This window comes from Sarcophilus harrisii, chromosome 1 (genome assembly GCF_902635505.1).
Source record: "Sarcophilus harrisii chromosome 1, mSarHar1.11, whole genome shotgun sequence".
In the NCBI taxonomy this organism is placed as follows: Eukaryota; Metazoa; Chordata; class Mammalia; order Dasyuromorphia; family Dasyuridae; genus Sarcophilus; species Sarcophilus harrisii.
Genome location: NC_045426.1, coordinates 158,498,484 through 158,642,662, shown reverse-complemented (window position 1 = coordinate 158,642,662; position 144,179 = coordinate 158,498,484). Strand labels below are relative to the sequence as shown.

Below are 144,179 nucleotides of genomic sequence, written 5' to 3'. Positions count from 1 at the left end.
GTTTCTTTTGGGTTTCTCTGTTCTTTTGTTCCTTCTAAAGGAATAGAAATACACTTTCTTATATCCCATTCTCTGAATACTTGAGAGCAAAGTTGTATATTGACTAGAAAGCAAATTTTAGAGTCAGACAGACCCGAAGAAGAGAGCTCAAGGCCTTTTCTAAGACATACTAGGCAAATCTAAATTAGACATTAAATGGGTCCCTGTTCTTGGTCTTCTCTTCTTCATGCTTTCTCAGAAATCTCATCATCTTTCTGAGTTTGAATAATCATTTCTATGCTGATTACTTTCAGACCTACACATCCAATCCTAGTCTCTTTTCTGAGCTCCAGTCCCACATTATCAACTTCTCATAGGATATTTCTCCTGCAAGCTTCTTAAATTCAACATGTTTGAAATACAATTTATGATCAACACCCCCCCCCTCCAAAAAAAAGTATGGTCTAGAGAATCCTGGGGATCTCTGAAACCCTTTTAGAAGGTCTACAAATTCACAAATAGTTTTTTATTTCCAAGATGGTAAATGTCTATAAGTATAATCCAGATAAACAAAAATACCTTGGAGAGATCCTCAATATTTTTTAATAGGATAAAGATACTGAAAACAAAAGTTTGAGAACCACTTCTTAAGATATCCTTGACTCCTCATTCAACTTTATCTCTAATCTGGTGTTAATGAATGATTTTACTTTCTCAACACCTTTTGTACCTGTTCTCTCTCCAAACACAATAATGAACTCCCTAGTTTAGCCCTCATAACCCTCACCTGAACTACTGCAATGACCTCTAAATGGCTTCCCTGACTTATATTTCTATCTTTTATAGACTATCCCCACACATGTGCTAACAGATATTCCTAAAGCACAGGGCTGACCATGTCAATTCCCGCTCTTAAGCTCTAGTGATTGACTGGAGGATCAAATACAAACCCCTATTTGGTCATTTAAAACCCTTCAAAATCTGGCTCTGGTATATCTTTCTGGGCTTATTACACATTACTGTCATTCACACACTTTTATTCCTGCCAAACCAGCTTCCTGGCTATTCCCTGTATTCTGCCTTTCATCACTTGTCTCAGTATCTTTGCACAGACTGTCCCTCATGCCTGAAATATACAGTTCCTCTTCTCCTTCCCTCAGCCACTTTGAATTCTTAGATTTCTTTTAAATTCCATATCTTTAAAGATGCCTTCCCAGCTCTTCCAGCTCCTGGTGACTCCCTGAAATTACTTTGTATTTACCAGGTCTAATCTTTGTATGTACTTATATGTGCATCTGCTATTTCCCTCATTAGACTGCCAGCCTCTTGAATGTAGGAATTATTGCATTTTTGTCTTTTAATTGCCAACACCTACAAGACATTTAATAAATGCTGGTTATCAACTTAATGAATTTCTGATATGTATTTATGGAGGGTGGGATGAGAGAAGAGGAGAGGGAGAGAATGAAATGTATAGAAAAAGAAAATGCCTAGAATATACTTTGTAATTTCTAGTTTTGTCTATTTTGTGCTTGTGAGGGAGGAGGGAAAGAGACCCACACACAGATAAGAGACACAAATAGAAAGGGGAGAGAGAGACAGAGAAAGAGACAGAGGGACAGAGAGAGAGACAGAGAGAGGGAAAGAGAGGGAAAGAGAGGGAGAGAGAGAGAGAGAGAGAAAGGGAGAGAGAGAGAGAGAGAGAGAGAGAGAGAGAGAGAGAGACAGAGAGAGAGACAGAGAGAGAGACAGAGAGAGGGACAGGTAGAGCTGTTCTTGGTCCTTTATTTTCAAAGAGGAGCATTGACATCACAGGGTGATAGCTTGACTTGCACATGAATTGGATTTAAATTAGGTAGAGGTACACAGTCTGACTGTGTACACAGGCTCACTCTTTCTTCCAGAGGCATCAAAATTGAATAGTAAGATAAAAGTAAAGATGCATTGGATGATATTGATTTCATTGATATTTGACCAAGTTTTAAATGCTCCACAATTCTTGCTTTACTCTTCTTCATGGCTGTTGGAGTAAATTGTTCTTAGCCACTCATTCTGCCAGAGGTATATCACATATTTGGGGTAAACATTGCCCTAACTCACTAACATGTTTGAGTCTTGTCAGTTATCTTCAACCCAGTTTAGACCCTCTAAGTAGACAGTTTTATTGAAGGGTGACCCTTATGTATGCTGTAGCTTCTTGGAGCCACAAGTAAGATTTGGGTGAATGAGCAGCCCTGAAAAGGGCTTGGCAAGCCCTCACATTAGAGATGCTCATCCCTCTGTTAACACCTCATGCACTTTGGTATATAGAGATAAAGATAGATGATAAAGAGATAAATGAGTTAGGGAGATAAACGGGCAGGCAGATGACTGACTAAATAAATGGATGCATGAATGAACAAATGAACAAAAACTAAATGAAGAAATCATCATCTGTTCTTGGTTAGTTCTGCATTTTGCTAAGCTAATCCATGGTAGGTAGACAAATAATCTTTTAACAGTCCCCCAATCAAAGCCTATATCTGCCACTTTCAGAATGATTAGAATTAAACATTCATAGAGTTCAGTAGCTTCTCAAGGTTCTAAGCATTTTTTCCATACTTTGACTGGAATTTTTGGAGCCCTTCAGCTTAGAGAACTCAAACATTGCCTCATGATTCACCTACCAAGGCTGGTTTCTGAGCTTGTTTTCCCTCCTGCACTCTTTAACCTTTTCTATTTTTTTTTTCTAGTTTGGGCTTTTAAACTCTGCTATGGAGTACACATTATAGAGGGTCACTCGATAGCAAAGTCCTCCTGTTTTGACTTACCATATACAAAGATCTTAAGCTCAAAAACAAGCCAATGTTCCCAAAGATGTTTCAGTATTCTCTGCCTTGGGGTTCAGCTTTCATCCAAGCAAACAGAACACAGCTGTTCAGTTTTATCTCAGTTCATGGTACTTGCTTAATTTAGAGAAGCAGTTTCAAGTTCAGACAGACCTACAGAGAAGAAAAGACAGTAGGGTACTTCAATAAAAACTACAGGACAGTGGAAGTATTTAAAGATGGCTAATCAACTTGGGTCACAATGAAAAGCCCCTTCTACTTCTATCCAAATAGAAGGAAGATCACTGTGAATGGTCTACTGATAACTTTTAGAAGTCCTTGGATGTCCAGTGGCCAGGCAAACATGTCAGAATTATAGATTATTCTCAGGATTATTTCAGCTGAACTAGAAAGAAAGTCAGGAAAACATTTTCTCTTTCGTTTAAATTCTCTACTTATCTTGAGCCTGTAGTCAGTGAAGAGAGAAGTTCTAAGGAAGGAATTATTTAAAAATAGTATGTAATTCTAGAATCTCCTTACTTTCCTAGAATGCAAAACATTTAATTGAATAGAGATGATATTACAATAAATACAGTGAATTTACTATTTTCTATATCCATATTGACTGTAATTACCATAAGCTCCTTATTTAGAATTTAGTCTACTGCATTATGAGATACAGAATCTCATCTTCTAAAGGCTTCTTCTTCTTCTTTTTTACAACTTATGAATCAGGATAGAATAACAGACAAATTATATCTTTTTCCCCACCTCAGCATTACTACTATCATCAGAAAAAGCCTGATTTAGTACAGTTAAGTCTTTTATAATTATTTGATAGTCTTTACATTATATAAAAAATCATAGACTTTTAGCTGGAAGGAACATTAGAGACATCATATCAAACTTCCTCATTTTTCATTTGAGAAAAGTGAAAATTACAGGAGTTGAGCAACTTGCCCAGAGTTTCACAGAGTCAGGATTTGAACACATTACCTCCAAACTCAACTCCACTTCTTTTTCTATTATATCACATTAAAACAATTAGAGTGCACTGAATTTTTAAACTAAGCTGCCTTAGTCTTTATACATGGGTATCATTCTTTTAAGTTAAAAAAAATCAGATTTGTAAACTTATAATTTTATATAGCCTTATAGAAAAAATACCAAAAAAATCACATAATATGCATGCTTTATATAGCTTATAGTAACTATTATGTAACCTAATACGAGCTAATACTTTTTGGTATACTTTAAGATACAAATTACCTTTGCAGGTTCTCAGTTTGGCTGCCATGAATGGTGACTTTTTTTTCCTTAAAGATCATTATTTTATCAGTAAATCTAAAATCTTATTTAAAAGTCCTTGGATGGCTAGCTTCAAGTCAAACATGTAAGAATTACAGATTATTCTCATGATCATTTCAGCTAGATTACAAAGTCAGGGAAACATTTTTTTTTTCCTTCTAACCTCGCTACTCATCTTGAGCCTTATCCTCTTTTATCATCTCATGTACAGATAGTGATAAAGAGAGATAGATGATAGACGGTTGACAGAGATAAAGAAATAAACAGATAAATGACTACATAATGGATGCAGGAATGAATAAATGAACAAAAACTAAATGGATAGATTTAGATAGATTATATAAAAATTAAATTATATATTTAGATATTTTAGATAAATTATAAATTTGATTATACATTTTTTTAAATTAAGATTATATATAATCTGTAAATTTATTATATATAAATTTATTTAGATACATTATTTATAAATTAATTTAGATTTAGAAATATTTATATTAGGTAAAAAACCTAAAATTTATTTTTAAAAAATCTAGCTTTCTGATAAATGATTCTTCTATGTGGGAGATAAAGGTGTTTTGTCAAGATGTCCTTTGTCGTAACCTCTATTATCATAACCTAATTTCTTCAGGTTGTGATTTGGGGCAGATTTTTCCTGATTTCATTGTTTACTGATGCAGGATTTTGCAATGGTTAAAAACAGTATTAGGTTTCTTCTTTTTAAAGCTGTTTGTGTGGGGGGGTATTAACATATTTATCAGCATTTTACTTGGGTCCTAAGATATTGTTTTCTTAATAACAAAATTCATATGTAGAACTGCTCTGGTCCTAAAATTAATAAATTTAGGGAATAATCACTACGTGTGTCAGACCAAAACTTTTTACCCACAACTTTGCCAGCAACATGATGAATTGGACTTTATAGAGGAGTGGAGTCCTGCTGTAATTCTCCATAAAAAGACTAGCAATTTGAAGACTAATTTCTTAATGTCTAGAGACCACCAGAGATATTGTGTGACCAATCCACAAAAAAGCAAATGAGCTTCTAAGTTCTTAAAAGAGTAGCAAAAAAGTGTGTACTTAATTGTATATTTACTAGTGGTAAAGAAGCATTTCTGTGAAAGGATGGTATCGGTCTGATGAATGGCTCTTGTATGTAGGGGATAAAGGATATTAATTTTCTTTGGTTTTATTAATTGTGTTGACTTACCTTAGGGTTTTTGAGCTATAGATTTAGGCATGAGAATCCTCAAAATACCTTGAGGTTGAGCGATCTGTGAATGTAAATTGAACGATTACCCAGGAAGCATATGCAATATTCTGCATTCCTCATCCCTTAGAGTCTCTGATAAAAGGAAAAAAGCATGTTTTGTTATTTTTTCTCTGGTATCTAGGTTGCTTATTACAATTAATTAAAGATTAAACTACTTACAGATTATTTTCATTTGCATTATTGTAACCCTTGTGAATATTATTTTTCTGTTCTGCTTATATAACCCTACATGAGTTCATACAGATCTTATATCTATATTCCTCATATTCACCATTTTCTTGTTCAATAAAATCCCTTTACATTATATATACAATAATTTGTTCACCTACTACACAATCAATAGGAACCTATTTTGCTTCCTGTTTTTTGATATGAAAAAAAGTGCTACTTTGAATATTATGAGATATTTTGAACCTTTTTTCCTCCTCTCTCTTAGTCCATGCTCTATATGTCTGGTAGTGGGGTGAAAGGATATTAATATTTTAGAGACTTTTTTCAAATTATTTTTCAGACTGGTTGGACCAATTTACAATTCTACCAACAGTTTCTTTCCACAGTTCTAGCAACACTGGCTTTTTTTCATTTTTTGTCATCTTAGGCAGTTTGCTGGCTGTAAGGTAAAATCTCAAAGTGTTTTAATTTGCATGTCTCTTATTAATGATTCAGAACATTTTCTTTGATCTTCACCAACATGTAAACTTTTAATTTCATTCTCTTGAATTATTGCTTCAATTAGTGTTTCCTTAATTGTATCAAATATAATAGGGAGAGGAGAATACTTGTCTTACTCCATTATGTGCTGGGAAAATTTCCAATGTTTTTCCAAAACAAATAACACCAGCTTGTAGTCATAAGATCACTAATTTGATTATTTTCTAGACTTATAAATTGCTTTCCCAATTTATTGATTCTATTTTCTTGATTTATTTATATAAAATTTCAGGTATAAATATTTTTCGGTAGGAATTGTCTTATAGGTATACTACAAGATTAGGTATACTGTATCATGTCTAGCTTTTTCTTTAAAGTAATTATTTAATTCTAAGATTTGTTCTTTGATCCTGTCTCTAATCAAATTCTTATTACTTAGTTTCCATTGAGTACTTTATTATTTGTTCATATTTTCTTATGGATTAAAAGATTTTGCTTTTTTTTTCAATTTGCTTGGGATTCCATTATGCTATAGCATACATCAATTTTTGTTATTCATGTTTTTAATATACCCATTCAGAAATCACAACTGGTAATAAAAATACATCCCTCCAATAACTGCTTGCCTTCTCAATTTTCTAGAGAGAACTTTGACAGAGAAATATTAAAGTTGTCTTTTAAAATTTGTCTAATATTTTTAAACAGCATAATCTTTATGCTATTTGGTCCATACATATTTAATAATATGGAGAAATAGTATGATGTAGTACAGAGATGTCAAACACATAGCCCACAACACTCCCTAGTTTGGCCCAAACCAGATTAAAATGCAATTGGGAAATATTTAACAAAATAAATAAAACATAGATAATATCACATTTTAAAATGAAGTCAACATGTGCGTCTTTATAATTTTAATTTACAGTAGTTTATGGTGTAAAATTTCATCTACTCAAGGCTTGATTTTTACAATTTATGGATTTGTTTAGAACATGAGTCACTCCTAACTCTTTTGGGTTCCTCATTCATAGATTAGTGGCCCTTGTTTTCATTTCAGTTTGATACCATTGTCATAGTGCATAAATAGCCAGTTTTAAAACAAGATTTGGGCTTCTTTTCTGTCTCTGGTTCATGCTATCTAGAATTCTAAGCAAACTATCCTTAACTTATCAATGCTCTAAGCAATTCTCTGAGACTATGAGATTCAGACAACTTGATGACCAGCATGGTTATGTAATTATGTAATTATAGATCAATGCCATTGAAATTAAAAGAATAGATTATAGAGGGAAAGAAAGGAATTATGTAATCCCCATCTTTTTTTGAGTCAAAACAGTCTATGCATGTGTATGCATGTGTACTAATAATCTATTGCTAAATTTCTCCTGCCAATTGTCAACTCTTTATCCATTCTACATTCTCTGAAATTTCTTTTTACTGCTATTCTTTTTCTCATTTTTTCCTTTTATCACTTTAGATAAAAGCACACTGAATTAGTCCTTTCTTTCCCTCTATAATCTATTCTTTTAATTTCAATGGCATTGATCTGTAATGTCTCCTTATAAGAAATGTTTATTTACTTCTCATATTTCCTTGATGTTTTCCCTTTCTAGAATATCCTAGAATCTCAAATCTCATTCTTAGGCTTTGTGCTTAAACATTCCTTTCTTGCTATTTCTTTGGCCCTTTAAAAAAACAAATCAGGGCATTTTCCTTTTCATGACTTGTGGTGTTCCTCTTGTCTCTGCATTTTTTCAAATATCACCGATAGTGGCTCATCATTCAGTCATCAAATGTTCACAGAAGACTCCTTATGTGTAAAGCACAGTGCTAGTGATTTAGGAAAAATAGCAGAAATGTAAAATATAACCTCTGACTTCAAAAAATAAATGGTTTTGTTGAAAAAAAAATCAGGACAAAGATATGAATCGATGGAATGAAAAGAGAAGACAGCATAAATGTAAGTAGTATTTTTTTCTGAAGAATAGAAGATCCAGGCAATATATGGCAGTTTTCTCCAAGAATTTGAAGAGCTATCACATGAAAGAAAGATGATTAATTATAATCATCTTCCTCTAATTATTATTATAACTTGCACAAAAAGTGAAGGAAGGGACAGATCACCTTCAGTTGTGGAGATGATATCCTTTAACTGTGATTGCCATTCTCTCTACATGGACAATACAGAACAGGTAGCTGAAGAGGCTGGATCTAAAGAATAAGGGCTTAGGGGCAGGTAAATGGCACAGTGGATAGAGCACCAGCCTTGAAATCAGGAGGATCTGAGTTCTAATGTGGTCTCAGACACTTAACACTTCCTAGTTGTGTGACCCTGGGCAAATCACTTAACCCCAATTGCCTCAGGGAAAAGGAAAAAAAAAGAATTTCTCCCATAAATGCCTTTTCCTAGACCTTTCCTATTCGTCAATATTTATCAAAGGGCTTTCTCCTTTTCTATCCTTAAACTACATCCTCTAGATTTCTTTTTAAAATTTTTTTGGGGAGATACAATTATTTTATGTTTTTCTTTTTTGTTAAATTTTTTATTAAAGTTTTTTTATTTTTGAAACATATGCATGGATAATTTTTTCAACAATGAACTTTGCAAAACTTTGTGTTCCAAATTTTCCCCCTTTCCCCCACCTCCTTCCCTAGATGACAAATAATCTAATATATGTTAAATCTAATATATGTATATATATTTATATAATGATCTTTATGTACAAGAAAATCAGATCAAAAAAGGAAAAAATAAGAAAGAAAACAAAATGCGAGCAAACACCATCAAAAAGAGTGAAAATACTATGTTGTGATCCACACTTAGTTCCTATAATTCCCTTAGTTTCTGGGTGTAGATGGTGTTCTCTAGGTTTAAAAAAAAAAAAAAAAAAGCACAAATAAAATAAATAAGTGTTTTGTTGTTCAGTTGTTTTCAGTCATGTGTCTTTTCATGACCCCTATTTAGGGATTTTTTTTTTTGGTGAAAATACTGGAGGGGTTTGCCATTTTCTTTTCCAGCTCATTTTACAGAGGAGGAAATTGAGACAAACAGAGGTAAGTGATTTGCTCAGGATCGCACAAGTACTAAATGTCTGAGGTTAGATTTGAGCTTAGGAAAATGAGTCTTCCTTCTATCAGGAACATGACACCCAGTACTCTATCCACTGTACCACCTACTTGCCAATAAATTGTTTTATAAATCTTGAATACACATATATAGCTACAATTAGTATTTTTTTTAACAATCATAATTCTATTGATCATTTTCTCTTGACTTAAGTGATTCAACATTCAAAGGAGTGTTGGATCATAACCTCATAGGCCCTAGAATCAGTCCCCTCATATTGCAGCTGAAAGAGCCAAGGCCAACGGAAGGTAAGCAATTAAGATTTAAGATCCCTCTGTTATTCCTTTTCTAAATATTTTTTTTACCTCACATTCCTCTTCTTCTATTAGCAGGTTCTTCTCAATTACATCTCTTCTTGTTATCACCCCCTTCCCTCTTTTCTTGTCCCCTTCCCCTCCTGCTTTCCTATAGAGCAAGACAGAAGAAAACATATTCTTAACTCATATTTCGATCAATATACATAAATGAGATTCACCAATATATTCATAGATGAAAGAGAAGAAAATTATTATGCAGATATTGAGAAGGAAAGTTATTCCTGACAAATAAGTTGTCCTATCCAAAATGTTTGCTCAGTTAAATTCCTGTGATTCACATTGAGTAGGACCAGAATAAGTTCTTAAATTCCCACAAAGATGATTTATGTTTTTTCATATCTTGTGTATTTTTGCTAGTTTTTTATGTTGTTGGGCTTTTTCTTTTTCTTTTCTTTTTTTACAAATTTTCTCATAAATTTATTGGGAATAAAATGCTTTGTGGTCTTCAAAACACTTTATCTATGTGAGGCTCTTATTATTTAGGTGTAACCTTCCTAAATTCATGAATACTTTATTCTGCTCTCTTAAAAATATGGGTAAAAGTTACATTTACTAGTATTTGCTTCTAAATATCTGAGTTCCTAAAGTTTTAGTGATTTTCTCTATAATGCAATTAAATTATGTGAATTTTTATGTCTATTAAATGCATAATCACTGTAAGAATTTCTTTAAAAAAACTTCATTTTTAGAAGTAAAATATAACTAGCCTAACTTTCGGCTACATATGTTCTCACTGAATAATTAATTTTAAAGTTTCATGTGTCCTAAGGAGGAAAAAAATTAAAGTGAAGCAAGAGTACCTTCATAATGTTCTTTCTGGTCTCATTGTTTAATCATAAATTTTGGTCCAAGTTGTAATGTTCTAGTGGAAACCTTATATGATAATTAATTTTAAAACTCTATTCTTATTACATGGGGAGGCCCAGCACCTAACTGGCCATATAGGAAACATGATTTTCCCCAAACTTCACTGCCTTGTTCTTATAGTTTCCTTTTGACCCTCTCTCTATTTAGACATATATTCATACCTCAAGGTAATTTCTCCTTTTTAGGAAATGATTTTTTTCTTTTCCCTTTCTCTTTATTTCTTCTTTTTCCTTTATTTTTCTCATTTTACCTAAATAATTTTTATTATTATCATTTGTTTTAATCTTACCTTCATTTCTGGTCATATTCTACTCACTAAGGAAGTTATTCTTTAGGGCAGCTAGGTGGTGCAGTGGATAGTGCACCAGCCCTGAAGTCCATAGGACCTGAGTTCAAATCTGATTTCAGACATGTAATACTTCCAAGCTGTGTGACCTTATGCAAGTCACTTAACCCCAATTGCCTTAGCCAAAAAAAAAGTCATTCTTTGTAACAACAATATGAAAAAAGACAGAGGAAAATAGCAAAAAAAAAAAAAAAAAAAAAAGAATAAAATAGAAAAAAGCAACACTAACCACCTCATCAACTGTCTGACATGTTTTACATTCTATATTCATTTTTCCTTCAGCTTGGAAAAGAGAACAGAGAGATGATTTTTTTTTTTCAACTCCTCTCTGGACTCAAGCTTGTCACAATAATTAATTAATTATAGAGTATTTAGTTTCATTGATTTTTTTTCTTTTTTTTTTCTCCCCCCCCCCATTGTAGATATTTAATATATTATTTCCCTGTTTTTATTTACTTCACTTTGAATCAGTTCATATAAGAAATCACAGTGGTTGCTTCCTGTTTTACTTTAGTTCTTTCTCATTTTAATCTCACTTTCCAGGGCTGGCTGCATTTCACAAATAAGTATGTACATTTTTAGGGGAATGATATGCAGACTGTTCCAGGATAAAGCCCTGGAATTCTTAGTATGGTGTACATTTTTACTATGAGAGATGATGAAGGGAGTGATTTCAGAAGAAAAAAATGTATGACCTGTTTCAGTGGATGTAATGTGAAATGAAAACAGGGGATTACCGTGCATGGTAATAGCAATGTTGTAATGATGATCAACTGTGAAACACTTGGGAAGTGATTAGTATAAGGATCCAAGAGAATTCCAAAGGACCTATGATGAAAAAAGTACCATCCACTTCCATAGAAAGAAATGATGAACTGCTTATACAAATTAAAGTATTATTTTTTCTCTTTATTTTTGGGGGGATATGATTAATATGGAAATATATTTTGGATCATTTCACATGTATAAATAACTGATATCATTTGATATACCTTCTCAGAGGGTGGAAGAGAAGTGGGAAGAAGGGAGAAAATTTGGAATTCAAAATTTAAAAAAAGAATGTTTAAAATAAATTTTAAAAATTAAATTTAAAAAGTCTCTTATATTTTGTGAAAAAAATATATTTTATGATTGTCTCTATCCCTTCTTTAGCTAAAAATCTTCCCCATAGCCAAAGTTGTGCAAGGACCTTTTTCTAGTCTAGTATCCTCTATTTAAAAAAAATGTGACAAGATAGATAGATAAATAGATAGTCATTTTACTAAGGAAGCATACTCAGATCCATAGTATAGAAATAAAGGGTAAAGGGTGAAAAAATTGCCACTTTTCTCTGTTCATTATTAAGGAAGGGATTTTTCCAAGGTATGAGGAAAGAAGAAAAGTGAGGGAGGGGAAAGAAAAAAGAGAGAAGAGAGGAGATGAGAGGTGAAGGAAGGTGAAGGAGGAGGGAAAGAGAAGGAATCCCAGGAAAAAAGAAGTGAAGGACGTAATTGAAAAGGAACCTTTTTCATTATCACCAGTCACTCTAGGACTCCATGCTGCAGCCTTGAAAAGACATGACTTATGGACATGTCTTATGGATACTATAAGCAAGAGGAAGCAAGCTATGAGGAAGTAGCAGCTTTGGTTCCATTCCTGGAGACATATCCAGTATATGAACCATAGTAAAATATGCCAGTGGTGACAAATATCTCCAAGTCCTACATAGAAGTGAAGAAGAGTTCTCCATACTACCCTACAGTCAGAGTTTTGAATGTGGTAAGACATAGGATGGATGAATGGAGAAAGGACTCATAGAGTCCTCAAACTTTAATGTTGGGTAGCCCTTTTTAAAAGCACTGACTTTGGAACTAGAGAACCTGGATTCAAATCTAATCTCTGAGATTTACTTCCTGTGACCTTGTGGCGCCCAACATGGGGCAAGAAGAGCCAGCACTGTTCAAGAGCTTTTTGTGAGTAGGATCCTCCCAAAGTTCCTTTGGTAACCTGTGGGGAAGGAAAGGGAAAAGAGACCCAGTAGTTGGGGTAATTAAATGGGCCAATACATCAAAGGGCCAAGCCAGAAGACTGATGACTTAAATGCCTATTCTGAGTATAGTCCTCTTCTCCATTTGAAAGTTTGCTTCCATGACATTTCACAAGATTCAACACCCCCTATAGTTGCACTCCCTAGCATACAGAAACTTACTGACCATGCTGTGGGGGGGGGGAATAATCACATTTAAAACAAAAAATGGGGAATTGTTAAGGATCATGCCTAAGTGCACTGAAAGGGGAAAGTCAATTCTCCGAGAGCCTCCACAGCTGTGAACATCTGAAAGAGCTGCAAATCAGCCCTTACACAGATGTTGTTTGTGGACTGGGGAAATAAACTGGAGGCAGAGGAAAGAGGAGAGAGGTCAGACAAAGCAACAGCCTCTCATTGGGGAGGTCAGAGAATAGCAACTGCCTCCCAGGCTCCTTGAATCACCATCATCCTCTCACAAGAAGAGAAGAAAAGGTCTACCAGAAGTATAGCAAAGTTACATATTGTGTTCCCAACATAAGTAAAGCAAAGTTACATATTGTGTTCTCAATAACCTTGCATAAGTCATTAAACCTATGTAGATGACAGTTTCTTCATTTGGAAAAATGAGTGGTGGTATAGTTAGGGAGTGCAGTAAATAGAACACCAGTCCTGAAGTCAGGAGGACCTGAGTTCAAATCTGGCCTCAGACACAACACTTCCTAGTTGTGTGACCTGTGCAAGTCACTTAACCCCAATTGCCTCAGGAAAAAAAAATGAAAAACGAGCAGTTTTGGACAAATGACCTTTAAAGTATCTTTCTGCTTTTAATCTTTGATCCTACCATTGTCTCTATTTTGCTGATGAGAAAACTCAGGCTCTGATCTATAAGACTTATACAGGGCCAGAGATCTATTTGCATTTCTGAGAATGGAGTCAAACCATATTCTTTCTGACTTCAAATCCAGCATTCCTAGCTAGAGGAAAAGGCAGAGAGGGTACAATTCTAGAAATCAGGTTTTATGGCAGTACCACAATACCTAGAACTGTTGCTCTGTAATTATTGTGATGGCAGCAATTTGGTGAGTAGTACAGCCTCCCTTAGGGAAAGGAAAAATGTTATATGTCAATCTGAGAGTTTTGAAGCTGCCTTTATACACCTTCATTTTAATCAACTTATTTCCTGCCATTTCATTGTTGCATAAATTTAGTCTTGTTGTTAAGTCATTTTGCAGTCATACATGTCTCTTTGTGATGGCAGAGACACTAGAGTGTTTGCTACTTCCTTCTCTAGCTCACTTTACAGATAAGGAAACTGAGGCAAATAGAATTAGATAACTATCCCAGGGTTGACGGCTAGTGAGCACATCTAATGCTAGATAAGAATTCAGGAAAATGAGTATTTCTGATTCTAGACATAGCACTCAATCCTCCATACCACCTACCTGTTCCAAAACCTTAGTAAATGCCTAAAAAGTAATCCATATTTTACTACACTTTACTACACTTTGAATAATTTTGAAACAATAGTATTTTCAAGGAATATGATCTGGCTTACAAGCACAAATTACTTGATAATTCTTCTGGAAAATATTAAAGTGGGTTGCAAACATTAAGGAAAGAGGCCATAGTAATTTGGAAATAATATGTTCCTTAAGAATAGGTTTAGCAGACTTCCAGAACTTTAGAGCTGGAAGGAACCACCAAAGTCAACAATTCAAGTAATTTCTGAACAGGAGTCATCATTTACAACATACTTGATCAGATTCTTGCTAAAGAAGAGGAAAGGCTGGAAATTCACCACCTTCCAAAGAGGCTCATTCTATTTGGGGCAGCTCTTAAGTCTAGGAAGGTTTTTTTTTTTTTTTAATGGGACTAAAATTTGCATTTTACATCATTTGTCACCCTTTGAGTCTGACCATTCAATGAGTTCTGAATCCATTTAATCCATACATACCTTTCCATTTTGCTTATGAAGATGTCTTGTGAAACTACCATCCAATTAGGCATATGGAGAGAAATTTGACTTGTGTTTGCAGGTTATTATCTTCTCAATAATTTGTAGTCTCAGAGACTTGCCTAAAGTAGTGGTGTCAATCTAATGGGGAAAAGTGGATAATATAATGTATATAAGGATTAGTGGGGGGATCATATTGAATTAGAAAACGATATATGATCATTACACATATTTTACTGCATTTTCCCATTGCATTTTAATCTGATTTTGGGGATGTATTTGATAGTACTGAGAGGTTAAGTAATTTCTTCATGATCATTGTTAAGAGATTTCAGAAGTGACATTTGAAAGTAATAGTTTTTCTATGCAATAATGCCTTCTTCATTGTCATTCAGTTAAATGATTAAAATTTATTAATCATGTAAAAATGGGGTGCATTTAGATTTTCATTAATTTATTCTAGGTGAACCCATATTGGCTTGTGACACTAACATATGATTATAAATGTCGACAAAACTCCCTTAAATAATATGCAAAGTTTGGGCTTAATGGATTGGCTTTATTGACTGGTCAATCATACCAATCCACTTAATCTTGATATCTTTATAAGGTAAGAAAATCTTTTTTTTTTTTTTTTTTTTAAGATCTTTCAAACAGGAAGGGGAGAAAAAGTAGCAAAGTAGAGGAAGCATCTAGCCAAGATAAACACCAATTTCCCTCCAAACAACTTTAAAAATATTGCCTTAAATCTAACTCTGGAGTAGCCTAGCTACCAAAAGGTCAGGATGCTACATTTGGCCAGCCCAAGACAACTTAGAATATTGGAAGGAGAGGTCTATTACATGGGAGTGAAGGTTGTCCCAGAGCCCATGTGGATCCAATACTAGGGGTAGGATGAGATGGGTAACAGAAGCAGCAGTAGCTTCAGAACCTCTAAAGCCAAGGACTATAAGGGGACATGGCAACTGGACAGAAAGAGATTATAAGGGATCCCTGTTATAGCATTGGATTCAGGATTAAATGCTGTACGGCAACTTCATTGTCTATACCCACTGTCTATTCTTCAAGTGTGGAGCTCTTTTTTAGTCAAAAAGGAGCCAGGGCCTTGAGAGCAAAATTGATTATAATCCCAAGGGATCAAAGCCCCTTCCTGAATAAGAATCAGAGCATAGAGAAGGAAAACAGTTACCACACCTCTCTCCAGAGCACATTATTTTAGAAGCATTGAAAACTTCCAAATACTCAGAATTATTTATGAAAACAACAGTGCACAACAGTCTGAAGTTTGGGATAGTGTCTCTTTCCCCAAATCCCACCACATAGACCGACATGAAGTTCAAATCAAGAAATTAGTTGGAAATATGAGCACAAAACCAAAAAAAATATACAAGCTATTATGATGACAAATAATATAAAAACACAAACTCAGAATAAGACAATGACGAAAAACAGCTACAAGTCTCAAAAATGTAAATTGTATTTAAGCCTAATTAGAATTCCTAGAAGAGCTAATTTTTTTTTTCAAAATCAATAAGAGTGATAGAAGAAAATTTAGATAAAAAGTGAAATTGGGAAGAAAATTATGAAAAGACAATTAATGGCTTGTAAAAGAGTCACAAAAATACTGAAAAAAAATAGCACCTCAATCAGCAGAATGGCCAAATGGAAAAAAGAGGTATAAAAGCTCACTGGAGAAAAAAATTATTTGATAATAAGAAGAATTTGGTAAGTAGAATTTAACAACTCCATAAATCATCAAGAAAAAAATGAAAAGAATGAAGAAAAGAAAATATAAAATATCTCACTGGAAAAACAACTGACTTGTAAAGTCGATCAAGGAGAGATAATTTAAGAATTATTGTACTACTTGAAAATGAAAGAAAAAGTTTAGACATCATTTAGGAAAACTGCCCAGATCCCCTAAAACTTAAGAGTAAAATAGAATTCCCCAATCACCGCCTAAAAAGGGATTGCCAAATGAAAAGTCTCAGGAATATTTGTAGCCAAATTCCAGAGTTCTAAGGTCAAAGAGAAAATACTTCAAATAGTTAGAAAGAAACCATTTACATATAAGGGAGCCACAATCAGGATCACAAAAGATTTAGTAGCTGTCACATTAAAGAAGTGGAGGACTTGAAATTTGATATTCCAGAAAGTAAAAGAACTAAGATTACAGTTAAGAATCACCTACATCATAAAACTGAGTATAATCCATTAGGGGGAAGAAATGGATATTTAATGAAATAGAAGACTTTCCAACATTCATGACAAAAAGACCAAAGCTGAAAAAAAATGACATTGAAGTACTAGATTCAAGAGAAAAATGAAAAAAAAAAAGATAAACATGATAAAAGAAATTATAGGGGACTCAAGGTAAAACATTTTGCTTTCCTATATTGAAAGACTTGTATTTAATCCCTAAGAACTGTATCATTACTAGGGCAGTTAGAAGAATTCTATAGAGACAGAGGGTTAAAGAATTATTTGGGGATGGTATGAAAGAAATAGATGAAAGGAGGAAGAGTGAGAAGGAAAGGGAAAAAAAAATCTCATATAAAAGAGGTACTCAAGCGAGAGTTTTTACAATGGAAGAAAACATGGTATATGGAGAAGTGAGCAGTTCTTGAACCCCATATTTAAATTGTTTCAGTGAAGAAAGAAATCTATCTTTGCAGATAATATGATAGTATACTTAGAAAATCTTAAAGAATTAACTAAAAAAAAAACTACTTGAAACAATTCACAACTTCTAGCAAAGTTGGAAATCATCAGTATTTGTATATACTACCAACAAAATCCATCAGGAACAAGTAGAAAGAGAAATTCCATTTAAATTAACTGCAGACAATAGAAAATACAAAACATCTATCTACCAAAACAAACCCAGGAACTATATGTGCACAATTACAAAATACTTTTCACATAAATAAAGATATACCTAATTAGAGAAATTAATTGGTCATGAATGGGTCAAACAAATATAATAAAAATAACAATTCTACCTAAGTTAATTTGTTTATTAAGTTCCATGCCAATCAAACTATCAAAAATCTTATAGATCTACAAAAACAACAAAATTCATCGGGAAAGACAAAATGTCAAGAATATAAAGGAAATCATTAAAAACATTTGTTAAGAAGGTAACAGTGCCAGATTTCAAACTATGTTACAAAGTGGTAATCATGAAAATAATCTGGTACTAGTTAAGAAATATTTGATAAATCAGTGGAATAGATTAGACACACACTATACAGTAGTAAACTACCACAGTACTCAAAGTCCAAATTTTTGAGGTGAGAACTTACCATCTGACAAAAATTGTTAGGAAAACTGGAAAGCAGTTTGGCAGAAACTAGGCATAGACTAACATTTCGGGGTTAATAAATACCAAGATAATGTCAAAATGGATAAATGATTTAGACATCAAAGGTGATAGCATAAGTAAAATGGGGAGTGTGGGGGAAAATGTATCTTTTAGATGCATGGATAAAGGAAATTGTAGAAATAAGTGCAGTCAAAATTAGAAGGTAAACAGGAACTAGGAAATTTGTTATAGTAAGTTTCTCTCAAAAGGCCTCATTTCTCAAATATAAAAGAAACTGAGCCAAATTTATATAAATGTGAGCCATTCCCCTGTTGGTAAAGGGCAAGAGGATGACAATAGACAGTTTTAGAAGAAGCAATCAAAATTATCAAGAGTCACATAAAAATGCTCTCAATCATTAGAAATTGGAGAAATGTAGATCAAAATGAATCTAAGCTATCACCTTACATCCATCATATAAGCTAATATGCTTAAAAAGTAAAATAATGAATTTTGGAGTTATAAATTAGTCCAACTCTACTGGACAACAAATTGGAACTACACCCCCCAAAAGGGGAAAGGATTTATTTGTACAGAAATGTTTATAACATCTCTTTTTTGTGCTGGCAAAGAATAAGAAACTAAGGGGATATAAATTAATTGGAAAATGGATTATATTTTGTAAAAATGATGAAAAAATCTGAAAAACTCATATGAACCAATGCAAAAATTAATTAAGCAGAATTAAACAGAACCAGGAGAATACAGTAATAACAATATTTTAAGGAACATTAATTGTGAAAGGTTTAGACACTCTGATCAAGTCAATGATCCAAAACAATTTTTAAAGACCCATTTTGTAACATACTATCTATATGCAGAGACAGAATGGATAAGCTCTGAGTGAAGAATGAAGTGTACTTTTTTTGTAACATGGCTAATATGGAAATGCTTTGCATAACTTCACATGCATAATTGAAATCATATTGCTTGCCTTCTCAAGGAGTGGAGGAAGGATGTTAGAGAGGGAGAAGGAGAGAATTTGGAACTCAAAACTTTAAAACATAAATGTAATTTTTTTACATATAACTGCAAAATGTGTAACTAAATAAATAAATGTGCATTTAAAAATTTTTAATAAATCAAACAGGGACATTATATTAGATGTAAAAAGACTTGAAAGTCATTAGATGGTATGTATTGATAATCCACAAGAAATGTGTTGAAATTGGCTAATGAGAATCCTTACTGACCTCTATCTAGTCTACATTTTTTCTTTGAGGTTTGCTTGTACTTCTTGCTTGTATTTATTTTCAAATTACTGCCTTCTTCCTTGTTTTTGATTTGAGCTTAGTTATCACTATAATGGCTAGTTATTGTCATGTTCTTTTCCACAACTCAGTCTGGCTTGTTTGCAAGTTTCTAGTGCTTCCAAAGTATTTGATATGGGAAAAGGTCTATTCATTGCCCTCATGGTCTCAGCAATCCACATTCCTGCTCCAAGTTTGGGCCTGTTGGTTTTTGTATAGTTGAATTTTTGTAGAATGTTTCAGGACTCAATTACTATTAGCCTACTAATAGATTCTGTAGGTTTAGAGAGACAGTACTGATGGCTCATCCTTAGTGCTGGTTTTTCCTCCCCGAGTTTTTCCACTATAGGCTTATGTGTTGGGCTAAAGCAAAGAACTGAGTTTCTGCTCTGATCCTTGTCATGCAGTTACAAAGCTAAAATCCTGGACTTTCTAGTGGGTTTAGTTCTCAGCTAAAGCTCTACATTTGGTTGTGAGTTCTCTTCCCATCCCCCCTTGGATCTATAATCCAGAATTGGATATGAAATAAAAAAATTTACAAGTGGCACCCATTACTGCTCCCAGTGCTAGTTAAGATTTCATTGCAGTCTTTCTGCTTTGGTACTTCTTGCTTTGCTTCTGTATCTTAGGTCTTTTTTCATTTCTAAGAATTGGAGCATCCCTAGTCCTTTCATCATACTGTGCTCCTGACTAGCTATGTCTCCCATGTTCATACACCTCTCTGTCTTTTTAAGCTACCCTATGATGGAAAAATGGCTCATTTAGAACTTTTCTTTATTTTCTTGATCAGAATTTGGTTTGTCACATTCTCTAGATTGTTAAGGGTAATATGTATTGAGAAAACTAAACATGACTCCCCTATATCCATCTCTTTATCTATCTATTCTCTAAACTTGGATCCATTTTCCTTTAGACTGTGCTTTCAATTTTTAGGACTAATATTTTGTACCTATTATTCTCACTATACCACTTTAGTAAATAATCCTTGCTAAAAGCTAAATAAACCTGGCTGACATCATTATTAACAGCACATGAGTGGGAGCTTATGTGCTATGGTATTAGATTGTCACACTTCTACCACCACATCTCAGACTTACTCCTGATTTCATTGAGAGAAAATGTAATATCTGTCTTTTGAAATACAACTGTTAGTGTCAATGGGATGTTTGAGGGATAGGAAAGTAGTTCCTGAGGATATCTGCTGAAAATGCACTCTATAATTTTTCTGTATCTCAAAGTCAATTTCAACATCCTAAAGTTTGAAGAATCTATCCCTGTTTTTAGACTTGCAGCACACTTTCTATTCTTCAGGATTTTCAAGACTTAGAAATAACACTTGGCAGTCACAAGCTTTTGGGATGTAATTCATGAGCATCTAGAAACTTAAACAACTTCTAGAGGGCAATTAATTCTTTTCCCATGTCTTTGTTCATTTTGAGTTTTGGCAATTGGTTTCACATGTTTTTGTTCCACTTTTCCCAGTTAGAAGATCATTCTTCTTTCCAGAGGGAACAAACATAATAGAAATTAGACATCTTTGCCTTCTTTCTTTCACTTATTATGATCTTGTCTATTCCAAGTAACATCCTGGCTCTTCTTTAACCTTCCTCTTGCTTCTGACATACATATTTTATTTTATATTTTTAAATAATTATAACTTTTTATTGACAGAACCCATGCCTGGGTAATTTTTTACATTATCCCTTGCACTCACTTCTGTTCCCACTTTGCCCCTCCCTTCCTCTACCCCCTCCCTCAGATGGTAAGCAGTCCTATACATGTTAAATATGACATACATACTTTAAAAGAGCCTTTTGTTGTCGATGGTGTTGTTTTAGCATTCAATCCATGCTTTAACTTGTACCAGGTTTTATCATTCCCGATGTTGTTCTTAACAGGGCCTTACCATTCTTTTGCATTCATTTTCGATTACCTTTCCTTATTTCTATCTTATATGGATATGGCAGTCATGTCTTTTGAAAATTAAAGTTGGTCAATGAGTTAGTTCCCCGTATAGCCACTCATACAGTCTCTTCAGAAAGTGATGAGATTTCTTCTTTTTCATCATAAATATTTATGTTTTTATCATCAGAATTGTGTTCAAGAGATCATCATATCTGACTGCAACTATAGAATTGGAAGCTCTGGTGTCTTCCCTATATATCAAACTCCTCAAAATCTTAAGGCTAGCATACAGTAAGATTTTGCCAAATTTTCTTCTTCTATTAAAAGCTCTAAGATGGAATGGTCACTCCATTCTAATGATCACTTCATCCTAAATTTTCATGCTTTCTATTTCAATAATCTATTTTTTTCCTTTTTGGACAGAATGAATTTCAGGATAATAATTCACTCATCACGTCTTCTTCCTTCTAAAATTTGAAATGATCATCATGGTAAACCAAGAATTTCTAATTCCTCCTCCATTTTTACTTTTTATATCACAGAGAGATTTTTTTTACTATTGTCTTAAGTGGTAGATGTCTACTCTCCCTTTTCTAGCCTATCTCTGTCATCTTTATAATATGCTTTCAGAATTTGAGTTCCTCTTTTGAACCTTTTTCAATCACCTTCTTTTTACTTCATGTGCCTTTATTTTTTCTCTTGTATTTTTGTTTTTAATCCTTTCCACTTAAAATTAATTGTCTTACAACAATCCCCCACACTATTTTATGGAATTGGTAAAAAAAAAAAAAAAGAATATCTAGTCAGTTTGTGTGTGCGTGTGTGTGTGTGTTGTGTTTCTTTTTTTCCCCTGAAGCAATTGGGGTTAAGTGACTTGCCCAGAGTCCCACAGTTAGGAATTGAAGTGGTAAGTGTCTGAGGCTAAATTTGAACTCAGATCTTCCTAACTTCAGGGCTGGTACTCTATCCAGTGTGCCACCTAGCTGCTCCAAGAATAGAAATATAGAAGGATCCAGAATGATCTTATTATAGCATGACCTCAATCATCATAAACTGTATATAACATTCTCTCTCCCTCTGCTCAGGGAACTCTATTAACTATACTTACCACAAATTTCCATTTTTGACATATATCCCTTTTTTTATTCAAAAGAAACATTCCTTGAGGCAATCATCAGGTTCTAATAATTTAATTTATGTGGCTATGACAGTGTGTCATGCCAGACTTTTGGAATACCCATTCACTATCTGGCATTTAGTTTATCTGCTTTATTTGCATTTTATAAGACAATATTAAAAAAATAAAAGACAATATTAGCTTGAGTTGGACACATATTGCAAACCATCTCCCTTCCTCTATCCTCTAGTAACTGTTCCACAAAAGTACATAGGAATTAGATACAGCAGCTTCTTCTTCTACCCATTAGTCTGAATAATTCAGATCTGACTATGCCTGTAAGTGTTAGTTGTATTGTTAATTCTATGTATATCTAGATTGGATGGATTCCTCGGCATGGCATGACCTACTATATAACCTATACTTGTTAATCTAGCCTAATACTTGACTCTGATAATCCACAAACTTTGAGCTGTTTCTAAATTAGGATGATTCAGTGGAATGTACTATTGGGTAGATGATTGTGAAGTTTGGAGAGAGGGAGACACCAAAGACTACACATAGAAGATAGATGATCTCTCATCCCTTCCCTCAGAACTGTTTCCAAAGCTTAAATCTTAAAGGATGGCTTAAAGGGATAACAGAGTTGACATCATATCTAAATGCATCCCTATCTCCCTGCCTCATACTACTAGGTTTGGTATGGAGAACAAATCCACAAGATTGGAGTCAAGATGAACAAAACAAAACAACATCTCTTCACCCAATTCCCCAAATTCTAGGACCACAGAAGTGGAGTATCAGTTCTACAATATTCTACCATATTCTAGGCATTCAGATCAAAGGATGACTCCAGCTCTAATACAAATGTACAACCTGTCTATCCATCAGAACGTCCTTTAGAAATTGTGTCCCAGTGTAAGGAATTCAACACAAAAACTGAGATTCTCAGAGTTCTCTGAATGAACTTCAAGGAATTATGGATTCATAGAGGCAAGAAATAGAAGGGACCTTGATATTATCTCCTTTTAATACTGTTATTTTTACAGATGAGGAAACTGAGACCCAGGGAGAAGAGATTTACCTAATGTTACACAGTTATGGAACTATAATCAAAGTCTCAAATTTTTTTTAAATTTAGTATTTTATTTTTCCCTAGTAACATGTAAAAACAATTTTAACATTATTTTTAAAATTTTGAGTTCCAAATTCTTTACATTCCTCCCTCCCCACCTATTCCCTCATTGAGAAGTCAAAAAATTCAATATAAGCTATACAAGTGTAGTTAGGCAAGGCATTTCCATAATAGTTATGTTTAAAAGAAAGCATAAACTTTCTCCCAGAAAAAATTTCAAAAAAAGTTTTAAAAGTCTGCTTCAATCTGTATTCAGACTTTACAAGTTCTTTATCTGGATATGGATAGCATTTTATAAGTCCTTCAGGGTTGTCTTGGTTCGTTATATTGCTGAGAATAGCAAACTCTTTTACTGCTGATCATCTTACAATATTTCTGTTAGTTTGTAAACAGAACATTTCATTTTGCATAAGTTCATGGAAATCTTTTCAGGTTTCTCTGAGACCATCTTGATCATTGTTTCTTATAGCACCATCATAATCACATCCCTTAATTTGATCATTTCTCCAAAATGATGGATATTTTCTCAATTTCCATTTTTTTGCCCCTAGAAAAGAACAGGCACAGATAATTTTAAAGGTCCCTTTCTTTTTATTTTTTATTTCTCTTGGGATACAGACTTAGTAGTGCTGTTGCTAGATCAAAGGGCATGTGTTCTTGAAACTTAGTCTACAGTTCTTTATACAATATCACACTGAATAGTTTGGAGGTCTCTGTAGAGTGATGGAAAGGAGGCTGGACCAGGAGTCTGGAAACTTGCATTAGAGTGCCAGCTTTAAGATACCTTCTTAGTAGTTGTGTGTCCCCAAGCAAGTCACAAGTTGATTGAATCTCACTCTCCTTAACTGCAAAATGAAGAGCTTGGGTTATATATTCTTTTAGTAATCTCATCAGTAATCATCTCTAAATCAAATCCATAGAATGATTCTGAAAAAGCCATGGTTCTACTCACCAGTCCTATCCCTGAGCAGACCAAAACTTCCATCCTGCATGGTTCATTTTGATATATGGTCTTTATTCTTACTCTTGAACTAGATAGTTGCACATTATCTGTACATTTTCACATTATCTGTACATTATTTGATCCAAATAATACCTGAACAATAACTTCTTCTACAATACCCCTAAAACAATGCTCATCTGGTAGCTCCTCAGAAAACTCCAGTGATGGGGCACTCACTACCTCCTAAACTGGTCATTCCCCTTTTTGGATAATTCTAATTGTAAGCAAGAAATTTTTTCTTACATTAAATTACTTGTGCTTCTAGGCAACTTCCCTCCATTGTACTAAGTAAAATAGATCTGACACCTCTTCTAATAGTCCTTTAGATACTCAAAGTCCTTCCTCAGGGAATCATGTCAAATCAGTGCATTATTTTTGGAAAAAGTGTACCAATGAGCCTCCAATTGTTATCCCCAAGACATTCCCAAATCCAAAAAATCTCTGCTGCCTTCCCCTAATAGAATATAAATTCCTAGAAGGTATGGATTATTTCATTTTTATCTCTGTTTCCCCATCTGGCCCAGTGTCTGACTCACAAAAAAGGGAGATAATAAATACTTTTCTTTTGGGATCCCACCTGATTTTCTTGGCATCTTAGTAACAAATTTCTCAGGCTATTTATAATATGTTCTTATTTTGTATTTATTGTATTTTTTTGGTATTGTATAAAATATTCAATTATTTCATACTTTCTTGTTTCTATATATTTATCTCCCCCAACATATGCTTACATATTTATTCTGTATTTATCTTATATTTATCTGTACATGTCCCCTATTCAAGTATAAGTTACTTAAGGATGGAAAATGTTTTCTTTTTATCTTTCCATTAGTAGTATCTATCTTTCCATAGCAAATGCTTAACAAATAGTTATGAATTAATAGCAATGTTATCTGTAAGAATTCATTCTCCCTTAAAAACCTAAACATAGGTTTTGTTTTTATTTTTGTTTTTTGTTTATAATATGCTTTTGCTGAGGTACTTCTGAACCATATTCTAAGAAAATATAACATTAGTTAACACATATAGTGCTTACTATGTGTCAGAGATTGTACTAAGAATTTTACAAATATTCTCTCATTTTTATCCTTTCAACTAAGTGTGTTATTATTTCCATTTTACAAATAAGGAAATGGAGGCAAACAGATTAAGTGACTTGTTCAGGGTCACACACAGCTATTAAGCATCTGAGAGTAGATTTGAATTCAGAATTAGACTCTAGACCCAGCACTCTATTCACTGTGCCATCAAGCTGAAACCTCTATTTGCTGTATATAATGTTGTATGTAAAACTTGGACCAGAGTAAGAGTTTAATAAATGTTTGCAGATAGACCAAGTGACCAGACATCATGGAATAGCTACTAATGATCCAACCTGCCTGGATCTGAGTCTGATAAGACTCAGATAAGAACCTGATAAGAAACATCTAGGGATTAGGAAGTTGTGTCATTTAATGTAGCAAACTGAAATGTTCTCAAAGTTCTTTTCCTGTCATCAGTCAAGTTAAAATAAAGCCTCAAGTTCTCCCTGAGCTGTTTTCTTAAGATGTTCAGATGACAAGTCCCCCCAGATTCACTAGACATTTATTAAGCACCAACTATGTGCCCAGCCCTGCTCTTGGCATTGTCTGCTACGAAGGCCCTTATTGCTGATTCTTGGAGCCTGGCCTAGGTTTGCATTAATCAATCCCCCATTGAAGTTTTCTTGGTACAATTATCTTTAGAACTCACACACAATAATCCCCAGCTAATAACCCACAACCTGAAGAAACATGTTTGCCATCTGCTCTGGCTCCCTGCTTTGTCTCTCTCTTTTTTTCGGTTATCTCTGGGAAAATGTGAATGCTGCCTCTTGGTTTATGCTTGTCGTCCAGCTTATAGCTGTCATGGAATGACAGCATCTAAACAAAAATGACTGGGGGGCATTGTTTTCTCTCTACCAAACATATTGTCTAATGTGCTAACCACGTGTATAACTGATTTGTCAAAATTAGTCACTTCAGGTAACAGGCCTTGTGCAACAGAGTTTTTAATAAGCTTATGTCTCTTGCTCATGCCTTTCAGTGAGCAGCTCAGTCAGCCCTAGGTTTCTCTGTATATTTGATTTATCCATTTCCAGATGGTTCTCTGTCTGCCAACTCTTATTTTGCCCCACGATTCTTCTCCCCATGCTGATTCTTCCATTAAATTGACCCTAGGAACTCTGACAAAGAGGCTGATGTTCTCAGGGGCTAGACACATTCTGTCTGGCATAACATATTCCCTGTCTTTGTTTCCAAATCAAGCTGTATTTTGTATGGACTCCACAACACAATCAAATGATTTAAAAAAAAAACAGTTTATTTTTTACCCTTTTAGAAAATGTTCCTCATGTTACAAAAACATTGGGATTCTTTTTAGATTCCTAGACTAACATTTTTACATTCTTGTTAGATTTTAAGCTTTTTCTATATCTATACTATCTCCTGGGAGGTCATGGAGATGGAGCAATTCTGTCTTTGTTAACCTTAAGGTCATGAAAACAGAAGAATCTCCCTCACACTTTTGGTGAGTCACACTTCGATGATTTCCATCTCATCTTATTGCATTTTGTAAAGCTTTCTACCTGCTTCCCTGGCACAGAATGTTCTCTGACTTTGGAGATATTAAAAAAGTACTAAGTCTCCAACCTATATCTGCTTTTCTTTATTACTTTTCTCCTTGACTTCCATTCATCTTTTATCATTGCTCTTTGGTCCTCTCACTTGGTAGTCCCTTTTCTCAAACTGCCTTGTTTTTTAACTGTGTTATGTTTATTTGTGTATTTATTACCCTTGCATTTATGATCTATCTATCTATCTATTTATCAATATATCATAAGAGACTTGTTCCAGGTCCCACATAGCTATTAAGCATCTGAGACTAGATCTGAACTCAGATGTTTTAATCTCCAGGTTATATATATAGTATGCACTTGTTGTCTGACTCCAGAATATATATGTATATGTGTATATATGTATATATGTGTGTGTGTGTATACACTTCTTGTCTTCCTTAACAGAATGTAAGCTTCTTATGAGTAGTGATAGTTTCATTTGTTACACTTGTATCTCTAATGTCTGGAACATAGTAGATACTTACAGCATTTTTGCTAATGAATTCTGTCCAAATACATTATCTTCTTAGCTGAGAAATGTCCCAGATAGCTCTCCAAAGGCAATTGAAAGAATTCAGATCACCAGGAAGTTGAATTATTTCCACACTAACTCAACTGTGTTGCTTCTGAAATAGGAAGAAGAAAATTTTATTTTTGATTGAGACTCCTTACCCCATTTATTTAGGTTCTCATAGCTTTCTATACACATTTTGTTGTTGTATTTGTTGTTGGGTTCCTAGTTAAATTCCTACACTTTTCTCAATTTATGTCATTCATTTGGAGTTAAGTAACTATGAATGGCAAGCTCTTAAAACATTACTGCAACTTGTACATTATGGGATAAAAATGATAGATATGTGCTATAGTAATAGCATATTGATTAAATGAGTGAACTGGGGAAAGAAAGATTACAATTAAAAGTTTTTAAGAAATCCTTTTTCTTGTAAGTTTACCAGAAACATTATCAACATTGAAAACAAAAAAGATGGATAGTTTTGGGAGTGTCAGTCATAGAAGTGTTTCTTCTCCTACCATCAAGATAGAGGGTGGGGTGGATTATGGGGCAGAATGTCACATATATTTTCATATATACTCACAGTCTCAGTAGTTTTAGACTTTTTTTTAAAACAAGGATAGATTCAATTCCAAGTTTGGAGAGAAGAAAATAGTATAATGAGTAATGTTTTAAAAATGTTTTTAATTTAATAGTTGGAATCAATTTATTAAAAGAGATGACTTATTAGGCATCTGCAACAGTGACTTCCACATGTACACCTGGTTTAATGTCGATAGAAATGATCTGTTCAATGATCTCAGAAGGACTGGGCAAATCAATAGGCATTTGTAGATTCTCATCTAGAACCGATCCCAAATCTTTGAACTTTCAGTGCAGGAAGTTTTTCTAGTTGTGATTCTAAGTGTCTTAGTGGGCATTGGAACAGGTCCCTTCACTTTCAAGTTCTTTTCAAGTTCTTTTTCAAGTTTAATCAGCAACACATTTTCTCAAGTGATTTCACATGGCGGCTGGTAAGGGCGATGTGGCTCACATGAATGGCCATTTAGGCTCCAAACTTGTCTTGCTGGTGTCTTTGAATGCCTTGGCAGTTGAATGGCTTTCTGACGGACTTATTTATTCCTCCGTGAGAGCAAACAAGGGAGTGAGTGAGTCAGGAGGAGAAGCAGGGACGCTGCTGAAGCTAGGGTACCTTCACCAAAGAGCATATCTATTATTTTTTAAAGAAAGAAAAGACGGAAGACATAAATTAAACACACACAACAATGACATAGATATGGAAGAAAAACTCAGAAAACTAGTTTTAGGTGTTACCTTTTTTTTTTTAAGTGTATGTGAACTAAAAGTTTTTTGTTTTTGTTTTTTTGTTTGTTTGTTTGTTTTTGTTTGCTTTTTTTTTTAAGTGTGAAAAATTAGCATTGTCTCTCTTGGAATGAGCAAGAAGGGAAAAAGAAGAGGTTAGATTTCACCTCTGCCATAACTCTTCCACAAACCCTTCCTTACTGCCTCACTCGCTTTTTTGAACTTCTCTTGCCCTCACATCTATACTATACAATTTAGCTTCTTCAGCAGTGAGTTATTCACTAATTGCTACATGCAAGCTAGTCTTCTCTCTCCTCGAGGTCGTGGACCCCATCCTGCTGTCCCTTTATATTCTTTTAAAAACTAGCAGTGCTAGATACCTAAGAGAAGCACAAAACATACTTGCTGATTGGATGAGAAATAATTGATAAAAGTAGCCTCCAGAAGAATACAAGAGTAAGACCATAGTTCATAGTTAAGAAAAAAGGATAACAGGAAAAATCTTGCCCAATGTGTTTCCTGAATGTGTAAACCTTGGAACATCAGTGGGACAAGATATTAAAATACAGTGATACCACAATTCTAAGGTCAGGACCTTGTTTCTGGTACAGATCGTCCATCTGTCTCTTCCATAAATGGAAGTCATTTTAAAGGATATACAACCACTTTGCCTTTCATTCTCTTTGCCTTTGTAAGCATTTTTAGACTTTTCAGGGATTTGTGTTACTTTTCTCTCAAGGCACTGGACTTTAAACAAATTCTTTCACTGAAAAAGAAATTTCACACTAAATGTTCCAAACAGTGGGATATATCCATTTTCCCCTTGTACAGACTAGATAAGTCACATTGGATTTATGAAGGAAAACTAGAGAGGAAAATTTCACAGGAGCACTTTTTGAAGAAAGACAAGATTAAATTAGAAGTTAACCTGGGAACATAACAGATCCTTAGGGAATGCTATGAATGATTAAGAACACATGATGAAAAATTGGCCTGAACACCTGGATTCCAGAGATTGAGCTCTACCATATTTGAGAATAAAAATCTCTAGTAAGAAATTCAGAATCAAATTAAAAGTTTGGTAAACGAATAGGATGAAAAACATTCTTGGAAGTGGTAAAGAGTAGGACTATTTCGGCAGGCAGCCAATTTGCTATGGCCACCTCCCTTTACAATTCTGCCCTCACCCCCCTAGACCAGGATTTCTTTCTTTTTTTCCCCATTTTGTTTTCTTTTTAAAAATAATCATAACTTTTTATTGACAGAACACTTGCCTGGGTAATTTTTTACAACATCATCTCTTGCACTCACTTCTGTTCCGACTTTTCCCCTCCCTCCCTCCCTCTATGTCCTCCCCCAGATGGTAAGCAGTCCTATACACATGCTAAATATCAGACCAGGATTTCTTAACCTATTGTGTATCATAGATCTAAAATGCATGTCAGAGTATAAAAGCCTATGAATCCCTTTTCAGAATAATGTTTTCAAATGAATCAAATAAAAGATACAGGATTGCAAAGGAAACTTATTATATTAAGATAGAGTTTTAAAATTTTTTTAATATGTATTTTCAGTTCTAAATTCTCTCCCTTTCCCTCTCCCTCTCCCTCTCTCTCTCTCTCTTCCTCCCTCTCTCTCTTTCTCTCCTTCCCTCCCTCTCTTTCTCTCTCCCTCCCTTCTTCCCTCCCTCTATCCTGTCCCCAGTCATTGAGAAGACAAAAATATAATACCTATTATCTTTAAGAAATAATGCAGTAACCATATTGTAGGAGCAAGAAAATGAAAGAAAATATTTTACATTCAGTTTGTCAGTTAAAAAGAAGTTCATATACTCCAAGTTGTCCTAGATTATAAGTAGGTGAAGGTTAAAAATTGTGTCAACAGATACCTGTTGTATAAATGAGATGAATGACAGAGAAAAAAGTTAAATGTGGAGGAAGAATATTCAGTTACCTGGTCTTTCCATCACAAATAGGTTTTAGGACAAATTCCAATGCTGTTGACAAATCAAGAAATTCATTTCTAGAGATTGATTAAGCCCCTATTCTGTGCAAGAGATCCTGTATAGGATAATGGTGTCATTAAGGTGAGAACAAGGATTCTTGCTCTCAAGGAGTTTGCAATCTTGTAGGTTTTATTAGAGACCTTGTTAAATATGAAGCAAAATAAAACAAAAAACACAAGATATAAAATGGAGGTAAAGAAACCCATTGAGTCTGTGTGGGAGAGGCAAAGGTTGGAAGGAAAGATTAAACATTGCAGCACTAAATTATGTTTGCCAAAGATCTTCATCTATTAACATGTCCCAAGCTAACACATTAAGTCTCATTGCATCAGTCATATTCTGTTACATTTTGTAATTTAATGAAACATGAAGTGCGACCATGCGGCGAGGTTGCTTAGCTCAGTGAATTGATGTATCCTCTGACAATAATTTCAGTTAAATACAATTTTTTAAAAATTTGCGCTTGTTCCTATAAGAGAAATTAGATAATCCTTCATTCTCATTTTGGCCAATAGTGTCACACCAGCCTGTTACTAAGCCTTCTAGTACTAGAGTTGCCTGAGTAGCACTATTTGTGGTGATCCTTCCTTCCCACCATTCTTCACTCCACCCTGTCCTCAATATGTAATGCTTAGTTAACATTTCAGTTAAGTGTATGGATAACCTACAAACCCCTTCAGAACATGTGCAGATATCCCCTGATTGCATCATTCAGCTCCTTCTGTTATCCACGTGGCATATGGGCTTTACTAGTTGAGTTTTTGTTGGAGGACTTTTACTGCTTACCCTTTTCTTTTGTGTTTTTCTGTAATATGATGTTCATGAATATCAAAAGGTTTTGGGAGATCTTCTACTATTGGCCACAAATATGGCATATACTAGAGCAGCTACAGTTGCAACTGACCTTGTGATACAGAAAGCTTTGAACTATTAGAAGATACTTTTTTTTTTGAGCTATACTCCATGGAAGTGAAAGGTGAACTGGCTAATTAGCAGTCTTGCAAAAGTATGTATGTCCTAACTAGCCTTTAACATTAGCCTTCCAACTGATAGTACTAGCAGTGCTAAGTTCCTGGATTCTGTTCTAAATCATTCTGTGATTTCATCATTCCCTTTTTTATGTTGGAATAATCTGCTTTTGCTATGCCTAATTCACATTTGTATTTTTCTTCTTACTTTCTTGCTGGTAAAAACTCTGAAATTTTGAATCAAATACATTTCCATAGTTAGCAAAATACAAGTAGAAATTTTCCCAGAAATTCAAAATGGGGGTGGTGAAAGGCCAATGAATAAGAGAATTAGGAAGCGTAATTTTTTTATTGAAGAGTCAGGCAATAGTAAAGCAATGAACTCACCATACAAACCATAATGACAGGTAAAGAAAAGTGTAAGTTGTCACATCCTATAGCTTTAGCCAAGCAACACCTAATTAGCCTCTATTCTGGACTAGTAAGAAGTAAAAATATATGTTCGTTTTTATTTTCACTTCTATCCCTTTGGCAGTGAGTTTAATGAGCAGGGAACATCTTGATACAAACATAAACATAAACATAAAAAAAATTAAAATTGATTCTGTGGTCTTCTTTGCCTGAGGATGAGGTGTGTTATATTTCATACCTCCTCTAAAGTTCTTTAATAACTTTAGAGGGTTAGGGACTCTCTCCTCTTTGTCATTGGCTCTAGAACTCATCCAATATATTATTCTAAATTTAAGGGATTCAAGCACCCCAGTTTCATTTGATTACTTAACAGTAAGATTAGTTTTTATAAAGGAACATTTCCTTCAAGGATATAGTAACATATAAACAGTTCGCTCCAAGATCTCATGGCCAAACATGATTCCTCCCTTTATCTCTGAAGAAGGGAAGAGGATTAGGTTTATAGCTTAATACATTCCTATATATGAAGTCAAAAGCCCCCTCAAACTTGTATCCATGGAATCTGGCTTCTAAGAGCTTTCCTGTTTCATGTTCCAATGTGGAATCCTGGACTCCACAAACCTCATGGATCAAGCTCTAGGGAATCCTCTGTATCTAGAACTAAAAAAGGATAAATGAAATATTTCCAAACTTTCAAGGGGATTAGAGTGAAGTGATCAGACAAGTTGTAGGAGACCTTGGAGGGGATGATTTCATTAAAATCCAAAAGAGAGGGAGTACCCAGGTGGAGATGGTAATGAATAGGGTTAATGGCTACAGAGATGTCAAGAAAGATGACTTGAGAAAAGGCAATAGATTTGACAAATTAAAGAACTGATGACTTAAAACAGCAGTTTCTGTTGAATGATAGCAATGATAGGAAATGTAAGTCCAAGTGGACTCAACAAAGATAACAAGGTTTTACCATTAGGAATTTGTTTGAAGAATGGAAGAAAAATATAGGGTGAGAATTGAGGAAATGATAGGATCTATTTAAGGCATTTTTTTTTTAGGATGTGGATATTTATCCTTATATACCAGGTATAACTTTGGCCAATCTAAATTCATGCTCAAGACTGGAGCGTAATGAATAATTTGTGGTTGAAATTTAATTTTAAAAATCACTTTATGAATAACAAAGGATTAAAAAGCTATAATTACTAAAAATCAAACTACTCCACTATCTTTGGCTTTCCCAGAATAGTAGCACTGAGTCAAAAAGACATTTAGAAACTTTGTCAGACTTTAAAAATGTATCTCTGGGGTAGCTAAATGGTGCAGTGGATGGGCATCAGTTCTAAAGTCAGGACGACCCGAGTTAAAATTTGACCTCAGCCACTTAATACTTACTAGCTGTGTGACTTTGAGCAAGCCACTTAATCCCAATTGCCTTGCAAAAAAAAAAAAAAAAAAAAAAAAAAAAGAAGAAGAAGAAAAATGTATCCTCAAATAGGTTGGAGTTCTGCCCTTAATCATGGATGTGCTTATAAATATTTAACCATTAGTTATTCAAGAGAAAAAAAGATTGTCTATGACATATTTGAAATTTTGACTCTGCATTATCAATATTTTTCCAATGCTAGCTGTGTGATTCTGGGCAAAATCTCTAAAAGTGTCTCAATTTATTCATTAGTAAAATTAAGACAATCGCATCTGCTTCCAATGGATATTCTGAGGATCAAAGAGATCATTGTAAAACACTGAGCCAGTATCTGGTATATAATAAGTGCTATATAATTGTTAATTATTGTTATTATTACTTATTAAACCCATGATTTATGGTATTTGCCATTTCCAAGGTGTAAATTCTCTCATACTGAAAATTTAACAATTCCCTGGGGACTATTTTCAAGCTGATTTGAGCACACCCTTTCTCTAGTCCTCTCATGCAACCAAATATTGAATACAGTTTCCTTAATCCCTTAAAGTGAAATCATCTTATGACATGGCAAGATTAAGTCAACAAGTTTGATATTTTTCTCAATAGATTTTTTTTATTTTTCCAAATACATATAAAGATAGTTTTCAAAATTTATTTTTGTAAGACTTTGTGTTCCAAATTTTTTTATCTCTTTCCCTTAATCCTCACCTTCCCCAAGATAGCAAGAAATCTGATATACGTTAAACATGTGCAATCTTTTAAAACATATTTCCATATTTATCATGTTGTACAAAAAAAAAAGCAGACCAAAAGGGGAAAAATGAGAAAGTAAAAGCAAACAAAAACAAACCAAGAAGGTGAAAATACTATATAATTCAATCCAGATTCAGTCTCTAAAATTTTCTCTCTGGATGAAGATGGCATTTTTCATCCCATGTCTTCTGAATTGCCTTGCATCACTACATTTAAACAAGCATTTATTAAGCACTTAAGTGCTTAATAGTAAGTACTGAAGATGCAAAGAAAGGGAGAACAGTTCTCAAGGAACTTGCAGTCTAATAGGGGAGAAACATGCAAACTATTTACCAAAAAAGTTATAAAGAGGAGAAGTTGCAAATAATCAACCATAGAGAAAACAGTAGTATTAAGGGGAATTAGGAAAGGCTTTTTATTGAAGTGGGAATTTTAGCTGAAATTGAAAAAAGCCAGAAGATGGAAATGAGGGGGGAGAGCATTCCTAGTAAAAATAAATGCTGATTCTATCATACATGGGAATATTTGAAGGCAGCAGGGGAGAAAAAAGTAGTTGGCCAGGATTTGAAGAATAGAAGGAAGATTGAATCTGCTGGAGAAGACAAGATGGCATCAGGTAAGAAAAGGTCTACCTTGTCCTCAAAGATTCAAAGAAAAGGGGAGAGATGGAAAAACTCTGAGATGATTTAGTAAAATCATAAAGCTTATGAAAGATATAACCAAGAGGAGTATTACCAGCTGTATTTAATCTTCACTGAGGGTAGAACTAGAGGAAACAGGCTGAAATGGCTCCTTAAGGAGGAATTTCCGCACACTGAGGATTGTTGACCTCTACTCAAGTTCGACTCTGATGCCTTATCTTGGAGCAGAGGTGACTGAATTCTTGAAGACTATGCCAGCAGAGAACAAACTCTGGTTGGTCCAATCAAGTTGGGAAAGGGTTCAAGCACAAAATGTTGAAAATAAACTGACTATTATGCAAGACAAAGCCTAGCTAAGGGCAGAAAGATAGCTTGAGAAAGCTAGGATGGTTTTTTTGTATCATAAACTGTTTTGTGTCCATTCCCATTCTTAGTGGAGAGAAATTCATGTCTTTTTAAGTATTAGAATCCTCAACTAGAGTCCTCTGATACCCCATTGTTGTATAGAGGGGACCTGAAATGTCCAATGACTATTCCAAAAGAGTATTCTTGGATAGGTTCTACCAAACTGGAAAGGTTCAAAGTGACAAACTAGAATCTAAGGATACATTTCAAAGTTGATTTCAATGATTATTTTTTTTGGCTATAGAAATTCAACATAAACTCATAATTTGGGAGACAGAAGGAATCATAGATGTCATCCAGTTCAATCCCTTCATTTTTGCAGAAGAGGACAACCGAGGATCAGAGAAGTTGGCCAAAGTTAGACAGGCTATATATAAACAGCAAATCCTGATTTGAACTCGGGTCCTATGGCTCCAAATTCAAGTGCTCCAAATTTAATTCTTTTCTCATTGTAGTTTGAATGGAACTCAGAGACTATTATATAGAGTCCCACCCTCCTTATTTTACAGTTAAGAAAACTGAAGCACACTGATGTTAAGGAAGCATGGTCTGAATCCAGAGCCTCTGTCACCAAAGACAGTTTTTTACCCAATATATTATACTCCTTCTTAACATCTGTATAGAAAGATGAGAGTCAGATTAAATATCTTCCCTTTAGACTCTAGGTTCTATGATCCTCTCTACTAAGATGAAGGCTGTGTCAGAGCTGATTCTTACTGAAAGTCTACTGTTTAATTTTCACTAAGAGCCTTAACATCTCAGAAATGAATTAAAAACCCTACCTACAAATCAGGGCTTGATTTATTGTTTTATTAATTACCTAGATGTATAAGAAAGCAATAGAGAAACTGCTAATAATAAATATTAAGTGAGTATATATACCTTTCCCTTCCCACTCCAGAGAGACAGTAAACATTTATTAGCCCATCTCCACTAAGACTATCACCTAAATCAGAGAGAGCTTGTGATGTCTAATGGTGAATGAAACTCCCACATCAATGAAATCAAAATTCTTTTGAATTTTGTAGTATTAAAATTCAAATATTAAAGATATTGAAAAAGGGGATTCACAAGTAATGTAATCAATGAACAAAGGAAATCACATTCATTCATTCATTCAATAAGTGTCTATGTGCTTCTTTTGTGCATAATTTGGGGATAATTTCGGTTTGTTTCTGCCCACAGGTAAAAGCAGATAGTATCTGTTTCATAAGGTTTCAATATCTCTTCCATCTTTGTGATTCTTACAAGCAGTGTGTATATATTAAGTCCCTTTGGAGGTTGCTGTAACTCCTTCAAAATACTTGGGTACAACTTAATGAATTAAAGCAATAATTTAAACTATACATCAACCAACAATTAGACAATTATTAAGCATATTTTATGTATCAGATACTGGGCTAAAAGTTGGAGTTTAAAAAAAGCAAAACTTATTTATTCTAAAGAACTAATGAGTTCCAAGAAATTTCCTACTTATTTCCATGAAATAGCTTATGCAATAGAATAGCCTAGAGACTAACATCCATTGGGACTGGGATCTAAGTACTTCGAGTGTTTTAAAGACTATAGAGAAAATGAAACTCATGGCATGTAGGGGCTTATAAATCAAAAAAAAGTGAAGTCAACAGCCATTAAGTGAAGATTGAGTAAGATTACTGTCATATTCTTTATATCATTTATTATAATATGAGAGTTCGTAGTAATTCTCAATTAGGTTATTTCAATCCTAGCTAAGTCTCTTGCCTCAGCTCTCAGGTATTGTTGCCCGGTACTGGAAGGTATCATTTTCTTAGATGAGATAATATGCATTATGTATGGCTCTTAATCCTGGGACTGTATAAATGTAAATATAGAGATAATGAAAATAAAGAAGCCAGGTCCTTGATCTTGGACTCTAACATTCTCATCTCTATTCATTTTTCCTTCTGCAGTCCTTCACTCTAGCTCTTCATCTCTTTCTTTCTAATGACATTTATTCCCTTGCTGCCTATATTTTTCTTTAGTCCATTACCTCTATTCTGGTTTCATTTTCCTTCCTACTCATTTTAACTCATTGTTCAGCTAGTCCCAACATTGTTTTATCTTCTTTCATCTCCAATCTCTTGTTCCCCCATAATTCTTACCCTGTTAATTCCCAATATTACCCCATTTCATCTCTTGCTCTCAAGCTGCTATTATTGTTGTTCACTACTCATTCTTAAAGAATACAAATGATATCAAAGATGGTAATATATTGACTTGAAAGTAAGTTGGATTTAAATTAGAGTTGTGCAGAGTTATCAGCCTCACCCTTTCCTTCAGAGTCACTGGGGTCCAGTGGCAAAACATGTTAGGATGATTGACAATGGCCCCAGGTACATGGAAGATGGTGACCTTTTTAAGCTAAAATTTTTCCCAGGCAACACCCACCTAGAAGTTTAAGATTAGATAAGAATTCAGGCAAAAGATAGTCCCTCCTCTTTCAATCCTTCTCATTTTTCTTTTTTTTTTCTTCTTTTAGTGAATTAATGATATGCTTTTTCATCTATAAGTGTGTGTATATATACACACACAAATAATGTACATGTATACATGCATGTATATTTACACATATAAATGTACACATAACATATATTTCCTTTGCTGTGAGCATTATTCACTTCCTTTTGCCAAGAAAGAGGCTACCTACTAATTCTAGAGGAACTGGAGTAGGCATGAGAATGGTTATAGTTTAGTATAGACCAGGGCTTCGTAAGCTTTTTTTCATTCACAATGCCTTTTTGCCCAATAAATTTTTACATGAATGGCAAGAAACTGGAAACTGAGTGGGTACCCATCAATTGGAGAATGGCTGAATAAATTATGTATAAGAATGTTATGGAATAATAGTGTTCTGTAAGAAATGACCAGCAGGATGATTTCAGAAAGGCCTGGAGAGACTTAACATGAACTGATTCTAAGTGAAATGAGCATGATTTCATTGTACATAGCAACAACAAGATTATATGATGATCAACTCTGATAGACGTGGCTTTCCTCAACAATGAGATGATTCAAACCAGATACAATTGTTCAGTGATGAAAAAAGCCATATAGACCTCAAAGAGAGGGATGTGAGAACTGAGTGTGGACCACAACATAGCATTTTCACTATTTCTGTTGTTGTTTGCTTGCATTTTGTTTTCTTTCTCAGGTTTTTTCCCCTTCTTGAGCTGATTTTTCTTGCACAGCAAGATAATTATAAATATGTATACATATATTGAATGTAACATATATTTTAACATATTTGACATATATGGAACTACCTTTCATGTAGGGGAGGGGGCAGGGAGAAGGAGGGGAAAATTTGGAACAGAAGGTTTGGCAAGGGTCATTGTTGAAAAATTACCCATGCATATGTTTTGTAAATAAAAAGCTTTAAATAAAATTAAAAAAAAGAAATTTTATATGACTCCTGGTATATATAAAATAAGTATACAAATCAAATACATCTATTTTAAAACAATTCTTTGTTATACATATATTTTCATTTATTAAAAATGAAAGCAAATTGTTATATTAATGAAATAGATATGCTTGTTTATTTTTACATAAAGAATCAAATCGTAGTGGAATATTAGATACTATAGCATATAGAGTATCTTCAATGTTTTTCATAGTTGATTGATATTTCAAAAAGACACTCAGTTACGTGACTCCAGATGAGATCCTCATTCATCATTTAAGAAGCTTTGGCAGAAAAAGGGAACACACAAGCTCACTGAAGGAAGTAATTCCTTAAGAATTGGAATAAAACAAGTGAAAAGTAAAGACTTTATGAGGCATAAAGATAAGCTAAAACAAAATCAAAAATATAAAAAAAAGAGAGAGGAAAAAATATGAAATTTCTTATTGGTAAAGAAAAAATACTGACTTAGAAAATAGATCCAGTAGAGATAATATAAGAATTATTGGATTGCCTGAAAGCCATGATAAAACAAACAAACAAATAAACCCAAGGCTTTGTCAACATCTTCCAAAGACTTATCATAGAAAACCTATATATATATATATATATTACAATCAGAGAGCAAGATAGAAACTGACAGAACCTACTGATCACTGCCTGAAAGAAAATGCAAAATAAAAGGGAACATCACAGTCAAATTCCAGACCTCACAGATCAAGTAGAAAGTATTAGAAGCAGCCAAAAAGAAACAATTCAAATATCATGGAATTACATTCAGAATTACAGAGGATCTTGAAATGTCCACGTTAAAGAACTGGAGAGTTTAGTATACAATATACTAGCAAAGGAGTTAGGATTACAATAAAAATCACCTCAACCAGAAAAACTGAATATAATCTTTTAGGAGGGGAAATGAATATTCAATAAAATAAAGGACTTTCTTTCATTTCTAATGAAAAGATCTGAGCTGAATTTAAAAAGAAATTGGACCTTCAAATACATGACTCAAGGGAAAACATAAAAAAAGGAAAAAAGAAAGAAGAGAAAACACAGAAAGTACAATTAGGTTAAACTGTTTACATTCTATATGGCAACATAATATTTGTAACTCTTAACTTTATTAGTATTAGAGCAATTAGAAGCCGTATTTGTAGACAAGAGTGCTTGGGTATAAAGTGACTTTGATTGGATGATCAAAAACCAAATAAACAATCCCCTCAAATAAAGAAAGAAAATTGTACTAGAAGAAGGAGATGGGGATTAGGTAGGATTAAATGGATAGATTATTTCACATAAAAAAGAGAATGAAAGAGTTATTATGATGAAGGGGGAAAAGGAGGTGGTGAGCAAAGATTAAACCTTAATCTCATCAAAATTGGCTCATACAGAGAATAATATGCACAATCAGTTGGATATAGAAATCTATCTTACCCTATACGGAAATGAAAAGGGACTGGAATGATAATTAGTAGGGGAAACTGAAAAAAGGGAGGTCATGTTAGGGAAGGTAGTGATCAAAAGTAAAATGCTTATTAGGAGGGGAAGGGGGAAAGGATGGGATATAAGATACATAGGCAATAACCAAGCTAAAAATAGCTTGGAGAGAAATACATAACTATAAATGTGAATGGGATGAACTCACCCATTAAATAAAAGTGAATACTAGAATGGATTAAAAACCAGAATCCTACAATATTTTGTTTATAAGAAACACATTTGAAGCAGAGAGATAAACACAGGGTAAAGATAAGGAACTGGAGAATTTATTATTCTTTAGCTTAAACAAAGAAAGCAGGGTAGCAATCATGATTTCAGGCAAATAAAAAGCAAAAATAGATTTAGTTAAAAGAGGTAAAGAAGGAAACTCCATCTTGCTGAAAGGAACCTTGGACAATGAAATTATACCTGTACTAAACATATATGCAGCAAATAATATAGCATTTAAAATTTTGAAGGCAAAGTTGAATGAATTCTAGGAAGAAATAAAAGTTCAAACTATACTGGTGGAGAACATCGACACTCCTCTCTCAGAACTAGATAAATCTAGCCAAAAAAACAAACAAACAAACAAACAAAAAAAAAAAACAAGAGTTAAAGAGGTGAATAAAATTCTGGAAAAACTAGATAAAATAGATCTCTGGAGAAAATTGAATAGGAATAGAACAGAATATATCTTTTCTCAGCAATACATGGCAACCTCACAAAAACTGACCATCATTTGGGGTAAAAGTATCTTTCCCAGATCATAATGCAATAAAAATTATAGATTTTTGACCTTATTGAGGTGTCAATAAGAACAATGGAGAGATTAACATTAATTAGAAATTAAATAACCTAATCCTAAAAAGCAAGTGGGTAAAATAATAAATCATAGAAACAACAAACAATTTCATTTAAAAAATTACAACAATGAGACAACATAACCAAAATTTATAGAATGCAGCCAAAAAAATAGTCAGGGAGAAAATTATATATATTTAATTGATTACATCAATAAAACAGAAAAAGCAGATCAATGAATTGGGCATGCAACTAAAAAAAAAAACTAGACAAAGAATGAATTAGAAATCCCTAATTAAGTGCCAAATTAGAAACCCAGAAAATCAAATGAGAAATTAACAAAATGGCAACTAACAAAAACATTGAACTATTAAATAAAATTAAAAGCTGGATTTATGAAAAATTCAATGATAAATCACTGGTTAATTTAATTTTTAAAAAGCAAAGAATAAAACCAAATTACTAGCATCAAAAATATGAAAGAAGTTTATTCACCACCATTGAAGAAGAAATTAAAACAATTGATTGGTGTTATTTTCCCCAATTACATGCCAAAATTTTTGACAATCTAAATGAAATGGAAACATATTTATAAAATATAAATTATTCAGATTAACAGAAGAAATAAAATACTTAAATCACCCAGTATTAGAAAAAGAAATTGAACAAGCCATCAATGAACATTGTAACAAAAAAAATCCCAATGGACAGAGTGAATTCTATCAAATATGTAAGGAACAATTAATCCTAATAATATATAAAATATTTGGAACTGCAGTCAAAGAAGGACTCCTAGAAAAAAAAAAATTTAGGACACAAATATGGTGCTAATATCCAGTTAAGAAGAGCCAAAACAGAAAGAAAACTGTAGACCAACTTTCCTAATATTAATAAAAATTTTTCAATAAAATGTTAGCAAAGAGATTATAACAATTTATCACAAGGATAAAACACAATGGCCAAAGTGAATTTATAACAGGATTGCAAGAATGATTCAATATTAGGAAAACTATCAGCATAATTGATCGTATTAATAACAAAACTAACAGAAATCATATGATAATCTTAAAAGGGGAAGAAGAAACTTTTGAGAAAACACAGTACCCTTTACTATTAAAAAAAACATTAGAGCATAGGAATAAATGAAGCTTTCCTTAAAATGATAAATATCTACCTAAAAACATAATGAAGATAAACTAGAAGCTTTCCAAAAATAATTGGGATGAAGCAAAGATGCTCATTGTCACCTTAATTATTTAACATTGTACTAGATATGTTAGTTATAGCAATAAAAGAAGAAAAATAAATTAAAGTAATTAGAATAGTCAATGATGCTATAATTATTTGCAGATGATATGATATGATGTTATACTTAAAAAATCCCAAAGAATCAACTAAACTTGAAATAATTAACAAATTTAGCAAAGTTGCAGGATACAAAATAATTTTACAGGATACAAAGTTGCAGGATACAAATCATCAGCATTTCTATATATAACTAACAAAGTTCAGCAGCAAGAGAAATTCTCTTGAAAATAATTGTAGAAAATATAAAATACTTGGGAGTCTACCTCCTAAGACAAATCCAGCAACTATGTGAACACAATTATAAAATGCATTTCACACAAATAAAATAATATCTAAACAATTGGAAAAATATTAATTGCTCATGGGTAGGCTAAACCAAGTTAATAAAAACAATTCTACCTAAATTAATTTATTTATTCAATGTCAGACCAATCATCAAAAAACATTTTATAGAGGTAGAAAAAAATAACAAAATTCATCTGGAAGAACAGAATATCAAGGAAATCAATGAAAAAAAATGTAAAAGAAGGTGGTCTAGCCATACTAGATCTCAAATCATATTGTAAAATAGTAATTATAAAAATAATTTGGTACTAGGTAAGATTAATTTTTCTACCAGATTTATGGATAAGGGAAGAATTTAGAACCAAAGAAAATATAGATAGCATTACAAAATGTAAAATCAATAATTCTGATTATATAAAATTAAAAAGTTTTTGCACATAGAAATATGTTTAGAAGAATTGCACATATTTAACCTATATTCAATTGCTTGCTATCTAGAGGAAAGAGAAGGGAGTAAAATATATGGAACACAAGGTGTCAATATTCAAAACTATCTTTGCATGTATTTTGAAAAATAAAAAAGCTATTATAAAAACAACAATAAAAAGTTTTTGCACAAATAAAACTGATGCAACTAAAATTATAAGGAAACAAAATCTGGGGAAATGTTGTAACAAATATCTCTGATAAAGGTGTCATTTCTCAAATATATAGGAAACAGAATCAAATTTATAAGATTATAAGTCATTCCCCCATTGATAGTCAGAGGATAACAACAGCCATTTTTTAGTCAAAGAAATGAAAGCTATCTATAGTCATATTTTTTTTAAAGCTCTAAATCACTATTTGATTAGAGAAATACAAATTAATAACTCTGAGAAGTACGACCTAACACCTATCAAATTGACTAATATGACAGAAAAGGAACATGATAAATGTTTGAGGGGATGTGGGAAAACTGGGATATTTACATAGTGTTGGTGAAGTTGTGAACTAACTCAACCATTCTGGAGAACATTTTGGAACTATGCCAACAAGGCTTTAAAACTGAGGACACCTTTTGATCCAATAATATTGCTGCTTGGTCTATATCTTAAAGACATCCTCCAAAAGAGGGAAAGGACCTATTTATGCAAAAATGTTTATAGCAGCTCTTTTTATGGTGACTAAGAATAGGAATGCCCGTCAATTAGAAAATGACTAAACAAGGTGTGATGTAAGGTTGTAATGGAATATTATTGTCCTATAAGAAATGACAAGCAGAATAATTTCAGAAAAGCATTGAACACACATTGAACAATTGAACAATTGAATGTGAAAACATTGAACAACTGTGAATAACTTAGCTGTTCTCAGCAATGAAATACTCCAAGATAATCCCAAAGGAGAAGTGATGAAGCATATTATCTACCTCCAAAACAAAACAAAACAAAACCAAACAAACAAAAAAAACTGATATTGATTGAAGACTGATGCATGTTATTTTCCCCTTTCTTTTATTTGAGTCTTATATAAAATCACTAATATGAAAATGTTTTACATGATTGTACATGTATAACCTATATCTTTTTGCTTACCATCTCAGGGAAAAGAAGAGTGGAGGGATAAAGGGAGGGGTAGAATCTATAACTCAAACCTTTAAATTAAAATGTTTTAATTTTTTTGGGGGGGAAGAGATTATATAATCCAATATTATCATTTTTTTTTCTAGGAGCAAATTGAGGCCCAGGATTAGTGATTGACCTAAATGCATACAGGTAGCAAATAGTTATACCAGAATTCAAATCCTAAACTTCTGGCTCCAAATGAAAAGGGAGGAAGGAGGAAGGACAAAGGAAAGAAGGAAGGAAGGAAGGAAGGAAGGAAGGAAAGAAGGAAGGAAGGAAGGAAGGAAGGAAGGAAGGAAAGAGAAAGAAGAAAAGGAAGGAAAAAAGAAAAAAGGAAGGAGGGAAGGAGGAGGAGAAGAAAGGAAGAAAGGAAGGTACTTATTAAATTCTTAATATGTCCATAGTATTGTGCTAAGCATTGGGGCTAATGTTCAAAATCAGAACAGTCCCCAACTTCGGGGAATTTACATTCTAATGGGGAGGAATATACATATATTAGGGTGAAAATTCAGGAAGTATGACAACACCCAGTGATCTGGAGAGTTCATTTATAGGATTGATAGAAAGATGCCAATTTTCAGAGATAGCTGCTCCAAGGAACCTGTCAATTCAGAGAAGCCAAGAGAACAGAGATATTCTTATGTTCTTTCCATTCCCCACATTGACTGTCTCCAGGCCATTGCTTGAGTTCCAAACCCTTGAGATCACCAACCAGGATGTCAAAAACAGAGAATAATGAATGCAGTTTTCATATGATAAATTATGTCAATTTCCTGAAGAAATAGTTGAGTTTTTTTTAACTTATCAGACATAAAGCCCCAAACCTTGAATTAGAACCTGTGGAAATAACCAAATTTGTCATCTTCAATAGATGCAAGTTACATATTTTGCTTGCATTTCCATTCAGTGATCATATATATTCCATTCTTAGTTGCAAAAAAAAATGAAGCAAATATATTACATAGGATGGAGTGAAAATACTATGACTCCCCATGGAACAGAGCAATATTGTAACAGTAAGCTTTAGTGTAGGGAGTGGAAGAGAAAATTGAATGAAGTTATTCTATTTGCTATTATAAGGAGTGATTCCTTACTCTGTTGATCCACCTCCTGTAAGAATGGGCTCTCTGCACATGAGGCCTTTGTAAATGATTGTTCTGATTCATATAAAGAACATTTTATAAAGTTCTCAAGCTGCTTTAGAATTCTAAATTATCCTCTTGATATCACCCTCACTTGAAAAATCTATTTTTCATAAAAATGGGTATCTTTTATGAAGAGTAAGTAATGTGCTTTCTTTACCTTTTTGGAATCATCTCAGTTGATAGTTCCTAAGTATATTCATGGCACAAAGACCTATGAAAGACTTTTTTAAAGATCTCTGCCCTAGTGAATGATCTACCAATAATATAATCTCTCTCTCCTTCCCTCCCTCCCTCTCTCCTTTTTTCTTTCCCTCCCTCCCTCCTTTTCTCCCTTGTATCATTGGTTACTCTTTAGAAAAGACACCCATTTTTTGAATAATAGATCAGAATGCAGATCAGTATAGGTCAGAGAGTTGGGAAGAAGAAGTACTGAAAGCATAGTTGACTATAATTGACTTGCCCATAATCATACAATTGTTGCTTCAGAAAGAGAACTTTTAAATCCAGTTCCTCTAATCCAAGGCCAGTTATCAATCCACCCGGGTAAATTGTGTCGTTACCTTATGTGACATGATGCTGCCTTTTGAGATCATCATGAGGCAGCATGATAAGACTCTAGAAATTTTTTGTGGGTAGAGTAGTGAGGTAGTAAGATAAATATTCTAAGAATGGTAGAAGGAAATCAGAATGACAGTCTCCTGTTAAGAAAATAAAAATGAAGGGGAAAAAATTTTATTGGCAAATGTTTCATAGAGGGCACACAGAACTTTCCTCACCAGACCCATAGCAAACAGTAGCCAATTCTTTGTGAAAAACACTATCATCAAAATTCCACAAGCTTTAAATGTGGCCAAAGACTGGAGGGGGGGACCCAACCCCCAACACCTTGTTGCATAAAATGAATCACTTATTCCATGAAGCTCCCGTTGCCCTTCAATTGAAACTACAATTGTATTGAATGGCTAGGGAATAAATGTAGGCAGTGACCTAGTTAGAATTGAAGAGGCGGGAGAATGATCGTATTTAGTTTATCTTCTTCAATAGTTAGTAAAACAACCACTCGGCATATACTGCATACTTCCCTTCTTGGATCAACAGGGGAGTCACTCCAAATGTCAGATTATATATTCCACAGCTGAAGTGTTTGCATAACTTTTCAGTGGCTACCATTTAAAGAAAGAAAAACAACGATGGGCCCTCTTTAAAATATTCCCCTCAGCTTGACATGATCACGGTGTACTGCCAGCAATCTCTCTCAGCTTGGAAGGCAAAGCTATCAATATCTTGTCCCCGGCCAGCCGTCCAGCTTGCCAGTGAGCATGTACAGACGAGCGTTTTCACTCGCTTGGAGAGCACAGAGACCCACCATACACTTTGCAAGCCTCAGTCATGCCCTGGTACATTCTTGAATCCGGCTAATAGCAGCACTGGCTCTTGAGTGGGGCATTTGAAAAATGATTTCCTTGTTATTGGAGCATCCGTTGTGTTTCAACAATAAGTCTGAAACCTCTGCGTGTGCTTTGAGTTTGCCTTGGCTCCAGTCCTCTCCTGAAGAAATTGGAGACAGGGCTTTTATTGAAACAAAATAATAAGTCTGAACAAATCGGTTCTATTATCATTGGCTCTGATGTTACTTGGTTGAGTTCAGCTTTCTAAAGGATTGCTCAAGAGGTGACTTGCTTCAGTTCACAGACCAGGTTAGTTCAGTGTGCCTTCTGCTAGTCTCAAGCTCAGGATTTCAGACCCAAGTCCTTTTAGGCCTAGGATTGGGAGGGAAAGGCACAAGAAGGGTATGGGAAATATACATGGAGCTTGAAAATATGCTTTATTGCCTTAATTTTAAGACCTTATCTATGAGCATGAATTAGGCCAGTGAATCCCATCTAAATTGAACATTCTTCTCTAGTTAACCATCCTCAGATAGCTTAGGAAAGGCTACATTTCATTTAGACCATCCACTAACCTTGAAGTCAGAGGAATAGGATCAAATTCTGGCTGGGATACTTCCTAACCTTATGACTGTCATTAAATCACTTTTTGAGTCTCATTCATTCAAATATGTTTTATTGATGCCTTTAATATTTCCTCCAGCCATGTCTAGGAGAGGAGATATGTAAAAGCTAACCTTCCCATCTCTTGATTGAAACTTCCCTTGTGGCAAAGAAAGACATCCAATAGAATGAGCTCAACTGACCATGTATATAATAATATACTATCTTGAAGTTCCTGTGCTCTTTGCCATATGTAGACAGGTACATTACTTTTTTATTCACCAGATTGTTCAATGTTCGTTTTAATTCCTCAGAGTTAGACTTTCTTACATTACAGAGTCACTGATTTTTCAAAGGCCGCCAAGTCTAATCCTGGTCTCACAGGAATTTTCACTATAACATACTCAACATTTTTGTCATTATTAAGGACCTGCTTATTTAAAGATCCTCAGTGAGAAATAACCAATCATCCCTTAAACAGCTCGTATCATTTTTGGACAGCTCTAATTGTTGGGATTTTTCACCTGACATCAAGCCTAAATTTGCATCTCTTGATCATCTATCTATTACTTCTGGTCCTACCCTCTGGGACCAAACCATACAAAAATCTACCATACTACCACACAAGTCCTTCTCTCATGTGACAACTCTTTTGATACTTGAACACCATCTTCTCCACTGCTAACTTGTCTTTTTTTCTTTCTTCAAGCTAAACATGACCAGTTCCATCAATCAATATTCATAATTTATCTTTTCATTTACATTGTTGTCATTAAATAGCTTTATTTTTTTACTATCATTTTCTCCAAAAGAATCCTCGCTGAGCCTTTGTTTTGGTAATGATCAACTGCTTTGGGCAGCAGAATAGTGATTTTCTTCATGTCTCATTTATGCATGTGACACTGTATATATCATATTCTACCATTCTAGAATGGAAAAATAAAAAAAAAACAGAGATTTTGTTTATGTGAGCTTTCTTTGTGCTTCAATGCCTAGGACATTGCTCTTTGCATGTAGGAGGTAGCAATAAAGGTTTGTGGAATATGACTTTAGAGAATTGATGATGAAGCATGTATCCCTTAATAAGGCATTCATTATTTAACATAGTGTGCTGGTTTGTTTTGCTTAAAATAACATTTTTTGTGAGGAAGCTGGTTTTCTTGGGATGTGATAGTTCTACAAAAAATGCATCAATTTTTAAAAAAAATGTTGTATTGTATTGACTCATCTTCCTGAGTTCAAATCTGTCTCCAGACACTTACTAGCTATGTGACTCTGGGCAAGTCACTTAGCCCTGTTTGCCTCAATTTCCTCAATTATAAAATAATCTAGAGAAGCAAACAAGCAAGCTACTCCAGTATCTTTGCCTAGAAAATCCACAAAGAGTGGAACACAACTTGAAAAAAATGACTAAACACTATTATATGTGGTAGCCACTATGCTGTGTTTACAAAGTTAAAAAGGTCCTTATTAAAATAATGTAAATAGTTCTTTTTCTGGAATGTTCTTGATAGACCAGAATTTAAAATTTTGAGTTAAAGTACTATAGAGACAATCCAGGTCATTATCCTCCATCCTTTCTAAATTATCTGAAAATTATTTTCGCTCAAATTTCTAGATTTCTTCAGACTAGATTACAGAGGTTATATCACTCTGGTTTCTTCTTACTCAATAATGTTATTAAATCTAAGATCCTGAGAAAGCTTTATTGAGCACTCAACACTTTGAAAAAATATATATATATAGTTTACAAAAGGAAAGAGGAGAAGGGAAATAGAGCAATAAGTCATATAACAAAATACCTCCATCAGCAGATGGAATCAATTTCAGTGATTTTCCTAATGGTTCCTGGTGCTACCCTTTTGGAAGTTTTTTAAGGAACAATATGTGAATGATTTAGGTCAAGGAAACACTCATCAGAGAAAATCAGAATGTTAGAGTTTTACAAGTGAGGACAGGGAAACTCAGAAAGAAGTAAGTCATTTAGAGTCACATAGTAAATTAGTGGAGGACTAGGAAGAGAGCCTAAATGTTTTGATTGCTAGTAGAATACTCATTATTTTATAATATAGATGAATGCTTATGGACAGCTATTCCATTATGACCCACAAGTGATTTAAGTTCAGTGCAGGAATAAATAAATATCTGAACTGAATATATGCTACATGTACAAACATTCTTGCATTTTATATGCCAGCAGTTATATATTGGTCCCTTTATCCATTTCAGGTGTGGAGCTAATGTGCTAAGGATGTAATAAGTGAAATTATAGGATTTGGAGCTAAAACAAACCCTATATTGGGAAGTACAGAAGTTAGTCAATTAGTCAACAAGTTTTTATTAAGTTCTTACTCTGTCCCAGATATTGCAGTAAGCACTAGGGACAGAAAAACTAGCAAAAAAGAAAATCAAGTTAGATGCTATCACAAAGGATGAAACATAATTTTTGTTACTTCAAACCAAAAAGCTTCTGAACAAACAATAGTAACACATGTAGAATAAGAAGAGAAGTTGGTTATTGTCCTTTCTACTCAAAGAGGACCAAAATATCATCACTTTGTTAGAATCAAGGTACAAAAGTGTCTGATTGTGGCTGATCAGACAAATCTGAATTTAGAAGATTCTACCACAAGTCAGATACAAATTGTCATGCAAACATTTGAAGTGGAAATGTCTCAAATTTATGCATCTGGTGTTTCTTTTGAGCTAATGCAATTCTATTTTGCGTATAGATAATTTTTTTTTTGATATAGACATACCATGCTGGGAAAGTCTATGCCATTGTCTCCTATGTCTTATAATTGATTCTAATGTTCTTCAGAGAGATCTTGAGAGTGTCCTTACATCACTTCTGATCTCTGTGTGATCACTTGCTCTGCATGAGTTCTCTATAAAATAGTCTTTTAAGCAAATGTATTTTTGGCATTCAAATAATGTGGCCAGACCATCAGAGTTGTGTTCCCTGTAATAGGGTTTAAATACTTGTCAGTTAAGTTCAAGAAAGTACTTCAGTGGCTGAATGAGAGGTAAAAAATCAATGCATCATATTTCACTGTTAAAGTTTTGGTATCCCAGATATATAAGCAACACACACACACACACACACACACACACACACACATACATATTCCCCAATAGATAAATTGGTCAAAGAATAGGAACAAACAGTTCTTAAAAGAATCGCAAAGTATTCAAACCACATTAAAAATATTCCAAATTAGTACCAAAGAGAAAAATGCATATTAAAATAACTCTAATATTTTATCTCATATACTGAAAATTGAAAAAATGACAAAAATTCTCAACAGTTAATGTTGGATGGAGTGTGGGAAGACAGATACATTATATATCGCTGTTATAGCTGTGAAATGGTATAACCATTTCAGAATGCAATCAGGAGTTATGCAAAAAAGTGACTAAAACATCCATCCCCTTGAACCAGAGACTCTAATACTTGTCTTAGAGCCTAAGAAAATCATCACTAATAATAATAAAAAAATCTCCACATGCTCTAAAATGTTTATGCCAGTACTTTTTTGCATATATATTATGCTATATATAAATTATGTTACAGCATTCTTTGCTGCAAGGAATTATGTATTTATTCCAATATACTTGTAATGGAGAGAACCATTTACATCGAGAGAGAGATCTATGGGGATTGAATATGGATCACAACATGTATTTTCACCTTTTTTGCTGTTCGCTTGCTTGCTTTTTTTTTTTTTCTCATTTTCCCCCTTTTAATCTGATTTTTTCATGTGCAGCGTGATAAATGTGGAAATATGCTTAGAAGAATTGCATATGTTTAACCTGTATTGGGTTGCTTGCTTTCTAGGGGAAAGGGTAGATGAGGAGGGAGGGAAGAAAAATTTAGAACACAGGGTTTTGCAGGAATGAATATTGAAAACTATTTTGTCATGTGGTTTGAAAAAAAAGTTGTTATAAAAAAGAAAAGAAATTATGTTTTTGATCAATACAGAGAAACATATCAATTAATGCAAGGTGCAATAAGCAAAAATAAGAACAATATACAATAAACATGGTAACTACAAATTTAAATGGAGGGAATTGTCACATCAAGAAATTAAAAGTAAATGTAACAAAATTACAAAGCTCAAGTAGGATCTAAATGGGAGAGATATGAGAAGGCATTCCCAACTTACCTCTTCATGGAGGTTGGAGGTTAACAAACATTACACATTGCACATGTTTTTGTGCTTTCTCAATATATTGAGGAGCAAAAGGAAGTGATACAAAGGATATCATGGTGATATAAGAAACAAAAAATAATAATAAGATTTTTTTTTAAAAGATAGTCTCTGCCCTTAAGGAACTTACCTTCCAGCGGGGATACACAACAGACTTTTAAAAAGAGATGAAAAATGGCACGGGAGGAAAGAGGAAAAATGTACCTAAATAGAGGCATGGTAGTACTGTGGAGAATGAGGGATAGCTGCTCTAAGGTCCCATATTGGAGATTATAAGAAGAAATTCAATGCTAAAAGGAACCCTTTGCAGGGATATTACAGTGAATAGAGCACTGACTGTTGTCAGAGCACCTAATTTCAAATTCCATCTCCTATTCCCTGTTAAGAACTGAGAAAATCACTTAATATTTCCAGTTGCAAGTTTCCATTTTTGCAAAGTGAGAAAGATAGACTAAGTGACCATTGAAGTCTTTTCTGACTATACAATTATGTTTCTAAATCATCTAATCTAATTCCCTAATTTTACAAATGAAGAATGTGAGGGTGTCCACAGTTTCATGTTGTTATTGTTCAGTAAATTTTTAGTCATGTCCAGCTCTTTATGACCACATTTGACTTTGTTTTTATTATATTTTGGGGTTTTTGGTAGGTAAATACAAGAGTGGTTTGCTATTTCTGTTTTAAGTTCATTTTCCAAATAAGGAAATTGAGATAAATAGGGTTAAATGGCTTGCTCATTGCCACAATTGATAATTTCATCCAAGAGAATGACAATAATGAGACAACATACCAAAATTTAAGGGATGCAGCCAAAGCAGTTCTTAGGGGAAGTTTTATATCTCTAGATGTTTACTTGCATAAAATAAAGAGAAGATCAATGAATAAGCAAAGAAAAGCTAGAAAAAGAACAAATTAAAACCTCCAAGCATATCCCAAATTTGAAATTCTGAAAATAAAAGGGAAGATTAACAAAATTAAAAATAAAAATAAAACTACTGAACTAATAAACAAAACTAAAAGCAGGTTTTATGAAAAAAAAACAATAAAATAAATACGCCTTTAGTTAATTTGATGAGAAAAAGGAAAGAAGAACAATCAAAATGTTAGTATTAAAAATGAAAAGGATAAAATTTCTACCAATGAAGAGGAAATTGGAGCAATGATTAGGAACTATTTTGCCCAAATTATGCCAATAAATATGATAATCTGAGTGAAATGGATGAAGATTTATAAAAATATAGATTGTCTAGATTAACAGAGGAGGACATAAATAATTTAAATAATCCCATTTTAGAAAGAGAAATTGAACAAGCTATTAATCAACTCCCTAAGAAAAAATCTCCAGGGCTAGATGGATTTACATGGGAATTCTACCAAACATTTAATAAACAATTAATTCCAATATTATGTAAACACTTTGGAAAAATAGGGAAAGAAGGAATCTCACCAATTTTTTTTTCCTTGAGGTAAATGGCATTAAGTGACTTTCCCAGGGTCAAACAGCTAGGAAGTATTAAGTGTCTGAAACCAAATTTGAACTCAGGTCCTCCTGACTTCAGGGCTGGTGCTCTATTTACTGCACTACCTAGCTGCTCCCAAATTATTTTTGTAACACTGATATAGTGCTAATACCTAAACCAGGTAGGTTCTAAACAGAGAAAGAAAATTATAGACTAATTTCCCTAATGAATATTGATGCAAAAATATTAAATAAAATATTGGCAAAGAGATTGCAGCAAGTTACATCTAGGATAATACAACAGATATTTATCTAAAGCCTATTAGGTGATAAGGAGCTAAAAAAGAAAAATAATGGATAGATCATGCTTTCAGGAATGTTATACTTGAGTGTCAAGAGTTGGAGTAAAAGAAAATAGTACATAAATAGAGCATCAAGTAGAGCAAGATGCAAATAATCTTCTGATGTTCCTTCTAGCTAAATTTTCTATAGAAGTCTCATCTTCCTCATTTCCTACCTCCAAATATTTTCCTACTCGATGGTATTTTTCTTACAAATACTCCTAAAGATGGTTTACTGAGGTTTAGAGAAGCTGCAATCTGTGGAATCATCTCTTTTGGAGTGTTGAAGTTAAAAGTGAAATTCATTATAAAGACATGAATAAAATACTTCAGAAGGTATAGGAAACAGGAATCTCTCTTACTGAAAACAGGAAATAATTGGGGAATATTCTATAGAGAAAGTAGCTGAGCTGAGATTTAAAAGATAGTCTTCCAATGGGCAGAAATGTGTCTGTTGGATCTAGGGTGTACAGGATATTCTTGATATAAAAAACTGAGCTGCCAGGAAAGTCCTTTTAGCTAAGAATAGTTCCTTAGGTGGGCTTGTTTCCACCTGGGGCCCTGAGGGGAAGAAACACCAGATGAAGAAGATTAAAGGAGATGGAAGTAGAAAATCTTGGGTGGTAGAAGGGAGTTGAAGCAAAGAAAGTAGGCCCACCTGGAAGGAGGAATCTTATGGATGACTGGGCCAAAGGCAGTTGGGGGTTGGGGTGGGAAAGAGCTAAAGGTAATTTTCACTTTTTTTCAGAACTTGGCTAAGACTTTTTGTGGGTTGAGAAGGTATAGATGGACTCCTGCCACTTTTTCCTTACCAACAATTGTTCTAAGAGGAAGTTGCTTGGGCACACTCACTGTTCTGTGTATTAGGAAATATCCCAAACAGGCCATTAGCTAACTATGTGGAATGGAGCAAATCATGGAACTGTTTTGAAATTGTTTCCCCTTTTAAAAAAATGAAACAGAGACACTGATGATAATAAATTCACTGCTCAATTCATCTCCAAGTTGCCCTCTGGACCTCCCCTACCAAGCCTCAATTCTTCAAGCACCAATCCAGGTGAGTAATTTTGTCTTTAGGACCTACCATCCTTGTCATTTTAAAAACTGTGTTATCTTCCACCATGTAACATCCTTAACAATAGCAACATCTTTCTACTAATATTTCCATTCAATGTGATTAACACAATACCAGGTATATTGAAAACATTAATAAATGTTTGACTAATAAGATTATTATGACATAGAAAGTAAGCCCTTTGAGGTCAAGCAATGTTTCACTTTTGTCTTTGTATTCCCAGAAGTTAGAATAGTGCCCCCAAATTGGTAGGCAATTTATAAATGCTTATTGATTGATTAATGAGGACTTTTTTTTTTTAGAATCAACCAACAAACCTATAATTTAATGTATTTGTGACTAAGTAATGAGGAGCACAATAAAGATAAAGAAGAAGGGTTGAAATGATAGTGTATATACACACAAAATTTCATTGGAAAGACTATACATAGGCTGATTAGAAAGAAGGGAATGCTTCATGGAAGAGAGAAGCTAATTAAAGAGTAAGAGATCTGATGTGTAAAAAATGCAGTGATAGCAACAAAATAGAGGATAAAGACTGATGTCCTAAAAAAAATTAAGTGCAAGAAAATTGCACAAAGGACATCAATACCCATAAGATTAAAAAAAAAGCCCATTGCAAATTAAGGTATCCATTTAACAAGATCATTGAGACAGCTGATAATTGAGAGAAAGCAGAGATACTGCAAAAATATTTTTATATCACCACCTGTGATTTAATTTAAGGTTTAATTTAGTTTAAGATTCTGAAGAAGGAATACAAAATTGCATTATTTATTACACACACATATATACACTACACTGTCATAAATAGTATGTATGTATGATATTACATATGATATTACATATGATATTACATACATACATACATATATATAGAGAGAGACAGATGGACAAAGAGAGAGTCACAGACAGAGACAGAGACAGAAAGGGAGAGGAAAAAAGGAGAGAGAGAAAGGAGAGAGGAGAGAAACAGAGACAGAGGAGGCGAGGGAGGCAAAGAGAGAGAGAGAAGCAGAGAGAGACAGACAGAGACAAAGAGAGGGAGACAGAGACAGAGAAGAAGAGGAGGAGAAAGATTGAAGGACTTTCCTTATTTTCCCATTATTTCATGAAGTAGTTAATCCTCAAATATTCACGCATGTCAACAAGTCACTGAACTTTTAGAAACCTCATATAAAGCCAATTCAATTTAGATTCCAAACTTAATGAGATTTATCCATCACTCATCTCTGTATCTATTTTTACCAGTAACAACTTACTTGTTTTCAAGATGCAACATGTCATGATAACATGCAACTGCAGCAACCAAGTCATATCCTGTTAAAGGATAAGATTGGTATGATACTAAAGAGACCTACACAACTAGGAAAATATTTTCCTAAACAAAGAGAAGGTATATCACATGATTTTAAAATGTTATGTAGTCTAATTCAAAGTATCAACTTCATTTAAAAATTCTGTCTCTCAAGAGCAGTGGATGTAGTGAATGTTAGTCTTTGAGTTAGGAAAGCCTAGGTTTCAGTCCAGCCTCAGATGTGGTGACTGGGAAAATCTCTTAATATCTCAGTGTTCCCAGATAATTCTCCCAGACTCTACATTACAAACAAGTTGCCCAAATGAACCAAAGGAAGAAATTTCTTGCATCAATGAAAAGTAGATAAGTAGCCATCCCTACCGCATCCCCAAAATATTCCTCAAAAATCACTTGTGACTCTGGTCTTATACTTTTGTCAAGAAAAATTAGTTCATTTATAAAAAAAATATTACTTTCATCCAAACCATGTTACATCTCTTATTGTTCATGTACCTCTTCATATTCATTTTCAAGATATCTCAGAGAAGGGTGCATCCTAAAGAAATTCAAAAAAAGAAAAACAAAACAGAGACTATACACAAAAAGGTCAACTAAGAAAATGTTATCACTACTAATCCATGTGCCTAGTAAGATCGTCATGAAAAATTCTTAAGATATGTCAAGGATCAAAATATCAGGAAGGAACATATAGACTTTTACAATTAATTCTCCACAGTAGACTAAAACTTCACAAGCATTCTGTTGATTGAATGTTACAGAGGATATAAAATTCACAAGGGTATTATTTGTTGATTATAAAATAACATGCAATTTGGCAGGACATAAAGCAGACCTGAAGACTTTTAATAAGTTATCTCCTATGCATACATTATACAAATATAATATTCCAAAGTAATATAAACTCCTTTGGAGAAATAATTTAATAACTTTCTACAATGATTCTTTGATTATTAGTACCAATTAAAGGATCCTTTGTGAGAGAGAGAGACAGACAGAGAGACAGAGACAGAAGAGAGGTGTTTGTTCTGTTTTGGATAATATGGGGCTAACACATTAAAGCCTACACTATTATCAATTTTCTTCAGTAAGATCTATGTCCATTCAAGAGATCAACACATAGTAAAAACAGAAGAATGCATGTGCCAAAACTACAACATGCAAATAGAAGGACAATTCTTTAAATTAATCCATCATCTTGATTAGGTAATGTCAGTGGTCAATGATATGGACACAGAATTGAGTAGGAAGGAGAAGTAAATCTGAGTATTTTCAGTGAACCTAGATTTTCTCCCAATCAGTCAGTTAATTAATAAACATTTATCATTAGGCATTATTATGCTAAATACAAGAGATGCAAAAAAAAAAAAAAGACAAAAACAATACCTGCTTTAAAAGAGCTTATATTTTAATGAAGAAATAACATGTGAATAAGTAATTATTTTTATTCAGTTGTTTGTAAGTCATGCTTCACTCTTTATAACTGATTAGGGGTTTTTATGGCAAAGACACTGGAGTGGTTTGACATTTCTTCTCCACTTCATTATACAGATAAGGAAACTGAGACAAACTGATTTGCTTAGGGTCCTACCAATAGTAAGTATCTGAGGCTAGATTTGAAGGCCCAGCACTCCATTGTCTTTCCATTTAACTGACTCCACACAAAACATAAGTTGAAAAATAATCAAGAAGAGAAGCAATAACAACTAGGAAACTGGGGGAAGTTTTCCTACAGAAGGTGAGGTTTTAGCTGAGTCTTGAAGGAAACCAGGAAAACTAAGAAGCAAAGACCAGAGGGAAGTGCATTGCACACAAGAGTGAGAGCCAGTGTAAAGGTATAGAGGCAAGAGATCACAAAACCTTGCTCTTTTAATATAATAAATATTATAATACCTATAATTTCTCCAGTGATGCTATATAACTGCAAATCATAGAACAAAAAGCATGTGGAGAATCAAAATTCCCAGTAACCAAAGTCAATGGAGAGATGCAGTGGGGGAATAAATAAGCTTCAAGGATGAGTTGTGTGAGATAGCATAAGAGATTTTGTAGGAAACTAATGATTAGAAAAAGAAAGTCATGTGGAAAAACCTATGGTGGAATAACACTTTGTTGCACTAATACTTGAAAGGTATTAAAAGACCTGGAAGATGTCCCTCAGAATATCAGATGTATGTAGATTCAAATAAAAATTAAACAAGATGAGAAGACCTAGGTTGGGCTACAATCTGTATCATTAGCAGGTATGTCTACTGGAATGAATTCCTTTAGCCATCCAAATATAAAAATATATCTCTCTATAAATAAATTTGTATGTATGTGTGTATATATAATATGTGAAGTATAACTTTAAAGGAGGGAGAAATTTTCTTAATTTTATTGAGTATTTGTTTTTATTTTATCTGTAGCTTGATGGCTACTCCTGCTTTTTTTGTATTCACTTAATGCATAGTCTTTTTTTCTCCTATTACTTCAGTTTTATTTTGTGTATTTCTTTTTTAATGTATTTTTTTTGGTAAGCAACAGATGGTACTTTTATTTTCTTATCCAATCTGTCACTCTTTTTTCATTCTTTTGAATTGTTTAATTCATTTATGTTTAAAGTTATGAGTTGTTTATATTCTCCTCCATCTATCTCTAAACTTGAGTTGTATTCAAGTTGTAATTCCCTTGCCCTCCTACTGTAAACACGAAATTATGTTCCTTCAATTATTTTAATCTTTTTTTAAGTGGCCTTGCTTCCACTAGCTATCTTCCTGTCACTCCTGATCCCCTCTTCTCATTTGTTACTTTGTTCTTTTTAGAATTTTATAAGCCTGTCTCCTGCTTTTATCTGGTATATATTTCTACCTCTTTGTTCCTTTCAGTAAGGTAGATTCTTCGTTTTTTCTTCCCTTTCAGCTAAATCTTGTTGATTAGGTTTTTTAAAGTTCACTTTTGTTCCTCTTTTGAAAAAGGATTTCTTTCACTCTTCCATTTACTCTAGACCCCCATCCTCTAATTTATGATTCCTATAATCATTTGGTCTCTCTCTTTTCTCTGTATCCTTCATACCAACAACCAATGTTTCCAGGGTGTCTATTTTAGACTCTACCCTCTAGGTTTCTAGGACTGCCTTTTAGGACTCACCTTTTGAATTTCTCTTTTCATTTTTTTCCCTCAGAACAATGATAATTACTGCAGGTGCTCAAGAGGGCACTGCCCTATGGCAGGGCATCTTCCCTTCTTAAACTTCCCTCCCCTTCCACTGATACACTCTTGTTGACCTTTCTTCTATATTTGCCTGGAAATCCCCTCTCTGGATCCATGTTTTTTTTTTTAATCTTCTAGGAGTTAATTACCCTTGGAATTCCAATTCCAATCCCCTATTCCAGGACAAGTAGACATTTTAGGCACCAAATCCCTCGAAACTTATCCAGTGTAAAGTCTTCATCTTCTTTCATCCATAGTAGTATTCATCAGTGGAATCCCTTCCACTTTTCAAGTAAAGCCTACTTCCTTTATTCCCCTTTTCATTTTTCTTCCCCTATTTCCCACATGCTTTTCCCTCCTAACACCACAGAGATAAACTTCTCTTCATTGTCAGCCCTTTATTTGATTCCAGCCACTTTTCTCCATCCCTCTGTTACCCCCCCATATTTTCTTATAATTTTTCATGATGCATTATAATTCCAAAAAAGAAGCATTCACCTGAAGGCAGGGTGTTGCCAGGTCCTGTCCATAATGGTCCCTATCCACCTTTTCACTATTGAATCTCATAGATTTCTACCTTTATCCCTTTCTGCTTGTGTATATTTAGAAATAAGTTTCCTCGCTAGCTTTAGCAATAAGAGCTGAGAAAGAGATTAAAGGAATAAGAATAGGCAATGAGGAAACCAAATTATCACTCTTTGCCGATGACACGATGGTATGCTTAGAGAACCCCAGAGATTCTGCTAAAAAGTTATTAGAAATAATCCACAACTTTAGCAAAGTTGCTGGTTATAAAATAAACCCACATAAGTCATCAGCATTCTTATATATCACTAACAAAATCCAACAGTCAGAGTTACAAAGAGAAATTCCATTTAAAGTAACTACTGATAATATAAAATATTTAGGAATCTATCTGCCAAGGGAAAATCAGAAACTTTATGAGCAAAATTACAGACCACTTTTCACACAAATTAAGTCTGATCTAACCAATTGGAAAAATATTAAATGCTCTTGGATAGGGCGAGCAAATATAATAAAAGATGACAATATTACCTAAACTAATCTATTTATTTAGCGCTATACCAATCAGACTCCCAAAAAACTATTTTAATGACCTAGAAAAAATAACAACAAAGTTCATATGGAAAAACAAAAGGTCAAGAATTTCAAGGGAATTAATGAAAAAAAAATCAAATGATGGTGGCTTAGCTGTACCAGATCTAAAATTATATTATAGAGCAGCAGTTACCAAAACTATTTGGTATTGGCTAAGGAATAGATTAGTTGATCAGTGGAATAGATTAGGTTCAAGGGATAAAACAGTCAACAAATATAGCAACCTAGTCTTTGACAAACCCAAAGATCCCAGCTTTTGGGATAAGAACTTACTGTTTGATAAAAATTGCTGGGAAAATTGGAAACTAATATGGCAGAAACTAGGCATTGATCCATACTTAACGCCGTACACCAAGATAAGGTCAAAATGGGTTCATGACCTAGGCATAAAGAATGAAATTATTAATAAATTAGAGGAACATAGGATAGTTTACCTCTCAGACCTGTGGAAGGGGAAGGTCTTTATGACCAAAGCAGAACTAGAGATCATTACTGATCACAAAATAGAAAATTTCGATTATACCAAACTGAAAAGTTTTTGTACAAACAAAACTAATGCAGACAAGATTAGAAGGGAAGCAATAAACTGGGAAAATATTTTTACAGTCAAAGGTTCTGATAAAGGCCTCATTTCCAAAATATATAGAGAATTAACTCTAATTTATAAAAAATCAAGCCATTCTCCAATTGAAAAATGGTCAAAGGATATGAACAGACAATTCTCAGATGAAGAAATTGAAACTATTTCTAGTCATATGAAAAGATGCTCCAAGTCATTATTAATCAGAGAAATGCAAATTAAGACAACTCTAAGATACCACTACACACCTGTCAGATTGGCTAAGATGACAGGAAAAAATAATGATGATTGTTGGAGGGGATGTGGGAAAACTGGGACATTGATTCATTGTTGGTGGAGTTGTGAACGAATCCAACCATTTTGGAGAGTAGTTTGGAACTATGCTCAAAAAGTTATCAAACTGTGCATACCCTTTGATCCAGCAGTGTTACTACTGGGATTATATCCCAAAGAGATTATAAAGAAGGGAAAGGGACCTGTATGTGCACGAATGTTTGTGGCAGCCCTTTTTGTAGTGGCTAGAAACTGGAAACTGAATGGATGTCCATCAGTTGGAGAATGGCTGAATAAATTGTGGTATATGAAAATTATGGAATATTACTGTTCTGTAAGAAATGACCAACAGGATGATTTCAGAAAGGCCTGGAGAGACTTACACGAACTGATGCTGAGTGAAATGAGCAGGACCAGGAGATCATTATATACTTCAACAACAATACTATATGATGACCAGTTCTGATGGACCTGGCCATCCTCAGCAACGAGATCAACCAAATCATTTCTAATGGAGCAGTAATGAACTGAACTAGCTATACCCAGAAAAAGAACTCTGGGAGATGACTAAAAACCATTACATTGAATTCCCAATCCCTATATTTATGCACACCTGCATTTTTGATTTCCTTCACAAGCTAATTGTACAATATTTCAGAGTCTGATTCTTTTTGTACAGCAAAATAACGTTTTGGTCATGTATACTTATTGTGTATCTAATTTATATTTTAATATATTTAACATCTACTGGTCATCCTGCCATCTAGGGGAGGGGGTGGGGGGGTAAGAGGTGAAAAATTGGAACAAGAGGTTTGGCAGTTGTTAATGCTGTAAAGTTACCTATGCATATATCCTGTAAATAAAAGGCTATTAAATAATAAAAAAAAAGAAATAAGTTTCCTGTTGTCACTCTTGCTATTGCTACGTGTATTTATTCACTCTTCCATGTCTATTATTTAAATTGTTTGAGATGTGGTGTGGAGCTTTGTAGCACTGGTGCTTTTAGGTTACAGCCTCTGTCAGGCTTTTGCATTTGAAGGGCTTTGGCCAATCTAACTGTTGAGGCCTTAGGAAATTTTCATGGCCTGGAGATAAGATTTATATGGCACTCAAAGAAGGGAAAGGGTTATGTTAGAATGTCTTTTGATGTATGACTGTATTGAGTCCTTGATTCTGCTAGTACAGCTTTGTTGCTGTTAGCATGGGAAGTAGGGGAAAAGTGCTAAGTGAATTCAGGGTCAGTGAGTGTCAGTTAATTTTTTTTTTTTGTTGTTGTTTTTAAATCCTTTTGGATTTTTGATATCACAGATCATGGAAACAATTGAAGTTATTTTATTTTTGGTACTTAATTCCTGTTTTGGGGAGATTTGAGAGCTTATGAGAATTGAAGAAAACTTTAGTCTGCCATCTTGTTGCTCGCATGACTTGGAAATCCCAGAAAAAATAATTTTAAAATATATGAATATATACATGCAAGAAAGCAATCCCCTTTAAAGCAGTAATCCTGGGAAACTACAATTATTTTATAGAAATGGGCATTGTAGAATTTATACATTTACTTATCTTAAATTTCACCTAATTAGATTCAGCCTTTTGTTCTGGCCTATCAAAATTATTTTTCAAATTCTGACTCTGTCATCCACTGTATTTTTTCTAAATTTTCAAATTACTGTTTTCAAATTTCTGATAAGCATTTAATATATATTTTAAACCAGTTCATTGAAAAAGCAACACAGGACCAAGGACAGATCCCACGGTGGATTTATCCAGAGAACTTTCAAGCTAACATTGAAGCCATTAATAACTCCTTTTGAAGTTCTGTAACTCAAGTAGTCTTGACTCTATCTCTCTATACTATTCTTTAATACACTTCTCTATCGCATTCACAAGAACAGCATTAGAAACACTCAAATGTTTTAATGAAATTAAGTTTGTCTACATTCCCAAGATCTCACAGTCTAACTACCTTGGAAAAATGAAATTTAGCTTGGCATTGTGCTTGTATAGCTTGCACTTAAATTAAGGGATAACCTTTTTTATTATGATGTTGCAAACTATTGTACAGGAAATGGCCCATTTAACTAGCTCTTCAGGAAAATCCAGGAAGTGTATAAGATATAAAGTGAAGTAATTAAACAAGGTCTCATAGGAAATTAGAACTGGAACTTGAACAAAAATGGAATTCTTATTCTAATCTGCATTCACTATCAATTTCTAATTTATACTTCTCTTTTTATGGACCATTCAATTTCTATATTCATTTTTTAACAGAGTAATTCCTAATTCTAAACTGAAATTATTGGATTTAAGGTTTGGCAACTTGCATGCTATTGTAAGTACTACAGAGCTTTCTACTTAAGATATTGCCATGGTGAACCTTTTTGTAAAGTAAATAATTTAGTGAAATGAATATTTATTTTCATGAGTTTTCTCCTAAAATCTCTGAATTTTTATGTTCATGTATTCCTCTACTTATTTCTATTGTGTGTGTGTGTGTGTGTGTGTGTGTGTATATATATATATAGAGAGAGAGAGAGAGAGAATGAGAACGAACACTCAATAGTATGGAAATACATGAAAATTTATGTTTTTATTTTGACTTGAAATATAGATACGTATATGTGTGCACATACATATTTGGATATACATATGTGTGTGTGTATATATATATATATATATATATATATATATACACACACACATATACATATGGACATGAGAGCGGATGGGTGGGTGAGGGTGTATTTCAGATAGGTGGTCTCCTATTTATTTCTATCTACATACATACACACAGGAATGTAACTATATATTATATATATATGTTTGTGTGACATAATATATACATATACATAGTCCTATGTAACATGCAATGCACATATACATATGTGTATGCATATATATTTTTATCTAATATCACATTAATGGACTCCTGAGCAATGTCCCACAAGTAGATAGCCTCTGAAATTAGCCCGTGTCTTACTATTGCTCTACTAGAGTCTGAAAATCTTTTGTAATCAGTTACATTGTGTGTTTTATATAATCCTATACTTCAGTTATGTGATAGACATTTCAAGAATAAATCTAATCAATAAATCAATCAATAAGCATTTATTTAGATTTTACTGAGTTGTAAACACCAAAGGAATCCCATGAACTATTCCCCCAAAATTGGGGAAATGTTTCATTTTTGTGTTGGAGACTATATTGGGTTTGTTTAATGCAAGGTACACTTGGGTCATTTTAATCTAGGAACCAATGAAGCTACTCACTAGCTAATTATCTATAGCTGGTATCATATCTCCATGGGGGCAGTTTTAGGCTGTTTCTCACTATCCGAATTCCTGAAAATGACATTACTATCTTGAGACTATATCTTATTACTACTATTTATTCACAAACATTCATTTGTTCACTGCCAGGGTACTATCATGGTGCTTCATAGGTGTTTTCATTGGCAAAATGGCTTTAAGATGAAAAAAGTGTCCTTAGGAGAGTCATTCTAAAATGTAAATTAAAAATCAGCCCTAATAATGCCAAGTTGAGAGAGAGAGAGACAGAGAGCAAGAGACAGACAAAGAAAGAGCTGATTCTAATGAATGCAAGCAGTAGAGTCCTGAAGAGTTGCTAATTGCTCTTCCTGCGTTCTGAAGCTGAATAGAAACAATATTTTCTCCTTGTGCTCCCCTAGCTCCCAGCTCTTTCTTTACCTAAATGAGGCTTAGGAAGTAGGAGCTACTCTGCATGTGAAACTCATTTTTAGTATCAACTGGAGAGTCGTTGAAAAATTGTAGATGCATTCAGGTAAGACTTTAATATCTTTTTCTTTCCCAGAGTATTCTGGACTACAGAAAGTGTGCAGAAGATGGAGGGATCTTAAATTGAGAGTAAGAAATTCAGCATTTATTCAACAAGTTCAGTCATTGTTTATTAAGTATCTATTATGTACATGGAAGCTAGATGGCTCCATTGATATCGTGCTGAGTTGGGAAGACCCGAGTTGATATGTGGCTTCAGATGCTTCCTAACTGAGCCACTTAATCTCTGTTTGCCTTAACCTTCTGGTAAATGGCAAATTTCTCCAGTTTCTTCTTCAAAAAAGTTTATTATTAATGTCATACAATGTCCCAGGTACTATGTTAAGCTCTAGTCATACAAATACAAGAAAACAACAATAATGACTACAACAAACAATAGTTTCTGCATAGAAGGACTTTACATTCTAATAGGGAAAGATTATGATATACAAAAGAAACTTGAAAAAATAGGGGTTGGAAACATAGAAACTGTATCTTTTTTTTTTTTTCACCCAATTGATCTTAGGCATTTCTTTTTTGTTTTCCATAGAATCAAAATTAGAAAATCAAATGCCATAATAAATCAATATAAATATAAAACTAATATAATAAACCAAAATAAATATAACCTTTGTGGTGAGTTTTCCACAAGGAATTGTATTTGATTTTGGTTGGATTTATTGATTATATTTGTTTGCTAAAACTGTGAAAAAGACATGAGGTTATTTTTGGCTACACTAAGCCTCATTCAATTAAAAAAAAAAAACTTCATAAACCTAAACCATAAATTGAACTGCTTATTACAGTAATACTCTCAATTATGCTTTATGTTGGAAATATAGTCATTTGAAATGGGTCATATACAATTAGCAAAGGCATTAATTAAGGTCACAAGACTTGGTTACTATCAGATCCTTAATCCAACTTCCATCTCATTTATTAGTGATGTAGGCAGAAGGGTTAATTGTTAGAGTACAATGTTTTTGATTGATCCTTATGCCATTGTTGCAGCTGTTAGTTAATTCATCTATATTATCTTTCTAGGGAAGGGATTGTGCAGATTCTATTTCTGTAATATCCAATGAATAATAGTTGCATTAGTTCTATTGAGGTTATTTGTGGGATAAAACACTAGCATTAGCAAAAGAACAGAATGTTCTGTAATAGCAGAATGTGCAAGAAACAATCTTTTCAGTCAAGAAAGGGCATGCATGAAGTAGATATGCAAAATAATCACTAGAAAAAAGTGGGGTTGTTATTGTTATCATCACTACAGCCAATTTTAATTTTATGTGGGTAAATAATGTGCAGTACATCCCTGCCACTGATAAATTAATGTTGTGAATGTTGTGAATAGAACTGTCTATGAATTATGGAATCCTCTCCTTTCCCCACTTAAAGCTAACTAATACAGTATCATAGTTATATGAACTTGGAAAGACCCTTGAAGCCTAGCCCAACTACCCCATTTTATAGAGAGGAAACAAGTCTAAAGTGATTAGTCAAGGATCCTTGCCCGGGTCACACAGGTAGTAAGGAGTCATGTGGAGATTCCAAGTTTCCAAATCCATTGTATTTTCACACACATCATACCTCATTATTCTTTGCTCTTCAAAAACCATATCAAATGGTAGTTATTTCTTTGACCATTTGGCTGTTAGGTAATAGGATTCAGGGCCATGAAACAACAGGAACTTCTTTATATCCAGGAATTGTTCCCTTAGGATCACTGGTACACATTTTATCAAGTCTCATAAAAAAAGATGGATCAAATAGCACTTAGTGTATGGTACACCAGATTTGAAACCTAGAGAAACTGAGTTCAAATACCAGGTCTGTCATATATTCTTTTTATGATAGAGGACAAGTCCTTTTTTTTCCTCTGGGCCTCAGTTTACTCAGTTGTAAATTGAAGACGTTAGTCAAAATGATTTTCTAGGTCTCTTCCAGCTCTTAAGGGAAGTGTACACGCATGATTTATGAACCCAGCTTACTTTGGGTTAATACATAGGAGACAAGAGATCCACTGGTAAGAGTTGTTATCTCACCAGCACTCTCACCAGTATAATGACAAATGGTTCATTGAGATTACTCCTTAGGTGGTATAGTGGATAGAGCTTCAGCTGGAGAGAAGCTGCTTGGTCTCAAGATGCTAATTATGTGTGTGAATTTGGGCAAGTCACTTAACCCTGATTATTAATAAAGGAAGGAAGGAAGGAAAAGAGAGAGGGGGGATAGGGAGAAAGGGAGAGAGAAAAAGAGGAAGAGAGAGGGAAGGAGAGAAGGAGAGAGAGGGAGGAAGAAGAGAGAGGAAGGGAGGGAGAGAGAGGGAGGGAGAAGGGAGGGAGGGATGGAGGGAGAAGGGAAGGAGGGAGGGAGAAGGGAGGGAGGGAAAGAGGAAGAAGGAAGGGAGGGAGGGAGGAAGGAGGAAGAGAGGGAGGGAGGAAGGAGGAAGGGAGGGAGGGAGGGAGGAAGGAGGAAGGGAGGGAGGAAGGAGGAAGGGAGGGAGGAAGGAGTAAGGAGGAAGGGAGGAAGGAGGAAGGGAGGGAGGAAAGGAGGAAGGAGGGAGGGAGGGAGGAAAGGAGGAAGGAGAGAGGGAGGGAGGAAAGGAGGAAGGAGAGAGGAAGGGAGGGAAGGAGGAAGAAAGGAGGAAGGAAGAAAGAAGGAAAGAGAGTGGAGGATGGAAGGGGGGGAAGGGATTACTCTATAGTAGCAAATGATATGGAGACATAGTCCGTCCTCTATAAACTTTTCCCCATCCCCTCTATGATAAATCCCTCTTCCCCATCACTACTTCCTAACTCATCTAGGAGAAAAAGATGAGAATACAAAGAGTCATCATAGTAAAAGGTTCATGGGAGAAGGAGTTGAATGGTCTGGTTAAAAAATGATTAGTGGATTATGTAAATTCTCCGTAAACTAAAATACCATAGGTAATTTCAAAATGCTGTTGAAGTGTAAGAATCTGTTATGTGCCCGTTCATGAAACTACAGGACTCGAGAGCTCCTATTCAGCTCTGAATCCATGATCCTGTTTCCCCTCTGCTGTACCAATTTAACATTTGACTCCTAACAGGTCCATACATCAGTTTCTTAAACCAAGTTGCTTCTGTGTTTATTTATTCTCTTCTTCCTGACATACAGCAGATCTGACCCTAGAATAGACTAGAAGAAATAAATATTCTAATCAATTGGCCCGTTCCTTTTAGAATTGTTTCTCTTTATGTTGCTGAAGACTTTCAGATAGCCTACTAACCATTATCCTCATTCTACACCAATCTATGAAATTTCTATTTCAATAGACATCATAAGGACATTACAGAAGAGAAATCTATTCCATTTTGCAGTTTGTACTGTCAAAACCAAACTGCTTTTTTCCTCCAAAGAATATACATAAGACTGGTATAGGGGTATGATTTGGCATAATTCAAGAATTATGAATTCAAGAAAAATGGACAAGTAGTAAACTCCCATCATGGAAAGTCCCTCCACTGAAACAAGATCTCAAATATCCCATGCTAGCAGATAGTTCTGAGGAGTCCCCAATGGGACTGAGAATTGCGAATTGCCCAGTATCATAGCCAATAAGTGACAGCATTTGAACTGAGGTCTTCCTGACTCCAAACCCAGCACTGTTAAGTCACTTTATTACACTGACTTTATTACCAAGGATCTGATAAGGTATATAAAATAATCCTTAGTACCAAGCATGATCTACAATATTCATTGGACAATTTGAACTGTGCTTTGTTTTGTTAGTGTAATTTTTTGATTGAGAAGCAGCCTTCTCTACCTGTGAAAGAACTGCCCTTAGAATTAGAGAAATTAAGTTCAAATTGTTATTGCCCTTGTTTGTCCTTTGTTCTTGAAGAGGACCATGACATCAGGAACATGATGCCATCTCATGCAAGTGAATTGGATTTAAGTAAGGAAGGGCTGTGCAAGGTCATGTGCTTCATTTTCCTTTCAGAACCATCTGGGTCCAATGGCCAGATATAGATCAGGATGACCGAGATGGCCCTGGATGCAGTGGGAGACTTTGGCCTTTTTAAGTTAAGGCCTTAAACAGGGTTCAGTTTGATTAAAGCCTGCATGTATTCAGTGATTAAAGCTAAATAGCAACTGAGACAGAGAATTTCCTTCATCTAGTGAAAAAAATCTAAATAAATAAATAAATTCTGGGAACGAAAGACCCTCAGTATTTCTGGCTAAAAAAGAAATAACCGCTATTTACATCAATCTGAGTCAATCATGACCCAAACAATGACCAAATGGGACTTGTTTTTGGATCTATTGATGGTCAATACATGAGCATCAGAGTGGCTTTGATTTAATCATGGTCCTTTAAAAAGAAATCTAACCCCTAAAACCCAAAATTCAAATACAGCCTCTGATAGATCCTAGCTGTGTGACCTGGAGCAAGAAATTTAACCTCAGTATACCAGGCAATTTTCTAAGCTTCAGAGAAAAGAACAATCTGCATTTATAGAATTTCCCTTTCTGAGTTAGTTCTCTTTAAAAATGAAACCACTTGTGTCTTTTTCCCTACCCCACCTCTGTCTATGTTGATGTATACTGATTTTTTTTAAAAAGGTGCACCTTTTGGGGCAGCTAGGTGGCTCAGTGGATAGAGCACCAGCCCTGAAGTCAGGAGGACCTGAGTTCAAATGTGGCCTCAGACACTTCACACATCCTGGCTGTGTGACCCTGGGCAAGTCACTTAACCCATTGCCTCAGGGGAAAAAAGCTGCACCTCCTCTCAACATTGAGAGTAGAATAAGGGACATTTCAAGCAAAAATAATATCTGGACTTAAAAATATAGCAATAATGAAATTTTCTAATGCAATAGAATATGTTTTCCTTTTAGAAAAATCAGATGACATAGCTTAACAGGTATACAATCTTCCATAGTTGGATGCCTTTGAAACCCCAGCACTCAAGCTGAAACTGGTCAAGAAAGAAGAGAAACTGGAAAATTTGGGAAGGAGGGGAAAACAGAGGCATGTTTAAAATTAATTCAGTTTAATCTTGAATAAATAAAGTATTGAGTTGTTTTGTTATGGCTGTTGTTCCTTTAAATATCAGTATTTTTTTCAAAACTCCTTCAGCTGCATCATATTTAATAATTAGTAGGGCCAGGGGCTCTAAGGGACTGATACAGGTGGCTGCTGGAAACAGTCTCTAATGCTCATCTGTTCACACCCTCATGTCTGAACATTCTGGTTTCTGGATCCTTTTATGATATGCCAATTAAAATCATCCCGGAGTGCCTTTGGCAACATAAAGGAGTTTAGTGGTTACAACTACTGGGCCAATGGAAGGAGATGGATAGTCCAAACTTATTGCAGTGGTAGCATATATATGAATTCTGTAAACCTACACTATCATTGCTGTTATTGCCAAATATCTTCCAATTGGAGTTTAACTATGGTGCCACATTAGAGTGAGCATAGGAAAAATAAGAAGGGAAGATGATCAAATTCTTTTTTTATATATTTTATTTAAATCACTTTTTCTTTTATGATTTAAACTGAGTTTATCAAAATTAAATGGCACTAACCCTCAGGCCTTCAGTTTTTATTCTCCATAAGTTTAAAGGGAAAATCATTAAAAAAAGAAACGATGACTAGAACATTTACCCCCACCCTCATATAACTCCCAAGATAGAAATGAACTTATAGTAGTGATTCTCACCGTGCAATCTATGACTCCTGTAAGTCCTTAAAATGCTTTTTGGGTATCCCTGAGGTCAAAATTCTTTTCATCATAATATTGACATTTTAATTCTTAATACAGTAAATATAGCTAGATATGAGGTACAAAAATAAAAGCAAACGTTCTTTGTGGGGAAGAAGTCCTTGAAAAATTTTTAACACTGTAAAGACCAAAAAGTTTGAGAAATGATGGACTATAAAAATCAGATGTGAAATGCTCTTAAGAAATGTATTTCTTATATCTAGAGTCCTCATGTTGAATGGCAGAATATGCCCATTTCCTGGATAATAGCTTCTAAGTCCACATGGAAAGTATTACATAGGAAAGAGCAAAATTGCCTAAATGATTTACTATAAATTGACAGTTCTAGGTTGCCAAAGGAAGGGTAACTAGTTGATATAGTATATAGAGCACTATATGGGTTTTGAATATTCTTTATATTATAATTTTCCTCCATTTATATGAATAATTTCCATTACCAGGGATGAAAAGGCAAAAGTCCAGAATTGGGGGGGGGGAACTTTTTTGGAGCCTAGCCACAAGGTGAAATGTGGTGGACAGCAATTGAATTTATCTTGCCCACTTCTGTGGATAAATAAATTAAACATTGTTCAGCCTCCCCTAAAGTGGAAATAGGGAATCTATTGGCCAGAAAATGAAAAGAGAGATATCTGGAGATCAAGAATAATAACCGGATGAAATAGGTAGATCTCATGTCTCATATCTCACTTATCAAAAATGGACAGCTTGCCACAGAAGTTGGCCACAAAGTTATGAGGACTATCATTATTGCTTCTTGACTGGGAAAGACTTCTATGAACTGATGCTGAGTGAAGTGAGCAGAACCAGGAGAACATGTAGACCAGTGGTTCTCAAACTTTTGTTTTCAGTATCTTTATCCTATTAAAATTTATTGAGAATCTCTCCAAAGCATTTTTGTTTATCTGGATTATATTTATAGACATTTACCATATTGGAAATAAAAACTATTTTTGAATTTGTAGACCTTCTAAAAGGGTTTCAGAGATCCCCAGGATTCTCTAGACCATATTTGATGTAGACAATAAAAGCAAGATTGTGTGATGATCAACTATAACAAACTTAGTTCTTCTCAGCAATATAGTGATCCAAGACAATTCTAATAGGCTTGGGGTGAAAAATGGATTGAAAGAACCATGGAGACTGAATTTGGATCAACTCATACTATTTTCACTTTTTGTTGCTGTTGTTGTTTTCTTTCTGGTGGTTTTATTTTTTCTTTCACAAAATAGCTAATATGGAAATATATGTAAAGTGACTGCACATACATAAGTTATATTAGATTGCTTGCTGTCTTGGGGAAGGGAAGGAAGGAAGGGATAAAAAAATTTGGAACTCAAAATCTTACAAAGTGAATGTTAAATACTCTCTTTACATGTAATTGGGGAAAATACTATGAAGTGAAAAAAATAAAATATAAACTTAAAAAGTTTTAATAATATTGTTTCTTGAAAGTATGGAACAGAAAGATTATTTTGAATGATCTGAAAAAACTGTGCTATCTCTGTGTCTGCCTATATCAAGTAAGAGTAATAGACACAAGGAATACAATTTGATCTCTATCACAGTAGAAAAATTGTAAAGCCTAAAACACATATATTTTTGAATTTACCATTGGAATAAAGTATTTCTTAAATGAAGGGAAGTGTTTCAAGGGAGTAACAAAGAAGAAAATGACAGGAAGAAAGAGAGAGGAATGTTCTGACCTGTTTGGGGAAATTAGAGAAAGGAAAGATATGAAAAAGATAAAGTAGTGAACTTTTGAAGCTATTTAATAATTTTTTTTTTCCTCTGGAGGGAGAAACAAGACAAGCTTAGAAGAAAATAGCTTCTTGTGTTTCAAGAAATGATGATATAAATTCATTAGGTAAAACGCCACCCAAGTAACTGTTAGAGGAAGAAGAAATGAACAGCACTGGCCAATGACTCTTACTGAGAGATTTGGAGAGAGCTATTTGTTGCCTTGACCTGAATAACAGAAGAATTTTGTCAGGTTTCCAATGCATCTTAAGTATCTAGAACATGATGTATAGCCTTGAAAAAAATTTTATATAAAACTATCACTATTCACTTCTGTTAATTCATATGGGGATAAACGATACAATCAGAATCAGCAAAATGATAGTAAATATTTAACAACTAGCTTTCTGAAAAAGCTATTATTTTTTCCAATACTTTTTAAAGTGTAGACAATCAGCAAAACAATAAATCAGCAAGACAATTAAAATGTTTGCCAATTTCTAAGGTATAAATGCTCACACTAAAAATTTCACAATAGTATCTCATGAGCCAGTTCAATCTGGCTCCAGAATATGCTGGATTCAGAAGGAACCTATAAAATGTGTTAAGGGTTATGAATTCTTAAGCAAAAAAAAAATTAAGACCTTGGAAAGCACAAATAATGTGATCATTGCTAAATCAAAGGTAGGAGATTCATATGGGACAGACAGTTTAAGCTGAGAAGATAGTATGTGATTTGAATTTGGATTTATGGATCAGAAATAATGGTCTCTTGGTTAGAGTTCAAGTGTATTAAAAAGCTAAAAAAAACCCACATCTGCTCATAGTCTTACAAATCTACTTGAAAACAAACTTTGAATTGTAAAAGAAGGGAAGTGAGAAAAAAATATTGAAAAGAGAGCCATTAATAAAATACATATTGATCAACATAAAACAGGATGAATTGGGTATCCTAGGGTAAACATTTTATTGCATATCACTCAGAATTGGTAGTAGAATGGGACTTATGACTAACTACAATGTGATTCTGGAAAGGTATGCCTTACTCAAAACACACAGAATAACAAAAAGTTAGTCAGGGCAAATCTGAAAAAAAAAAAATTATCTTAATGCTATTTAAATTATCTTAATGCTACTATATTAAGATTATTTAAATAGCATTAAAATAATGTAACCATGTGAGGAAATTCAGCAACCCAAGGTGAGAAGCATGATGAAGAGTATTTGGATTAGTGAATGACATACCACTGGGATAGAAGGAGGAATTAAATAGACAATTTGGGAATTGTAATAAGCTGGTCGGTCATCACACTGTAGTGAGGGAGGTTTTTTGTTTTGTTTTTTCTATATATCTACTGGATCTTTCTACTTATTGAATATAACAAATTCAAAAATGTATAAGTTCTCTTAATGGTAATTTCATCTTTCAGAAGATAAATGAAAAGGCAGGGGAATTTCTATTCCAGATTTCATTCTAACAAGGAGATTGGTTATTTAAAACAGAAGCCATAGACTAAAATCCAAGGGAGCATTATACCAGAGAATTTGTGATACAGAAAGAAATTTAGGCATGTAAGACATCTACTCTAGATTTTATGGATTTTAAAATTCACTGGGTTCAAAGTAAGAATATTTAGAATACTATGGAAATCTGCCCAAGAGAGACAGGCAGCTCTCAAGAAAAATGCTGAAGACACAACCAAAAATGATTCTGATAAGAAAGAAAAGGGCAGAAGGGGCAAATCCATATAAACTTACATTTTGTGTTTTAGAACTTGTGTATGTGTGTGTGTGTGTGTATGGGTTATGCAAATATCATCTTATCAGAGCTTCCCAATAAACCTTATTCCATTTATGGAAAAACTGAAGAGAGTTTGTACTCATTGAGAAGAAAATCAATATGACAAGAGTATTGGAGAATATATCAAATGAAGATCTTTTGAGGAAATTAGACATATTAGTTTGGAGAAGAGCAAACTCAGGGTGAACATATTGTCTTCAAGTCTATGACTTTTCCCATTTGCTCTCAGAGGTAAGAATTTAGAGCAATTAGTGAAGTTTCAAAGAAGCAGATTTGGCTTTGATATCAAGAATAAAAATTACTGATGAATAGAGTTATCTAAAAATTAAATGCCTCAAGTTGTAGTAGATTTCCCATCACTGGAAAATTTCAAGTTTAAGTTGTGTCATAATTTATTTAGGGCTTCATAGAAGCTATTATTGGTTAGACATAGCTCTGATTAGATAGTCCAAAGGTCTCCGAGATCCAGATGATTCATTAGTAACTGGTTGCAATAATATCCAAATACTATTGTAAGAGGTGACATTAATTTGAAATAATTACTCACTGGTAATATGATATTCACAGAGTTATACTTAACTGGATTCATTATACCAGTGTGTACTCTTTGGCCAATGGAACACATAATATAGTAATAAGGTCAAGTTGACCCATGGAATGAGGAGACACATCTGCTCAGTGAGCATGCTGTTTTCCCAAGTGGTATATTTTGTTTCTGTCCAGTAGGGATCTGTAGAAGAAGGTGTATCTATCACTGTTACTGTCAGTTACATTACCTACATATTTGTATATAGTGATTTCACTTGGAGAGAAAAGAATGGATTCCTATAGTACATTTCTTTATCAGAAACATCAGCATCAGAGATAAAAATCTTCCAGGAAATATGATGCATTGCAAGATTTCTATTGGGGAGGTCATGAGTTGTATCCAGAAAGTACCATTACAGACACTCAAAATTACAGATTTGCAGAATTAGGATGTCCCCAAAGATCATTGATCCATCAGTGAAAAAAAATTCTCTACTACATCCCCGACAAGTGGTCATCTATCCTTTAAAAATATCAAATTAGAAGGATTTCATTACTTCCTGATGTAGTCCATTTCATTTTTGAGTAGTTCTAATTATTAAAAAGTTTTTCTTTATGCTTAGCCTAAATTTATTTCTTAAACAAATATTCACTATTCCTATTCCTGCCTTCCTGAACCAAGCAGAAAAAAAATTAATCCCTCTTCCAGATGACTGACCTTCCAGTTCTTGAGGACAATTTTTATATGTCCCTTAAGTCTTCTCTTCTTTTGTATAACTAGCCTAATTTCCTCCAACTAATTTTCATTTTAGCAAAATAACAAATGTGTCATAAAATACATAATGTGTATATTTGGGAGACTTTGGGTGAAAGGAGAAATAAGATGAAGTTGGGAAGAGATATGGGAGCCTAACCCATTCTAAAGTAGAAAAGAGAATGGTGAGGATATGAATAATGTCTAGAGAAGAGGTCCTCCTAGAAAGACCTGTACTTATTCTTAACCCTAGAAATGGCTATTCTATTCCCAACAATTAAAGATGAACTTTCTTTCTAATATGACTTCCCAATAGGAACAACCCATAACAACCAGTGATGTTGGTGAAGTGAATGGATGGGTGAATTCGATTATTTCTTGCTTTGTCTGAGAGGAAAGGGTTTGAAAGCAGGAAGGCATTAAGAGTTTGAATGGTTGTGGCAGGGAGAGGGAATAAATAAACTCAACAAACATGTACTAAGTACTATGTTCTAGGTGCTGTACTAATGATTGGAGATAAAAAGAAAAGCAAAAATTCTACTTCTTGAGGAATTCAATCTAAGTAGGGACATATTGTGAAAGCAATATACATATATACACACATATATATATGGAGATAATCTCAGAGGGAAGACATTAGATTTAAGGGGGATCAGGAAAGAATTCTTACAGAAGTGAGATTTGAAATAATTTGGGGAAAGCGAATGAAGTATCCAGAAGGTGGAAGTGGAGAAGAAGAACATCTTAGTCATGATGGGACAGCCTCTGTAAAAAATATAGAGTTGGAAAATTTAATATTGTATTTGAGGCACATCAAGAAGACCAATATCTTGGGAATGGGAAACTGGAGACACCAGAGTTAAACTCCACTACTTTGATAATTGTTGGTAAGATCAATCCTGTTGTCTTTACCAATGTGTAAACAATTAGTAACCGTGCATGGAAATATTTTGGTCAAGCACTATTATTCCCATGATCAGCATAACAGAAAGATCTCTGGTGATCTTATGATCAACATAACGGCATTACAGAAATATCTGTAATATGACTTGCATTTATATGGCTATTTGTGACTTGTGGAGACATTAGAAATTTATTCAACCAGGTGCCATTGCACAAGGATCAATGAGGGAAGGAGATGACAATGTTGAGCCAAATAGGTTTTCAACACACACCTAATTTTATTTGGTTTTCCTTCCCTACATCTTTAAATATTTTAAACTTAACAAATATCATCTGAAATGAGCACTTCCATTTATAGCCATAGAACAAAAAGAGAAAACTGCAAGTCTCCATTATGTATGGCTATGTTTTCTCTTTAAGCATATAATAAATTCAATATGTGACTTTTAAGATTGTCCTGCTTGTCTGTGATTCTTTTTAGTCTTTTTTCTGTTCTTTTGTATATTTCAAAAATATGTTTCTTCATTCTAGTTTAGGAAATGCATACACATGGTAGAGCTAATCCAGGAGGAGTGTAGACATGTAATGGGCTGAGGTTTGAGCTGATGCACTGAGGTCCCAAGTACATGAGGCTAGATAGTAATTGGGCTATACTCTATTAATATACATGATTGGATAAAGAATGGTCCCTACCCACTCTCTGTGCAAGTCCTGATGTGTTGTATAGGAAATGACGATTTTGGTGGGTGGAGGCAGAGAGAGGGACAGGAAGAGAAGCTGGGAGAGATTGGGCCTGGGTTCGAGACTCCGAGCTGCTGGTTGTGTGGCTGCTGGTCGAGCTAGCTTCTTGACTCAGCTGCACACATTGCTATCGCCAATTCTCTTCCACCTCCGATCTTTCTTCACTGAGAATAAAGACTGACGATTTTCCCCTAACCTGAATTCCTGACTCGTGCTGATTTTAAAATACACGATCTTCACATATACACATGATGGAACTAATCCAGAAGGAGTGGATACACATGATTGAACTGATTCAGAAGAAGGAGTGGCTATACATGGTCAAGCTAACCTAAAAGAAGAACTTCCAGACGAGGACAGGACCAGAGAAATGTACCATATAAGAACTATTTGAGAGAATTAACGTAAACACACCAGTGATGACTTAAAACAATAGCTTTCTTAATATCTTTATATTATTAAAATTATTGAAGATATGCCCAAAGAATTTTTGTTTATATATGTTTATAATATTAGAAATAAAAACTAATTTAAAATTTGTAGATGATCTGAAACAGTTTCAGAGGCACCCCATGATTCTCTGGACCATCATTTGAGAACTACTGACTTAAAAGTTAGCATTGCTGTAGACTTTCATATGTGGCCATAAGAGAATGTGTGTAAGTGAATATTCCTTCTTACTAACCATATATCTTTTATGCTCAAAAATGCACATATATGTAGATGAGGACTATACTTTTTAAAGGTAAGATGTATAGTTGGCACGTAGCTACCTAAATGAGGAGAATATGTTAAAATAGAAGGATCTGACAAGAAACTTCATGGAGTCACTCAAATGAGTTGAAGTATGTCAGTACTCTCCATTAACTTCACATCAGATATTGAAAGCTAAATTATCTAATAAGATGTGGTGCTGAACAGCTTTGTTGACTATTGAGTAAAGTGCAAGCTCTTCCTAATACTGGAATTTGGCATACATCCATTAGGAATGGGGTTGGGCCATTCTGGAGAGCAATTTGGAACTATGCTTAAAAAGTTATCAAACTGCATACTCTTTGATCCAACAGTGTTACTTCTAGGCTTATATCCCAAAGAGATCTTAAAAGAGGGAAAGGGACCACATGTGCAAAAATGTTTGTGGCAGCCCTTTATGTAATGGCCAGAAACTGGAAAATGAGTGGCTGCCCATCAATTGGAGAATGGTTGGGTAAATTGTGGTACATGAATGTTATGGAATATTATTGTTCTGTAAGAAATGACCAGCAGGATGAATACAGAGAGGCTTGGAGAGACTTACATGAACTGATGCTAAGTGAAATGAACAGGACCAGGAGATCATTATACTTCAACAACAAGACTATAAGATGATCAATTCTGATGGACATGACTCTCTTCAACAATGAGATGATTCAAACTAGTTTCAGTTTTTCAGTGATGAAGAAAGCCATCCACACCCAGAGAAAGGCCTGTGGGAACTGAATGTGGACCACAACATAGCATTTCTACTCTTTCTATTATTGTTTGCTTGCTCCCCTCCATATTGTATATGTAATATACCTGGTCTTCAGGTAGTGGGCTTCAGAGTAGTCATGACTCCATACTAATATCCTCTACCACTCTTTTATCAATCCTATCAATAATGTTTTGTGATCATTCTAGTACTCTTGTTCTTGCTGTTACTTAACTGTATAATTAATATTAATTTTTATATGTTTAAAACCTTGGCTAACCAAGCAGATTGGAAGCTACTTGAGGGCAGTTGCCACTCTGCATTTTCCACACTGTTTGTTTAACATAACACCTAACACAAATAAGTATTCCTGTTCAACTTATCTGTTTGGCTGATGTCTGCTCACTTTTCACCAATTGAAATCAGATTTCAGATTTAGATATTTATTCACATATATTCTCTGTGGAAAGGTGTATCCTACTTTGGGGTGCTGATCAAAAGAAAACTGTGGTGGCCATTATTGAAAATGGAGACTGTTTCCCTACAAGGGAATATGAGGACTTTAATTTCTTGTGAAAAATACAGAACATTGAAACTAAGATTTATCAGTATTAGTAATAAGACAAATCCTAAAGCTACTCAATTTCCTGAAAAAGGAAAGAATTGATGAGTGAATAGTTCACTAAATCCTAAATGTTGCAATCATTTTTCTAAATTCAAGTAGCAGTATATTCATTTCATACAGAGTTCAGTTAGGTAAACCAGATAATGATGCTAACCAAGAAAGGGCTTGACAGATATGAGATTTTTTTTTCCTCCAGACAAGGTAGATGTGACATGAAGCTGGGAAATAATAATCCTTCCTTGTCAGGCTAGCATACATAATAGCACTGCTTACAGACATGTAGATAACATTTTAACCTTTACATCAGGTGAGGGGGACTTGCTAAGGAAATTCCTAAGAATCTTCCTAAGACATGATTCTAAAGATCACCTGGTAGGACAAGATACCAGACACTGAGGATCTTTCTCAAACAAAACTGCCAGGCATTCAAGCTCTATTACAGAGAGTGCAACTCTATTGGGCTTGCTGGCCACATTGTTCAAATGCCAAATGCATACTTGACAAAAACACTATTTTATGGAGAACTCACATCACAAGATGATTAGGAAAAGCAATCAAGATTTCTTTTAAGAACTTTAGAATTAATTGTATGACATGGGAGACACTGGTACAGGACTGCCCAGAATGGCATGCTTTCCTTAAAAAAAAGCAGAATTGAATTAGCTGAGGAGAAATGGGAGATGCACAAAGTTAGAGAATGTGCCCCGAATGTTCAAAAACTATTTGTATCGTAATCTGTGGCAGAGCATTGTAAGCTTGTATTGACACACTGACTTGACTCTAACAGTGATGTCATTTTGGTCCCCTTTGAGAACAAAGGACAACAACCAAACAAAAAAGAGTGAGGCTTGAGGTGGGTATCTTTCTGACTTTAGATCCTTCCATTTTGTTTTTCAGAAGACAAAAGGTAAGGCTAGAAAATATGCCTTTGCAGTTATTTCCTTCTATTAATCTTAAGTGCACTTCATATATTTCTTATAAGAAGACCTTTCAGAAAATGAGAACTTTATCTTGTTCCAACTTTTAAAAGTCAAAATATAAATACATTTAATAATTTATTTTTAAAAAAAGAAAAAGAAAAGATGCCTTGAAACAATCAGGAAGAAGAGAATCTGGTTCCTTTTTTTTTTCCTTTGAATTCCCATGAAAATTTTTTTTTATAATTCAGTTCTGGGAAGCAAGATGGCAAAGTACATAGCAAATCACCATAACTCTGCCATATCCATCTCTAGACAACCATAAAATAACATTCCCAAACAAATCTTGGAATAGCAGAACCAACAAAAAGACAAAAAATGATTGAAACAATCTTTGAACATAAGAAACTTGGAAGATTGACAAGATGGTCTGTCTCACATAGGTAAAAGCTGAGGAATCATTTTAACTTCATTCTCAGCCTGCAGGCTCAGCCAGGGTCCACTGCAGAGAATAAGTATCATTCCTTTCTCCACAGCCTCCATGTTGGGTCTTGGGTCCTACAATTGCCAGGTTGAGGGAGAACAGTATCATTTTTAACTCTGGAATCTTTTACTAATTGAAAATCTCTTACACTGGAAGATATGCTTTCTAATTTCAAAATAAACTTCTAAGTAGCTGCTTAGATATGAAAATTCAGAATTCCCATGTCAGCCTAAGTCATAGGGCACTACACTGTTTTTCACCATTTCTAAGACCATTCTCTTCACCCCATAACTCAATATGCCTTATTTTTTTTAGGGGGCACCTGTCTATATTTAAAAAGTTCTTAAAGTACCTGATAAGCTTCTTTTAAAGCTTCTTTAGTGCTCTACATAGATAAGAATCATTTGGAATTAAAGACAGTTATTCTCTAGTACCCATGTTTTACCAATTTTTAAACATAATTTTGTAATTACATAATTTGCTTGCTTTCACAGATAAATAAGCATTCAAAAATATTAAGACTCATGTAATTGTTGCTGTTGTTTGACTTTTGTTCTTGAAGGGGATCACGATATCAGGAAGATGATGCCATGACATGCAAGTAAATTGGATTGAAGTGAGGGAGGATTGTGCAAAGTCACCAGCTTCATTTTCTCCTCCAGAGACATTTGGATCCAGTACAAAGATAAAGATCAGGATGACTATAGATGGCCCTGGATGCAATGGGAAACCTTGGACTTTTTAAGCTAAGGTTTTGAACAGGTTTCAGTTTGACTGAGGCAATGCCCAATCAATGATTAAGGCTAATTAAGAAATGAAGCAGAGAATGGCCTCTTTTACCCAGTTAAAAAAATCAATTTGGCAGGGGAAGACCTCAGGGCTTCTGGCCAAAAGAGAAAAAATTACTATTTATATTCAGCCTGAGTTAATGGAGGAGGGCGGCAAACAATGACAAATGCCAGGGACCTGTTGTTGACTACTCAATGAGGGCCACAGTGATTTGGGTTTAATGAACAAGATAGAGAACATGCTCTGGGGTCAAGAAGATCTGAATTGAAATCCAACCACATATATGAATATTATGGAATATTATTGTTCTGTAAGAAATGACCAACAGGATGATTTCAGAAAGGCCTGGAGAGACTTACACGAACTGATGCTAAGTGAAATGAGAAGGACCAGGAGATCATTGTAAACTTCAACAACAATACTATATGATGACCAGTTCTGATGGACCTGGCCATCCTCAGCAACGAGATCAACCAAATCATTTCCAATGGAGCAGTAATGAACTGAACCAGCTACGCCCAGGGAAAGAACTCTGGGTGATGACTAAAAACCATTACATTGAACTCCCAATCCCTATATTTATGCCCACCTGCATTTTTTATTTCCTTCACAAGCTAATTGTACAATATTTCAGAGTCTGATTCTTTTTGTACAGCAAAATAACGGTTTGATCATGTATACTTATTGTGTATCTAATTTATATTTTAATATATTTAACATCTACTGGTCATCCTGCCATCTAGGAGAGGGGGTGGGGGGTAAGAGGTGAAAAATTGGAACAAGAGGTTTGGCAATTGTTAATGCTGTAAAGTTACCCATGCATATAACCTGTAAATAAAAGGCTATTAAATAAATAAATTAATTAATTAAAAAAAAAAAAAGAAATCCAACCACAGATACTTAACCCAACCACCCACCTTTCCATCTTCCCCTCTACCTTTTAATGTAAAAATAATTTACCTACCATCTACACCCAGTATACTCTTTTTTCTCATCCCTTAATTATTTTTGTCATTCCCTTAAATTACCATGCAGTTTGTCTATGAATGTCCCTTCTATCTGTTATATTAATGATACAATTTTAATGAATTACAAGTGTCATGTTCCCATGCAGGGTTGTAAACAGTTAGCTCTATTGAATCCCTTACATTTCCCCCCTTTTATCTATTTATGCTTCTCTTGATATTGGAGAACAAATTTTTGTTTTAATCCAAATCTTCTAATGAAAGCTTGAAATGCTTCTATTTCATGGAATGACCATTTTCACCCTTGATGTATTATGCTCACTTTTGCCAAGTAAATGATTCTTGGCTATAGACCTAACTTCTTTGCCTTCCAGAATATCATGTTCCATGCCCTTTGATCTCTTAATGTCCAGCTGCTAAATCCTGTGTAATGCTGCCTGATATTTGAATTGTTTCTTTCTGGCTACTTGCAGTATTTTTTCCTTGACCTGATAGTCCTGAAATTTGACTGTAATGTTTTTTTTGATATTTTTTGGGGGAATCTCTTTTTCGAAGTGATCAGTTGATTCTTCAATGACATTTTTTGCCCTATCATTCCAGGACATCAGGGTAGTTTTCTATGATAATTTCTTAAAAGAGTCTGTCTAGGTGCTCCTTTTGATTATGGGCTTTCAGATAGTCCAATGGTTCTGACATTGACTCTTCTGAATATACTTTTCAGGTCAGTTTTTCCCATTAGGTATTTTATATTTTCTTCTATTTTTTTCATTCTTTTGAAATTTTTTTGGATTGATTCTTGATGTCTCATAGAGTCTTTAACTTCCACTTGTCCAATTTCACTTTTAAGTTGTTTTCCTCAATTAGATTTTCAAATTTAGCCAATTGTATTTTTAAAGGAATTGGTTTCTTTTTCTAAATTGTTGACTCTTCTTTCATAATTTTCTTTCATTACTCTCATTTTTTTTCAATTTTTTTCTTCTGATTTTCATGTGATTTTAAAACTCCTTTTTGAGTTTTTCCATGAGTTCTTTCTGGACTTGAAACCACTTTCCATTTTTTTTGGGGGTTTTCTCAAAATGTATTTTTCAGTGTTGTCCTCTACTGTGTTTCTTTCTTGATCTTCCCAGTCACTATACTAACTTTCTATGATCAGCTTCTTTTGTTGCTCTTTTTGCTTATCTATTTTGGCCTTTTTTCCCCTTTCTTTTAAATTTGAGCTCTCCTACAAGGGTAGAAGGGATACTGTCTTAGGCTTTTAGTGTCATGGGCTGTAGGCACTGGTTACTTAGCTGGTGCTGTACTGATATTGCCCTGAGGCCTGTGAAGCACCCTTGTATCTGATCTTGGTCTGACTGAGTGGGTGGGGAGTGATTAGTGCTGTTAGAAGCTATAATGGTCTGTCAACTTACCTGAGGCTGACCTAGGATCCTAATGGCTGAGTGGTATTTCTGCATTTCCCCAGGATTACACTGAAGCATGTCAAAGCTGGAATCTGCTCCTTCCCCAGGGATACTGAGGGTCCCAAAGTTGGAATTTGCCTGCTCCTCCACAATGAGGTCAGGATCTCACATTGGTTTGCTTAGGTGAGGCTTGCTACTGGCTTGCTGGGATGTTTCCTCTCCTGGACTGTGCTCCCTTCTTACCTGAATGAGAGATTTTTCTTGCTGATCTTCCAAGTTTTTTGGAATCAAAGATTGTTTCACCCCACATTTCTACTAGTTCTGCTCTTCCAGGATTTATTTTGGGTCACTATTTTATTATTCTTTGGAGGCAAATATAAGACAGTCACAGCTATTTACTGCTTATCCCACCATCTTGGCTTCCAGAATTGGCTCCTAACATTTTTTACTTACTAATTAAAAAAATTAAAAGAAGAAAAATGCTAGAGATGAAACAGGCCCTAGAGATCTATTTGTCCAACTCTGTCATTTTATTGATTATTTTGCTAAAATATAGAGAAGTTTTTTTTTAATTTATGGTCATAAAATAGGCTATTAGTGTGGATGGGACTCATATCTAGCACTTAATAAAATTCTTATTTTATTTTCCTTTCCTCCCATCTGATTTTAGGCAAGTAACCTCTCTCAGTCTTAATTTCTTCATCTGAAAAAATGGGGATAATAATACTTATACTATTATATTATGCTATGCTATGCTATACTATTCCATACTATACCATACCATACTATAATAATACTTCTTAAAAGCTTCATAAGGATGTTGTGAAGATTAAATGAGACCATATTTATAAAGCATTATTTTGCAAATCTCAATGAGCTTGTTAATATTCGATATTATTTCAAAAAAGTGCATTAAACATAATGTTATGCCTCGCACTGAGACCCACAAAATATCCTTTCTCCCATGCTACCTTTCCCCCTACAAGAACAACAATAATAACCACAAAAATCCACACATTATATTCAAAGGTTGCCCCAGAAATCAACTTCCATCCTTTGCAACAACCTGGCAGTCTCAGTGGAAGGATTCTTCAGCCACATGCTGCTGTGTTATAGCTGTTTCCCTGTCTCTAAGATGGAAGCCCTGAATAACACATTAGATGATGCAAGCCTAGATCTTTACCATAAAACAAATGATTGCAAAAGATAACTAAATTGTCTGGAGTTTCCCAACTATAACTAAATGATTTTCAACTGGGACAAGGAAAAGCCATTAAGTGTAACATTGTGATGTCTTTTCATTGTGAGACCCTGTGACAGATCCACTATAGAGACCTGTTCTCATGATACTTACAGATGTGTGTGTTTGTGATTCAAACATCAAGCAATAAGAAAATGCCTTTTTATCCCTCTGTTTCTATTTGATAATCTCTATTCCTTTAAAATAAATTTCTGGTGAGCAGATGATTCCATCCCAATAATGATAATCATTAGTAAAATAGGATAACTTGGATGTATGGCTTCTCATATCTTTGTGGTGCCATGATTAAAAGGTTTTAGTTTAACTCTCAAATGTTGCTTTTATGTATATCACTGAAGTAAATGATTTTTAACAAAATAACATCTATGGCCTTCAGATCAATATAGAACATTGAGTATTCCAGTGGGCACTGGGCAACCAATTTCTATGTTTAACACTAAATTGCTGATTTGGAATATATTGTGGAGGAGAGCAGGGTGGGAGGGTGAGGAAGTTGATGGTTAGTCACTATTAATGACTGACTCTAAAAGAGAGAGCCCACTGTAAAATATATCCATCACTGGTCCTGTTATTTCACTGCCAGATCTGACATTGATACCCATCTGGATATTTTCAAAGTGAGCGATCTCTGAGCCAGTTGGATTTGGCATTTGGGCACATAATTCCACCTGCAGATGGTGCTGCATTTTTCTCTTCAAGGGGTGGTGGGGAGAACTTGAAAGCCTTTGCATGAGATGCCCAGCTGAGAGCCTCCTCCGGAGTCCTGCATTTGCACGTGTAAGTCATTAGGTTTCATTGCCTGGGCCTCTGCTCACAATCCCTTTGTTCTCTGTTTCCTACAAATCAAATTAGTGGGGGATACAGTTAATTGTAAAATTATTTCAAAAATGTTTGGGTTTTCAAAAAGGTCCTTTGTATCAAAGCTTCACCAATTTTAAAAGAAAACCACAAGACCCCACAATCCAGGAAAGAAAAATGCAGCAAAAATCAAGAACAAATTAATTATTTTAAATACTATAGAATTGCTCAAATAAACCTGAACATGCTTATCATAAACATACCTATCCCACATTTGGGGGGAAGAGGGAACATCATAATGAAAGGCAGTTATTAGCACTGATATGTAACTCAATTTCTGGAACTATTGGGCTATGCCAAAGTCTAACAGAAGATGCCAAAGTCAGATTTTTCTCTTATATAAGCTAATCTAGTGACATCCTCAGGGTAAGCTTGTCTCCTCACGTAAGGGGCAGCTATTTGGAAGACTTAAGAGACTTTAGCAGAATGGCAACCATAGTTATATCTGATTCTCAAGCTTTCTTTTTTTCCTTTCTTTTTCAGATGTATTTTTTCTTGTATATTCCTTTATAACATGTTCTTGTTATGGTAAAGCAAACTCTAATTGATAGAAAAGTTAAAATGTGAAGAGACCCAAAAGAATTTCTATTCCAGACCTTCTTTTTATAGATAAGAAAACTGAGGCCCAGCAAGATTAAATGACTTTTTCATTATCTCATGGAAGAGGAGGAAGAGAGAGGACATGGTTTAGGACTGTTTGATGCATTCCCAAACTTTCAAAGCAGAGGTAGAAATCCCCTATGTAAAGCCCAAGGATGGGTGAAGTTCTCCTACTATTTACTTTGCAATCCTGCTTGTACAATTGGGTCATAGTCTGAAGGGAAAGCATTTACTATACACCAGGCACTTTAAAAAATATTCTCTTTTGAAACTTTTAACAACCCTAGGAAGTAGCTGTTATTATTACTCATATTTTGGTATTGGACAAGGTTTTACAAGAGTGAATGCTAAAAACTATCTTTGTAAACATTTTGAAAATAAAAAGTTATTACTAAAAATATTTTGGTGTTGGAGAAACTGAAGCAAACGGGTTATATAGGTAGTAAATATCTGGAATGGAATTTGAACTCAGGTCTCCCTGTCTTCCTCTAACACTCTGTGTCACCCAATTGTCTCTGACAAAGGAGTCTCATTGTTTTTTTGTTTTGTTTTGTTTTGTTTTTTTTATTTAATAGCCTTTTATTTACAGGATATATGCATGGGTAACTTTACAGCATTAACAATTGCCAAACCTCTTGTTGCAATTTTTCACCTCTTACCCCCCCACCCCTCCCCTAGATGGCAGGATGACCAGTAGATGTTAAATACATTAAAATATAAATTAGATACACAATAAGTATACATGACCAAAACGTTATTTTGCTGTACAAAAAGAATCAGACTCTAAAATATTGTACAATTAGCTTGTGAAGGAAATCAAAAATGCAGGTGGGCATAAATATAGGGATTGGGAATTCAATGTAATGGTTTTTAGTCATCTCCCAGAGTTCTTTTTCTGGGCATAGCTGGTTCAGTTCATTACTGCTCCATTGGAAATGATTTGGTTGATCTCGTTGCTGAGGATGGCCTGGTCCATCAGAACTGGTCATCATATAGTATTGTTGTTGAAGTATATAATGATCTCCTGGTCCTGCTCATTTCACTCAGCATCAGTTTGTGTAAGTCTAGGAGTCTCATTGTTACTGTTCTTGAAAACATCTCTTCCTTTGTGAGACTCTGATGCTAGATCGCTCTAGCATCTTTATCACTTCCAAAACATTGTGTAGGGATTCAGATCTCCCTTACCTTAAAAAAAACCTTTCCTTCAGCCTCTGTGTATTCAAGGTCTTCAATTATACTTCTCCTGACTTTCATTTCTAAACCTGGAGAAGGGATAGTGTATATTCATTGCTTCACTACCAACTCATTTCTCCTCAGTGACAACCAGAGCAAAGATACTAGAGTGATTTGCCAGCTACTTTTTCAGCTCATTTTATAGTTAAGGAAACTAAGGCAAACTGGGTTAAGTAACTTGCCCAAAGTTACACAGCTAATAAGTGTCTTAGGCCACATTTGAACTCACAAAGAGGAATCTTCCTGACTAAATTCTGTGCCTCTATCCACTGCACCACCAACTTGTTCCTTACATTGATATTTGAAGCCCTCCAGAATCTGGCTTCAACATTTATTTCCAACTTTATTTTTGCTTCTTATAAAATTTGAATGTTGTAAGAAGGTTGAATCCAGGGAAAAGATTGTAAGAAGATTCAGCCTTCTAGGCAAACTTTACTAATATCTATTTATCGGAACTCCATAACTTATTTCCCACTTTTTTATATTTTTACAGACTATTTATAAACCTTGAATGTTCTCCCTCCATTAAAAAAAATCTTGTCTTCTTTTCAGGCTCATTTTTGGTGTCTCTTCCTTACTATGTTTCCCCAATTAAAGTTTTCTCTCTCCTCAAATGTTTTTAATAGCACTTTGTGTTGTGATTAACTCTACCAGTTTTACTTATTATGTCATCCTTTGTATTTAAATTATGTGTACATTTGGATTTTATCTTGGTATTCTGTGTGAGATGTGATTTTTACTTGTTCTGTGCCAGACCAATATCTAGTTTTCCCAACAGTTTTTGTTCAATAACAGGTTTTTCTCTTAATTGCTGGAATCTTTGGTTTTATCAAATACTAGGTGACTGTGGTCATTTGCCTTTATATTGTTAATTTAATCCACAAACTGACCTCTTTATTTCTTGCCCAGCACTAAATTATTTTGATTATTTCAACTTTGGTAGGTGGAGCCAAGAGAGTAGACAGGACTTTGCCTGAACTCTTCCTGGCTTCCTCAGAATTAACACCAGATCAAGCTTTTGAATGGATATTGGAGTAACAGAACACACAAATATTTGGAGTATAACAAATTTCTAGAAGAAGATATCTTGAAAGGACTTCAGGAAACATCTGTCTCAATCTGGCAAGGGGGAGGAGGAGGGGACATGGCTCAGTGCAGACACAGAGCAAGGAAGTCAGAGTGGATGCCCAAAGCGGCACAAAACCCCAGCCTGTCATCTAGTAGAGGAAGTTTGTGACAATCTCCTCTTTGCTCTAGGAGAAGACCTCAACCTTAAAAATGAGAAAAAAATTCAAGAAGAGCTCTGACCAGAAAGAGCTATTATGGAGACAAAGAAGAACAGACCTCAAACCCTGAGGACACTGAAAGCAAAACATCTCCAGATGAAGCCTCAAAGGCTGATAAAAGTTGGTTTCCAACTCAAAAGGCTTTCTTGGAAGAAGGAAAAAAGAATCTTAAAAGAGAGAAGAAAAATGGGGAAAGGAAATGAGAATTTTGGAAAAGGAAACACAGAAATTATCAGAAGAAAACAACTCTTTAAAAATACAATTGGTGAAAAAAACATAATGAACAAAACCATTTCTTAAAAAATTTGGCAACATGAAAAAAGAAAACAACTCCTTGAAAAATAGAATTAGTGTAAAGAAAAAAAGAGAACAACTCCCTAAAAAATAGAGTTGGTGAAATGGAAAAAAAAAGTCTAATGAACAAAACACCTCATTTGTTTGGATTTATTTTATATTCTAAAATTTTACTGAAATGGTTGTTTTCATTTGTTTCAGTAAGGTTTTCTAGATGAACCAGCATATCATCTTCAACAAAAGCTTCCTCTTTGCCTATACTTATTTCTTTAAACTCTTTTTCTTGAAATAATTAACATTTCTAGAAATATAATAGAGGGTAGTGGCAATAATAGATATCATCGATTGACTCCTGATCTTATTGGTAAGACTTCTAGATTGGTAAGATTCTGGATTTGAGAAATGATGCTGACTCTTGGTTTTAGATAGATACTACTTATAATTTTAAGAAAATCTCTATTTATTTCTATGTTTTGCTGAGGCAATTGGGGGTAAACTCAGGATCACACAGACTAGAAGTGTTAAGTGACTGAGGTTAGATTTGAACTCAGGTCCTCCTGACTTCAGGGCTGGTGCTTTATCCACTAGACTAACTAGCTGCCCCATTTCTAAAGATTTTTAACAGAAACATATTGTTTATTGTCAAAAGTTTTTTTTTCCTACACCTATTAGAATACTCACAACTTTTGTTGGTTTTGTTATTAATATGATAATTACATTTATAGTTTTCCTAAACCAGTCCTACATTCTTTGTATAAATCCATCCCCCTTATATAGTATGATTCTGTAATATACTGTGATATCCTTGCTAGTATTTTATTTTAAATGTTTTCATTGCTATTCATTAGGAAAATTCACATATATTTTTTTTTCTAATTTGAACCTCCATATTTATCAGGACATAAGACTATTTTTGTCATAAGAGAAATTTATTAGGATCTTTTTAAAGTTATTTCTCCCAAAATAGTTTATTATAATATTGGATTAATTCTTCTTTAAATGTTTGATAGAATTAATTTGTCTCTCTCATTGTTTTTAAATTTAGTTTTTCTAAGATTTATTTCAGTATTCTATTTTTTATTCTGTTAATCTGAGCAATTTATATTTTTGTAAATATTTATCCATTTCATTTAGATTGTCATTTTATTGGCATATACTTGGGCAAAAATGGCTCCTAATAATTATTTTATTTCTTCTTTGATTATGAATTCATTTTTAAAAATTTTAATATTAATAATTTTGTTTTCCTTATTGTTAAATCATGTTAACTTAGCTAATGACACCTACTTTTTAAAAAAGCTTCTAGTTTTATTAATTAGTTCAAGTTTTTATCTTTCAATTTTATTTATCTACCTTCTAATTTTCAGAATTTCTGATTTAACATTTAATGTAGGGCTTTTAATTTTTTGAATTTCTGAATTATTTTAGTTACATGCACATCCATTCATAGGCTATTTCTCTCTTTTATTGTTATAAATTTAGATACAAATTTTCCCCTAAAGTACTGTTGTTTGGCTGTATCTCACAAGTTGTGGTAAGCTTTTTCATTGTTGTCATTATTTTTAATGAAATCATAGATTATTTGTTTGATTTGTTCTTTGACTCACATATTCCTTTTTTTTTTTTTTTTTGGAAGTTATTGGGTTTGACTTTCCCAGGGTCATACAATTAGAATGTGTCTAGAGTGCATATTTGAGCTCAAATCCTTTTAATTTCAGGTTGAGTGCTTAATTTATTGTGTTGCCTAGCTGCCTTTCAGCTACCCATTCTTTAGGATTAAGTTAATTAATTAGTTTTTGATACTCTTATTGAGTATAATTTTTAGTGGTTGGCATGGTTGGCAAAAGTAGGATTTAATACATTTTTAACATATTAATTTATTATGTTTTTCAAAAATCCTTTCAAAATTTTGAGTTCCAAATTCTCTCCCTCATTCCCACCCCTTCCAATATCCATTGAGAAGAGAAGTAATATAATATCAATTATAAGATGAAATCGTGCAAAATACATTTCCATTTTAGCCATATTACAAAAAAGAAAATAAAACCTAAATAAAGTGAGAAAATTATATTTCAATTTGCATTTAGAATTCATAAGTTCTCTGTCTGGAAGTGGGTGACATTATTTTATCATGAATCATTTGAAATTGTCTTGGATCATTGTACTGATCAAAGTAGCTAAGTCTTTCCCAGTTGATTATTGTTGCACATTATTGTTACTGTACATAGACCTCAGGATTCTTTTCATTTCTCTTTGCATCATAAAGGTCTTGCCATGATTTTCTGAACTATTCTCCTCCAATTATTTCTTATAGAATGATAGTACTCTATCATAATAATAGCAACATCTTGTTTAGCCAATCCCCAATTGATGAACGTCCCTTTGATTTCTAATTTTGACACTACAAAAAGAGCTGTTATGAATATTTTTGTACACATAAGTCCTTTTCTTTTTAATCTCTTTTGGGGTATAGACCTAATAGATGTATTGCTAGCTCAAAGGATCTACATAGTTCTGTAGCCTTTAGGATATACTTTTACATTGTTCTCCAGAATGGTTTGTATCAATTCACTTCTTCACCAGCAGTTCATTAGTGTATGTATTTTTCCTTCATGTCCTCTAGCAATTGTCATTTCTGATGACTATGATGTTTTAGTACTTCAGAGCTGTTTGTCCTTCTTTAATCAATAATGATTTATAACATTTCTTACAACTGCAGATAGCTTTTATTCCTTCTGCTGAAAAAACTACCTTTTTACATCCTTTGAGCATATGTCAATTTGGAAATAGCTCTTATTTTTATAAAATTGACTTACTTCTATGCTCAGTATATATTTGATAAATGAAGTCTTTATTAGAGAAATTTGCCATATTTTTAATACTATTTCAATGCTTAGAGTATCTTTTTGGATAATGCAGTTTCTCTGATTATCTTCTTTAATGACGTCTGCTTTTGCTTTTGCTTTTTCTGAGATCATGACTGCTTCCCCTGCCTCTTTTACTTTAGCTGAAGCATATTAGATTCTTCTTCAGACCCTTATTTTAACTGTGTTCATATTTCTATTTCAAGTGTGTCACATGTAAACAACATATTGTTGGATCTAGTTTCTAATCCATTCTGCTATCTATGGCCATTTTGTGGTTGAGCACATCCTCTTCATATTCACAGTAATGATTATTAACTATATTTCCCTTCTTTCTATTCTTTCTCTGTGTGTGTCTCTCTCTCTTTCTCCTCTTGTTCTTCATTTTTTCCTCTTTCTCTCTTTCTGTTGTGCACCTCTTGAAAAGTTTATTTTGACTCTATCCACTGCTTCCTTTAATCTGCCCTCTCATTTACAAACTCCCTTTCCCCTCCAATTTTTCTATTGAACAAGTTACATTTTTACACAATTGACTGTATGTGTGTGTGTTTGTGTGTATAAAATTGCCCTCCACCGCTACCTATTTCCACCACACTATAAATGATCTTCCATGCATGCCTCTTTTATGTGAGAAAAATTTCCCATTTTATTTTTCCTTCCTTCTTCTCCTAATGCATCTCTCATTCTCACTCCATTTCTAACACAATTGACTCACACCCATACCTTCTGTATGTAAACTCCTTTTAACTGCTTTAATAATAAGGAAGTTTTTAGGAAGTACATGTATCTTCTTCCTATATAGGAATGTAAATGATTTGACTTTATTGAGTTCCTTATGATTACTTTCCTATTTACCCTTTTATGATTCTCTTGAATCTTGTGTTTGAATGTCAAGTTTTCTATTTAGCTCTTGACTATTCACCAGGAATTCTTGAAAGTGTTCTATTTCATTAACTTTCCATTTCACACCCTGAAGGATTATACTCAGTTTTGTTGGCTAAGTCATTCTTGGTAACAATTCTAGCTCCTTTGGCTTCCAGAATACTATATTTCAAGGCCTCTTGCTCCTTAAATTTACTGGGAACTTCTAAATCTTATGTGATCTTGACTGTAGCTCCACAATATTTGAATTGTTTCTTTTTGGATTCTTGAGCCAACTATGCTTTATCCCATTCTCACCCCCTGCCTTGCAGCAGCCTTCTTTGAAGTAGCCTTACCTGATGCAACCTCATCATTTCTCAGAGTCTCTACCCAGGGGTCCAGTAATACAGGACTTCTATCTCCACCCTACATGGTAATGGCCTATCATTTATCTACTTCCAATTGAATTGCTCTAGGCAGCAACACTGGTAGTTTTTCCTCTAAACCAGATTTTGAGCTATAGAAAATAGTTTGGCTAATTTCTAAGCTAACATTTGGGGATATTTCATCTTATGGGATTATATGGATGTGGCTGAAACTAATATATACACATAAGCTCCTTCTTGGTCCACTGGCTAAGTATGTTGTCATCTAGTCAAAGGAGTCTGTAAAGGCAAATACATTCAAAAACTTTTTCCATCTGCAAGACATCGATGTATCTCTGCTCTTGAGGTAGTGTTCATTAAACACCTATGTTTGTTTCTATCAAGCCAATTGGCTCAGGTACCTTCAGGAACTATTATAATTTTTCTATACTGTAGCTTTGGCATAGCATTAGCAAGGAAATCATCTACCAAAATCAAATAGATGGGGTTTACAGGAGATCTTGATTCAACTTTTTCAATCAGCATGCCAAAATGATTCTTCTAGGATAGCTGCAGAGAGTTTGGGGGGGAAATTCTACTCTCTTGCCAAATTCCTGAGTAGATATTGAACTGGAGCAATTCTGAAAAAAGTTTAATTTTAATTCTGTCTCTCTTGCTCATCTTCTCAAAGATGTCAATCTACAATTAATAAAATGAGGATAATAATAACACATACTTCTCAGGTGTATTGTGATGACAAAATAAGATATTGTTTGTAGAGTTTTGCAAACAAAGACACAAATATAGAACCAAGCTTAATCATCTCCATCTCTGCATTAGGCTCCATTGGAGTGACAAATCATTGGATTTGGGAGGAATTGGGACTGATTCCTGTCTCTACTATTTCCTATCTCATGAGCAGGGTAAGTGACCTCAGCAAGGGAAAAACCTGTAGTCAACATTTTCTTCTGGTATTTTTCTGTAATCTTGAGTCCTTTAGTTCTAATTTCCAGTGGTTGAAGGATATACCACATTCTTCCCATTTTCTGAGTCCTCCTTAGCTGTGCCATATCACATATCATTACCTACATTTGTCCCCCTCCTTCTCCTCAATAGGAACTTGAGAGTTTCAAGGTCCAGAAGGGCATTATAAAGTATTGGTGTACAGCAATAATGGGGAACCTTTTTTTCTGTCAAGGGCCATTTGGATGTTTATATCATAATTTGTAGGACATACAAAATTATCAACTTAAAAAATTCAAGTAATGAAAGGTTGTTATCACCTGTGATTGCCTTGGTGGGGCCAGACCAAATGATTGCATGTACCTTATACAGTCTGTGGGCTGGACATTCTCCATTCCTGGAATGCAACAAGAAAAGCCTGTTGAGGCTAGATACCATGATCTGTAGTGAGCCATCCCACTGTTTCATTACTTCCAATTTGGTATAGTTTGGAAACAACAAAAGGCATCAGCATGGAAAATTAACTTTTTAAAAAGATAGATAGGACATGATTTTAAGTGAAATGGAATAAGCAAGAAAACTTTATAGATCACATTCCTGGACAGTTGAAAAAAAGGATAAAAATAAGACCATAGGAAGAATTAATCTTACAAAGATGGTCATCAATGAGACAAGAAGAGGATGAATAAAGATAGAGATCTTTGGGGAAATTTTGTATCTCTAAATAGCTACATGAATAAAATAAAGAGGAGATCACGGAATTGAGCATGCAATTGAAAAAGTTAGAAAAATCAACAAATTAAAAACTGCCAATAAGTACCAAATTAGAAGTTCTAAAATTCAAAGGAGAGATCAATAAAGTTGGAACTAAGAAAACTATTGCATTAATAAAACTGATTTGGTTTTATGAAAAAAATCCGACAAAATAGATAAACCTTTAGTTAATTTCATTAGAAAAAGGAAAGGAAAAAACCTAAATTACCAGCATCAAAAATGAAAAGGGTGAACTTACCACAAATGAAAAAGAAATTAATGCAATATTTAGCAGCTATTTTGCCCAACTGTATGACAGCAAATCTGACAATCTAATCGAAATGAATGAGTATTTACAAAAATATAAATTGCCCATATTACCAGAAGAGGAAATAAATTGCTTAAACAGTCCCATTTTAGAAAAAAAAAAAAAGAAATTGAACAAGCCATCAATGAACTCTCTAAGAAATAATCTTCAGGGGCAGATGGATTTACAAATGAATTCTATCAAACATTTGAAGAACAATTGATTTCAATAATATGTAAACTATTTGGAAAAATAGGTTAAAAAGGTGTCCTGCCAAATTCCTTCTATGACACAAATATAATACTAATACTTAAACCAGAAAGATCCAAAATAAGGAATATTGATGCAAAAATCTAAAGTAAAATATTAGTAAAGAGATTACAGCAATTTATCAGCAGGATAATATACTACGGCCAAGTAGGATTTATGCCAGGAATGCAGGATTGGTTCAATATCAGGAAAACTGTTACCATAGTCAACCATATCAATAACAAAATGAACAGAAACCATATGATAATCTCAATAGATCAGAAAAAGCTTTTTGACAAAATACAGTACCCATTCCTATTAAAAACACTAGAGAGAATAGGGATAGAGGTAGTTTTTCTTAAAATAATAATCAGTGTATATCTAAAACCAATAGCAAACATTATTTGTAATGGAGAGAAGCTGGAAGCCTTCCTAAGAAGATTGGGGTGAAACAAGGATGCCCATTATCACTTTTATTGTGAAATATTGTACTAGAAATTTTGGCTTTAGCAATAAAAAGAAAAATAAATCAAAGGAATTAGAATTGGCAAAGAGGAGATAAAACTATCACTTTTTACAGATGATATGATGATATACTTAGAGAATCCTAGAAAATCATCCAAAAACCTACTGGAAACAACTTGTAGCTTTAGCAAAGTTACAAGATATAAAATGAACTAACACAAATCATCAACATTTCTATATATATGTTACTGACAAAGACTATCAGCAAGAAATAAAAAGAGAAATTCCATTAAAATAACTGTAGACAAAATAAAATACTTGGTTGTTTACCTGCCAAGACAAACTCCTGAATTATATGAGCACAATTACAAGACACTTCTCACACAAATACAGTCAGATTTTGCACAAACAAAACCAATAGAAACAAGATTAAAAGTAAAGTACAAAGCTGGGAAAAATATTTACAGTTAGTGTTTCTGATAAAGATCTCATTTCTAATATATATATAAAGAACTGTGCCTAATTTTAAGGATACAAGTCATTCTCCAGTTTATAAATAGTCAAAAGATATGAACAGTTTTTAGATGACAAAATTCAAGTCATCTATAGTCATATGAAAAAATGCTCTGAATCACCATTGATTAGAGAAATGCAAATTAAAACAACTCTGAGGTACCTCTTAGATTAGCTAAGATAACAGAAAAAGATAATGATAAATGTTGAAGGGGATGAAGGAAAATTGGGACACTAATACATTGTTGGTGGAGTTGTAAAATGATCCAGCCATTCTGGAGAGCAATTTGAACTATGCCCAAAGAGATATCAAAATGTTCATACCCTTTGATTCAGCAGTGCCAGTTCTGGGTCTGTATCCCAAGGAAATTGTAAAGGAGGGAAAATGAATCACACAAAAATGGGAGTAAGTCCAGACCTTGTCCTGGCCTGGCCCCAGCCCCGGCCCCAGCCCCAGCCCCAGCCCCAGCCCCAGCCCCAGCCCCAGCCTCAGTCCCAGCCCTAGCATCAGCAGGCAGGACATCTGAATCAGAAGCAATGCTGGTGGTTTTTGAAACTCTTGGGGGGTCAGTTACAGTGGGTCAGAGACATTGCTAATGGCTCTATGACAGAAAAGAGTGCTTGTGACAATCCCTAGAAGGATTTTTGAAAACAGCTGCCCCAAACCCATGAAGCATGGGACAGCACACTTTTCATTCTGGAAACATATCCCTACTTTCACAAAGAGTTAAATGCTGAGTAATAGGCTAGGACAATGAGCAGACAACAAAAAATGTTTCTGACCATTGAAAGTTATTATGGTGAAAAGGAAGATCAAAACACATACTCAGAAGATGATAAAGTCAAAGCCCCTACATCCAAAGTCTTTAAGAAAAATTAGAATTGAGCTAAAGTCATGGAAGAGCTGAAAAGAGATTCTGAAAATCAAGTAGAATAGATAGAGGGAAAATTAGGGAAAAAATTGAAAATGGTGCAAAAGAAAATGCAAAAAGCTAATGAGGAGAAGAATGTCTTAAAAAGCAAAATTGACCAATTGGGAAAGGAAGTCCAAAAACTCACTGAGGAAAATAATTCCTTAAAAATTAGAAGTGAGCATATGGAAACATTAATCCTAAAGAACCTTTCATTTTCTTTCTAATACTGATTAACATAGCTTCAGAGTAATCCAGGAACATTTCCAAAAGACATTCATGAATCTTATGAAATCTTTGCCATAGTCACATGCGCTCTGATAACTAAAGTTTATGATGACACATTCCTGATTTTTAAAAAGCAATTTCTCATGTTTAAAAAACATGTGGAATATTGGCTGTAAGTGTACTTATCCACTAACATTTAAAATGACACACAAATGGAACTTGAGCAGTGAACATTCTGCCACAAAATAGAATGTTTCATCATCGTGCATCCCTTTGGAAACACCTTCATCCCCAAATCACACACACACACACACACACACACACACACACACATACACACACACCACACAATCTTTCCAAATCAGTACATATGTGCAGAATGTACTCTCCTGGAAGTCAAGATGAAAACCTTCAGGATATTAGATTATTATCTGTGTTCTAAGATGAATTGAGTGGGCTTGAAAGGAAATGGAAACATTGTAGAGGAAAGTCATATTTAGAGGAGAGAGACAGACAGAATGAGAAGAGGAAAAGCGAGGGGGGAAGTCAGAGAAGAGAGAAAGGGACAGAAAGAGGACCAAAGGAGAGAGGGAGAGGGAGAGGGAGAGGGAGAGAGAGAGAGAGAGAGAGAGAGAGAGAGAGAGAGAGATAAAGCACACATAAAGAAGAGACTGACTTGGGTCAAAGAATTCCAAATCACATCTCTGTTACTTCCTACAAGAGAAAAGGGAGAGAGGAAGACAGAATGAAGGAGGAAGGGAGACAAAGAAATACAGAGAGAAAAGAGACTGGACTTGGGGTCAGAGTATCCCAAATCATTTCTCTGCCAGTTTTTTCTGTGAGACTTCCTATCTATGAGGGGAGATAAAGAGAGGAGAGAGAGAGGAAGAGAGAGGGGGGGAGAGAGAGAGAGAGAGAGAGAGAGAGGGAGAGGAGAGTGGATTTGGGGGTCAGAAGCCCCCAGATCCTGCCTCTGTCATTTTTTATCTATGAAACTTTGTGCCTGTGAAATGCTCTAGGGCGTTTCCTCATCTGAAAAATGAAAAGAAAAGGTCAGATGAATTGTACTTTGAGATTTCTGTCTTGTGATCCAAATCCTGGCTGTTCTTGATGAGAGGATGAAAGACTTTTACTCAATTACTTCAAAGTTTCTTTTAAGCTTTGTATCTATAATCCTGTAGTATACATGCTAGATAGAAAAGACCCATTCCTTTCCCCATCCTTGTATAAATTCACAACCAACTACACTTTCAATCTACATTATAAGCACCTGCATTGTTCAAAGCCCAGCACTCAGTGCTAAGTGTATGAGAAGGTTGGATGAGACATTCTTTGCCCTTCAGAAATTACTAATCTGGTCAGAGAGTATGAGGTCATATGTTTAGGCAAGGGTAAGGCCACAGTTGCCACTCCATACCCAGCCCCCCTCTCCCTGATTCCCTGCAGTGGGTTATACATGATAACTGAACCTATTCTGTTAGGTCTTATTAATGTTGGAGGACTGGGTAAAGGGAGGAAAGGAGAAAACATTTATTAAGTACTAATTATGGGTTAGGCACTCTGCCAAGCACTTTACAACTATTAACATCTTAGTAATAGTCCTATCATTAAGGAGATAGGTATTATTATTATTATTATTATTATTATTATTATCTCTATTTTGTAGCTTAGGAAACTGAGGCAGACAGAGGTTAAGCAATTTTCTTAAGCTCATGCAACTCGTGTCTCAGGTTGGATTTGAACTCACCTGTCCCTGACTCCAGGCTCAGTGTTCTATCCATCATACCACCTATATGCCTATTAGGTAGTTGTCTCTTCCTCCCTCTCTCCCTTCCTTTACCTTTCTCCCTCCTTTCCCTTTCTCCCCCCTGGTAGATATGATTGGCAAAGTTTTCCAGAGCCAGCTTCCTCAGTCCTCAACTCTGTATGTGATAATCTAAATCTTGTGCTATCCTTCCTTTAATCCTCCTCATATCCCTTTCTATTGCAGATACTCTCTCTTAGATTTCAGGTTTACAAATTTGCACAGAAATCTCCTTCATTCTAGTTTCACTTGCTATGACCTGGATCCAGGGTATGTTGAGAGGGTCCTACTCTTGGTCCTAGATGAAACATCTTCTTTCTTATGTTTTTCAAAACTGTCTTCTCCTTAAAGCTCATACTTTGTGCCTTTCTCATCTTCTTGTGAAGACCTCATGTTTTGTTTTATTCCTAAAAGATTTATGTTTCTTTCTTTTCTTTTTTTCTTTCTTGGGTTCTTAGCTTGTCTTCTCTGCTTCTGGTTGATTTGCCTGAAGTAAATTCTCTTAGCTGGATTGCAATAGCACACTTTTCTTTTTGTGGTGACATCACTTCTTATATAATGTTACTTAACTTTGGATTATAAGACCAAGCTTCATGACTCCCTTCCCTGAGCCTATTCCCATCATGAATTCTACTCAAGAATGAAATTTATTCTAGTCCTGACCATATATACACTTGTGATCCATCTCTGAATGATAAGCTAAAAGATACACTCTAGAGCTAATGGACAGTAGATATTTCTGGCTCTTTATTTAGTTACCAAATCTAGTCACTTTCTTTTCTAAGAAGCTCCAAATGGTCTTGTCCCAATTACTTCTTACTGAGGTAGATTTTTGATGTCTAAATGTTCAATGGTTGTAAGAACAAGGTCTCACAACTACAAATAAAAATAAAAATGCATGCAACATAAAACAACTGTATCCTTACATTTTTTCTTTTGTTGTTGCTAAATAGTTTTCCAGTCATGTCTGACTTTCCAGTCATGTCTGACCTTATTTTCTGGAAATTTTGGCAGAGATACTGGAGTAGTTTGTAATTTCCTTCTCTAACTCATTTTATAGATGACAAAATTGATACAGACAGGATTAAGTGACATCTAATTTGTGTCTGAGGCTGGATTTGAACTTCCAAAGCTGAATCTTTCAGACTTCAGGCCTATCCAATGTGATACCTACCTGTTCAATGTTTTCTTCTATACACAATTAACTAGTCAATGTCATAACATCAAAAGGTATTTAAAAATGAAAACAAAGACCCAGGAATACCTGGTAAGTATATGTATTCTTCCATGAAAACAGAATAGATGGGAGCATCATGCTTGGTACCCATTAGGCACCTTCCCTCTTCCAACCACATGGCATAATATAGGATATAATTTTGGTAGCAGTCTGAACGGGGAGGATAGCAGTGTGCCCTAATATTTTAGGAAGCTATGCTCAGTGATCTGGCATCATGGAAATTTGATCAACATGCTATATGAATGAGGTCAATGCCCCAAACTAATGATCCCACCTTCCTAATGGTGAAAATTAAAATTAAAAAAAAGAAACTTCTTCATGATAGTATTCAATTTCTTTGGGACTTCATGGATATGGGATCATGAATTAAGAGTTATAGGCAGAAATTAGATACTAAAATTCAGGGATATTAGCCAATTTTTCCAAAGTCACATAGTAAGTCAAAATCTTGGGATTTGGAATTAAGTCCTTTTGCATTAAACACACTGTATCTTTTTTTGTTTGTTTGTTTTGGTTTGTCTGTTTGTTTTTATAACATGGTGTTTCAGTCTTTCACTTTCTCTCCAACACACACACACACACACACACACACAATCCCCACAGTTTAAGAAAACTTTGTTTTAACCCCATCAGTCAAAATTTCTAAGATTCAACTCATCCAGAAATGTCAGGGTTTTTATAACTCCTTTCCAGCTGCTAAGTCACTTGTGACTTGGAACAAATTGTTTGTCCTTATTAAGTTTCTCTATGAGTAAGATAGGATATTTATGGATGATTTATTTAGGCTTTTTGAGATATCAGTATGTAACAGTTGTTATGGTTCTCCAAGGGGTCTTTATATTTAAAAGTTCCATGTATAGTAAATATTTCTTAATATTGGGATATAGCCCTTTGGAAAAATAAGTTCCATCATATATGTGGCCATAGAATCAAACTGCGGTAGTTTTAACAGGCAAATACTCAGAATTGGATAACTGTACGCTGCACTTTGATCATTTTGAGCTATTCCCTCCCTAGGTATCTTTCCAACTTCTTCCTTGTGTTTATCCTTAGCTCCAGCACAAACAAAACCATTTGTTCCCTAAAAGGTTAATAAGTGTTCTATCCTCATCAAGTATCTCCGGTTTCCCATCTGTAAAAATGAATGATAACAGTACCTACCTCATTTGGATGAATTGAGATACTGTATCCACAAAGTATTTTGGTAATTCTTAAAATGAAATAAAAATTCAGATCACAAAGATGATGTTAAGGAAGACACCAGTGCTAAAATTCACTTTTTCTCATTTCTATCCCAGTCAAAAATATTCTCTCCCTTCTTTAAATGAATGAATGAAAAGGTATTTATTAAGTTTCTATGCCAATCACTGTATTAAGAGTTAGCATTGCAATACAAAAGCAAAAAGACACCCTTCCTTCATAGAGGTTATAGTGTAATGAGGGAGAGAATACACATAGAATTGTGATGGGCAGGAAGGAGCACTTTGTTCTGCAGTTACAATTATGACAACTGGATATAGAAAAGTAGAGGACACACTTCTATTGCCTTGTACCTATCTTATACACTGATTGCATTCTGCCCTCTGTTATATATATATATTGGAATGTCTGTCATAAGATCATCCATTCTGCTAGATTCTCACTTCTCTGTGATGAGGGCAAGGACCGTGTTCTTTATGGGAGGAGTGGCTGGTCAGGAAAGAAATGCTTTTATTTTGCCCCTACCTGTACCTGTCAATTTTCTATTGCATTGAATTATTCAGTGAAAATAACTTTATCTGTCACTATAACAATTTCCTTCCTTGAGTCTTCTCAAGAGCTGCTCTCCATTTTTTTCCATATAAAATTCTACTTCTATCATTTCACCTTAAGTCAGAGATTTTCTCATAATCTTCAAGTTAAAGGTTTCACTTTTATGGTTCATTTTTAACCATTTTTATTTTGCTTTTATCTGCTTCAACTTTCCTTTAGAGTAGTAGTAAAAGGAAGCATCAAGAAAAACTATAGGATTTGGGGGTCAGAAGACCCAGGTTCAAATTTTTACAATGTCACTTTCAGGTTGCATGACCATAGGGAAGTCCTTTTACCTTTCTGGGATTTAGTCACCTTTTCTGTAAAATGAGGAAATTGAACAGATAAAATTTGAGGTCACTTCCTTTACTGTGATTCTGTGAGCTCTGTACCTCTACCCTCACTTCTTCATGTTTATATTTAGATGAAATACCCATTGTGATTCATCAGAAGGCCCATACTCTCACCTCCATATTTAACATAGTCCAATAAATATAAATCTCTTTCCCCTTCAAAGTGTGTGCCTGTGTGGAGTAAGCATTTTCAATTGTGTTTTATTTTTGGCTTCAAATACACTCCTCCATTCCAATTCCATTTTTCTTGTTGACCTGACCTTCAATGAAACATCAAAGGAACATTTGGGATTGAATCCAGTGGTTCAGGAACAATATGTTCTCAAATGCTTGGGAGGAGGAGAGTTGAAACTATAACTCCCCTGGTGAACTTTCTCTAGTCAGATCCCTCAAGTTGTCTGATGGGTTTCCCTATCTGAGTGGCTAGTTTCAAAGTGCTTATGACACCAATCAGGGGATCTTTCTTTTGACCCTTGAAAATAATTCAAATGCTTTATAGACATTTTTCAAAGGCAAATCATGACAAGGCAGTATAACCTAGATAGATCACTTGGTAGGGAAGTGATACTTCTCTGGACGATGTTGGGGGTTCATAAAACATCTATAACTTACAAAGAGAAGTGGTTCATGTTGAATCAGTACTCCCTTGAGGTTTCCAAGGATCAGAGAATGTGCCTCTCACTTGTAAAGAAAACCCAACTCTAATGAATCATTGTGGGATTTGGCGTTTGGAAGCAAGGTAAGAGATTATCCAATCCAACCTTTCATTTTACGAATGAGGGAATTGTGGCAGACAAAGTGACTTTTCACTATCAGTTTTTTAAAAGTACTCAGCATACAAAATTTTACATACCAGAATGATTTTTTTCCCTATCACATTTATTATTTTTAATTTATGGAATAAAACAAGCTCTTTTTATAGCATAGTATAATAAAAAAAAAAGATGATTGCACATGAATGTATGTGATCATAAATCTATTATGCACAACTTGCTATTCCTTTTAAATATATAATCATTACATACATAATTTTTCTTTGATCCTATAAATGCTAGACGCAAAATGCTAAAAATTAGACACAAACAGGCATATGTGATTTCTAATCAGAGTCTTACAAATACATTGGTATTTAACCTCTTAGACCTCTGATGTTCTTTGCTATAAAATGGAGCTGAAAACAGCTCCTACCTAATTAAGTTGTGAGGATCAAATTGGATAAGTGTGAAGCACTTTGTAGGCCTTAAAGCAATTATACAGATTTATATTTGGAAGGGATCTGACTGGTTTGTTATCATCCACAATGTCAAAGTACTCCATAAATATTTCTTGAATGAGTAAGATCTTAGATGAAGAGTTTAGCAGGAGCCTCAAAGACCATTTATTCCAATACCTTTATTTTATAGACAAAGAAACTGATACAGAAAGAGGGTAAGTGTAGCCAGTGGCAAAGTCAAAATTTGTATTGTGAATCTCTGACCCCAAATATAACTTGTATTCCATTATTGTATGTATAATTGAAATACCATAGTGCTTCCCAGTGGGATAGGAAGAGTTGTGTGCTACTAAAATATCATTTGCTTCTATCTTTCTCTTTCAATTGAACCATTCCCCTAATTTAGGCCTTTGATTCCAGAAGCCTCTTTCTTGATTTTCCTATTTCCCATATTCCCTCCCTATCCATCTTGATCAACACCATCATTTTAAGTCCCTAAAGCACAGATTTGATGATCACATCTCTCTACCACTCAGGATTTGTTGATATAACTGAAGATTATATATATAGCCTGAAAAAGAGAAGGGTCAATGGGTCCATAATAGTTACTTTCAAGTATTTGACGATTTGTCATGTGGTATAGGAATAAGATGTGTTTGGTGCCAAAGAACAAAATTAGAAGCAATGAATAGAAGCTCTAAGGAAGAAAATGGAAGTGTGATGTCAAGAAAGCTTCCTAATGATTACAGCTTAGTGGAACACCCCAGCTCTCAGAGATGAGGTACCTTCTTCCCCTTCTGGGAGGCTATTTATCTACTAAATTGTTATGGAGATTGCTTTTCTTCCTATGCCAAGAAGTATAGGTTGGATCAAATATTGAGATTCTTATCCCTATTCCTGTGATTTGTGGATTCTATGAAAGATCAAAAGAGTTGTTTATTGCTTACTGATTAATGTTAAAATTCCTTTGATTGGCATTCAAGGTCTTTCAGAAAGTGTCCCAATTGACCTTCCCAATCTTTTCTCCCATTACTTTTTCACATGTCCACCAGTGGATTTTCACTATTTGCTCCCATACAAACTTTTATCTTTTTACCTACTAGAGTTTTGTTCATGCCCAAATTCAAAAATGACCTTTCTCATAGCTCCAAGTATTGAAAAATAATCTAATTCTTAAAGAACTAAAATTAAGGTGTCCATGAAACTTTTCCTAAACATGTAGTCTCTTTCTTATCTGAACTCTCAGAATTATTTTTGTTCTTTTTAAGCTGCCTTTTTGTATCTATTTTATATATATCTAATTATAAAAATATATTATCAAATATATCTAGCAATAATTTAGCAAACTATTGAATGCTAGCTTCTTGAGGGAAGAGGTATTTTATTCTCATATGACCTAGGACTCAATATATATTTATCAAATGGGAGCAGAGCCAAGATGGCAGAGAGATTTACTCGGCTCTATATTATCTGCTCTGACCTTTTCTCAAATCAACAGCAGATTAAGCCTCTGAACTAGTTTTGGAGTGACAGAACCCACAAATATTTGGAGTACAACATATTTCCAGAAGAAGATACTTTGGAAGAACTTCAGAACAGGTCTGTTTCAGTCAGGCAAGGGGGAACAGTCTGCCAATCCCAAACTGAAGTGTAGGGACCCCTAAGCAAGAAGCTAGGGTGGGGAGTCAGAGTCATGGGGCATCCCTACACTGGGGAATTTACTGTGAAGCTCTTGAGCTACTCTGTCCTGGTTGCAAATGGGTGGTTTAGCAAATTTGCTGTAAGACACCCCAAAACAAATACAAAACACAAATTGTAAGACACTAAGCCCTGGAAGAACATGCAACCTGGACACAATTTCCCAGCAGCAGAAATAATTCATCAGAACTGCCCCAGGGCAAATTAAAGTGGTTGTCCCCTTTGCCTTAAGAGCAGACCTCAACCCTTAAGTAAAAAAGCAAAAAGAACTCTGACCATAGACAGTTTTTATGGAGAGAAAGAACAGACTTCAAACCCTGAGGTTCTTCAAGGCAAATAAAATCCAGATGAAGCCCCAAAGGATGATATGAGCTGGTCCCCATTTCACAAAGCTTTTTTGGAAGATTTCAAAAAGGATATTAAAGAGATCTGGAAGAAAAATGGGGAAAGGAAATGAGATCTTTGCAAGAGGGTATGGAAAAGGAAAAAGAAGAAAATTCCTTAAAAAATAAATATTATGAAATGGAAAAGGCATATAACTCCTTAAAAATAGATATGAAAAAGAAACCAATTTGCTGAAAAACAGAATTTGTGAAATGGAGAAAATGCAATGAACAAAACAACACATTAAGAATTAGAACTCATTATTAAACATCCAATAGATAATTTTGATTGTATTAAGTTAAAAAGATTCTGTACAAACAAAACAAATGCAGACAAGATTAGAAGGGAAGCAATAAACGGGGAAAACATTTTTACATTCAAAGGTTCGGATAAAGGTCTCATTTCTAAAATATATAGAGTTGACTCAAATTCATAATAGTTCAAGCCATTCTCCAATTGATAAATGGTCAAGGATATTACCAGGCAATTTTCATATGAAGAAATTGAAACCATTTCTAGTCTTTTGAAAAGATATTCTAAATTACTATTGATCAGAGAAATGCAAATTAAGACAACTCTGAGATACCACTACACATCTGTCAGATTGGCTAAGATGACAGGAAAAAATAATGATGAATGTTGGAGGGGATGCAGGAAAATTGGGACACTAATTAACCTTTTGGAGGGATTGTAAACAGCTCCAATCATTCTGGAGAGAAATTTGGAACTATGCTCAAAAGGTTATCAAACTGTGCATACCCTTTGATCCAGCAGTGTTACTACTGAGCTTATATCCCAAAGGGATCTTAAAGGAGGGAAAGGGACCCACATGTGCAAAAATGTTTGTGGGAGCCCTTTTTTAGTGGCAAGAAACTGGAAACTAAGTATACCCATCAATTGGGGAATGGCTGAATAAGTTATGGTATATGTATGTTACAGAATATTATTGTTCTGTTAAAAAAAAATGATCAGGGGGATGATTTCAGAGAGTCCTGAAGAGACTTACATGAACTGATGCTAAGTGAAATGAGCAGAACCAGGATTTCATTGTACATGACAACAATGAGATTATAGGATGATCAATTCTGATGGACATGGCTCTTCTCAGCAAAGAGATGATTCAGGACAATTCCAATGATTTTGTGATGATCTGAGCCATCTGCACCCAGAGAGCAGACTATGGGAACTAAATGTGGATTACAATGTAGGATTTTCACTTCTTTTGTTGTTATTTGCTGGCATTTTATTTCCTTTTTCCTTTTTTTCTTTTTGATCTGATTTTTCTTATGCAGCAAGATAATTGTATAAATATGTACACCTATATTGGATTTACCATGTTTTACCATGTTTAATATACATTGGTTTACTTGCCATCTAGGAGAGGGGGTGGGAGGGAGATAGGGAAATCGGAACACAAGGTTTTACAAAGTTCAATGATAGCCTTGCATATGTTTTGAAAATAAAAGGTTTCAATTTAAAAAAAAATTATCAAATGAATGTAGACTCTCTTTTCAACCTCTAAATGTCAGACCCTCAAGATCAGGGCTCTAAGTAACCTTATGAAGCAAGCAAAGATCATATTTAGTAGTATGTCCTATTGATGAGGTCCTAGGTGATCAGATGGGGCTAAAACAAAAGTCTGAATTTCTTTTTTTTATTTTATTTTATTTAATAGCCTTTTATTTACAGGTTATATGTATGGGTAACTTTACAGCATTAACAATTGCCAAACCTCTTGTTCCAATTTTTCACCTCTTACACTCCACCCCCTCCCCCAGATGGCAGGATGACCAGTAGATGTTAAATATATTAAAATATAAATTAGATATACAATAAGTATACATGACCAAACCGTTATTTTGCTGTACAAAAAGAATCAGATTCTGAAATATTGTACAATTAGCTTGTGAAGGAAATCAAAAATGCAGGTGGGCATAAATATAGGGATTGGGAATTCAATGTAATGGTTTTTAGTCATCTCCCAGAGTTCTTTCTCTGGGCGTAGCTGGTTCAGTTCATTACTGCTCCATTGGAAATGATTTGGTTGATCTCATTGCTGAGGATGGCCAGGTCCATCAGATCTGGTCATCATATAGTATTGTTGTTGAAGTATATAATAATCTCCTGGTCCTGCCCGTTTCACTCAGCATCAGTTCGTGTAAGTCTCTCCAGACCTTTCTGAAATCATCCTGTTGGTCATTTCTTACAGAACAGTAATATTCCATAATATTCATATACCACAATTTATTCAGCCATTCTCCAACTGAAGGGCATCCACTCAGTTTCCAGTTTCTAGCCACTACAAAGGGGGCTGCCACAAACATTCGTGCACATACAGGTCCCTTTCCCTTCTTTGTGATCTCTTTGGGATATAAGCCCAGTAGTAACACTGCTGGATCAAAGGGTAGGCACAGTTTGATAACTTTTTGAGCATAGTTCCAAACTACTCTCCAGAATGGTTGGATTCGTTCACAACTCCACCAACAATGCATCAATGTCCCAGTTTTCCCGCATCCCCTCCAACAATCATCATTATTTTTTCCTGTCATCTTAGCCAATCTGACAGGTGTGTAGTGGTATCTTAGAGTTGTCTTAATTTGCATTTCTCTGATTAATAATGCAAAAGTATGAATTTCTATAAACAATGTAGAAGTCTAGTTACTCCCTGAGGCAAGCCGGAAAGAGCACAGATAGAATTATAAGTAGACCCTGTTGATTTTGTTTTGGCTTTTTGTTCTTAAATAGGCCTTTTATTCAAGTAGACTTTTGATTACAGTTCCATGCCAGGTGGAGGTCTCCAGTAAGTCCATTTTACAGCATCCAAATTAGATGGAGAATGAAATGGCAAACTACTCCAGTATCTTTGTCAAACAAACAAACAAACAAACAAACAAACAAAAAAACTCCAAATGAGGTCACAAAGAACTGTAAATAACTGAAAATGATTGAATGACAACAAGAGTTACTTTTTAGAGGTGGAGGCTGGAACTAAGATGTTTTCCAGAATCTTGTCAGGTTTGCCCTTTCAGTTTTCACTGTTTAATCAGTATTCAACTCAGTTTCAAACTACCCCATGCCTTCCAGAGCTAGAGTTTTGTCTTTCATGACTCAGGACCAATGAAACTTTTCCAGTACCCTGCAGGAATGGGAAAAACCTATCTAAATGAAACTCAGATATGAATTAATCAACTCTCTTAAGGGAAATGAGAGGGAGGAATTAGGGTTGGGGAGAAACAAGTCTTAAGAAAATCTTTTGAATAAGCCCAGATGAAATCTGATCATAGGTATTAGTCAACTGAATTAAAGTATCTTCTATAAGTTTTTAATGAAGAAATCTACAGATTCCAGAAACTTGAGAGTTTGCCATTTTTTTCTTGCCTTTCTGTTATTTTCTCTCCTCTAAGAGCTATTTTTCAAGCTATTTAATAGATATTCTTTGAAAGTTTCCACTACTGCAATCAGTGAATAGTCTGTGAGCTCTACACTGTTAAAAAGCATAGAAAATGAGAATGTAATTGCAAATCCTGTACCCACCACCTGAAATTCATTAGTAGCTAGTGGTGCTCAGAGATCTTCTTTGCAGATGCTTAAAATAATCACACGATTGTTCTGAGTCCCTATCTTAAGCAGCACATTCATAGATGGTGGTTTTCAATATAGTTAACATTCAGATTCCAAATGCTGTTTATTAATTCAAAACTCTGTCTACTTTTTAAAAGTAGTCTATGCTTGCTTTAAGAAGTCACACCAATTAACAGCTATGATATTAACTAATATATCCAGAAGACTGTAAGGTGCAGTGGCCAAAGAGTTAGTTTTAGAGTTTGGAAGTCTTTGAATGAAATTCTGCCCAAGACATTGTCTAGATTGCCAAGTCTCTTATCTTTCTCCACTTTTAAAAAAGTAATTATGATATTTAACAGGTTGTTTTGGGATTATAAGGAATGCAAAATGCTTTGAAAACTTTAAAACTCTATATAAATTCCAGTTATTATTGTGAAACATGAACAATTTGAAAACTGTTTTCATTTTCATCTAAAAATTTGGTTTTCCATACATTTATAATCTATCCTTCTCACTTCTGACCTAAGGGAGAAAGGAAGAGAGAAAGAAAGAGAAAAAGAGAGAGAGAGAGAGAGAGAGAGAGAGAGAGAGAGAGAGAGAGAGAAAGAGAAAGGGAGGGAGGGAGGGAGGAAGGAAGGAAGGAAGGAAGGAAAGAAGGAAGGAAGGAAGGAAGGAAGGAAGGAAGGAAGGAAGGAAGGAAGGAAGGAAGGAAGGAAGGAAGGAAGGAAGGAGAAAAGAAAGAGAGTGGCTCAGAGTCAGAATCAAATCACAGAATTTAAGCGTTCGAAGAGAACCTCAGCAACAGATGACATGCACAGTCTTTTGTTTCATAGTATAAAAATTTTTTTCATACTCTTTTTTTTAAAGGATAAACCTCAGCTTCTTATATAGCAAGCAACAAGTGCATTTGGAGGTATAGATTCACAAAGAGCAGCATCTTCCCCACTGTGAGGTTAATTTTCCCAGAATATCCTTGTATGAATGAAATTTCTCTGCTCAAAAACCTAAATGGCCCACTCCCTGGCTACAAAATAATAAGGTCCAGATTCCTTAACTTAGCAACCAAGACCTTTTCAAGATCTGAATGGCAACTTATTGCTATTCCCCATTTTTTCCTCTGTTCTTCCCCAATAATCTAATACCTATCCTCTATACATATCACACAGCATTCAAATGCAATTCTATTTCTCTATATGTCTTTTCTTAAATTCCAAGTCAGCTATTAGACTCTGGGTGCAATTACATCAATATCTTCAGACAAATTATGATTTTCCTCCTCATTAGAACTGTTTCCCAAGTCACATTTTAGTCGATGGAACTTCCTTTGAACCTTCTGAAATCTACTTTTCCAAAGTCTAAGGAGTATGTCAATTATGCTTAGTTTTCTCTTTTTCTATATCGTAAATTCAAAAAGAATTTTTTTTCCTTCTTGCTAAGGTTCCCATTATTTCCAAAGCTTCCAACCATTTCCTCCCTCTTAGTGAGAATGGGATTCAGAATAGAATAGAATTGTCCTCCATTTGGTTTCTCTACTATCTGAGGGATAAATTTATCATTAAAGTAAGCCAAGAAATTATTAATTACTCTGTTTTTGGCAGAAAGAGAGCTCCAGGTGATGTCTGGATAAATGAAATCCTCTAGCACTCTTCCCTTTCCAATCCAACCTTCACACAGCTGCCAAATTAATATTTCTAAATCGGAGGTCTAAACAAAACACATGTCAATCCCTGCTCAAAAAGCTCTAGTGTTTTCTGATTTCTTCTAGAATAAAATACAAACTCTTCTGGAATTTAAAGTTCTTCATAAACTAGCTCCAACCTTGCCTTCAAAATGTTTGGATTCCACATTATTGCCCTTCACACATTCCAAATTCCAAACAGGTTAGCTTGCTAGCTGTTTTTCATAAATGACATTTTGTCTCTTGTCTCCGTCAATTTGGACAGATTGTACACAATCCCTATCATACACTCTTTCCTTCCCTCCATTTATTAAAATATTTGGTTTTCTTCAAAGCTCAATGCAAAGGCCAATTGACCCATGTGTTAGCCCTGAGAAATCCCTAAGTGTGGCTGAGTGTGGCTAGAGTGATGTGCTCTCTCCATGTGTTCAGGATGGTGAATCACAGCTTCCATTAAAGTCATGCTCAGCCAGAGTCAAGTTGAGATGATCCAGCTTAAAAGGGAGTCGAAGCTCTCTACAAGCTATTACAAAAATTACTGCCATAGCACTCATGAAGAGGCTTGAGAAAACTCTATTGTGTGAATACTTGACCCCAGTTCCTGCTAGAATTTTCATGTACTAACTGCCATTGTTTTCCAGGTCATCATCCTGGTTTTTTCTGACTTTGGAATTCAGGGAACCAAATTTGAGTGGGATGAAAGAGTCTGGGTTGATAATGCTGTCTCATTGTTCTTGCTTCAGGGTGATCAATCCAGTTTTGTCCCAATTATACCTATTTTTCATGTATTTCATAATTAATTATGTCCCAAACTGACAACCTAAGGAAATTAAACCTCTCAATTAGTTCCATTGCCCAACTAACCAACACAATTTATGTCTGACCCATTCATCTCCCCCACTGGAATGTCTGCCTTCATCTGCTCATCTATGTTCTGCCCAACTTCAAGGCTAAGATCAAATACTAGCACTTCTGTAATAGTCCCAAATACCCTAAGCCAAAGTAGACTTTTCCACCTCTAAATGCCCAAAGCACTTACAATCTCTCTTACTCATTGGTCCCTATTCTTATATAACCTTGTATCTTTTATCTTTTTCTTCCTATAGCCTGACTAATTTTCTCTCTATGAGGTAGATTCCTTGGGGTTTGAGCCTGTAGGGACTCATGCCTTTGTGTCCCTAAAACTTAGGAAAGTAATATGAATATAGCAAATATTGAATAAGAATTTGTTATTGATAATAATGATGGGATGATGATGATGATGTAGATAATAAGAATTAATTTACACTTAAAGAGACATCATTAAAGAGACCATATGAACATATTTATTTTAAAGAGGAAGTCAAACTGAGCTTGAACTAAGCATGCTTGTGTTCTGTCCAAGTATTGTTCTCCAGATCATAATTCTGGGTTGTTTTTTATATATATATATATAACTTTAGAATTCAGGAGACAAAATTTGAATGAGATGAGAGAGTCTGGGTTGACAATATAAAGACTACAAAAAGGTTAATTTAATTAAATTCAATAAATATTTAATAACAGCTTTGTATGTGAAACTGATATATAAAAGAAACATTTGATATAGCTTATTTCACTGGGATGATAAGACTAGTATGTATGATCCAGAGAATGTGATTCTACATCTTCTTGTATTGAAGAGATGAAAGAAAGGTCAGATCAATAAAAATTAAAGCAGTTGAGAAATTTGTCAGGAAATTTGAAATGGGTTTTGAAGGATTGATAGAATTTAAATATATAGAAAGGAAGAGAGATGATCTTAATTGACTCTGGCTCTTTGGTATTTGCCATTACCAAAAAAATAACATGGCAAGTCTGACAGAGGAATTAAGGAATAGTTTCAGATCAAATTAATTGGAAAGATAGGATAACCAGAAAACATTTATCAATGAATAAGCATTTATTATATGCTAATATGAGCCAATCACTGTAGATATGCTAATATGAGCCAATCACTGCAGATAAAGAATAAAATAATTCCTATTCTCAACAAGGTAAAAGCAACTACATATAAAAGTACATGTGTTATTAATAGAAAATTAATAAATACAAATTTGTACAAAATAGTTGAATTATAGTTTTTGGTTTTATTATTTTTATTTATTTGTTTGTTTTTGTTTGTTATTTATCCCATTTATAGAAAACTGAAATTTGGAAACTTTGTAATGGCATAGTGAATAACTCCTTATTAAACCTTCAATTTTTGAGTTTCTTACAAAGTTATTAAATAAGAAAGTAAAATTAATTCATCAACTTTATGACTTTTCTCAAATATGCAACATTTTGGTGTCATGCCTGGCAAGGGGCATAATTTTCTATCATTCTTGTTGAGTATCATATGTCAATTCTTTTGAAAAGCTATCACATGTCAAATCTTTTGAAAAATTCTATGGAAAAACAAAACTTACTAAATTAGACCATGAGTTCATTTTTTCCCATTACTTCCAAAGGAACCTGATAATTATGGTTGATGTAACTCCAAACACAAAGTACAGATGTATTGTTAGCTTTGGACAAATTTACCATCAATTTAGAATCTGGGCATAGAAAGTCTTTTGGTCCCCTGCTGCTTTTATTATAATGGCAGAAAGAAACCACCCCTCATCTCATTCTTAGCCATTGCATTATAATATGATATCTTTCTTGTTTAGCCTCTTAAAAGCATCTTACCTATTCTCTCCCAAACCTTTCCTAATCCAAGGCAGATAGAGAAAAAGGAAACAAAAGACCAAAAGAGAGAGAGTGAGAGAGAGAGAAAGAGAGAGAGAGAGAAAAGAAAAGAAAAGAAAAAAGAAAGAAAGAAAGAAAGAAAGAAAGGAAAGAGGGAGGAAGGGAGGGAGAAAGGGAGGGAGGGAGAAAGAAAGGGAGGGAGAAAGGAAGGGAGTTAAAAAAAGAAAAAAGGAAGGGAGGAAGGAAGGGAAGAAAGTAGGAAGGAAGGGAGGGAGGGAGGGAGAGAGGGAGGAAGGAAGGAAGGAAGGAAGGAAGGAAAGGAGAGAGAGAGGAAGGAAGGAAGGAAGGAAGGAAAGGAGAGAGAGAGGAAGGAAGGAAGGAAGGAAGGAAGGAAGAAAGGAGAAAGGAGAGAGGGAGGAAGGGAGAAAGGAAAGAAAGAGGGAGTGAGAGAAAAGGAAGAAAGAAAAAGAAGGAAATAAAGAAAGGAAAAGAAAGAAAGTAAAAAAGGAAGAAAAGAACAAAAACATTATTAATGAAAATTAACATCAATATTTTTCAACAAAAAGGCCTTGGTTCAAGTCTTGCTTCAGAAATATCCTGACTGTGTGAACCTGGGTAAGTCACTTAAACTCTCCACACTCTCTATTATAGAAAAGTTACTGGTCTTCATATATAGAGGAAATGGAGCATCTTTAGTATCGATTTATTTAATCAAAGCTATAGATCCTATCCCTATTCTGACAATACTCTCTGGTTACGAATCAGAAATGACCACAGTCTCTGAACAACTAAAATCAAAGATGACCCAAAGACAATAGAAAGATATATGGTAATAATAAAGTGAAAGTCCTCTGTAACCTTAGAACACTTTTTAAGTAACTTTCTTGAGCTTTTCAAGCTCATTTCAAAAATATATTTCAATGGATCAAACCTCATGTTGATGAAGTCCTGGTTAACTAGGTGTGAGGTTGGCAGAGAAAGTCTGAAGTTCAAGTTCATATTATGACTCGCATGTAAGAAATGGTATGATGTACATAGCATTCAAGAAAGCATCATTGGGAATGTAGAGACAGGATAGGGCTTGAAATTTGGAATATCCGGGCTCAAGCCCCATTAGACCCTATTTAGAAATCTATCTCTGACAAATTATCAGTTTTGTGAATTTTGACAAATCACTGAACTTCTACCAGTTTAGCCTTGCTTATCTATAAAATTAGAATAATATCTTGAACAGATACTACACAGGATAATCTGGAGGCTCAAAAGCGATAGAACAATAACAACTAATTAAAAAAAAAAGAATGAATCATCCCTTTTAAAAAAGTGACTTCAAATAAAATTGCTTTAGCAGAGAAACCAAAGGGATAATAAAAAGTAATAAAAAATTAAAAGTAGTGTTTTACTGGAATTCATAAAAAAAATATTAAAATTCCTAGACTTCTCCCAGTGCCTTGGTAGATAGTGTCAAGAGAGAGGACATGAATGAAAAGGACAGTTGGAAATGGTGGGCTAGGTGTGGGTTGACTTTTCTCTTTTTATTCTTAAAAATGAATAACAAAGACAGGACAGCCTAGAAGCCTACTCCTGAAGGTAGAACTTTCCTCAGTGAGTGAGGTTTGATGGTCATTATTGGGATCCAGTTTGACTCTCAGTGAATATAAATAGCAGTCATTTGTGTTTTGGCCAGGCTGTTCCCCACCTAAATCTATCTACTATCTATCTATCTATCTCTCTATCTAAGTATCTGTCTGTCTGTTCCTCCATCCCTGGTCCATCCATTTGCTTACTTGCATTTATTTATTTAAACTAGGTGAAAGAGGTCATTCTTTGCCTCATTTGCTAAGTAGACTTAAACAATGAAAGGGTGTGGCCTGTCAAACTAAGACCTGTTAAACACTTGACCTTCAAAAGACCAAGGTCTCCCCTGCATCCAGGGCCATTTCCAATCATCCTGATCTATATCTGGCCACTGGATCCAGATAGTTCTGGAGGAGAAAGTGAGACAGGTGACCTTGCACAGCCCTTCCTTGCATAAATCTAATTCACTTCATGTCATGGCTTCACCTCCTTGAAGTCATGGTCATCTATCTTCAAAAATGAAGAACCACCAACAAAAGTTGATGTATTTGAAGTATACCATCAAACGATGAGGTTGATGTTCAGGCAACAAATGCTGAAGTTCCATCTTGTGAAGAATTCACAATGACCCTTCTCTTTAGCAAAAGATAGGTTTTTTCATGAAATTAGATTAAAGATAAAATAGGCACCAGGAATGGAAAATATGAAATAGAATTGGGAGAGCATATAGTTAGACAGGAAAGTGATTTTAACAATTAATAATGGAGAAGACAGGTCCCCTAATAGAACTTACAATTAAAAAGGGGAAGGGAAATACATCATGAGGTTGGAGTATGCCCTTAACTGGCAGGTTAAGTTCATAGAGAAGTTTAGCACCCTAAAAGAGTTAGTTAACTATAATAAGAAGAAAGATATCATGAGGCATGACAGGGTAGTGATGGAAGGAAAAATACCACAAGGGATGGTGAGGGGCTGATAGGAAAGACACTGCTATGTAGGATACTGCGGTGGGTTAACTCAAAAGAATTCAGCAAAGATGGTGTCACTGGTAGATTTATAGAGGGTATTTAACTTCAGGGATTTGACATAACTTGGATTTCTGACTGGACATACCAAGATGAGGCTACCCAAAACTTCCATAGAAGGTGGAATTTTAAATTTGAAGCAATCCTCATCAGTGCCTTTCCCTGCTTGCCTCAAGGAGAAATCTTATCAGTACTTCAGGCTTTCTCTACCAACCTCACATAGTTACCCAGGACCTCATCATCATGATGTTTGATCCATTGAAATATGACACTTAAAATGAGCTTGAAAATTCAAAAAAGCAATTATAGTTATCCCTTCCACATCATGACTTTCCCCATGGCAGTTTTAATATATTGCAGATCAACATAAAAGATTAAATGGAAATTTTTTTGAGAGTTTTATGGAAGGCACAGATAACACTCAAAGGCTAAAAGATGACTCAGAGCTTATGACCAAATTATTTTTTTTAATTGATCTCTAGAAACTTGTTGATGGAAAGTCTATTTCACTCAGATAAAATTTCCCCACTTGAAATGGCACACCTACTTTTTTTTTTCTTCCATAAGTCGCAATTCTTTGTCAATGAAAAGAAGGCAAAATGACAAAAATTCTTGCTATAAAGTAATTGTATTTTAGCATTATTTGAATGATATAGAACAAAAAATTTTTTTGCCATCTCTACCAAATTTGAACAATCCTCCCAAGTCCATCACTATTCTAAAATTGATTCTTTTTTCTTTTCTATTTTTCATTTTGTAAAATTTATTTTAGCATACATTGCTTTATGAACCATGATGGGAGAGACAAAGCAAAGCAAAAGGGAAAAAAACAATGGGAGAGGTTTAAAAAAAAAAACATTAAAAAGAAGTAAACATAGGATGTACATTCAGTCTCCTTAATTCTTTTTCTAGATGCTGATGGCATTTTCTGTCCAGTCTATTGGGATTGCTTTGAATCACTCAACCACTGAAAAGAACCAAGTCTTTCATAGTTGATTATCTTACATTCTTATTGTTTTGTGTACAACATATTCTGGTTCTTCTTTTTTCCCTCAGCATCAGTTCACCCAAATCTTTCCAGGCCTTTCTAAAATCAGTTTGTTCATCATAATTATAGAACAATAATATTCCATTGCCTTCCTATACCACAGCTTATTCAGTCATTCTCCATCTGATGAGCATCTACTCATTTTCCACTTCTTTGCTACCACAAAAAAGAGCTGCTACAAACATTTTTGTGTGGATCCTCTTCCCTCCTTTATGATTTCCTTGGAATACAGACCCAGTAATGGCAGGGCTGGGTCAAGGGGTATGCACAATTTTATAGCTCTTTGGGCATACTCCAAAAAACCAGAATGGTCAGATCATTTTGCGACTCCACCAATAATGCATAAGTGACCCAGTTTTCTCACTCCCCTCCAACATTTGTTATTATCTTTTTCTACCATCCTAGTCGATCTAAGAGATGTGAGATGGTATCTTAGAGTTGTTATAATTTGCATTTCTCTAATCAATAGTAATTTAGAACATTTTTTCATATAACTGTGGATGACTTTAATTTTGTCATCTGAAAATTGTCTGTTCATATCCTTTTACCATTTATTAATTGGAGAAAAAACATAGTCTTATAAATTTAGCACAGTTCTTTATATATTTTAGAAATGAGACTTTTATCAGAAATACTAGTTGTAAAAATTTTTTCCCAGCTTAGCATTTTCCTTTTAATATTGTTTCTGTTGGTTTTGTTTGCAAATTTTTTTTAATTTAATGTAATGCAAAGTTATCCATTTTGCCTTTCATAATGCTCTCTAGTTCTTTGGTCATAAATTCCTCCCTTCTCCAAAGATCTGATAGGCAAAGTATTCCTTGTTCTCCTAATTTGTTTATGGTATCATTTTTAATGCCCAAATTATGGACCCATTTTGACTTCATATTAGTATGGGATGTGAGATGAAGGTCTATGCTGAGTTTCTGACATAGTATTTTCCAGTTTCTCAGCAATTTTTGTCAAATACTGAGTTCTTATTCCAAAAGCTGAAGTTTGGAGGTTTATCAAATACTAGATTCCTATAGGCTTTGATTATTGTGTCATGTGTAATTACTCTTTTCCACTAATTCACCTGTTCTATTTATTAGCCAGTACTAAATAGTTTTGATGACTGCTGTTTTATATTATACTTTTAGGTTTGGTACTGCTAGACCACAATCCTTTGTATTTTTTTTACATTAATTCCCTTGATATTCTTGCCCTTTAGTTTTTCCAGATGAATTTTATTTTTTTTCTAGTTCTATAAAATAATGTTTTGGCAGTTTGATTGGTATGGCACTGAAGAAGTAGAACAATTTAGGCAGAATTGTCATTTTTATTTTATTAGCTTGGCCCAGCCATGGGCAATTGATATTATTCCAATTATTTATATCTAACTTTATTTGTGTAAGAAGTGTTTTGCAATTGTGTTTGGGTTTGTATAATTTATATAATTGGGTCTGTCTTAGCAGGTAGACCCCCAAGTATTTTATTTTGTCTACAGTAATTTTAAAGGGAATTGGGGAGGAGCCAAAATGGCAGAGAGGACACACACATGTTCTTAAACTCTCCTTTTCTCTCAATCTATTTTAATGAAATTCAGCCTCAGAATTAATGCTTGACTGTCAGAACCCACGAATATTGGAGTACAACACATTACCAACCAAAGATAATCTCAAAATTCTCCAGAAAAGATCTGTTTGGCTCATGCACGGGAACGGAATGGGATTAGGCCAGGAACAGACCTCAGGCAGGCAGTGAGAGCTGGGGAAAAAGCTCATGATGAGCAGACTGGAGTGGGGCAGGGTGTGGTCTCTGTTGGCAGAAAATTTGTGGGGAGAACTCTACCATAATATGAGCTACTTTGCCCTGGCAGCAAGCCAGTAAATCAGTAGAGAAGTTATAAACACAGAGGGTAAAGACTATAATCCCAAAACGCTAGAGTCTCTTGGGACCTGGCCATACCCACACAACACCCAGAGTGACTGAGCAGGATCCAAGTGCAGTTAAAGTTGTTGATCCCAGCATAGCCCTAGTAGCTGCCTTTCCATTGCTGCTGATTTCAGCACAACTGTTAATCCCAGCACAGACAGTGGCTGTCCTATTGCCCCCTCACTGCCACCTGTTGTCTGTAGAAGCAGGTTGGAAATACCCCACTGCCCCCTATAACCAGACCTTGTTTTTTTTTTCCCCTAAAATGAGCAAAATGACAAAGCAGGCTCTAAAGATAGATACCTTCTATATGGAAAGAGAGCATACTTCAAACCCCGAAGAGACTAAAAACAATTTGTCTCTACATCCAAAGGTGAATATGATTGGGACCAGTTCCAATCACACAAGGCTCTCATAGAAGAAATTAAAAAGGATCTTAAGAGAGAGCTAGAAAAAAAATGGGGAATCGAAAGAAAACCTTTGCAAAAAGGTCAGGTTAAGTCATGTTACTTTTTAAAAGATAGAGTGGATAAAGAAATCAACTGAAAAACAGAATTTGCAAACTGGAAAAGTTAAACAACTCCCAGGAAAACAGAACTTGTGAATTGGAAAAAGAAAATAATTCTTTAAAAAATTGGCAAAATGGAAAAAAAAAAATCCATAGAACAAAACAACTCATTTAAAAACTCAGTTGAACAAATACAAAAAGAAATAAAAAAGTAAATAAAGAAAATAATTCATTAAAAATCAGAACAAATTGAACAAATGGAAATGAATGCCTCAAGGAAATACCAAGAATCAGTCCAGCAAAACCAAAAAGAAAAAAAGAAAAAAATAGAAACAAATATTAAATACCTACTTGGGAAAACAACAGACCTGGAAAATAGATCTAGGATAGATAACCTAAGAATTATTGGACTCCATGAAAATCATGATTAAAAAAAAGAGCTTAGACACTATTTTTCAGGAAATCATCAAAAAGAACTGCCCAGATGTTTAGAAATAGTAAGTAAAATAGACATTGAAATAATTTATTGATCACCTACTGAAAGAGATCCCAAAATCAAAACTCTAAGAAATATTGTGCCTAAATCCCAAAACAGGGGAAACACTACAAGCAGCCAGAAAAAAAAAATTCAAATTCCAGGAAGCCAAAATAAGGATCACTCAGGATCTAGCAGCATCCAAATTAAAGGATCGAAGGACCTGAAATCTGATATCTTGAAAGGCAAAAGAACTTGGTATGCAGCCAAGAATAACTTGCTCAGCTAAGCCGAGCATTTTCTTCCAGGGAAGAAGATGGGCATTCAAAGAAATAGGTGAATTCCATGTAGTTCTGATTGAAAAAAAAAAAAAAAACAGAGCTAAACAAATATAGGACCTCTAAATATAGGACTCAAGACAAGCATAAAAAGGTAAAAAGAACTCTTGAGAACTATATTTCTGTTATGGCTATACAAAAAGAGTACATGTATAATTTGGTTTTACTGTTATAATATGAAAAAGGAACTAGAGGTGAAAAGGAAATTATACCATAAAAAGGGAAAAGTAGAGGTAAAAAGAGGGAAACTACATCTCATGAAGAGGCAAAGGAAACTTATTATATCTGAGGGAATGAAGGGAGGGGGATGAACATAGTGTGAATCTTACTCTGATCAGATTTGGCTCAAAGAGAAAATATTAGACATATTACATAGAAACTTCTCCCACTTCATTGAAAAGTGGGAGGGGAAAAGTGAAAAGGGAAGCAATGGGCTAAATAGAAGGGAATACAGAAATAGTAAAGAAAAGGTTTAAGAAAAGCATAGGGACTTCAAGGGGGACAAAGGGATTCTAAAGAGGGAAGGCTGCAGGAGGCAAGTGGTGCTTATAAGTATAATACTGGGGAGGGGGGTAAGGAGGAAAGTAAAGAGAAAAGCATAAGAAGGGATTCACAAGATAGCAAGAAATACAGGATTAGTAGTTTTAACCATAAATTTGAATGGGGTAAACGCCCCCAAAAAGCAGAGGTGGTTAGCGGACTGGTTAAAAGCCAGAATCCTACAATATGTTGTTTATGAGAAACTTACCTGAAGCAGGAAGATACATACAGAGTAAAGGTAAAAGGTTGGAGCATAATCTACTATGCTTCAGGTTAAGTCAAAAAAGCAGGGGTAGCCATCCTGATCTCAGATCAAGCAAAAGCAAAAAAAAATATATATATATATATATATATATATAATTAAAAGAGATAAGGAAGGGCACTGTATCTTGCTAAAGGGTAGCATAGATAATGAAGCAATATCAATACTAAACATATATGCACCAAGTGGTGTAGCATCTAAATTCCTAAAGGAGAAGTTAAGAGAAGTGCAAGAAGAAATAGACAGCAAAACTATAACAGTGGGAGAACTCAACATTGAACTCTCAGAACTAGATAAATCAAACCACAAATTAAGAAAGAAGTTAAAGAGGTAAATAGAATGCTAGAAGAGTAAGGTATGATAGATCTTTGGAGAAAACTGAATGGAGACAGAAAGAAGTACACTTTCTTCTCGGCAGTTCATGGAACCTATACAAAAACTGACCATATATTAGGACAGAAATACCTCAAATTCAAATGCAGAAAGGCAGAAATAATAAATGTATCCTTCTCAGATCAAGATGCAGTAAAAATTGTATTCAATAAAAAAACCAGGGGTAAATAGACAAAAAGTAATTGGAAACTAAATAATCTCATCCTAAAGAATGATTGGGTGAAACAGCAAATCATAGACACAATTAATAATTACACTCAAGAGAATGACAATAATAAGACATCACACCAAAATGTGTGGGATGCAGCCAAGGCAGTAATAAGGGGAAACTTTATATCTCTAGAGGCTTACTTGCATAAAATAGAGAAAGAAAAAAATCAATGAATTAGGCTTGCAACTAAAAAAGCTAAAAAAAAAGAGCAAATTACCCCCCCCCAATCAAACACTAAACTTGAAATTCTAAAAATAAAAGGAGAGATCAATAAAATTGAAAGTAAAAAAAAAACCCACCGAATTAATAAATAAAATTAAGAGTTGATTTTATGAAAAAAAAATTAGATAAACCCTTGGTAAATTTGATTAGAAAAAGGAAAATCAAATTGTTAGTCTTAAAAGTGAAAAGGGAGAAATTTCCACTAATGAAGAGGAAATTAGAGCAATAATTAGGAGTTACTTTGCCCAACTTTATGCCAATAAAGTTGATAACATCAATGAAATGACAGAATACCTTCAAAAACACAGATTGCTCAGATTAACAGAGGAAGAAATAAATTGATTAAATAGTCCCATTTTAGAAAAAAAAAAAAGTAGAACAAGCTATTAATCAACTCCCTAAAAAAATTTCCCAAGACCAGATGGATTTATATGCAAATTCTACCAAACATTTAAAGAACAATTAACTGCAATGCTATATAAGGTATTTGAAAAAAATAGGGAATAACAGAGTCCTACTAAATTCCTTTTATGACACAAACATGGTACTGATACCTAAACTAGGTAGGTTGAAAAAGAGAAAGAAAATTATAGACCAATCTCCCTAATGAATATTGATGCAAAAATCTTAAATAAAATATTAGCAAAAAGATTACAGAAAATCATTTCCAGGAAAATACAACATGACCAAGTAGGATTTATACCAAGAATGCAGGGCTGGTTCAATATTAGGAAAACTATTAGCATAATTGACTATATCAATAACCAAATCAACAAAAACCATATGATCATCTCAATAGATGCAGAAAAAGCTTTTGATAAAATCCAATACCCATTCCTATTAAAAACACTAGAGAGTATAGGAATAAATGGACTTTTCCTTAAAATAATCAGTAGCATCTATTTAAAACCATCACTAAACATCATATGTAATGGGGATAAACTGGAACCATTCGCAATAAAATCAGGAGTGAAACAATGCTGATAGTTGCCCACTATCACCATTACTATTCAATATTGTATTAGAAACAATATCTTCAACAATAAGAAATGAAAAAGAAATTGAAGGAATTAGAGTAGGTAATGAGGAAACCAAATTATCACTCTTTGCAGATGATTTGATGGTACACTTAGAGAACCTCAGAGATTCTATTAAAAAGCTATTAGAAATAATCCACAACTTTAGCAAAGTTGCAGGATACAAAATAAAACCACATAAATCATCAGCATTTCTATACATCACTAACAAAATCCAACAGCAAGAGATACAAAGAGAAATTCCATGTAAAATAATTGTCGATAGCACAAAATATTTGGGAATCTATCTGCCAAGAGAAAGTCAGGAACTATAGGAGCAAAACTACAAAATACTTTCCACACAAATAAAGTCAGATCTAAACAATTGGAAAAATAAATAAATTAGAAAAACATAGGATCATTTCCCTCTGGAAATGGAGACCTGTGGAGGAGGAAGGATTTTGTGACCAAAGAACTAGAAGTCATTATTGATCACAAAATAGAAAATTTCAATTATAGTAAGTTAAAAATCTTTTGTACAAATAAAACTAATGCAGACAGGATTAGAAGGGAAGCAATAAGCTGGCAAAACATTTTTATAACTAAAGGTTCTGATAAAGGCCCATCTCCAAAATATATTGAGGACTGACTCTAATTTATGAGAAATCAATCCATTCTCCAATTGATAAATGGTCAAAGGATATGAATAGACAATTTTCAGATGAAGAAATTGAAATTATTTATAGTCACATGAAAAGGTGTTGCAAATCATTATTGATCAGAGAAATGCAAATTAAGACAACTCTGAGATACCACTATGCTTGTCAAATTGACTAAGACAACAGGAAAAAATAATGATGAATTTTGGAGGGGATGTGGGAAAACTGGGACACTGATACATTGTTGGTGGAGTTTTGAACAAATCCAATCATTCTGGCGAGCAATTTGGAAATATACTCAAAAAGTTATCAAACTGTGCATACCCTTTGATCCAGCAGTGTTATTACTAGGCTTATTATCCCAAAGAGATATTAAAGAAGGGAAAGGGACCCATATGTGCAAAAATGTTTGCGGCGGCCCTTTTATAGTGGCTAGAAACTAGAAATTGAAGGGATGCTCACCAATTGGAGAATGGATGAATAAATTGTGGTATATGAATGTTACGGAATATTATCGTTCTATAAGAAATTACCAGAAGGATGAATATAGAGAGGCTTGGAGAGATATACATGAACTGATGCTAAGTGAAATGAGTAGAATCAGGAGATCATTATACACTTCAACAACAATACTACATGATGATCAATTATGATACATGTGGCTCTCTTCAACAATGAGAGGATCCAAATCAGTTCCAATTGATCTGTAATGAACAGAACCAGCTACACCCAGAGAAAGAATACTAGGAAATGAGTATGGACCACAACATAACATTTCCACTCTTACTGTTACTGTTTGCTTGCATTTTTGTTTTTTCTTCTCAGGGTATTTTAACCTTCTTTCTAAATCTGATCTTTTATGTGCAACAAGATAACTATAATTATGTATACATATATTGTATTTAACATATACTTTAACACATTTAACATGTATGGGACTAACTGCCATCTAGGGGACAGGGTGGAGGGAAGGAGGGGAAAAGTTGAAACAGAAATTTTTGCAAGAGTCAATGTTGAAAAATTACCCATACATAGGTTTTGTATATAAAAAGATATAATAAAAATTTTTAAAAAAAAAATAATAAAAATTTTAAATGGAATTTCTCTCTGTATTTCTTGCTGATGGGATTTGTCAGTAAATATATAGAACTGGTGATATTTTTTGTAGATTTATTTTGTGCCCTGCAACTTTGCTAAAGCTATAAATTGTTTCCAGTAAGCTTTTGGATGATTTTCTAGGATTCTCAAAGTATATCATCATATCATCTGCAAAAAGTGATGGTTTTATTTCCTCATTGCCTATTCTAATTCCTTTAATTTCTTTTTCTTGTCTTAATTCTAAAGCCAACATTTCTAATACAGTGTTGAATAATAGTGGTGATAATGACCATCCTTGTTTCACCCCTGATCATATTGAGAAAGCTTCCAGCTTCTCTCCATTATAAATAATGCTTGCTGTATGTTTATTTTTTTTTGTTATTTTGCTTATTACTTTAAGGAAAACTTCCTTTATCCCAATGCTCTGTGATTTTTTTTTAAAATAGGAATGGGTGCTCTATTTTGTCAAAAGCTTTTTCTGCATCTATTGAGATTACCATATGATTTCTATTGGTTTTATTACTGATATGGTCAATTATGATAATAGTTTTTTTCTGATATTGAACCATCCCTGCATTTCTGGCATAAATACCACTTGGTCATAGTGTATTATCCTGCTGATAAGTTGCTGTAATCTCTTTGCTAATATTTTATTTTAAATTATTGTATCAACATTCATTAGGGAGATTGGTCTGTAAATTTCTTTGTCTGTTTTATCTGTTTTACCTCTTCCTGGATTAGGTATCATTGCCATATTTGCTTCATTGAAGGAATTTGATACTACTCCTTTACCTATTTTCCCAACTAGTTTACATAGTATTGGAATTAATTGTTATTTAAATTTTTGGTAGAATTCATTTATAAATCCATCTGGTCCTGAAGATTTTTTCTTATGGAGTTCATTAATGATGTATTTAATTTCTTTTTCTAAAATTGGACTATTTAAGTAATTTATTTTCTCTTCAGTTAATCTGGGAAATTTACATTTTTGTAAATATCAATCCATTTCACTTTGTCAAACTTGCTGTTATACAGTTGGGCAAATGCCTCCTAATTACGGTTTTAATTTCTTTGTTTTTGATGATAAATTCACCATTTTCATTTTTAATGCTAGTGGTTTAGTTTTTTCCTTTTCTTTATCTGATCAAATTAACCAAAGTTTTATCTATTTTGTTGTTTATTTCATAAATCATAAAACCATAAAAGTTAAAAAAAGAAGAAATATCAAAATAGAAGGAAATAAAATGAGCAAAACCCAGAAAAGAATCTTGACCATAGAAAGCTGCTATGATGACAAGGCAGACCAAAACACAAAGTCAGACAAGGACAGAATGTTCACAGAGGAAATCTCAAATAGTGATATAAATTGGTCTCAAGCAAAAAAAAAGAGGCTTCTTGGAAGTACTCATAAAAGACTTTGAAAGGCAAATAAAAGAGGTGGGAAAAAAATGAGAAAAGAAATGAGAAGTATTCATGAGAGAGTCAACAGTTTGGAAAAAGAAAGAAAAAAAATTGTCTGGAGGAAACAACTTCTTAAACAATAGAATTAACCAAATGGGAAAAATATACAAAAGCGAACTAAAGAAAATCACAAATTACAAACTAGAATAAGACAAATGGAAGCTAATGACTGTGCAAGACAACATCAATCAAAAAAACTAAAAAGAATGAAAAATGGAAGAAAATGTGAAATATCTTATTGGAAAAGGAGCCAACCTGAAAAATAGATCCAGAAGAGACCATTTTAAATTATTGGTCTATCTATAGGTCATGATAGCATTCTATAAGAGATCATTAAGGGAAATTGTCCCAATATTCTAGAAACAGAGCTTCAAAGGAATTGAAAGACTGAAAGAATCCATCAACACCTTTGAAAAGAGATCCCAGAAGGAAAACCCCAAGGAACATTGTTGTGAAACTCCAAAATTATAATCTCAAGGAAAAAATACTGCAAACTGCCCTAAAAAAACAATTCAAATATTAAGGAGTATCAATCAGGATTACCCAGGATCTTGCAGATTCTACAATTAAGGATCATAAGGCCTGAAATACCATATTCTGAAAGGCAAAGGACATGGGGTTGCAACAAGAATTAACTACCCAGTGAGATTCAGCACCATCTTTTAGGGGAGGAGATGGAGCTTCAATGAAGTAAGAGACTTTCAATCATTTCTACTGAAAAAAAAAAAAGAACAGAAATTTAATCTACAAACACAGGACTCAAAAGAAGCATAGAAAGATAAACAGGAGAAAAAATATGTTATTTAAAGGTTAAACTGTTTACATCCCTATATGGAAAAATGATATTTGTAACTCTTGAGAACTGTATCTGTTACTGGGGCAGACAGAGGGGGGACTGCATGGACTAAGGGTATAGTTGTGAATGGAATGTGATTTTATTGACATCAAAAAAAGGCATTAAGGGGTGGAAAAAGGTCTGTCTTAGAAGAAAAGGAAAGGGGAGGTAAAATGGGAAAATTAGTTCACTTAAAGAGGTGCAAAAAACCTATTACAACTGAGGGAAAGAAGGGAGAGAGATGATCATTGTCTGAAGCCTGATCTCATTAGTTTTGGCTTTAAGAGGGAATATTATTATTCAGTTTCTCTAACCCTATAAAGAAATAGGAGGAGAAAAAGGAAAAGAATAGAGATGGACAGGATAGAAGGGAGGGCAGAAACACTAGGAAAAAAGGTAAGAGGAGAGGGAAGAGTTGGTAGCAGATAAGGTATTGGGTAGAGTTGTTGAGGCATGAGAAATGAGGGTTGAGATTTCTTGACAGTAATGGGGTCTCCTGGCCAGTGTCCCAGGCTTTGTGAAAAAATTCACAAACCCTAATGAATACGAGCAAGGTTTGTGGCAAAAAATGGGTTGATTACACTGAGAAAACAACTTTTTCAGTGGGCAAAATCCTGTTAGGACTTTTTGCAAAGGTTTTTTTTTTTTTTTTTTTTTAATCAAAGATGGATTTATACAACAAGACTCAACTGGCTCTTCCAAAAGAAATTAGCAAAGTTTTGGGCTTCAGAGTTGTCCCTTATCAGCCTTCAGAGGCTTGAGGCTAAGGATCAATTAAAGGCTATTCAATTCAATAAAGGGTGGTGATTTTGCTCTAGATTAAGATCACCAATTGAATTGTAGGTGGAGATCACTATGGAGTTTTCCCAATGAAAAGGAAGGTGGGGTCCTTCCCAGATGTCTGGAGGGGTCTGAGATCTTTAGGGTTTCTAACCCAGGACCACCCTTCCCCCCAAAAATCACAGTTTACATCAGAGTAGGTTAAAAATACTATTAAGAGAAGGAGGAGGAGTGAAAGGAGATAAAGTAGTGGATGAGGTGGGTAAAAACAACAACAACAACATGGGATTAAGGACAAGCTGGGGTAAAGAGAAGAAAAGTATATGTAGAGGAGAAAATAGGATGGAGGGAAATACAGAACTGTTAATCAGAGATGTGAGTGTGAATGGAATGAACTCTCCCCAAAAGTAGAAGCAAATAGCAAAGTGGATTAAGAAACAGAATCCTACACTATGTTGTTTATATGACTAAATTGTTAACTCAGATTTTATAATAAGTTACTCTTCCAATTTATTTATAATCTCATTCTTTATGCCTAGATCATGAACCCATTTTGACTTTATCTTGGTGTATGGTGTTAAGTGTGGGTCAATGCCTAGTTTCTGCCATACTGATTTCCAATTTTCCCAGCAATTTTTGTCAAATAATGCATTCTTATCCCCAAAACTGGGGTCTTTGGGTTTGTCAAACACTAGATAATTAAAGTTTTTGGCTGTTCTGTCCTTTGAACCTAACCTATTCCATTGATCAACTAGTCTATTTCTTAGCCAATACCAGATGGTTTTAGTAGCCGCTGCTTTATAATATAATTTTAGATCTGGTACAGCTAGGCTACCTTCGTTTGATTTTTTTTTCATTAATTCCCTTGAAATTCTTGACCTTTTGTTTTTCCATATGAACTTTGTTGTTATTTTTTTCTAGGTCATCAAAATAGTTTTTGGGAAGTCTGATTGGTATAGCGCTAAATAAATAGATTAGTTTAGATAGTATTGTCATCTTTATTATATTTGCTCACCCAATCCAAGAGCATTTAATATTTTTCCAGTTGGTTAGATCAGATTTAATTTGTGTGGAAAGTGTTTTGTAGTTTTGCTCATAAAGTTTCTGATTTTCCCTTGGCAGATAGATTCCTAAATATTTTATACTATCAATAATTACTTTAAATGGAATTTCTCTTTGTAACTCTGACTGTTGGATTTTGTTAGTGATATATAAGAATGCTGATGACTTTTTGTAATGGGCTGAGGTTTGAGTTGATGCACTGAGGTCCCAAGTACGTGAGGCTAAATAGTAATTGGGCTATACTCTATTAATATACATTATTGGATAAAGAATGGTCCCTGCCCACTCTCCCTGCAAGTCCTGATGTGTTGTATAGGAAATGATGATTTTGGTGGGTGGGAGAGAGACAGGAAGAGAAGCTGGGAGAGATTGGGCCTGGGTTCGAGACTCCGAGCTGCTGGTTGTGTGGCTGCTGGTCGAGCTAGCTTCTTGACTTAGCTGTACATATTGCTATCGCCGATTCTCTTCCACCTCCGATCCTTCTTCACTGAGAATAAAGACTGACGATTTTCCCCTAACCTGAATTCCTGACTCCTACTGATTTAAAAATATACGATCTTCACAACTTATGTGGGTTTATTTTATGACCAGCAACTTTGCTAAAGTTGTGGATTATTTCTAATAACTTTTTAATAGAATCTCTGGGGTTCTCTAAGTATACCATCATATCATCAGCAAAGAGTGATAATTTGGTTTCCTCATTGCCTATTCTTATTCCTCTAATCTCTTTCTCAGCTCTTATTGCCAAAGCTAACATTTCTAATACAATATTAAATAGTAATGGTGATAGTGGGCAACCTTGTTTCACTCCTGATCTTATTGGGAATGGTTGCAGTTTGTTCCCATTACATATGATGCTTACTGCTGGTTTTAAATAGATGCTACTGATTATTTTAAGGAAAAGTCCATTTTTTCCTATACTCTCAAGTGTTTTTAATAGGAATGGATGTTGGATTTTATCAAATGCTTTTTATGCATCTATTGAGATGATCATATGGTTTTTCTTAATTTGGTTATTAATATGGCTTAGTTTTCCTAGTATTGAACCAGCCCTGCATTCCTGGTATAAATCCTACTTGATCATGGTGTATTATCCTGGGGATGATTTTCTGTAGTCTTTTTGCTAATATTTTATTTAAGATTTTAGCATCAATATTCATTAGGGAGATTGGTCTATAATTTTCTTTCTCTGTTTTCAACCTACCTGGTTTAGGTATCAGTACCATGTCTGTGTCATAGAAGGAATTTGGTAGGACTCCTTCATTCCCTATTTTATCAAATAATTTATATAGCATTGGGGCCAATTGTTCTTTAAATGTTTGGTAAAATTCACATGTAAATCCATCTGGTCCTGGGGATTTTTTTTAGGGAGTTGATTAATAGCTTGTTCTATTTCTTTTTCTGAAATGGGAGTATTTAAGCAATTTACTTCCTCCTCTGATAATCTGGGAAGCCTATATTTTTGAAGGTAGTTATCCATTTCACTTAGGTTATCAAATTTATTGGTGTAAAGTTGGGCAAAGTAACCCCTTATTATTTCTTTAATTTCCTCTTCATTGGTGGAAAGCTCTCCCTTTTCATTTTTCAGACTACTAATTTGATTTTTCTCTCTCCTTTTTCTAATCAGATTTACCAAAGGTTTATCAATTTTATTGGTTTTTTCATAAAACCAACTCTTAGTTTTATATATTAGTTCAATACTTTTTTATTTTTAGTATTATTAATTTCTCCTTTTAATTTTAGAATTTCAAGTTTAGTAATTGATTGGGGTTTTTAAATTTGGTCTTTTTCTAGCTTTTTAAGTTGCAAGCCCAATTCATTGACCTTCTCTTTCTCTATTTGGTTCAAGTGAGCCTCTAAGGATATAAAGTTTCCCTTTATTACCACTTTGGCTGCATCCCACAAATTTTGGTATGATGTCTCACCGTTGTCATTATCTTGAGTGAAGTTATTAATTGTGTCTATAATTTGCTGTTTCACCCAATCATTCTTTAAGATGAGATTATTTAGTTTCCAATTACTTTTTGATTTATTTATACCTAACTTTTTGTTGAATGTAGTTTTTGTTGCATTGTGATCTGAAAAGAAACCATTTACTATTTCTGCCTTCCTGCATTTAATTTTGAGGTCTTTATGTCCTAATATATGGTCAATTTTTGTGTAGGTTCCATGAACTGCTGAGAAGAAAGTATACTCCTTTCTGCCACCTTTCAGTTTTCTTCAGAGATCTACCATACCTAATTTTTCTAATATTCTATTTACCTCTTTAATTTCTTTCTTATTTGTTTTGTTATTTGATTTATCTAAATCTGAGAGTGCAAGATTGAGATCTCCTGCTATTATAGTTTTGCTGTCTATTTCTTCTTGTAACTCTCTTAACTTCTCCTTTAGGAAGTTAGATGCTATACCACTTGGTGCATATATGTTTAATACTGATATTGCTTCATTGTCTATAGTACCTTTTAGCAAGATATAGGTTCCTTCCTTATCTCTTTTAATTAGATCAATTTTTGCTTTTGCTTGATCTGAGATAAGGATGGCTACCCCTGCTTTTTTGACTTCACCTAAAGCATAATAGATTCTGCTCCAGCCTTTAATCTTTACTCTGTATATATCTCCCTGTTTTAAATGTGTTTCCTGTAAACAACATATTGTAGGGTTCTGACTTTTGATCCAGTCTGCTATCCACCTCCTCTTTATGGGGGAGTTCATCCCATTCACATTTACGGTTAAAATTACTAATTCTGTATTTCCTGCTATCCTAATATACCCAGATTATGCTTTTCTTTTTCTTGCCCTCCTTCCCCCCTTCCTTAGTATTAAACTTCTTGGTTCCACTTGCGTCACACAGCTCTCCCTCTTTAGTATCCCTCTCTCCTCCCTTTGAATCCCTTCCCCTTTCTTGTACCCTTCCCTTATTACTCTTTTTCCTTTACCATTTTCTTCTCCCACTTTTTAATAAAGTGAGAGAAGATTCTCTGTAAAACACATGTGTCAATTATTTCCTCTTTGAGCCAACTCTGATGAGAGTAAGATTCACACAATGTTCCTCCCCCCTCTAAGTTCCCTCAGATATGATAGGTTTCCTTTGCCTCATTGTCGCATGTTGTTTCCCTCTTTTTATCTCCCCTTTTCTCTTTTTGTGACACTATCCCCTTTCCATTTCTACTTCCCTTTTTTATGCTATATCAGCAAAATCAAATTATACATGTGGTTTTTATGTATATCCACCACAGAAATACAGTTCTCAAGAGTTCCTTTTACCTTTTTATACTTGTCTTGAGTCCTGTTGTTGGAGATCAGATTTTTTGTTTAAGTCTGGTTTTTTCTTTAGAAACAGATGGAATTCCTCTGTTTCATTAAATGTCCATCTTCTTCCATGGAAAAAAATGCTCAGCTTATCTGGGTAGTTTATTCTTGGCTGCATTACAAGTTCTTTTGCCTTTCAGAATATCAAATTCCAGGCCCTTCAATCCTTTAATGTTGAGGCACCCAGATCTTGTGTGACCCTTATTGTGGCACCTTGGTATTTGAACTGTTTTATTTTCCTGGCTGCTTGTAGAATTTTTTCTTTAGTCTGAAAATTCTGAAGTTTGGCCACAATATTCCTCAGAGTTTTTATTTTAGGGTCTTTTTCAAAAGGTGTTCGATGGATTCTTTCAATGCCTATTTTCCCTTCTGGTTCTATTACTTCTGGGCAGTTCTCTATAATAATTTCCTGTAAAATAGTATCTAGGCTCTTTTTTTCATCAAAATTTTTGGGTAGTCCAATGATCCTTAGGTTATCTCTCCTAGATCTATTTTCCAGGTCTATTGTTTTTCCAAGTAAATATTTGACTTTTTTTTCCAATCTTTCATTTTTTTTGGTTTTGCTCGACTGATTCTTCCTGTCTCAATAAATCAGTCATTTCTATTTGTTTAGTTCTGATTTTTAGTGAGTTATTTTCTTCATTAGCTTTTTTTACTTCTCTTTGTATATGTCCAATTGAGTTTTTAAATGAGTCATTTTGCTCTATGGAATTTTTTTCCATTTCACTAATTTTTTTTTTTTAGTGAGTTATTTTCTTTCTCCAATTCACAAATTCTGTTTTCCTGCACTTCTTGGGAGTTTTTTACCTTTTCCAATTCACATTTCAGGAAGTTGTTTTCTTTTTCCACTTTATCAAATTTTTCTTTTAGTGAGTTATATGTCTTTTCTGTACTCTCTTGCATAGCTTCTCTTTCCTTTCCCCATTTTTCTTCTAGTTCTCTGTTAAGGTTTTTAATAGTCTCTTCTAGGAGAGCCTTTTGTATTGGGGACCAACAATTGTTTGGAGACTGTCTGCTATTAGTCTCTTCAGGGTTGAAAAGCTGTTCTCTTTCTGAATAGAAACTATCAATTTTCTTACTCATTTTGTTAAAGCCTGTAGGATCTGCCTTCAAGGCCAGAAGGTTACCAGCTTCCTCTGCAGAGCAGTGAAAGATGTATGGACAGGTAGCTGTCCACTAGCTGGCTGCAAAAAGGAGTGAGGTACTAGAGTGCTCTGGGAAAGAGTTCCCCACCTGGAAGTAACTCAGGCCTGCAGGGCAGAGCTGGGAAAGTGCCTTGTAAAGAACCCTTGCTGTGTGAGATAATGATTGCCCTGGGGCTAGATGCTGAGCAGTGAGAGTTTCACTATCCCAAGCCAAATCCTGCCCTGGGGCTGTGGGTATTAGCAGTTGAGCAGTGAATGGATTTGCAGGGACAAGAAGTGTCTCTGCTCTGGGAAGCACAGTCCTGTTGGGGAAGTTCTATTGCCCCAGGCCGAGCTCCCCATGTGCTGATTAGAGGCTGCCCAGGCTGTGCCCCCCTGCCATGTGGCTTTGTAACTGCCCCTGCAAAAGCCCCGAACTGCAGGATGTGGCTGCAGGGCTGTGTTTTAGTCTGCCTGTGTCATTTCCGGGTTTGAGTAGTTACAGCCAGATCTTGTTATGTTCTGGTGTTTTTTAGCGTACACTCTGTTTTAGCCTTTAATTGCTCTGCCAATTTACTGCTTTGTAATCAAGGCAGAGCAGTTAGCCTATAGCAGAGTGGTCTCTATAACTTCTCTAGCCACAGAGATCACCCCTGCCCCTGGTCTGCTCAGGAAGCTAGTCTCTCACTGCCTGTGTTAGTCTGTTCCTGGCCCCTCAGGACAAACTTTTCCTGGTGATCTTCTAGATTGACTTCAGCTGGTAAGTTATATGCTTTGGAGCTTCATGAATTTAAGCAGTGAAGAGCTATTTCTGAGGCTGGATAAAATAGTTGGTTATGAGGGGAATGAGAGGAACTTAGAAAGCTGCGTGTGCCTTCTCCTCCATCTTGGCTCCACCTATAATAAGTTACTCTAAACACCTCCATAAAGAGAAAAAAGTCAGACTTTTTCTCTGGCATGAAAGGAGGGTCAAAACTTTATCTCAGATTTTCTAGATCATAGGAGCACCACATTCCTAATCTCAGAGATGTGGAAGAAATTGCATAAAAACATTTTCTAAAAAAGAATAACATTGTAACACAGGAGTTAGGGCCCTAGAATGGGAGTTAGAAAACTCCTATATCTGCTCCTTATGAACTGTGAGACTTGGATGATCCCTGTCAGGGCCATAGTTTCCTCACCTTTAAAAATTGAAAAAGATGATTTCTCAGGCCCCTTTGTGTTCCTTTGATCCTGTGAAAAGTCATGGCTCTACTCCTAAGGTGCAGAACATGCAAATATAGATTGGATTATGATTTAAGAAAGATTCTAGTGGGCTTGTCCTCTCTGGCCCTGACAGCTCTTCCTTATATGCTTCATGCTAAGTATACATCATTATATCACTAGGAAACCATTATTTGTTTTAGGATTAAATCTATGCTAAACTAGATTTAACCACTGTCTCCTCAATTCCACTTACTTAGTACCTTGTTTCAAGTTCTAGCCCATAACATCTCCTGCTTTCTTTTGTTTTTAGAACATAGGTGGTCATGACCTCCCTGATTTCTCAAGGAGGTGAGAACCCCCCAAAAGAAGGTGATCACACCTTCCCTGACAGCTCAAAAGGGGGTAAAACACCATTAAAAGGAGGTCATCATGCCTTCCCTGACATCTCAGGAAGAGAGATGAAAACACCAAAGGAATTGGGAAATCAAATCAGATTAGTGTGTTTCTGAAAGGGCTCACTCTTAAAACAGGTATACATAAATCCATCAATAGGAGCTATTACACATAATTATTTGAATTACATAAGCACATAGTAACACAGGTTAGTAGTGATGTAACAAATAGCATGAATCAACATAAGGAATTATACATATCCATAAGTTCTAGAAATAGTCCAAAAGGAATCTATTGTCCATTAGTTCATGTGCCAGGAATCCATAATTCCTGCAAGTTTTGAAGTCCTGCAAGAGTCTCATCTTGTATTAAGGAATCCAATGATTCCTGCTGGTTTTCAAGTCCTGCAACAGTCTCATTATCAACTATGCTCTTTCAGTGTCAGATGTTTCTTACATCTTCTCCTTTGTTTTGAGGTTTTTCTCTTTTTTCTGTCTCTCTCTGATGGACAAGATGAAGACAGATCATTGGCACCCATCTGATTCCTTCTCCATCTGTAAAAATACAAGCAAACCCTTTCTCCCAGGCAGTTAACTTATCTAGTCTCTTCTATTTACCACTTTTGGGATTTCTCCTCATCACCTGGCAATTATATTGAAGGTGCTTGCACTGGACACTGCCCTCTGTTGGCCTGTATTCCCCCCAATTGTAATCCCTTTCTGCTATCTGATTGCTTTTTGGCTGATTGATCATGTAATCCCTTTCTGCCATGTGATTGCTTTTCACTGATTGATCATATCAGAGCTCCGACCTTCTAAAGACTCTCTGGCTGTAACCTTGGCTGCCATCATGTCCCACTTGTTTTTTGATTGATATCTTGGAGCTGGGCCCTGCCTCTCATTTCCCTGGGTCAATTCACGTTCTAAGGCCTAGCGGGAGCAATTGTGGCATTTTGGACATAGGGTTTTGGGTCTTCTCTCACCCTGTCCTCTCACTCTATCTCTGTACCTACACTGGGCTCTCACATGTCCTATTTTTCCACACTGAAAACATTGTCAAGTTTCTCTAGAAGTCCCTTGCCAAGAGGGACCCTGTCTTTCCATATTCACCATAGTTTGGGTATAATAAGCATTTGTGCCCACTGTGGCACAACATCTTATGATCTCCTCTAAAGGAGCATCTTTGTGTAATCCCCATATAATTCTTTTGCAAGCCTCATTAGCATTTTCTTTAGCCAGTTGTCTGATCATTATTCCTGTAGTTGCATTTTTTCTAATGGTTCTTGTGGCAGCTGTTTGCAAATGTCCCACAAAATCCACAAAGGGTTCATTGGGACTTTGCTCTATTTTTGTGAAGGCTTCCCTTTGATCTTTCCTTGGAAGGATACCCCAAGCTTTTATAGCAGCAGTAGCAATTTGTTCATATGCTCCTATGGGGTAATTAATCTGTTTTGAATTCTCTGCATAATGACCTTTACCTGCTAGTTGGTCAAAGAGTCAAGTTCTTCAATCACAGGGTATGCATTTATTTTTAAATCAGATATATCCTGTCCTTTTCTCTTAGCCTTAACCAGTGCCTTTTGTAATCTTGTCATCCGCTACTTAAGAGGTGGTGCTGAATGTGTTACTGCCTCTCCCCCTCCTCCTTCTCCCCCCATCCATGAAGGGTTAATTGAGGGAAGTAGGTCAGGAGATGTGCAATGACCTAATTTCTCCTGCTGTGAAGCACCACACTTAAAATTGTACTTAACTCCATTCTAATCTGATTCTTCATCCTTTTCACCTAGTTTAGTTGGATCCTCCCCCTCCTGCTCTTTCATCTTTTTCCTTATTCTATAACATATAATTTCCTAAAGCCAGCTGTATAAAATTATCTGTATTAAATGTGTCTTTGGAAATTAAGTCAGGTCCATTTTCATTGTAGAATTGACATAGTTGCTGTCCTACTAATTTCCACTCCTCTAGATCCAATTCTTTTTCCATAGAGAACCAAGGAAATGTGTATTGTATAGTTTCTAAAAGTTCAGTGATCTGCTCCCAAATTATAATCAAACCTTGGCTTTTCATAAGTCTAACAATGTTCTCTACATATTTTCCTTAAATTGGAGAAGAAGGTTGTTTTCTAAACATCTGTCCCATTTTAGCTGAAGCACTAGTTTAGCCCTTTAACGAAGTTTCCTTGTCTGTTTTTGTACTCACCCTAATTTCTGGCTCAAGGAGACTTTTCCACTGAAATCAGGATCAGAGGCTTTTCCACTGAAATCAGGATCATGTCTGTCCCACGTTCGAATGCCAAAATGTAATATTCTTCTCTAAAATATAATTTTCTCTGGGAGCAGGTTTCTTGGGGGGCTTTTGGGAGCAGCCTTCCTTTCAGATCAGTAATTACGCCAAATGCATCCAGGTATTAAAGTCCAAATCCTTTATTGTCTCCTTGAAAGTCTTGTCTCTTTTCCTGAGGCCTGGTTTGCTTTAATAAAGATCCATCTCTCTCCTTGGTTCCAAAAGCTCCTGCCACTAGTCCTTTGTCCCTGCCAGCTTCTGCCTCTATCTCCCTCCAAATGTCTCTGAATCCAAAGGTTTGTGCTTGTGCCTCCAGCCACAACAAAGGTGGACGATGGAATGAATCTGTCTCAGCTTCAGAAAGCTTCTAGTGAGCTTGTCTTCTCTGGCCCTGACAGCTCCTTATATGCCCCGCACTGATTATATACCAATCATCATATCACTAGGAAACCATTATTTGTTGTAGGATTAAATCAATGCTAACCTAGATTTAACCACTGTCTCCTCAAATCCACTTACTTAGCACCTTGTTTCAAGTTCTGGCCCATAACAGATTAATAATTAGATTGTATGTAATCCTGGAAGAGTTCTCTGAACCTTTTAAGTGGCTCTGTCCCTTTTTTTTCCCAATCCAACCTTCTAGACCTTTCTACAGGAGATGTTTTTTTTTTTATATATTTTTAGGCATCCCAGGTTTCCAGCTAATTTCCAGCTCATTAACCATTCCATGGAAGGTACCCATTCCTAGAGAATGAAACTCAGCACCAGTTCCAGGCATTTTAGGTGTTTGACAGCTGGAACAGGATGCAATAAATAAATTTCAGGATTTTTGTTTAAGAATAAAAAAGAAAAGCCAACCCAAACCTAGCCCATCATTTCCAACTGGCAGGAATATAAATAGTTGATGTACTTTACCATATATAAAACCAAACAAAGGCCAAGAGGAAGTTGTCCAAAGGTGATTATACTGTGTATGTTTATGGGAACAAGATGTGGCCACCCTCTGCTCAGGGTCCATCTGAATAAGTTTGTTTATAAATAAAATTCCAAAGGGAATGAACCTACTTCCTGTTAGTTTCTTTCTCTGTCTCTTTCTTTGCCCCTGTCCCTCTCTCTCTCTCTTTCTCTCTCTCTCTCTCTCTCTCTCTCTCTCTCTCTCTCTCTCTCTTTCTCTTTCTTTTTTTTCTCTCTCTCTCTTTCTTTCTCTTTCTCCTGTCACAGTCTGTCTGTCTATACACAGTATGTGTCTATATATCTGTCTGTCTGTCTTCTCTTTCTTTGGCTTTCTCTGGTTCTATCTCTGTCTTTTTTTCTATGTCTCTGTTTCCCTGTCTCTCTGTGTATATCTCTATCTCTCTGTCTGTATCTCTCTGTCTTTCTTTGTGTGTTTGTGAGTGTGTGTGTGTGTGTGTGTCTGTCTTTCCTCTTTTAAAATGTGGGTCTGATATCTTGTTTGGAAAACCAAGATAATATTAACCTTAGTACTATTCAGTTTGAATTAAATAAGATATATATAAGCAATGACCACAGTCTGGAAGCTTCTACATTTAGGCATTAATATCCAAGTGCCTCTGGTTCATCCTTACCATATTTTCCCTCACTTCCTTTGAATTTTCACAGGGATGCTAAATTAGGATGTTGTTTAAAAAAAGGCAAAGAAATAAGCCTCTCAACTCCCATATCAGGCAACTCTAGTATCGAACCTGGGAGGATTTGGATTCTTTTTATCATAACAAGCTCATATTAATTTGGGGGATGAATGATTTCAAATAACCCAGAATTGAAAACAGTGGAGAGAGAGATCATATGCATCTTGCATATGTGACTAGAGAGGAGGTTTTGAATGGGCAAGGAAGAGCATGTATATTTTGTCTAATTTCTCCCATGTGATTCAACCTCAACCCAAAGTAATTGTGTAGTTGTGAACTGTTCCATTCATCAGACTGATGTCCTCTTACACTTATTTGTCCAAGCTCTATATTTGTACTACTTGAGCATTTCATAGAATTAAGAGTGACAAGGACCTTTTTCTATTTGATAATTAGATCAGTCAATAATAATGGTAGACACTACACACCTGTCAGATTGGCTAAGATGACAGGAAAAAATAATGATGATTGTTGGAGGGGATGTGGGAAAACTGGGACATTGATGCATTGTTGGTGGAGTTGTGAACGAATCCAATCATTCTGGAGAGTAGTTTGGAACTATGCTCAAAAAGTTATCAAACTGTGCATACCCTTTGATCCAGCAGTGTTACTATTGGGCTTATATCCCAAAGAGATCACAAAGAAGGGGAAGGGACCTGTATGTGCACAAATGTTTGAGGCAGCCCTCTTTGTAGTGGCTAGAAACTGGAAACTGAATGGATGCCCATCAGTTGGAATGGCTGAATAAATTGTGGTATATGAATATTATGGAATATTATTGTTCTGTAAGAAATGACCAACAGGATGATTTCAGAAAGGCCTGGAGAGACTTACATGAACTGATGCTGAGTGAAATGAGCAGGACCAGGAGATCATTATATACTTCAACAACAATACTATATGATGACCAGTTCTGATGGACCTGGCCATCCTCAGCAATGAGATCAACCAAATCATTTCCAATGGAGCAGTAATGAACTGAACCAGCTACGCCCAGAGAAAGAACTCTGGGAGATGACTAAAAACCATTACATTGAATTCCCAATCCCTATATTCATGCCCACTTGCATTTTTGATTTCCTTCACAAGCTAATTGTACAATATTTCAGAGTCTGATTCTTTTTGTACAGCAAAATAACAGTTTGGTCATGTATACTTATTGTGTATCTCATTTATATATTAATATATTTAACATTTACTGGTCATCCTGCCATCTGGGGGAGGGGATGGGGGGTAAGAGGTGAAAAATTGGAACAAGAGGTTTGGCAATTGTTAATGCTGTAAAGTTACCCATACATATAACCTGTAAATAAAAAGCTATTAGATAAAAAAATAATAATAATGGTAGAATCAGGAGAGCTGAGTTTAAATTTTAGACACACTACTTAGTAATCTTGTGACTGGACAAATTATAACCTTTATTAGTTTGTTACTGTCCTATAAAGAAGGAAGAAAACATGATTTACCAAATGCCTTTTAAAATGCAAATATCAGTTGATCCTCACAGCAACCTTGAGCTATATATTATTATCATTTCTATTTTGCAGTTGAGGAAATTGAGGCAGAAAAAATAAGTGATTTGCCCAGAACCACATATCTAGTAAATATCTCAGGCCAGGATTCTATCCAATGTGTCATTTAACTGCTTATACAATGGGGATAATATATCACTAATATGGAGTTTTATAAGAAAGGCATTTTGTAATCCATAAGGCACTATATAAATATGAACTATCATTATATGTACATCTTCCTCTTTTTCATAGAAGAAAGGATTTATCAACTAATCTCTTTATCCATATTATCAATCTCAATCTCCCATCTCCTCCAAGGACCAGTCCCACAATTATTTCCACTCTGTCTCTTGGCACTCCAGCTTTTCATGATGAACTATAGATAGGGAGAGTTCTCTAAATCTAATTTTGCCAAGATGTCATCTCCTTTAATACTCTTTGACCATCATGACATGCTCCTGCTTAGACATCCTTCCCTCTCCCTTCTAAATCTTTAGTTTTGAATACAATAATCAAATCGGTACTTTCCTTCCTAGAAAGGATGTGTCCATCAATTACCCCATGGCTTCACTCACTATTCCCTGTGGTTTCCTAGACAAACACACTCTACTCTAGCATCTATTTCCTTATGTTTATTCTACCCCCCCCCCCATTAGAATGTAAACTACTTGAGGGCTTTTAAAAATTTTCATCCTTTAAGCAAATCAAGTCAACAACATTTATTGAGTGTTTGCTATATGCCAAGCACTTTGCTAAACACTGGGGACTCAAGAAAGGCAAAAGATACTTCCTGCTTTCAAGGAGTTCACACTCTAACAGAGGAAGACGACAAGCAAACAACCATGCAGAAACAAAGTGTGTACAAAACAAACTGGAAAATAAGCAACAGACAGAAAGCTCTAGTATCAAGGGAGACTGGGAAAGGATTCTTATAAAGGTGGGATATTAGCTGAGTATTGAGGGAAGCCAGGGAGGCCAAAAGGTGAAAAGGAGGAAGGAGATAATTTTTGAATAAGCATTGAAAATGGACAAGGTTAGGAGATGGTAAGGAATGTGGTTACCAAGTTTTGAAAGACTGTGAATTGAAAAAAGAAATCATATATGATCCTAGAGATGAAATGGAGAATTTGATTCGCCCTCCCCCCCTTCTCTTTCTCTACCTCTCTCTCTTTTCTCTTCCTTCCTTTCTTTTCTTCCCTTCCCTCCTTTCCTGTTTTCCTTCCTTTTTAGTAACATACTAGTTTTACTATCATTTACATATCATTTACTATCATTTTTCTATGGTCAAATAGAAATCATGAGGGCAAGATTTTTTTTAATGATAATACTTTTTACTTTTTCAAAGTACATTCATAGATAGTTTTTAAATTTCAAAACCTTATGTTCCGAATTGTGCTCCTCCACTTTTCTCCTTCCCTAGACAGCAAGTATCCTTTTTATAGGTTAAACATGTGCAATTCTTCTAAAAATATTTCCAAATTTGTCATGCTGCACAAGAAAATCAAATGAAAATGGGGGGGGGAAAGCACAAGAAAGAAAAAACGAGTAAACAAACAACAAAAACCAAAAAAAAGGGGAAAAAACTATGTATGATTTGATGCATATTCAGTCTCCATAGTTCTCTCTCTGGATGCAGATGGCTCTTTCTATCACAAGTCTATTGGAATTTTCTTGAATCATCTCATTGTTGAAAAAAGCTATGTCCATTATTAGACATGTTTTCTTGATTCTGCAGTATTTTTTTTTTACTTTTTCTTTTCCTTTATTTCTTATAACTGAGAAGCCATCAATTCCTAACAGTTCTTTATCTCATAGGAGTTCCCTCCCATTTCCATTGCAACCACTCTTCAACCCCTTTATTACCTAATTTCTTGGTTATTGTAAGAGCTTCTTTATTGCTTTCTTGGTTCTACCTCTTTCAACTCCTAAATTTTCCTGCTTTACCTGTACCAGTGCAATAGTCTTAGAAGAGTGCTCCCCTTATGCCACTTTTCTGCAATAACTCTTCTTTGATAAATTTATGATATACAAATTCTTGGCCAAGGACAAAGCCTCTACAGTCTCATCTTTACATGCCATTGTAAATGACTTTCCTAAAACTACCCAACATGAATTCTCCATCCCATAAGGTTCATCTGCTTACTCTCCCCAGATATACTTATTTTTTTTTTCTGATTCTATGCCTTTGTTAACAAAACTTTCCCCTATCCTAGATAGCTTTTCTATTTGGAGAAGTTCCTCTCTGTCTATTCCATTTTTAAAGGGGAATGATCCTTTTTCTATTACGTGAATACTTATTGTTCTTTTATTTTAATTGCTTAAAGTTTCTTTCTTTCCCTTCCCTTCCCCATCCCTGAGATAATAAACAATCAAATGTAGGCTATATGTGTGCAATTATGTAAAACATTCCACATTATTCATTTTATACAAGAAGACAAATTAAAGAAAAATAATTTCATTTTTTTCTGGGGACATTGTATGCTTTATTATTAGTTTTTGGTATTATCTTAGATGATTATATTGCCAAGAACAGCTAAATCATTCACAGCTCTTCATTGAACAATATTACTGTTGATGTGTACTATCTTCTCCTGTACACTTCCCTATGCATAAGTTTATGTAAATATTTCCAGGTTTTCTGAAATCATTGTGCTTGTCATTTTTTATTGCACAATAATATTCCATTGAAATCATATCACAGCTTTTTTTTTTTTAATTTCCCAATTGATGAGAATCCCTTTGATTTCCACTTCTAAGTCACCATGAAAAGAACTGTTATAAATATATTTGTACAAATAGGTTTTTTCCCTTTTTGGTTGTTTTAGGGATATATTCCTAGTAATGGTAATTGTCTATGCCAAATCTGTACAATCCAGGTAATGCAGCTCCTTCAAGAGATCTTACCTGACTAGTTCTGCCCATAGTGACTCTTGTCTTACAGAATCTCAGTAGGATTGAGCTCAGAGGTCAGTTAGTAGAATCTAGTTGTGCATAAGAATTCCCTTTACATTATCTATATGCAATCATTTAGCTTTTGCTTTAAGATCTTTATAACTTCTGACAGCAGCCCATTACACTTTGAGATAGTATTACTGTTAGGAAAATATTTTTTCCCCAAACGTTAATTTGTTTTGCAG

General features: G+C 34.6%; 1 pseudogene; it reads right to left on the bottom strand.

The window, feature by feature from the left end:
• Positions 1-28,269: 28,269 nt before the first annotated feature.
• Positions 28,270-85,766, bottom strand: LOC100934160 (annotated as a pseudogene).
• Positions 85,767-144,179: the final 58,413 nt, after the last annotated feature.